At 45.8% G+C, this 144,179-nt stretch overlaps 2 protein-coding genes across 2 annotated transcripts; one reads left to right on the top strand and one right to left on the bottom strand.

The window, feature by feature from the left end:
* Positions 1-27,849: 27,849 nt before the first annotated feature.
* Positions 27,850-78,126, bottom strand: LOC140722250 (nuclear factor 7, brain-like). The gene is made up of 8 exons (XM_073037039.1): positions 77,863-78,126; positions 48,482-48,868; positions 48,307-48,402; positions 46,613-46,846; positions 45,492-45,514; positions 45,277-45,395; positions 28,524-28,588; positions 27,850-27,933 (listed from the first exon to the last, which is right to left on the bottom strand). The coding sequence occupies exons 1-8, from the start codon at positions 78,124-78,126 to the stop codon at positions 27,850-27,852; spliced, it is 1,272 nt and encodes a 423-aa protein (XP_072893140.1).
* A 3,781-nt stretch (positions 78,127-81,907) lies between these two features.
* Positions 81,908-134,568, top strand: LOC140720513 (butyrophilin subfamily 1 member A1-like). Its single transcript, XM_073035360.1, has 9 exons — positions 81,908-82,282; positions 86,183-86,271; positions 100,661-101,008; positions 105,595-105,879; positions 114,846-114,965; positions 119,921-119,953; positions 126,367-126,393; positions 128,090-128,116; positions 132,942-134,568. The coding sequence occupies exons 2-9, from the start codon at positions 86,214-86,216 to the stop codon at positions 133,496-133,498; spliced, it is 1,455 nt and encodes a 484-aa protein (XP_072891461.1). The 5' UTR covers positions 81,908-82,282; positions 86,183-86,213; the 3' UTR covers positions 133,499-134,568.
* Positions 134,569-144,179: the final 9,611 nt, after the last annotated feature.

The following is a 144,179-nucleotide window of genomic DNA, read 5'->3' as shown; positions in this document are numbered from 1 at the left end:
CCCTCACAGACCCTTACTCCCACATCTCCACATCCTGCATCTTCCTCCTGCATTCCCTCACAGACCCTCTCTCCCACATCTCCACATCCTGCCTCTTCCTCCTGAGTTCCCCACACAGACCCTCACTCCCACATCTCCACATCCTGCCTCTTCCTCCTGCATTCCCCACACAGACCGTCTCTCCCACATCTCCACATCCTGCCTCTTCCTCCTGCATTCCCCTCACAGACCCTCACTCCCACATCTCCACATCCTGCCTCTTCCTCCTGCATTCCCCTCACAGACTCTCTCACCCACAACTCCACATCCTGCCTCTTCCTCCTGCATTCCCTCACAGACCCTCTCTCCCACATCTCCACATCCTGCCTCTACCTCCTGCATTCCCTCACAGCCCCTCTCTCCCACATCTCCACATCCTGCCTCTTCCTCCTGCATTCCCCTCACAGACCCTCACTCCCACATCTCCACATCCTGCCTCTTCCTCCTACATTCCCCTCACAGACCCTCTCTCCCACATCTCCACATCCTGCCTCTTCCTCCTGCATTCCCCACACAGACCCTCACTCCCACATCTCCACATCCTGCCTCTTCCTCCTGCATTCCCCTCACAGACCCTCTCTCCCACATCTCCACATCCTGCCTCTTCCTCCTGCATTCCCCACACAGACCCTCTCTCCCACATCTCCACATCCTGCCTCTTCCTCCTACATTCCCCTCACAGACCCTCACTCCCACATCTCCACATCCTGCCTCTTCCTCCTGCATTCCCTCACAGACCCTCTCTCCCACATCTCCACATCCTGCCTCTTCCTCCTGCATTGCCCACACAGACCCTCACTCCCACATCTCCACATCCTGCCTCTTCCTCCTGCATTCCCCTCACAGACCCTCTCTCCCACATCTCCACATCCTGCCTCTTCCTCCTGCATTCCCCACACAGACCCCCTCTCCCACATCTCCACATCCTGCCTCTTCCTCCTACATTCCCCTCACAGACCCTCACTCCCACATCTCCACATCCTGCCTCTTCCTCCTGCATTCCCCACACAGACCCTCACTCCCACATCTCCAAATCCTGCCTCTTCCTCCTGCATTCCCCACACAGACCCTCACTCCCACATCTCCACATCCTGCCTCTTCCTCCTGCATTCCCCTCACAGACCCTCTCTCCCACATCTCCACATTCTGCCTCTTCCTCCTACATTCCCCTCACAGAGCCTCACTCCCACATCTCCACATCCTGCCTCTTCCTCCTGAATTCCCCACACAGACCCTCACTCCCACATCTCCACATCCTGCCTCTTCCTCCTGCCTTCCCCACACAGACCGTCTCTCCCACAACTCCACATCCTGCCTCTTCCTCCTGCATTCCCCACACAGACCCTCACTCCCACATCTCCACATCCTGCCTCTTCCTCCTGCATTCCCTCACAGACGCTCACTCCCACATCTCCACATCCTGCCTCTTCCTCCTGCATTCCCCACACAGACCCTCTCTCCCACATCTCCACATCCTGCCTCTTCCTCCTACATTCCCCACACAGACCCTCCCTCCCACATCTCCACATCCTGCCTCTTCCTCCTGCATTCCATCACAGACCCTCTCTCCCACATCTCCACATCCTGCCTCTTCCTCCTGCATTCCCCACACAGACCCTCTCTCCCACATCTCCACATCCTGCCTCTTCCTCCTACATTCCCCTCACAGACCCTCACTCCCACATCTCCACATCCTGCCTCTTCCTCCTACATTCCCCTCACAGACCCTCACTCCCACATCTCCACATCCTGCTTCTTCCTCCGGCATTGCCCACACAGACCCTCACTCCCACATCTCCACATCCTGCCTCTTCCTCCCGCATTCCCCACACAGACCCTCACTCCCACATCTCCACATCCTGCCTCTTCCTCCTACATTCCCCTCACAGACCCTTACTCCCACATCTCCACATCCTGCCTCTTCCTCCTGCATTCCCTCACAGACCCTCTCTCCCACATCTCCACATCCTGCCTCTTCCTCCTGAATTCCCCACACAGACCCTCACTCCCACATCTCCACATCCTGCCTCTTCCTCCTGCATTCCCGACACAGACTGTCTCTCCCACATCTCCACATCCTGCCTCTTGCTCCTGCATTCCCCTCACAGACCCTCTCTCCCACATCTCCACATCCTGCCTCTTCCTCCTACATTCCCCTCACTGACCCTCACTCCCACATCTCCACATCCTGCCTCTTCCTCCTGCATTCCCCACACAGACCCTCACTCCCACATCTCCACATCCTGCCTCTTCCTCCTACATTCCCCTCACAGACCCTCACTCCCACATCTCCACATCCTGCCTCTTCCTCCTGCATTCCCTCACAGACCATCTCTCCCACATCTCCACATCCTGCCTCTTCCTCCTGCATTCCCCACACAGACCCTCTCTCCCACATCTCCACATCCTGCCTCTTCCTCCTGCATTCCCTCACAGACCATCTCTCCCACATCTCCACATCCTGCCTCTTCCTCCTGCATTCCCCACACAGACCTTCTCTCCCACATCTCCACATCCTGCCTCTTCCTCCTGCATTCCCCACACAGACCTTCTCTCCCACATCTCCACATCCTGCCTCTTCCTCCTGAATTTCCCACACAGACCTTCTCTCCCACATCTCCACATCCTGCCTCTTCCTCCTACATTCCCTTCACAGACCCTTACTCCCACATCTCCACATCCTGCCTCTTCCTCCTACATTCCCCTCACAGACCCTTACTCCCACATCTCCACATCCTGCATCTTCCTCCTGCATTCCCTCACAGACCCTCACTCCCACATCTCCACATCCTGCCTCTTCCTCCTGCATTCCCCTCACAGACTCTCTCACCCACAACTCCACATCCTGCCTCTTCCTCCTGCATTCCCTCACAGACCCTCTCTCCCACATCTCCACATCCTGCCTCTACCTCCTGCATTCCCTCACAGCCCCTCTCTCCCACATCTCCACATCCTGCCTCTTCCTCCGGCATTCCCCTCACAGACCCTCACTCCCACATCTCCACATCCTGCCTCTTCCTCCTACATTCCCCTCACAGACCCTCTCTCCCACATCTCCACATCCTGCCTCTTCCTCCTGCATTCCCCACACAGACCCTCACTCCCACATCTCCACATCCTGCCTCTTCCTCCTGCATTCCCCTCACAGACCCTCTCTCCCACATCTCCACATCCTGCCTCTTCCTCCTGCATTCCCCACACAGACCCTCTCTCCCACATCTCCACATCCTGCCTCTTCCTCCTACATTCCCCTCACAGACCCTCACTCCCACATCTCCACATCCTGCCTCTTCCTCCTGCATTCCCTCACAGACCCTCTCTCCCACATCTCCACATCCTGCCTCTTCCTCCTGCATTGCCCACACAGACCCTCACTCCCACATCTCCACATCCTGCCTCTTCCTCCTGCATTCCCCTCACAGACCCTCTCTCCCACATCTCCACATCCTGCCTCTTCCTCCTGCATTCCCCACACAGACCCCCTCTCCCACATCTCCACATCCTGCCTCTTCCTCCTACATTCCCCTCACAGACCCTCACTCCCACATCTCCACATCCTGCCTCTTCCTCCTGCATTCCCCACACAGACCCTCACTCCCACATCTCCACATCCTGCCTCTTCCTCCTGCATTCCCCACACAGACCCTCACTCCCACATCTCCACATCCTGCCTCTTCCTCCTGCATTCCCCTCACAGACCCTCTCTCCCACATCTCCACATTCTGCCTCTTCCTCCTACATTCCCCTCACAGAGCCTCACTCCCACATCTCCACATCCTGCCTCTTCCTCCTGAATTCCCCACACAGACCCTCACTCCCACATCTCCACATCCTGCCTCTTCCTCCTGCATTCCCCACACAGACCGTCTCTCCCACAACTCCACATCCTGCCTCTTCCTCCTGCATTCCCCACACAGACCCTCACTCCCACATCTCCACATCCTGCCTCTTCCTCCTGCATTCCCTCACAGACGCTCACTCCCACATCTCCACATCCTGCCTCTTCCTCCTGCATTCCCCACACAGACCCTCTCTCCCACATCTCCACATCCTGCCTCTTCCTCCTACATTCCCCACACAGACCCTCCCTCCCACATCTCCACATCCTGCCTCTTCCTCCTGCATTCCATCACAGACCCTCTCTCCCACATCTCCACATCCTGCCTCTTCCTCCTGCATTCCCCACACAGACCCTCTCTCCCACATCTCCACATCCTGCCTCTTCCTCCTACATTCCCCTCACAGACCCTCACTCCCACATCTCCACATCCTGCTTCTTCCTCCGGCATTGCCCACACAGACCCTCACTCCCACATCTCCACATCCTGCCTCTTCCTCCTACATTCCCCTCACAGACCCTCACTCCCACATCTCCACATCCTGCTTCTTCCTCCGGCATTGCCCACACAGACCCTCACTCCCACATCTCCACATCCTGCCTCTTCCTCCCGCATTCCCCACACAGACCCTCACTCCCACATCTCCACATCCTGCCTCTTCCTCCTACATTCCCCTCACAGACCCTTACTCCCACATCTCCACATCCTGCCTCTTCCTCCTGCATTCCCTCACAGACCCTCTCTCCCACATCTCCACATCCTGCCTCTTCCTCCTGAATTCCCCACACAGACCCTCACTCCCACATCTCCACATCCTGCCTCTTCCTCCTGCATTCCCGACACAGACTGTCTCTCCCACATCTCCACATCCTGCCTCTTGCTCCTGCATTCCCCTCACAGACCCTCTCTCCCACATCTCCACATCCTGCCTCTTCCTCCTACATTCCCCTCACTGACCCTCACTCCCACATCTCCACATCCTGCCTCTTCCTCCTGCATTCCCCACACAGACCGTCTCTCCCACAACTCCACATCCTGCCTCTTCCTCCTGCATTCCCCACACAGACCCTCACTCCCACATCTCCACATCCTGCCTCTTCCTCCTGCATTCCCTCACAGACGCTCACTCCCACATCTCCACATCCTGCCTCTTCCTCCTGCATTCCCCACACAGACCCTCTCTCCCACATCTCCACATCCTGCCTCTTCCTCCTACATTCCCCACACAGACCCTCCCTCCCACATCTCCACATCCTGCCTCTTCCTCCTGCATTCCATCACAGACCCTCTCTCCCACATCTCCACATCCTGCCTCTTCCTCCTGCATTCCCCACACAGACCCTCTCTCCCACATCTCCACATCCTGCCTCTTCCTCCTACATTCCCCTCACAGACCCTCACTCCCACATCTCCACATCCTGCTTCTTCCTCCGGCATTGCCCACACAGACCCTCACTCCCACATCTCCACATCCTGCCTCTTCCTCCCGCATTCCCCACACAGACCCTCACTCCCACATCTCCACATCCTGCCTCTTCCTCCTACATTCCCCTCACAGACCCTTACTCCCACATCTCCACATCCTGCCCTTTCCTCCTGCATTCCCTCACAGACCCTCTCTCCCACATCTCCACATCCTGCCTCTTCCTCCTGAATTCCCCACACAGACCCTCACTCCCACATCTCCACATCCTGCCTCTTCCTCCTGCATTCCCGACACAGACTGTCTCTCCCACATCTCCACATCCTGCCTCTTGCTCCTGCATTCCCCTCACAGACCCTCTCTCCCACATCTCCACATCCTGCCTCTTCCTCCTACATTCCCCTCACTGACCCTCACTCCCACATCTCCACATCCTGCCTCTTCCTCCTGCATTCCCCACACAGACCCTCACTCCCACATCTCCACATCCTGCCTCTTCCTCCTACATTCCCCTCACAGACCCTCACTCCCACATCTCCACATCCTGCCTCTTCCTCCTGCATTCCCTCACAGACCATCTCTCCCACATCTCCACATCCTGCCTCTTCCTCCTGCATTCCCCACACAGACCCTCTCTCCCACATCTCCACATCCTGCCTCTTCCTCCTGCATTCCCTCACAGACCCTCTCTCCCACATCTCCACATCCTGCCTCTTCCTCCTGCATTCCCCACACAGACCTTCTCTCCCACATCTCCACATCCTGCCTCTTCCTCCTGCATTCCCCACACAGACCTTCTCTCCCACATCTCCACATCCTGCCTCTTCCTCCTGAATTTCCCACACAGACCTTCTCTCCCACATCTCCACATCCTGCCTCTTCCTCCTACATTCCCCTCACAGACCCTTACTCCCACATCTCCACATCCTGCCTCTTCCTCCTACATTCCCCTCACAGACCCTTACTCCCACATCTCCACATCCTGCATCTTCCTCCTGCATTCCCCACACAGACCTTCTCTCCCACATCTCCACATCCTGCCTCTTCCTCCTACATTCCCCTCACAGACCCTTACTCCCACATCTCCACATCCTGCCTCTTCCTCCTGCATTCCCTCACAGACCCTCACTCCCACATCTCCACATCCTGCCTCTTCCTCCTACATTCCCCTCACAGACCCTTACTCCCACATCTCCACATCCTGCATCTTCCTCCTGCATTCCCTCACAGACCCTCTCTCCCACATCTCCACATCCTGCCTCTTCCTCCTGAGTTCCCCACACAGACCCTCACTCCCACATCTCCACATCCTGCCTCTTCCTCCTGCATTCCCCACACAGACCGTCTCTCCCACATCTCCACATCCTGCCTCTTCCTCCTGCATTCCCCTCACAGACCCTCACTCCCACATCTCCACATCCTGCGTCTTCCTCCTACATTCCCCTCACAGACCCTTACTCCCACATCTCCACATCCTGCATCTTCCTCCTGCATTCCCTCACAGACCCTCTCTCCCACATCTCCACATCCTGCCTCTTCCTCCTGAGTTCCCCACACAGACCCTCACTCCCACATCTCCACATCCTGCCTCTTCCTCCTGCATTCCCCACACAGACCGTCTCTCCCACATCTCCACATCCTGCCTCTTCCTCCTGCATTCCCCTCACAGACCCTCACTCCCACATCTCCACATCCTGCCTCTTCCTCCTGCATTCCCCTCACAGACTCTCTCACCCACAACTCCACATCCTGCCTCTTCCTCCTGCATTCCCTCACAGACCCTCTCTCCCACATCTCCACATCCTGCCTCTACCTCCTGCATTCCCTCACAGCCCCTCTCTCCCACATCTCCACATCCTGCCTCTTCCTCCTGCATTCCCCTCACAGACCCTCACTCCCACATCTCCACATCCTGCCTCTTCCTCCTACATTCCCCTCACAGACCCTCTCTCCCACATCTCCACATCCTGCCTCTTCCTCCTGCATTCCCCACACAGACCCTCACTCCCACATCTCCACATCCTGCCTCTTCCTCCTGCATTCCCCTCACAGACCCTCTCTCCCACATCTCCACATCCTGCCTCTTCCTCCTGCATTCCCCACACAGACCCTCTCTCCCACATCTCCACATCCTGCCTCTTCCTCCTACATTCCCCTCACAGACCCTCACTCCCACATCTCCACATCCTGCCTCTTCCTCCTGCATTCCCTCACAGACCCTCTCTCCCACATCTCCACATCCTGCCTCTTCCTCCTGCATTGCCCACACAGACCCTCACTCCCACATCTCCACATCCTGCCTCTTCCTCCTGCATTCCCCTCACAGACCCTCTCTCCCACATCTCCACATCCTGCCTCTTCCTCCTGCATTCCCCACACAGACCCCCTCTCCCACATCTCCACATCCTGCCTCTTCCTCCTACATTCCCCTCACAGACCCTCACTCCCACATCTCCACATCCTGCCTCTTCCTCCTGCATTCCCCACACAGACCCTCACTCCCACATCTCCAAATCCTGCCTCTTCCTCCTGCATTCCCCACACAGACCCTCACTCCCACATCTCCACATCCTGCCTCTTCCTCCTGCATTCCCCTCACAGACCCTCTCTCCCACATCTCCACATTCTGCCTCTTCCTCCTACATTCCCCTCACAGAGCCTCACTCCCACATCTCCACATCCTGCCTCTTCCTCCTGAATTCCCCACACAGACCCTCACTCCCACATCTCCACATCCTGCCTCTTCCTCCTGCCTTCCCCACACAGACCGTCTCTCCCACAACTCCACATCCTGCCTCTTCCTCCTGCATTCCCCACACAGACCCTCACTCCCACATCTCCACATCCTGCCTCTTCCTCCTGCATTCCCTCACAGACGCTCACTCCCACATCTCCACATCCTGCCTCTTCCTCCTGCATTCCCCACACAGACCCTCTCTCCCACATCTCCACATCCTGCCTCTTCCTCCTACATTCCCCACACAGACCCTCCCTCCCACATCTCCACATCCTGCCTCTTCCTCCTGCATTCCATCACAGACCCTCTCTCCCACATCTCCACATCCTGCCTCTTCCTCCTGCATTCCCCACACAGACCCTCTCTCCCACATCTCCACATCCTGCCTCTTCCTCCTACATTCCCCTCACAGACCCTCACTCCCACATCTCCACATCCTGCCTCTTCCTCCTACATTCCCCTCACAGACCCTCACTCCCACATCTCCACATCCTGCTTCTTCCTCCGGCATTGCCCACACAGACCCTCACTCCCACATCTCCACATCCTGCCTCTTCCTCCCGCATTCCCCACACAGACCCTCACTCCCACATCTCCACATCCTGCCTCTTCCTCCTACATTCCCCTCACAGACCCTTACTCCCACATCTCCACATCCTGCCTCTTCCTCCTGCATTCCCTCACAGACCCTCTCTCCCACATCTCCACATCCTGCCTCTTCCTCCTGAATTCCCCACACAGACCCTCACTCCCACATCTCCACATCCTGCCTCTTCCTCCTGCATTCCCGACACAGACTGTCTCTCCCACATCTCCACATCCTGCCTCTTGCTCCTGCATTCCCCTCACAGACCCTCTCTCCCACATCTCCACATCCTGCCTCTTCCTCCTACATTCCCCTCACTGACCCTCACTCCCACATCTCCACATCCTGCCTCTTCCTCCTGCATTCCCCACACAGACCCTCACTCCCACATCTCCACATCCTGCCTCTTCCTCCTACATTCCCCTCACAGACCCTCACTCCCACATCTCCACATCCTGCCTCTTCCTCCTGCATTCCCTCACAGACCATCTCTCCCACATCTCCACATCCTGCCTCTTCCTCCTGCATTCCCCACACAGACCCTCTCTCCCACATCTCCACATCCTGCCTCTTCCTCCTGCATTCCCTCACAGACCATCTCTCCCACATCTCCACATCCTGCCTCTTCCTCCTGCATTCCCCACACAGACCTTCTCTCCCACATCTCCACATCCTGCCTCTTCCTCCTGCATTCCCCACACAGACCTTCTCTCCCACATCTCCACATCCTGCCTCTTCCTCCTGAATTTCCCACACAGACCTTCTCTCCCACATCTCCACATCCTGCCTCTTCCTCCTACATTCCCTTCACAGACCCTTACTCCCACATCTCCACATCCTGCCTCTTCCTCCTACATTCCCCTCACAGACCCTTACTCCCACATCTCCACATCCTGCATCTTCCTCCTGCATTCCCTCACAGACCCTCACTCCCACATCTCCACATCCTGCCTCTTCCTCCTGCATTCCCCTCACAGACTCTCTCACCCACAACTCCACATCCTGCCTCTTCCTCCTGCATTCCCTCACAGACCCTCTCTCCCACATCTCCACATCCTGCCTCTACCTCCTGCATTCCCTCACAGCCCCTCTCTCCCACATCTCCACATCCTGCCTCTTCCTCCGGCATTCCCCTCACAGACCCTCACTCCCACATCTCCACATCCTGCCTCTTCCTCCTACATTCCCCTCACAGACCCTCTCTCCCACATCTCCACATCCTGCCTCTTCCTCCTGCATTCCCCACACAGACCCTCACTCCCACATCTCCACATCCTGCCTCTTCCTCCTGCATTCCCCTCACAGACCCTCTCTCCCACATCTCCACATCCTGCCTCTTCCTCCTGCATTCCCCACACAGACCCTCTCTCCCACATCTCCACATCCTGCCTCTTCCTCCTACATTCCCCTCACAGACCCTCACTCCCACATCTCCACATCCTGCCTCTTCCTCCTGCATTCCCTCACAGACCCTCTCTCCCACATCTCCACATCCTGCCTCTTCCTCCTGCATTGCCCACACAGACCCTCACTCCCACATCTCCACATCCTGCCTCTTCCTCCTGCATTCCCCTCACAGACCCTCTCTCCCACATCTCCACATCCTGCCTCTTCCTCCTGCATTCCCCACACAGACCCCCTCTCCCACATCTCCACATCCTGCCTCTTCCTCCTACATTCCCCTCACAGACCCTCACTCCCACATCTCCACATCCTGCCTCTTCCTCCTGCATTCCCCACACAGACCCTCACTCCCACATCTCCACATCCTGCCTCTTCCTCCTGCATTCCCCACACAGACCCTCACTCCCACATCTCCACATCCTGCCTCTTCCTCCTGCATTCCCCTCACAGACCCTCTCTCCCACATCTCCACATTCTGCCTCTTCCTCCTACATTCCCCTCACAGAGCCTCACTCCCACATCTCCACATCCTGCCTCTTCCTCCTGAATTCCCCACACAGACCCTCACTCCCACATCTCCACATCCTGCCTCTTCCTCCTGCATTCCCCACACAGACCGTCTCTCCCACAACTCCACATCCTGCCTCTTCCTCCTGCATTCCCCACACAGACCCTCACTCCCACATCTCCACATCCTGCCTCTTCCTCCTGCATTCCCTCACAGACGCTCACTCCCACATCTCCACATCCTGCCTCTTCCTCCTGCATTCCCCACACAGACCCTCTCTCCCACATCTCCACATCCTGCCTCTTCCTCCTACATTCCCCACACAGACCCTCCCTCCCACATCTCCACATCCTGCCTCTTCCTCCTGCATTCCATCACAGACCCTCTCTCCCACATCTCCACATCCTGCCTCTTCCTCCTGCATTCCCCACACAGACCCTCTCTCCCACATCTCCACATCCTGCCTCTTCCTCCTACATTCCCCTCACAGACCCTCACTCCCACATCTCCACATCCTGCTTCTTCCTCCGGCATTGCCCACACAGACCCTCACTCCCACATCTCCACATCCTGCCTCTTCCTCCTACATTCCCCTCACAGACCCTCACTCCCACATCTCCACATCCTGCTTCTTCCTCCGGCATTGCCCACACAGACCCTCACTCCCACATCTCCACATCCTGCCTCTTCCTCCCGCATTCCCCACACAGACCCTCACTCCCACATCTCCACATCCTGCCTCTTCCTCCTACATTCCCCTCACAGACCCTTACTCCCACATCTCCACATCCTGCCTCTTCCTCCTGCATTCCCTCACAGACCCTCTCTCCCACATCTCCACATCCTGCCTCTTCCTCCTGAATTCCCCACACAGACCCTCACTCCCACATCTCCACATCCTGCCTCTTCCTCCTGCATTCCCGACACAGACTGTCTCTCCCACATCTCCACATCCTGCCTCTTGCTCCTGCATTCCCCTCACAGACCCTCTCTCCCACATCTCCACATCCTGCCTCTTCCTCCTACATTCCCCTCACTGACCCTCACTCCCACATCTCCACATCCTGCCTCTTCCTCCTGCATTCCCCACACAGACCCTCACTCCCACATCTCCACATCCTGCCTCTTCCTCCTACATTCCCCTCACAGACCCTCACTCCCACATCTCCACATCCTGCCTCTTCCTCCTGCATTCCCTCACAGACCATCTCTCCCACATCTCCACATCCTGCCTCTTCCTCCTGCATTCCCCACACAGACCCTCTCTCCCACATCTCCACATCCTGCCTCTTCCTCCTGCATTCCCTCACAGACCTTCTCTCCCACATCTCCACATCCTGCCTCTTCCTCCTGAATTTCCCACACAGACCCTCTCTCCCACATCTCCACATCCTGCCTCTTCCTCCTGCATTCCCCACACAGACCCTCATTTCTACTCCACCCTCTGAGCCTTGGCACTCCCCCTCCTCTCTGCATCCTCCCTCACTCCACCTCCATACATTCCTCAACCCCTGTCCTTTCCACTCACTCACTCTCCAGGCTTGTGAACCCGATTCCATTTGCAAAGAGGCCCTCACTGGGGAGTGAAAGGTCAAAGGTCTTCACACACTCCTCCCAGTGTGGGTTTCTCTCTGCCCCTCTGACTCTCAGATTTCCAGTGCCTCGTTCTCTCCATCTGGGACTTTGGGACACAGGATTCTGATAGCATATTGTTATCAAAACGATTTTAATGAAGGTCTGGACTGGCAACTCAGTGTTCTAGAGTACAGGTGCTACAGGTGTGATGGAGATGGAGGTAAGAGGGGAGGGGGTCATGATGTTGGATACAGAGATCTTCACTGGAGAACTCAGGAATATTCCTGGGGGAATGTGTAGTAAGGCTCAATTGGTAGAAATTATAAGAGGGGTAACACAGTAACAATTTTCACTGCAGTACTTCAAGCGATAAAGCTGGGAGTGCATCCGGTGAGACTATATTGGTTGAAGTTATGGACCAAAAATCCGTGGGAATTTGAGAGCCCAATTGTAGGGAGATTGCAGATTACTGTAGGAATGTTAAAATTGCAATAAGAGGTGATTTCAACATCTTTAATATTGACTGAGACAGCCATTGTGCTGAGGGATTTGACAGGGCACAATTTACAAAATGTGTTGTGAAAGTTTTGACAAGGTATATGTAGATGGCCCAACTACAGAAGTGATTCCCTTTGACCACCTTTCAGTAAGTGAGGCTAGGAAGGTGGTTAATGTGTCAGTGGGAGAGCCTTCACCCCAGTGAGCAACTTTCTTTTAGTTTTGAAATAATTATGGATAAACTGGATGAGTGATGAACATCCATCTCCATGGAAAGCTGAGAAGTCTTCAACTCTCTCCTTCTGTCACTGATAGTGATTGCTCCTTTCCTGTTTCTGACTTCCACCCACACTGACACAATAGACCATCCCTCCATGACTTCCTCCTTTTCTGTAGCCGTGACACTATCCCTGATTAGCAATGCCACCTTTTTTGCCTCCCTCTCTGTTCTTTTTGAAACATGTAAAGCCCGGCACACACAGCAGCTCCTGAGACATCCAAGTCTCTGTAATGGCCACAACGACACAGTTCCACGTATTGATCCACACTCTAAGATTATTTGTCTTGTTTATGATACTCCTTGCATTAAAATAGACACATCTCAAACCATCAGGCTGAGTTTATCTTTGCTCTGTCATCTGTCTGTCCTTCCTCACAGACTCCCTACAAACTGTCTCTACTTGTGCTCCAACCTCCCCATCCTCTGTCTCTTCACATCGATTCCCACCCCCCCCATGTAAATCTAGTTTAAATCCTCCCCAAATACTATTTATTAAAACTTACTATAAATTTCACATTACACATTGCACTCTCAACTCATGTCCTCTTGTTTGAATCTCCCCTACTCTCAATGGATAAAGTCTATCAACGTCCACTCTATCTATCCCCCTCATAATTTTAAATACCTCTATCAAGTCCCCCCTCAACCTTCTACACTCCAAAGAATAAAGACCTAACTTGTTCAACCTTTCTCTGTAACTTAGGTGCTGAAACCCAGGTAACATTCTAGTAAATCTCCTCTGTACTCTCTCTAATTTGTTGACATCTTTCCTATAATTCGGTGACCAGAACTATGCACAATACTCCAAATTTGGCCTTACCAATGCCTTGTACAATTTTAACATTACATCCCAACTCCTATACTCAATGCACTGATTTATAAAGGCCAACATACCAGAAGCTTTCTTCACCACCCTATCCACATGAGATTCCACCTTTAGGGAACTATGCACCATTATTCCTAGATCACTCTGTTCTACTGCATTCTTCAATGCCCTACCATTTACCATGTATGTCCTATTTTGATTAGTCCTACCAAAATGTAGCACCTCACACTTATCAGCATTAAACTCCATCTGCCATCTTTCAGCCCACTCTTCTAACTGGCCTAAATCTCTCTGCAAGCTTTGAAAATCTACTTCATTATCCACCTATCTTCATACGCCACCACCTATCATCTGCATACTTACTAATCCAATTTACCACCCCATCATCCAGATCATTAATGTATATGACAAACATCATTGGACCCAGTACAGATCCCTGAGGCACACCACTAGTCACCGGCCTCCAACCTGACAAACAGTTATCCACCACTACTCTCTGGTATCTCCCATCCAGCCACTGTTGAATCCATTTTACTATTTCAATATTAATACCTAACGATTGAACCTTCCTAACTAACCTTCCATGCGGAACCTTGTCAAAGGCCTTACTGAAGTCCATATATACAACATCCACTGCTTTACCCTCGTCAACTTTCCTCGTAACCTCTTCAAAAAATTCAATAAGATTTGTCAAACACGACCTTCCACGCACAAATCCATGCTGACTGTTCCTAATCAGACCCTGTCTATCCAGATAATTATATATACCATCTCTAAGAATACTTTCCATTAATTTACCCACCACTGACGTCAAACTTACAGGCCTATAATTGCTAGGTTTACTCTTAGAACCCTTTTTAAACAATGGGACCACATGAGCAATATGCCAATCCTCTGGCACTATCCCTGTTTCTAATGACATTTGAAATATGTCAGAGCCCCTGCTATATCTACACTGACTTCCCGCAAGGTCCTAGGGAATATCTTGTCAGGATCTGGAGATTTATCCACTTTTATATTCCTTCAAAGCACCAGCACTTCCTCTTCTTTAATCGTCATAGTTTCCATAACTTCCCTACTTGTTTCCCTTACCTTACACAGTTCAATATCCTTCTCCGTAGTGAATACCGAAGAAAAAAAATTGTTCAAAACCTTCCCCATCTCTTTTGGCTCCAAACATAGCTGTCCTCTCTGATTCTCCAAGGGACCAACTTTATCCCTCACTATCCTTTTGCTATTAATATAACTGTAGAAACCCTTTGGATTTACTTTCACCTTACTTGCCAAAGCAACCTCATATCTTCTTTTAGGATGTAACATAAAGATTTTTACTCGTCATGTATGTGAAGGATGTAAGTATTAAAGTCAGTTCAATTCAATACACAATAATATAGAAAAAAATATTTTTAAATAGTCATTTCAGTACAATCAGAGTGGCCAGTGTTGCTAAACTGAGATAGGGATTGGTGTTCTGATGATGGTCTGAGAACAGAATGGTTCAAGTGAAGTAGCTGTTCCTGAACCTGGTGGTGTGAAATTTATAATTTCTTACCTCCTGCTCGATGGTAGTGGTAAGAAAAAGGCATTGTCTGGATAATGGATGTTGCCTTTGTGATGGCTCCTGTAGATAGTACTGATGGTGGGGAGTGAAGTGCCTCTGATGCTTTGGGCTGAGTTCACTTGCATTCTAAATTACACTAAATCATATTCTAAGGCACATTAAATTCCACCTCTTCCAGAGCGGGTTAATATTCACAGAATTTATCCACAATCTCCATGATGCAGGATTCAGAGAGTTAATGGATAGGGTGGGGTGCAAAGAGATGGGATGGTTGGGGGAGTTTTGTGGTGGTTGACAGGCTGGGGTTCTGGATATTTCCCTTTGCCTTTAGGATGATCAAAGACCTTGCCTCCACCCATCTTTAAAGAAGAGTGTTCTTCACAACAGCTCTGAGGGAGACAAAGTTTTACCCTATATCCATCTGAAGTGAGTTGCCGGATATTTACATGAGTAAACTACCACTCCACATCCACCCTCTCTCCATCTTCCATGTTTCAATCATCTCCTCCTACTGTTCCAAACCCAGCAAGTACAAGCCCAGTTTTTTCAAACTCACTTCATGGAGTCATTGAGTATGAGTGTGACTCTTTGGCCCATCTAATCCATGCTGTACTATTATTCTGTCTAGTCCTATCGACTCACACTGGACTATAGACCACCAGTCCCATCCCATCCAAATAATTGTCCTCACTTCTCTGAAATGTTGCAATTCAACTCAAATCCACCAACCATTTGACATTTCCCTGTAACTCAGCTCTCTTTACAAACCCATCTACCTGTGATCCACTTCACAGTTCCTCAATCTCCAGCACTTCTGCTCTCAGGATGAGACTTTTCATTCCAAGACAACTGAGGTGTCCCCCTTCCTCAAAGAAAGGGGCTTCATTACTCCGTCATCAACACTGCACTCACCCGTATCTCTTCCATTTCTCACATATCTGCCCACACCCCATCCTCCCCTGCAACACTAAAAATGAGGTGGTCCTCACCTACCACGCTATCAACCTCTGCGTCCAGCACATAATTCTTTGTAATTTCCACCATCTCCAACGGGATCCCACGAGTAAGTACATCCTCCCCACTCTCCCACCTTCTGCAGGGATCGCACCCTACTCATCTCCCTTATCCACTCATCCCTCCCCACTGATCTCTATCTTGATAACTTTGCAAGCGGAACAAGTGCCACACCTGCCCCTACGCCTCCTCCCTCACTACCATTCAGTCCTCCCAGGTGAAGTGACACTTCACCTCCGAGTCTGTTGGTGTCATCTACTGTATCCAGTGCTCCTGGTGTTGCGTCCTATATATTGGTGAGACCCAACATAGATTGGGAGACCACTTCACTGAGCAGCTTCGTTCAGTCCACTACAAAAAGCGGGATCTCCTGGTGGCCACCCATTTCAATTCCACTTCCCATTCCCCTTCCGACAAGTCAGTCCATGGCCTCTTCTGCTGCCACGATGAGGCCACGCTCAGTTTGGAGGAGCAACGCCTTATATTCCATCTGGGTAGCCTCCAACCCGATGGCATGAACATCGATTTCTCAAACTTCCAGTAATTGCCCCTTCCTTCTTCATCATTCCCCATACCTGTTTCTCTCTCTCACCATATCTCCTTGTCAAAGACAGATCGACCTGATGCGGTAGTGCAAGGTACCACGAATTCAATACAACCATAAAACAAGCGATACTTCGTCAATCTTCACTTTTTATTCATAGCATGCTATGGGGGAAGTTACAGACTGATCTCCCAAAGAGACAGTCCGCCCCCGAACACAATTCCACACAATTTATTCCATTGATCATTACAGGAAATATTATATTTACGTGAATTAATAGAGTTATAGAATAGTTTTGATCACATGCTAAGATACAATTAGATGTAAAATCATTATTGGTTAGTTATAATTATTTCTGCCAAGGCCAGCATGGATACAACCTCAGTTCCTCAGGTTGACACCTCCCCCTACTCTCCAACGTTCTACCCTCCCCCTCCTTACGCCATCCTTCCCCTATTTAGTTTTATTATACCTCAAAATGCTTTGTGTGACCAGACAATTCTTTATTTGGACCTTTGTCTAACACTATTAGGGAACAATGTCTGGTACGTCACTTGTTGCTGGGTAAGGTTCCCTTTTGGCTTCCATCAACTAACATAAGGTACCTGTAAGGTAATTGATCATTAGCTGATCATTGTCTATTAATCTCTTTTAATTTATACCCCTATTTACCTATCCCTTTACCCCATCATTCCCCCCTTTTATCATATTATGATAACCAACTAAATGGGGCTCGAGAAGGGCATCATCAGCCTCCCATGAAAATCCTACAGCCAGTATTTAGGCAGGTCATTATCGCACAGCACACAACAATTATTACACTGAGAACAGTCAACCTGTGCAGTAAATAAGCCCCCCAAGATCCTCCTAGCAACCACCCTATACAGCCCTCTCCTTCCTTGGAACCTTGCCTGAAGTCATCCAATTGTTTTTTAATAGACTGGATGGCATGGGTTACATTGTATGATTCATCAATAACATGGGTGATGCATTTGTCTCCGAGTATGGCACAGACCCCCACTTACTGGGCCAGCTGATAATCCACCACATACCTGGTTTGCTGTGCTTAGAGTCATAACTCCACCAGCTCCCATTAACAACCTTCAGGCCTTCCACCGTTCTGTTTCCCAATGCTGTTAGCCCACAAATGAGGTAGTTACGGTTCTTTGCAGCGATGACTCCTGCTGAGCCCCCTAGAGAGAGAGCTCAGGAACCCATCGCCCAGAGAAGAGCCCAGAGTAACAGGATTCCTCCAGTCAGCACAGATTTCCTCACTCACGGCTTGAGCTTTCAGTCGTCGTTGTCGAACGTGAGCCTTCTGGGGGCAGGGAACAGAGAGTGGTCCAATTGTTCCTACCGCAAAGAGGGTAGGTAGAGTGGTTGTGGCCGTAGTATAGGTGCCATTAAACAGGAACATGTTCCCTGTCTTGGCCCGGTAGCAAGAATTCTTACAAAGTACTATTGTATCATACCATGAGTACTCCTCAGGATACAGGGAGGAATATTCAAAAGCCCCTGAGCTAGGGGACACATAAGTCCCATGACAATATCCACATTCATACTGAACTCCCCTTAGAGAGGGAACGCATTGTTTTTGGATACATTCACAAGAAAATATTCCCTTGTCTATCCTACATCGGTGATGCAAACAATGTCTCTCCAGGCAAGGTATTTTCCGGGCTATCCTGGTGAAAACGTATCCCTATCCCTTTCCCGTGAAGCAGAAGGGATAATCCCGCGTGCTTTTACAGTGTGCCCTAGGTACCCACTCTTCCCCTTTTCCCATTACACGCTGCTCAAGGGCCCCCACAGAGTCAGGTTTCACAGCGTAGTAGTCACCACCTACGCCTATCCTCTCAATACAATATCCCCTAGCCCCACTAAGAAACTTCCCCTCTATCCCTTTACATTCTGCCCCTGATGTATCCTCCACTATTAGGTCACATATCTTCCAGGCTAGCGCTAATATGTTAGCTTCAAACAGTGCTTCCACAGATAGTACCAGAGGATAACAAGCAGTACGGTTACCATACAGCTGCTGGTGTGCTTGATAAAACAAGTTGTCCTCTAAGGAATCAATTGCAATACACAATAAAGAAATGAGTCCACAAATGGTTAATTGCAGCCAGGAAGCCATCTTTTACAGTCACTGAGGTGCATCCAACATTCCTGGTCTTGTACTTTAACTGCCATCGGCATTTGCAGCAGTATCTGGAATGGTCATTTCTATCGGGGTCCAAGTTTGGGACACTCCCAATCCCTGATCAGTACCGAATCTCCAATTTTCAACTCCGGCCACTCCACTCCTTGCCCTCTGGAATCCTTAAGGGTTTTCTTTACCTGAGAGTGGAGAAACTTTAGAGAGGATGTTAATTGGCAAAAGAACTTCAGCATTCATCCCCCATGACATTAAAGTCAATTTGGGCGGGAGGCTGCATGTCAGCATCCTATGGGGTCCGTCCAGGATGTCCATAAATAATTTCAGCTGCAGATACCCCTGCAGTGGAATGTGGGGTATTTCTCATATAGTATAACGCTAACGGAAGGAGCTTCAGCCAGCTCAGTCTGGTTTCGGACATCAGCTTATTTTTCAGGGTGCCATTAGCCCGTTCCACTGTCCCTGCAGCCTTCGGGTGGGAGGCACAGTGAAACTACTGTTCAATGTGCAGCCCCTCGCATAGCTCTTTATTTACTTTACCCACAAAATGAGGACCATTGTCCAAACTTATCTGTCTGGGTTCCTCAAATCTTGGTATAATTTCTGTAACCTTTATTACTGGTGGTCAGAAAGGCTTCAATCCATCTACTGAACACATCTACAATCACTAAACAGTACTTACAACAGTGTACACCCGGTAATTCAATAAAATCAAGCTGAATGCCGATCGTGCCTAACAAGCCTGATAGAGTTCTTTGAGGAGGTGACCAGGCATATAGATGAGGTTAGTGCAGTGGATGTGATCTACATGGATTTTAGTAAGGCATTTGACAAGGTTCCACACAGTAGGCTTATTCAGACAGTCAGAAGGCATGGGATCCAGGGAAGTTTGGCCAGGTGGATTCAGAATCGGCTTGCCTGCAGAAGGCAGAGGGTCGTGGTGGAGGGAGTACATTCAGATTGGAGGGTTGTGACTAGCGGTGTCCCACAAGGATCTGTTCTGGGACCTCTACTTTTTGTGATTTTTATTAACAACCTGGATGTGGGGGTAGAAGGGTGGGTTGGCAAGTTTGCAGATGACACAAAAGTTGGTGGTGTTGTAGATAGTGTAGAGGATTGTCAAAGATTGCAGAGAGACATTGATAGGATGCAGAAGCTGGCTGAGAAGTGGCAGATGGAGTTCAACCAGGAGAAGTGTGAGGTGGTACACTTTGGAAGGACAAACCCCAAGGCAGAGTACAAAGTAAATGGTAGGATACTTGGTAGCGTGGAGGAACAGAGGGATCTGGGGGGTACATGTCCACAGATCCCTGAAAGTTGCCTCACAGGTAGATAGGGTAGTTAAGAAAGCTTATGGGGTGTTAGCTTTCATAAGTCGAGGGATAGAGTTTAAGAGACACGACGTAATGATGCTGCTCTATAAAACTCTAGTTAGGCCACACTTGGAGTACTCTGTCCAGTTCTGGTCGCCTCAGTATAGGAAGGATGTGGAAGAATTGGAAAGGGCACAGAGGAGATTTACCAGGATGCTTCCTGGTTTAGACAGTATGGATTATGATCAGAGATTAAGGGAGCTAGGGCTTTACTCTCTGGAGAGAAGGAGGATGACAGGAGACATGATAGAGGTGTACAAGATATTAAGAGGAACAGACAGAGTGGACAGCCAGCGCCTCTTCCCCAGGGCACCACTGCTCAGTACAAGAGGACATGGCTTTAAGGTAAGGGGTGGGAAGTTCAAGGGGGACATTAGAGGAAGGTTTTTCACTCAGAGAGTGGTTGGTGCGTGGAATGCACTGCCTGAGTCAGTGGTGGGGGCAGATACACTAGTGAAATTTAAGAGACTACTAGACAGGTATATGGAGGAATTTAAGGTGGGGGGTTATCTGGGAGGCAGGGTTTGAGGGTCGGCACAACATTGTGGGCCGAAGGGCCTGTAATTTGCTGTATTATTCTATGTTCTATGAACGCATTCAAAAGCACCACTTGGCAAGCGTGTTTTTACTTGGGCACATATTACTCCTTTTCCCGCGTTTGTCTTTTGGAAAATCAAACAGGCTTGTATATTTGCTGTGGCAGCCTCCTCCAGCCTTGGGTGCCACCATGTGCGGAGCAAAATATTACTCATTCCCTCCTTGCCAACGTGGGTGTCCGTATGCGGGCGATCAATAAGCAGCGGTAACAAAGCATCAGGAATACCAACTTGGCCAACTGGGGTCTGCCAGAGACCTGTGGACACCGAATGCGCACATCCGTGTGTCTTCCAGAGTTGTTTTTCTGAATCAGGGGCGTCCCCCTGGAGCTTTTGAATTGTAACCCTGTCTGGAGTGCGTGGCGCTGGTGGCGATGTAGTCGTGGTGAAAGACAATCGCTCAGTCGTGGAAACAATGATAGTCGCCTCCTGTGCTGCCTGTTTAGCTGCCAAGTCGGCCCTGCTGTTGCCTTTAGTCACTGCAGAGTCGTCTTTTAGGTGAGCCGGACATTTAATAATGCCAATTTTTCGCGGAGGAGTATACCTGGAGGAGATTCTTTACATACGTGGCATTCTGAATGGGGTTCCCGGAGGAGGTGAGAAATGCCCGCTGTGCCCAGAGTTGTCCAAAATCATGGGCCACCCCAAATGCATAGCAAGACTCTGTTTAAACATTGCCCTTTTGTCCTTGGCTAAAATACAGGCGCGAGTGAGAGCAAAAGTTCTGCTTTTTAGGCAGAGACTGCGGGCTGCAGTGCACCACTTTCGAGCGTGAAATCATCGTTGACAATGGCATAGCCGCAGAGGCGTTCCCCGGTCCCAGAGACTGTGGAACTGCTATCCACGTAAAGGGCAAGTTGTGCCCCTGGAACAGGTGCATCTGAGAGGTCGGGGCGTGGGGAGGTGAGAAAATGGTTCCGTAGCAGACGGTCATGAGGAGGCACAGTCAACTCAACGGGGATCATCTCCAAAAACGTAGCGGGGTTGATGGCATTACAGTATGCAAGGGTGTGGAGTGGGTTATTAAGTAATGCTATTTCATAGCGACTCAGTCTGGCTTGAGTAAGATGTTGGGTCTGGTGGGTAGTCAGCAAGGCTACAATAGCATGTGTCGAATACACCGTAACTGGGTGTTGGAGAGTGATGTTGGAAGCAGCAGTAACTAGGGAATAAATGTCCGGGAGCATCTGCAAGCAGGGGGTAATCCCTGCACTACAGGGTCTAACTTGGTGGAATAATGGGCAACAGGTTGACACCTGTCCCCATGAGCCTGAGTGAGAACTGCAGTGGCGCAGCCTTCTAAAGCATTCACAAAAAGCTGGAACGGACGGTCATAGAGCGGGCGACCAAGAGCTGGTGCCCTTGAGAGCGATTTCTTCAATTCCTCAAAGGCCTCTTTCTGTTACTCAGTCAGTTCTAGGGGCCCTTTAAGCACGCTAGACACCAGGGGGCTCAAATGCCGCGTAGATAGGGCGACATTTGGAATCCATTGCCGACAAAGGTTCACCAGACCAAGGAAAGCACGCATGGCTTTCGGCGTAGTGGGCAGGGGGTGTGGCAAGAATCGGGGTTACCCTTTCAGGAGTAAGCTGCATTTCAGTTGCCCTCAAAAGGGTTCCCAGAAATTTCACTTGCCGTTGGTTTCTTTTTTTTTACCTGTTGGGGAGGGAGCACGTAACCCCATGAGTGCAGGGCATTCAAAAGCGTATTGGTATCGCGTACATTGAGCCCCTGGGAAATTGTAAATCCCTAAGCTACCTATGCAATATCTGCGAGAAACATTTGGAAAAGACAAAGAATTGGGACAATAGATGTAAGTGACCATGCACCTATATATATATATATATCTGTTGATTTTGGCCTACAACCAAAATAATACTATTTGGAAACTAAATTCAAGTCTACTCGAGGATCCCTACTTTAAGGAACAAATTTAAAAAGAAATTGGCCTTTACTTAGAATTCAATGATAAAGGAGAGGTTTCACATCCCATTCTATGGGATACTCTGAAGGCCGTTTTAAGAGGGAAAATTATAGTGATATCTTCATGTAAGAAAAAAAAATAAGGAATAAAACATTAGAGGAATTACACAAACACGAGGAAATCACCAGACGCTGGAAATTCAAGCAACACACAAAAAAATGCTGGTGGAACGCAGCAGGTCAGGGAGCATCTATAGGGAGAAGCACAGTCGACGTTTCGGGCCGAGACCCTTCGTCAGGACTAACTGAAAGAAAAGTTAGCAAGAGATTTGAAAGTGGGGGGGGGGGGGAGAATCCAAAATGTTAGGAGAACACAGAAGGGGGTGGGGTGAAGCTGAGAGCTGGAAAGTTGATTGGCAAAAGGGATGCAGAGCTGGAAAGGATCATGGGACAGGAGGCCTAGGGAGAAATAAAGGGGGAGGGGAGCACTGTCACAAGGGGACGTGGAGACTGGACTGAAGTGCAGGACACAGGCACTGAAGTACTAGGGGCAGGACAGGAACAACTAAAGGATAGAACAAGATGGGGAGACCGTGGCATGCAACGGTGATCCTGGGGTTCAGAGAGTTCGTGGCGAAGTCAGGACCCCGGGGTTCAAGGCAAAGGCAGGTGTTATGTGTGCTGAACAGACCTGATGGACATGGGGTCCAGAGCTAACCCCCCCCCCCCCCGGAACTATGCTGCTAATGAGAGATGAAGAACAGAGGTAGAGACATCTGCTACAGATAAGATTGAGAGAGACACAGTTGATTTATGTATTATGGCCTCTTCACTGATTATTTACCTTTCGCTGCAAGGACGTTTCTTTGCTCGTTAACATTCCTGAGGAGACAGCAGAAGTGGCCTAGTTTGATGGACATGGACATATTGAGTTGATGGATGGCTGATACCCCGTCAGTGGGGATAAAAGATGGGTCTGGGGAGACACCCACTGACACACCAGTGGACACTGAAAGAGTGTTGTGCACCCACAGGAAGGTGGGGGCCTGGAGGATCAGTTCAGGAGAATCGGTCTGGTGTACGGTGGATGAAGACAGACCGGTGGAGGCTTGTGTGTGTGTCCACTCTGGCCTGGGTGACAAGTCCACCATTGAAGAACGGTCTGGCCTGGAAAGGAAGGATCATAACCGAAAACCCCAATGGTAAAACGGAACAAGAAGACAACGGAAGGTTTGCCTGCTACAGCTGCTCAATCTCTTGCTCTCTCTCTCTCTCTCTCCAACATTGCAACACAACAACTAACTACCTCAGCACGAACTGAACTGAACTTTATATTCTTCTATGACAATTCATTTACCCCTAGACATCAATAGAGTTTGTTTCTTATTATTGATTATTATTCCTACACTTCTATGTTTATCATTGCTAACCTGTTTTATATGTATATTTGCATTTTTGATATTGTATTGCTTAGTTTACTAATAAACACCTTTAGTTACAGTACCACCAGACTCCAAGGTATCCTTCCATTTCTGCTGGTCTGTTAACCCAGTTATGGGGTACATAACACAGGACCCCGGGGTTCATGGCGAAGGCAGGACTCCGGCTAGGCTAAAGAATGGGTCTATGGGACAAGGAATGCTGGGAGGATAGCCTCCTGGGCGGCCACATCACTTCTGGGCAGGGCCCAGCCTCCAGGCAGGAACACAGGGGCCTGGGCAAGATGCAGAGCACCTGGGCAGGGTGCGGGGCACAACCCATCAGAAGAGAGGGGTAGGAAAGGGTCAGAGTCCCCCTGCCAGGCAACGGGAGTCCAGCCTGCTTACCCAACAGAGGCAAGGGATCAGAAGGGAGCTCAGTCCAGGGTGACTACAAGAACAGACTTACAGAACTAGATGATTAACAGTGGGTACTCCAAGCCAGGGTCGAGACAGGATAGCTAGGCAAACAGCACGAACAAGGCAAACCAGAAAGAACAGCAGGTACCCCAACTAGACTCAGTCCCAGAGCCCCTAGATATACACCTGCCAGCCGATAGATCTCAGGTGCACCTCCTTAAGCCAAGATGAGCCTATTTGGGCTTAAGGGTGAAAGGAGGGACGGCTACAAGACCCGGAGTCTGCGGACCAGATCAAGACCCGGAATGCAGGCTCCGGACATAAGGATAACAAGCACCAGAGGGAGATGGAGAACATGCAAAGAGTGATGGGCAGTGAGGGAAAAATAAATAAATCAGGAATGGGGTAAGAAGGGGAGGAGGGGCATTAACAGAAGTTAGAGAAATCAATGTTCATGCCATCAGGTTGGAGGCTACCCAGCCGGTATATAAGGTGTTGTTCCTCCAACCTGAGTGTGGCTTCATCTTGACAGTAGAGGAGGCCATGGACAGACATATCAGAATGGGAATGGGATGTGGAATTAAAATGTGTGGCCACTGGGAGATCCTGCTTTCTCTGGCAGACCGAGCGTAGGTGTTCAGCAAAATGGTCTCCCAGTCTGCGTCAGGTCTCACCAATATATAAAAGACCACACCGGGAGCACCGGACGCAGTATACCACACCAGCAGACTCACAGGTGAAGTGTTGCCTCACCTGGAAGGACTGTCTGGGGCCCTGAATGGTGGTGAGGGAGGAAGTGTAAGGGCAGGTGTAGCACTTGTTCCGCTTACAAGGATAAGTGCCAGGAGGGAGATCGGTGAGAAGGGATGGGGGAGACAAATGGACAAGGGAATCACGTAGGGAGCAATACCTGCAAAAAGCAGAAAGAGGGGGGTAAGGGAAGATGTTCTTGGTAGTGGGATCCCATTGGAGGTGGCGGAAGTTACGGAGAATTATACATTGGACCCGGAGGATGGTGGGGTGGTAGGTGAGGACAAGGGGAACCCTATCCTGAGTGGGGTGGCGGGAGGATGGGGTGAGAGCAGATGTCCGTGAAATGGGAGAGATGCATTTGAGAGCAGAGTGGGTAGTGGAGGAAGGGAAGCCCCTTTGTTTAAAAAAGGAAGACATCTCCTTCATCCTGGAATGAAAAGCCTCATCCTGAGAGCAGATGCAGCGGAGACGGAGGAATTGTGAGAAGGGGATAGCATTTTTGCAAGAGACAGGGTGGGAAGAGGAATAGTCCAGGTAGCTGTGAGAGTCTGTAGGCTTATAGTAGATAGGCCGTCTCCAGTGATGGAGACAGAAAGATCAGGAAAGGGGAGGGAGGTGTCGGAAATGGACCAAGTAAATTTGAGGGCGGGGTGAAAACTGGAGGCAAAGTTAATGAAGTCAACGAGCTCAGCATCCGTGCAGGAGGCAGCGCCAATGCAGTCGTCGATGTAGTGAAGGAAAAGAGGTCCCCACTGGAAATAACAGTCCCCATTTCAAATTCCAGGTTCCCCTGATTCTCCCAGCTACTCTCTGGGCAACTCCCATCCGGAGTAAACTCAACCTTGCGGATTAAAACAACCTCATCTGCTAAGCCAGCAGACTCCCTCAAGGTAGCGGCATCCTTTTCATCTCGGAATGCCCTTACATCATCAGGAACACACTCCTTAAATTCTTCAACTGCAAACAGCTCTTTCAAGCTATATAAATCTTCAGTGTCCAACACTGGACCTTCCAGCTGCCACATCTGTTTCTCATCTTTGCTCTGTGTATTCTTTCCTTAACAACGATAAATCTGCCTCGTCCTCCTCCTTTACCGATACCAACCCGTTCGAAATAAACCTCTCGCATCCTTCCTGAACTCGGCTTGACCCCTCCTCCCTTAGTGGCATTTCCGCTGGCTTAATACAGGAAGTCGGGGTTGGCGCCTTTCCCTTTCCTTTATCTCTTTTGGGAGCGAAACACTTAGACGCTATGTGACCAGCTTTCCCACAATTATAACACGTAAAACTGGGGAACTTCACTCCATACTGTTTCTCATCCTCTTTACCCTTTCCACTAGTCCCCGGCTTACTCTCTGACTTAGCCAGTGGGCTCTCTCTACCATCCTTACTACCCCTCTGGTAGCTCTTACTTGGAGAAAACTTTACCTTGTTGGTTAAGGCATACTCGACTGATAACTTGGCAGTTGCAGACGGAGTTTCTGCCTTCTTCTCATCCAAGTACGTCCTCATACCCTCAGGAACGCAGCTTTTAAATTGCTCAATCAGCATCAACTGTTTTAGTTTGTCAAGATCCTCACTGGCCCCTTTCGAGGTGCACCAACGCTCAAAGTACATTTGCATCTCATGGGCAAACATTAAATATGTGCGGTCCCAGGGCTTCCTCAAATTCCGTAACCTTTGCTGGTATGCCTCCGGAACCAACTCGTAAATCCTCAGTATAGCCCCTTTTACTTCATCATAATTCTTTGCCTCATCCGCAGACAACGCTGAATGGGCTCCAATAGCCTCCATGCCCCCAGTTTATCCTCGTTCGCCTAGGGTGAACCGCCATCACCCTTCCAATAGTGCAATACTTTGGTGTAAATACGGTGTAACGCCCCCCAGTACACGCTCGCAACACAAATACCAGTCAATACACCCAAAAGCAAGTAAGTAATTGCAACTTTATAGTTATTTCTTAGTGATGGGTTAGTAGAAACAGATGACCTAAAGGCACCAAATAAATAAGTTTATCAGTTTGTGCATCTAATATTTTAATACGTTGGAGCTCACACCTCTGGTTCCGTCCACAACGACCTTCCGAGCCTTTGGCCACCGTCAGAACTGCCGACTTCCAGTATCCGCCGCTCTGGAACCGCTGTCCGCTCCTCACACATCCGTCCTCCTCACTCCTTCCGAAAAAGACCGCGAACTCCCCTCAACTCACACATACAAGATAGCGTAACAATTGTCCATTGGTTCGTTCTCCTCTTATCTGCAGTGAAAACCCTAACATTCCAGACACATTTCATTATAACAAATCAGAGAAGCTATTTTGTTAGCCTGAACACACCACTGTTACTGGTACTGAGACCCCTACACCAGTTACCCTGTCAGTCCCGGTGGACTTTAGCACCCGGGGGAGACGGGGAGCTCAGGACCCGCCGCCCGTGGCTGCTGTTGAATCCGTAGTGTTTCTGTTCCGTTGACGGATGCAGTGAACGAGTTAAATTAATGGATCGATAATTCTCACATCGTGTTTATTTCACTCTCCGCACATTTATATTTACACTGACTGACTCTTGACGCCGGTCCCGGGACCCGACCCGTTTACAGAATCGGAGCAGATTCTCAGTCACTCGTTTTGATGCCAAGTCTTGAAGAGAGGATAAAGTTTCCCCGTGAATTTATTCCTAGTGAAGGTGTGGAGATGGGATTTGGTCTCTGCGTTGTAAAATGAAACTGTCCCGGACTCATAACTGAGATAAACTCCCACCCTCCCGGGGATGGGATTGGCAGGGACATGAGACACAGGGGAGGAGAGAACATTCATCTCATCATCACGCCGCCTGATGATCCAGAATCCGGTCTCCGGATTCTGTCTGACCACTCCCTTCCTCTCCACAGATTCTGCGGCAACTCCCAGATACCAGCGCTCATTCCCCGTCACCTCCACCTCCCAGTAATTTCTCCCCGATGTGAATCCCTCCGATCCCAACACACAACGCCGGTCTGTGAACCTCTTCCCGGTGTCAGGGAGATCCCTCCAGGTCTCGGTCAATCTCACACTCTTCCGATCCTCAGATACCTCGAGCTTTGGGTGGGCCATTTCCACATCCAAGGTGACAGAGACTGGGGAGAGAAGCAGAGAATTAGAGAGTCCCCGGGACCGGGGGAGAGGCCGCTAGGCCTCAGGCGCGGTCGGACCCCGACAGGAACCCTTCCCAGGTTTTAACCATCTACTGCGGATGGGCAATCAGTATCTCCCTAAGGTTTTCCCTCAGGGATAGAGAACAAAGTTCTCCTGATCAACACAAACAAAATGCTGAAGGATCTCAGTCAGTCAAGTAGCACATGTGAAGCAAGATGGGCAGTCAATGTTTCAGGTCGAGAGCTTTCCTCAAGAATGGAAAGAAAGACGGGAGAAAGCCAGTGGAAACGGGTATGAGGAAGGGGCGGAGTAACAACTGGATCCAGATGAGAATGGGGTGAGTGAATATTGGGGGCATTTAAAGAGGAGGAAGGTCAGAGAGGCTTTTCCACCGAATTCATTTGTGCTGACCAACTTGCCTTAATGAACTAGTCCCAGTTGCCTGCATTTGTCCATTATTCCTTTAAACCTTTCCTATCCGCGTATGTGTCCAGATGTCATTTAAATCATGCTAACTGCACCCTCCTGAACAGCTTCCTCTGGCAGCCTTCTGGGCTCCAAGGAAAAAGTCAGTAGCTGATGCGGCCTCTCCTTATAACCTGAGCCCTCCTGTCCTGGTAATGTTCTTGTAAATCTGTTTTATACTCTCTCAGTTTAATGACATCCTTCCAATAACAAGGTAGCCAGACAGAGTTCCAAATGTGGCCTTACGGATTTCTTGCACACACCTAACGTGACATCCCAGCTCCTGTACTCTGTATTGTGACTGATGAAGACAATGGTCTCTCTGATCTACAGCACTCTCCAGGGACCGACCAATTGCTGTGTAAATCCTCTCCTGCTTGGCCTTTCCAACAGGCAACCCCCACATTGCTCTGAATTAACATCCATTTGCCATTCAATGGCTCATTGGCTCAGTTGATTTAGATTATTTTCTAATCTTGGATAAACCATAGGCACCAATGCAAATACTGGATCACACAATGCAATTTCGACTCTGAGAGTTCTGGAGTTCGGAGTTCATTTGTAGTGCCGTCCATACGGAGGTTTATGTCCTCCCTATGACTGAGCGGGTTTCCTCTGGGTGCTCCAGATTTCTCCCACAGTACAAAGAGTAATTGTTCATTGTAAATTGTTCTGTGATGAGTGGATTAAATAGCTGGGTTGCTGGTAGGTGTGGCTCGTTGTGTTGGAATGAGCTAATCCTCATCATTGGATCAGAGGTGGAGAGGGTTAGTGACTTTAAATTCATTGGTGATAATCTTTTCAAGGAGTTGTCCTGGGTCCAGCATGTAATTGCAATTATGAAGAAAGCACAGCAGTACCTCTATTCCCTAGGGGTTTGCAGGGTTTTGGCATGATAGCTAAAACTTTGACAATCTTCTATAGATGTGTAATAGAGAATATATGGCTGGCTGCATCACAGCCTGGTATGGAAACACCAATGGAAAATCCTACAAAAAGTAGTGGATACAGCCTGGACAACCAAGAGGAAAGCCTTCCCAACCATTGAGTACATCAACATGAAACACTGTAATAGGAAAGCAGCATCCATCGTCAGGCATCCCCACCACCACGACATGCTCTTTTCTCAATGCTGGCATCAGGAAGAAGATACAGGAGCCCCAGGACTTTCACCGCCAAGTTCAGGAACAGTTACTACCCATCAACCGTCATGTGTTATGTACCCCTGGGGTTCATATTTTCTGTGGACTGTCACGCCGAGATAATTAGACTGACTTTTGCTATAGTTGGATTTCTGCTGACTGCAGAGTTGCTGGGTTGCTATGGTGAGCAGCGATTGTTTGGACATATACAAGGACACTGACTACTGCTGTCGGCTTCTGAGTTACTATGGTGAGAGAGGTGGAGTTATTTGACGGACAATTGAATGTTATGGTTTTTCTGCAGCTTGTTTACTTTTTACAAGGACGGCCACAGACACAGAGAAAGACACAGTTAGAGTCAAGATGCATTCGGTCAATGAGTCGGTCGCTGGTTTAAACTTTCAGGAGCCCAAAAGGGGTGAGTTGAGATCGATCCCGAGTATTGATAAATGACTCACAAGTTTTCTGTAATTAGAACAAGTTTACAGGAAGAGAAGAGAGGAGAGGAAGGTTTGGAACAGAAGAAACCTAGTGACAAAGAGATCAGTGTTTGGACTCTCTCTCTGAGTAGCCCGTGAGGGTGAGTTTGCTTCCATTCGGCTACGAAAGTGTGTTTGTCACTTAGCTAATCCTCAGGAGTGGGTTCTCTGGTGAGGGGAAAACCTTTGTGAATACATGTGTGTGTTTACTCTTTGTCCGGATGTGGTATTTCACTGAAGAAAGGCACCCCTGTGGCAAATCACTGTTGGAGTTAATTCATATGTCGTACAACTGGATAAGTGGCTATCACGTTGTGAGCTTGGGGTAACCTTGTGGAATCTACTGGTGTGTCGACACTTGTCTGGGTGGTGGTTCCTTGAAGATGGTCCTTTTTTTTGTGATAGGCTACTGTTGGTGATAATCCATACGTGGATTTTGAGTATCCTGTGGCCACCACTTTGGGATGCCCCGTAGCTGAATTTGGGTGTGGTGCCACTTGTGTTGAAAGGATATTCGTTGAAGATCACTGTCAGTGATACTTCGTGTATGGAGTGGAACAACTTCGGAGATAAAACCTACTGCTATTGTTATTTTGTATTGCTGTCGTGGAATCTGTGGAATATCGATGGAATTGCCTTCTCACAACATATGCCTTTGGATTACAAATCTCTCTCTCACCAACAACAGCAAACTTGTGCATTGAACTGAACTTTCTCACATACCGTCATAAGACTGTATCATTTACCACCTAAGCTTGAATGAGTTTGGGAAACATATACTAACACCTAAATATGCTTATATATGCCTAACACTGTTACTCATTGGTTTACCTGGCTTTAAGTTTAATATTATTGGTAGATACTAATAAAATAGTGTTCTGTTAATAGCAAAACCAGACTCGAGGTGTGTTCCATTTCTGCTGGTTCTTTTAACCTATTATGGGGTACATAACATAATTTTTTTCGCTATAAACAAAGGGGATAATTTCACTCAATTTTCCTTGCCCCATCACTGAAATATTCCCACAACCAATGGACTCACATTCGATTGCTCTTCATCTCATGTTCTCCTTATTTATTGCTATTTACTTACATTTACATTTGCACAGTTTGTTGTCTTCTGCATTCTGGCTGAACACCCTAATTGGGCACTCTTTCACAGATTCTGTATTAGTTACTTTTCTATAGATTTGTTGAGTACGCCCTCAAAAAATTAATCTCATGGTTGTATATCATGATATATTTGTAATTTGATAATAAAATTTACTTTGAACATTGAAATAACTCATCACTGTCCTCTATATCAATAATATTAGAGTCCTCCACAAACCTACAAAACATGTCACCAAGATACACTTCCAAATCATTCATGTGAATGATGAAAATCAATGGATCCATCACCAATCTCTGCAGCACAACACTGTTCAGAGAATTCTACCCAGCCAGTTGGCCAGATCGTATCGTAACCCATGTGATCTAACTCTGCGGAATAGCCTCCCATAAAGTGCCTTGTCAACTATCTCACTAAAGTCAATGTAGACTATGTCTACTGAACTTCCATCATTCATCTTCTTTGTCACATCTTCAAGAAACTCAATCAAAGTCATGAGACATGATTTTTCATGCAGAATGGCAAGCTGGATGTCCATAATTAGCCTTACCTTTCCAAATAAATGCAGATCCAGTCTCTCAGGATCCTCTCCATTAATATATACCCACTGTCAACATTAGGCTCACCAGTCTGGAGTGATGGCTCAGTTTGAGCATTTAGTTCAGAAGGGATTGAAGATCCTACCAGAGGACTCCAGGCTGCTGAGCCTAACACCAGTGGTGGGAAAGTTTCTGAGAGACAGAATCGAACAGTATTTGGAAAAGCACAGACAGATTATGCAAGACATTCCACATGGAAAACCATGTCTCACAAATTTGAGATCTTTGAAGAGGCGACGGAGAAGACTGAGCAGGATAGAGTGGTAGACATTCTCCACATGAACTTAAGTAATTCCATTGACATTGATTGTATATCTCACTTGGATTATTGAGTATATTTCTAGTTCCCCGAACCTGGGAAGAGTGTCATAACACTGGGCAGGAAGCTTCAGGAAGATGTTACCAGGACTGGAGGGCTTGAGTTAAAAGAAGAGACTGGATAGGTTGGGGCGATTTCCCTGGAGTATAGGATGTTGAGGTGTAGTCCCTTATCAAGGAATATAAGTAGTTCAAAATTCAAAGTAAAATTTATTATCAGAGTATATACATGTCACCACATACAACCCTGAGATTCTCATTCTGTTTCTGTGGGCATACTTAGCAAATCACAGGATCAACAGACAACTAACTGTGCAAATTGCAAATACCAATAAACAAAGATGGTGCAGGCATACATTGTCGTCTCTCTGTGGGCTCCAGAAAATTGTATATAAAATCATGAGGGGCATACTCGTTTTCCCAGTATAAGCGAGTTCAAAACCAGAGAACATAGATTGAAGATGAGTGGGGAATGACTAATAAGAGATCTGCAGGGCAACCATCTCACTGTGAGGGAGGTAGGTAGATGTGAAATTTGCTGCCAGAGGACGCCATAGAATCAGGTACAATTAAAATTTTGTATAATAAATTTAGACAGGTACCATAAGAAGTGGTTAGAGGGGTATTGGACAAAATCACGGAAAAGAGAGAGTGAGCAACAATAAGTCATGGCACATATTGTTACCAAATATATAGTTAGAAAAAAGCAGGAGGTCCTGAAAAAAAATACATGGAGTTAGGAAGCAAGCTGAGAGGCAGGACCTCAAGGGAAGTAATCTCAGAATTGCAGTCTATGTCACGAGACAGTGAGGATAGGAATAGAATGAGGTGTTAGATAACCACATGGCTGAAGAATTGGAGCATGTGGGGTTCAGTTTGCCAAGGGAGTTGGAAGAGGCATGTAATAAAACCATAAAACCATAAAACATAGGAGAAGAATTAGGCTATTTGACCCAGCGAGTCTGCTCCGCCATTCAATCATGGCTGATCATTTTTTTTTCTCCTCCTCCTCAACTCCATTTCCTGGCCTTCTCCCCATAACCTTTGATGCCATGCCCAATTAAGAACCTACCAATCTCTGCCTGAAATTCACACAGTGACACGACCTCCACAGCTGCATGTGGCAACAAATTCCACAAATTCACTGCCCTCTAGCTAAAGAAATTTCTCCGCATCATTGTTTTGAAAGGCACCCCTCTATCCTGAGGCTGTGCCCTCTTGTCCTAGGCTCTCCCACCATGGGGATCATCCTTTCCACATCTACTCTGTTTAGGGCTTTCAACATTCAAAAAGTATCAATGAAATTCCAGCTCATCCTTCTAAGTCCCAGTGAGTACAGACCCAGAGGCATCAAATGTTCATCATATGATAACCCTTTCATTCCCAGAATCATCCTTGTGAACCTCCTCTGAACCCTCTCCAATGCCAGCACATCTTTTCAAAGATGAGGAACCCAAAACTGTTCACAATATTCAAGGTCTTGAGGCCTCACCAGTGCCTTATAAAGCCTCAGCATCACATCCTTGCTCTTGTATTCGAGACCTCTTGAAATTAATGCTAACATGGCATTTGCCTTCCTCAACACCAACTCAACCTGCAAGTTAACCATTTGGATGTTCTGCACAAGGACTCCCAAGTACCTTTGCATCTCAAATTTTTGGATATTCTCAGCATTGAGAAAATAGTCTGCACATTTATTTCTAATACCAAGGTGCATAAGCATGCATTTTCCAACATTATATTTAATTTGCCACTTTCTTGCTCGTTATCCTAAACTGTCTAAGTCCTTCTGCATCCTACCTGTTTCCTCAACACCACCTGCCCCTCCACCAATCTTCGTATCATCTGCAAAATTAACAACAAAGCCATCTATGCCATCATCTAAATCATTTATATACAGAATAAAAATAACTGGCTCCGACACTGACCCCTGCAGAACACCAGGATCCTTTTATCCCCACTCGCTGCCTCCTTCCAAGCAGCCCATGCTCTAACCATGTTAGTAATTTTCCTGTAATAACATGGGCTCTTAACTTGGTAAATGGCCTCATGTGTGACTTTGTCAAAGGCTTTCTGAAAGTCCACATATATAACATCCACTACATCCCCTTTATCTATCCTACTTGTAATCTCCTCAAAGAATTCCAACAAGTTTGTCACACAGGATTTTCCCTTAAGAAATCCATGCTGATGTTGTCCTATTTTGTCCTGCGTCACTAAGTACTCCATCAACACATCCTTAACAATTGACTCCAACAACTTCCCAGCCACTGAGGTCAGACTAACTGGTCTATAATTTCCCGCCTGCTACCTTCCTCCCTTGTTAAAGAGTGTGTGCATTTGCAATTTTCCAGTCCTCTGGCACCCAATGAAAGATCATTTCTAATGCTGTCACAATCTCTAATGCTGCATCTCTCAGAATCCTAGGGTGCAGTTCATCTGGCCCGGGTGATTTTAGGTTGTTCTTCTTGTTGAGTACCTTCTCCCTTGTAATAGTAACTGCACCCACTTCTCTTCCTTCACACACTACAACATCTGGCACACTGCTAGAGCCTTCCATAATTAAGAGTGATGCAAAATACCTATTTATTTCATCAGCCATCTCCTTGTCCCATGTTATTATTTCTCCTGCCTCATTTTCTAGTGGTCCTATATCCACTCTCTTCTCTCTTCTTCTTTTTTACACACTTGAAAAAGGTTTTACTATCCACTTTGATATTATTTGCTAGCTTGCTTTCATATTTTATCTTTTCCTTCCTAATGATTCTTTTAGTTGCTCTCTATAGGTTTTTAAAAACTTCCCAATCTTCTATCTTCCCACTAATTTTTGCTTTGTTGTATGCCCTCTCTTTTGTTTTTACATTAGCTTTGCCTTCCCTTGTCAGCCACGCTTGTACTATTTTGCTATTTGAGTATTTCTTCATTTTTTGAACTCACGTCCTGCACCTTCCTCATTCTTCCCAGAAACGCACACCATTGCTGCTGCTGACAACCCTCCCAGAAGCTCCTTCCAATTTATCTTGGCCAACTCATCTCCCATTACAATTACTACTGTAATTTCCCTTACTCCACTGAAATACTGCAACATCTCCCAATCAAATTTCAAGTTGAACTTAGTCGTATTGTGATCACCATTTCTGAAGGGTTTTTTTTACCTTTAACTCCCTAATCGCATCCGGTTCATTACATAACACCCAATCTAGTATAGATGATACCCTAGTAGGCTCACTGACAAACTGCTCTAAAAAGCCATCCCATTACCAACCTGATTTTCAAAATCCACCTGCATGTCAAACCTCCCATGACTACCATAACATTGCACTTTTGACACACTTTTTCTATTTCCTGTTGTAATCTGTGTTCTACATCCCAGCCTCTGTTGGGAGGCCTGTATATAACTGCCATCAGGATCCTTTTCAAAACATAGAAACATAGAAAACCTACAGCACAATACAGGCCCTTCGGCCCACAAAGTTGTACCGAACATGTCCCTACCTTAGAAATTACTAGGCTTACGCACAGCCCTCTATTTTTCTAAGCTCCATGTACTTATCCAAAAATCTCTTAAAAGACCCTGTCGTATCCGCCTCCACCACCATTGCCGCCAGTCCATTCCACAAACTCACCTCTCTGAGTAAAAACCTTACCCCTGACATCTCCTCTGTACCTACTCCCCAGCACCTTAAACCTGTGTCCTCTTGTGGCAGCCATTTCAGCCTTGGGAAAAAGCCTCCGACTATCCACACAATCAATGCCTCTCATCATCTTATATACCTCTATCAGGGCACCTCTCAACCTCCATCAAGAAGAAAAGGCCGAGATCACTCAACCTATTCTCATAATGCATGCTCCTCAATCCAGGGAACATCCTTGTAAATCTCCTCAGCACCCTTTCTATAGCTTTCACACCCTTCCTATAGTGAGGTGACCTGAACTGAGCACAGTACTCCAAGTGGGGTCTGACCAGGGTCCTACATTACCTCTCGGCTCCTAAATTCAATTCCACGATTGATGAAGGCCAATACACCATATGCTTTCTTCACCACAGAGTCAACCTGCGCAGCTGCTCTGAGTGTCCTATGGACTCGGACCCCAAGATCCCTCTGATCCTCCACACTGCCAAGAGTCTTACCATTAATACTATATTCTGCCATCATATTTGACCTACCAAAATGAACCACTTCATACTTATCTGGCTTGACCTCCATCTGCAGCTTCTCAGCCCATTTTTGCACCCTAGCAATGTCCCGCTGTATCCTCTGACAGCCCTCCACACTATCCACAACACCTCCAACCTTTGTGTCATCAGCAAACCTACTAACCCATTCCTCCACTTCCTCATCCAGGTTATTTATAAAAATCACGAAGAGTAAGGGTCCCAGACCTGATCCCTGAGGCACACCATTGGTAACCGACCTCAATGCAGAATATTTGGTATGATGTTGTAGCCATCACTGAATCGTAGCTGAAGGATGGTTGTAGTTGGGAGCTGAGTGTCCAAGGTTACACATTATATCAGAGAGATAGAAAGGTAGGCAGAGTGGGTGGTGTGGCTCTACTGGTAAAGAATGACATCAAAACAGTATGGTCCCCCTCGAGGTTCAGGTGCAATCTGTCACTTTTGAAAAGGTCTTACTTCCCACAGAAGAGATCCCAATGATCCAAGAAACTGAAGACCTGCCCCCTGCATCAGTTTCTCAGCCTCACATTTATCTGCCAGATCATCCTGTTTCTACCCTCACTGGGGCATGGCACAGGCAGTAATCCAGAAATTAGTACCCTGGAGGACCTACTTTACTGATTTCTACCTAATGTCACAATTGGAACGGGGGTCTTCAATATGCAAGGGATTGGGAAAATCAGTTTGGTGTTGGATCGCAAAAGAGGGAATTTGTGGGATGTCTACAGGATGGCTTTTACAGCAGCTTGTGTTCGAGCTGACTCGGAGAAGGATATCTTAGATTGAGTGTTGTGTAATAACCCAGATCTTATAATGGGCTTAATGTAAAGGGACCCTAAGGAGGTAGTGATCATAATATGATTGAATTCATATGCATTTTGAGAGGGAGAAGCAGAAGTCAGATGTACCTGTACCACAATGGAATAAAGAGAATTAGAGAGGCATGGGAGAGGAGCTTGCCCAGGACTGGAGGGGGATACTGGCAGGGATGGTGGCAGGGCAGAGACGGCTGAAATTTCTGGGAATAGTTTATAAGGTGAAGGATAGAAGCCTGCAGAAGAAGAAGTTCTCAAATGGCCAGTGTAGTCAGCTGTGGCTGACAAGGGAAGTTAAGCACTACACAACAGCCAAGGAAAGGGCATTTAAGGTAGCAGAAGTGAATTGGAGGTTGGATGATTAGGAAGCTTTTAAAACCCAACAAAAGGCAACTAGAAAAGCTATAAGAAGGGAAAAGATGAAACATGAGGGCAAACTAACCAACAACATGACGCAGGATACTAGAAGTGTTTTCAGTTATATGAAGAGTAAAACAGAGGTGAGAGTTGATATTGGACCACTGGAAAATGATGCTGATGCTAATTGGGAACAATGAAATGGTAGGTAAACTTAATGGGTACTTTGCATCAGTCTTCTCTGTGGAAGACATTGGCAGTGTACCAGAGGTCCGTAAGTGTCAGGGTGCAGGAGTGAGTGCCATTGCTATTACAAAGGAAAAAGTACAAGGCCAACTCAAAGGTGTTAAGGTGGGTAAGTCACCTGGATGAGATGGACTACACCCCAGAGGCCTGAGAGAAGTTGCTGAAGAGATAATGGATGCACTGGTCATGATCGTTCAAGAATCACTTGACCCTGGCATGGTCCCAGAGGACGGGAACATTGCATATGTCACTCCACTCTTTAAGAAGGGAGGAAGTCAAAAGAACTGAAATTATAGGCCAGTTAGCCAAACAGTGCTTGAGAAAGTGTTGGAGCCTATTATTAACGATGAGGTTTCGGGGTACTTGGAGATTGATGATAAACTATGTCAAAATCAGAATGGTTTCAGTGAGGGGAAATTTGCCTGACAAATCTGTTAGAGTTCTTTGAGGAAGTAACAAGCAGGGTGGACAAAGTTGAGGCAGTGGATGTTATTTACTTGGATTTTCAGAAGGCATTTGATAAGATGCCACAGATGAGGCTGCTTAACAAGATAAAATCCTCTGCCATTACTGGAAAAAATATTGGCAAGGATAGAGGAATGGCTGACAGGCAGGGGGCAGCAAATGGGAATAAAAGGGGCCTTTACTGGTTGGCTGCCAAAGACTAGTGGTATTCCTCAGAGATCAGTATGGGGTTAGCTACTTTTCACATTGTTTATCAATGATTTGAATAATTGATGGCTTTGTGGCAAAGTTTGTGGATGATATGAAGATAGGTGGAGGGGCAGGTAGTGCTGAGGAAGCAATCTGATTGCAGCAGGACTTGGAAGAATGGGCAAAATAGTTGCAGATGCAATACAGTGTAGGGAAATGTCTGATAATGTATTTGGGTAAAAGGAACAATAGTGCAGACTGTTATCTAAATGAACTTGGAATACTGTCAACAGTTTTGGGCCCCATATCTCAGAAGGATGTGTTGTCATTGGACAGAGTCCAGAGGAGGTTCACAAGGATGACTCTGGGAATGAAGGGGTTAACATATGAGGAGAGTTTGGCAGATTTGGGCCTGTACTCACCGAAATTCAAAAGAATTTCATTGAAACCCTCTGAATGCTGAAAGGACTAGATAGGGTGGATGTGGAGAGAACGTTTCCTGTGGTGGGGGTATCCAGATCTAAAGGACACAGCTAAAAAATCATTTTAAAATGGAGGTAAGGAAAATTTTTGTATCCAAAGAGTGGTGAATATGTGAAATGCTCTGTCACTGACTGTGGTATATTTAAGGTGGAAGCGATACTTTCCTGATCAGTCGGGTATCAAAGGATATGGGGAGAAGGCAGGTGTACGGAGTTGAGTGATCCGGGATCAACCATAACAGAACGACAGAGCATATTCAATGGGCTGAATGACCTAATTCTGCTCCTATGTCTTATGATCTAAATGGGACTACCTGTAGAAGACATCTTAGTCCAGATGGATGAGTTGGGCCATGGGTTCAACATCTGCCAAACTCCTTCCCAGATCATCCTCCTGAGGAATCTCACCCTGGATCTGGTCTCTGAACTGCTGATGTAATGTCAGGTCAGAGGGCAGTTCAGTACACAAAACAGACTGGATCATACCTAACTGGAGATTTCTGATTGTGTGTGTGTGTGTGTGTGTGTGTGTGTGTGTGTGTGTGTGTGTGTGTGTGTGTGTGTGTGTGTGTGTGTGTGTGTGTGTGTGTGTGTGTGTGTGTGTGTGTGTGTGTGTGTGTGTGTGTGTGTGTGTGTGTGTGTGTGTGTGTGTGTGTGTGTGTACAATGAAAAGATGCAAACATCCTTATCATTTATAAGAACAAGGGTGACAAGCCCATCTGCGGCAATAGCGGGGGTATATCACTCCTTTCAGCTACAACACAGAGTCTTGCCATCTTCAGAAGTTTTCTGATGACTCTGCCATAGTTGGATGCATCAGCAAGGGAGATGAGGCTGAGTACAGGGCTACGGTGGGAAACTTTGTCACATGGTGCGAGCAGAATCATCTGCAGCTTAATGTGAAAAAGACTAAGGAGCTGGTGGTGGACCTGAAGAGGGCGAAGGCACTGGTGACCCCTGTTTCCATCCAAGGGGTCAGTGTGGACATGGTGGAGGATTACAAATACCTGGGGATACGAATTGACAATAAACTGGACTGGTCAAAGAACACTGAGGCTGTCTATAAGAAGGGTCAGAGCCGTCTCTATTTCCTGAGCAGACTGAGGTCCTTTAACATCTGCCGGACGATGCTGAGGATGTTCTACTAGTCTGTGGTGGCCAGTGCTATCATGTTTGCTGTTGTGTGCTGGGGCAGCAGGGTGAGGGTAGCAGACACCAACAGAATCAACAAACTCATTCGTAAGGCCAGTGATGTTGTGGGGGTGGAACTGGACTCTCTGACGGTGATGTCTGAAAAGAGGATGCTGTCCAAGTTCAGAAGCAGGTGAAAACCTGGCCAGCAAAAGCCATCTCTGCTCTTCAAGACTGCTTTCAGCACACTGACTGGCACATGTTCAAGAAGGCTGCAACCGATGGCGACTCTACCAACTTAGAGGAGTACACAGCATCAGTGACCAGCTACATCAGCAAGTGCATTGATGATGTTACTCTGTCCAAGACCATCACTATACGTGCCAACCAGAAGCCGTGGATGACCGCAGAGGTGTGTGCGCTGCTGAGGTCCCGTGACTCGGCCTTCAGAGCAGGCGGCAAGACAGCTTTAACAACAGCAAGAGACAAACTGTCCCGAGCCATCAGAGGGGCAAAGCGTGCACACGCCCAGCTAATCCACAGTTACTTCCAGGACAGCGGCGACACGCGGCGCATGTGGAAAGGCATCCAGGACATCACCAATTACAGGACAACCTGACTGTGCAGATGATGCCTTCCTCCCAAATGCGCTGAATAACTTCTACGCCCGGTTTGAGGCGGAAAATGACGTGGTGGTGAGGAAGTCCACCCCTCCAGCGAATGACCAGATGCTGTGTCTCTCCGTGGCCGATGTGAGAAGAACCCTGTGCAGGGTCAACCCACGGAAGGCTGCTGGACCAGACAACATCCCTGGTAGAGTGCTCAGAGGATGTGCAGACCAGCTAGCAGATGTTCTCACTGACATTTTCAACATCCCCCTGAGCAGCGCCACCATTCCAATGTGCTTCAAGGCCGCCACCATCGTCCCTGTGCCGAAGAAGTCTTCAGTGTCCTGCCTAAATGACTACCATCCCATTGCACTTACATCCATCATCATGAAGTGTTTCGAGAGGCTTGTCATGAGGCATATCAAGACCCTGCTGCCCCCCTCACTGGACCCCCTACAGTTTGCGTACCATCCCAACTGCTCAACAGATGACGCCATTGCCACCACCCTCCAACTGGCTCTAACCCACCTGGACAAAAAAGACACATACGTTTGAATGCTGTTCATAGACTTCAGTTCAGCATTCAACACAATCATCCCTCAGAAACTGATTGGAAAGCTGAGCCTACTGGGCCTGAACACCTCCCTCTGCAACTGGATCCTAGACTTCCTGACTGGGAGACCTCAGTCAGTCTGGATCGGGAGCAGCATCTCCAACACCATCACACTGAGCACGGAGGCCCCCCAGGGCTGTGTGCTCAGTCCACTGCTGTTCACTCTGCTGACCCACGACTGTACTGCAACACACAGCTCGAACCACATCAGCAAGTTCGCCGATGACACGACCGTGGTGGGTCTCATCAGCAAGAACGACGAGTCAGCTTACAGAGAGGAGGTGCAGCGGCTAATGGACTGGTGCAGAGCCAACAACCTGTCTCTTAATGTGAACAAAACAAAAGAGATGGTTGTTGACTTCAGGAGGGCACAGAGCAACCACTCCCCGCTGAACATCGACAACTCCTCGGTAGAGATCATTAAGAGCACCAGATTTCTTGGTGTTCACCTGATGGAGAATCTCACCTGGTCTCTCAACACCAGCTCCATAGCAAAGAAAGCCCAGCAGCGTCTCTACTTTTTGCAAAGGCTGAGGAAAGTCCATCTCCCACACCCCATCCTCATCACATTCTACAGGGGTTGTATTGAGAGCATCCTGAGCAGCTGCATCACTGCCTGGTTCGGAAATTGCACCGTCTCGGATCGCAAGACCCTGCAGCGGATAGTGAGGTCAGCTGAGATCATCCAGGCCTCTCTTCCTGCCATCACAGACATTTACACTACATGCTGCATCCGTAAAGGAAACAGCATTATGAAGGACCCCATGCACCCCTCATACAATCTCTTCTCCCTCCTGCCGTCTGGGAAAAGGCTCCGAAGCATTCGGGCTCTCACGACCAGACTATGTAACAGTTTCTTCCCCCAAGCTATCAGACTCCTCAATACCCAGAGCCTGGACTGACACCTTGCCCTGTTTATTATTTATTGTAATGCCTGCACTGTTTTTGTGCACTTTATGCAGTCCAGTGTAGGTCTGTAGTCTAGTATAGCTTTCTCTGTGTTGTTTTTTTTTGTGTAGTTCAGTCTAGTTTTTGTACTGTGTCATGTAACACCATGGTCCTGAAAAACATTGTCTCATTTTTACTATGCACTGTTCCAGCAGTTATGGTCGAAACGACAATAAAAGTTGAGTTGACTTGACTTGACTTGGTGCGGCTGTAACGAAACCCAATTTCCCTCGGGATCAATAAAGTATGTTTGTCTGTCTGTGTGTCTGTTGCTGGAAAGGTCCTGGCTAAGGTGAAGCTTCAGAGGCTCATCATCAACACCACTGAGTCAATGCTGCCTGCATCGCAGTGTGGATTTAGGAAGAACAGGAGCACGATCGACATGATCTTCACAGCCTAGCAGCTTCAGGAAAAGTGCCCGGAGCAACATCAGGACCTGTTTATGGCCTTTGTTGACCTCTCCAAAGCATTCGACACTGTGCAAGGAGTGCTCTTATGGGATGTCCTCCTCAGGTTTGGCTGTCCCAATAAATTTGTTAACATCCTCCGCCAGTTCCATGATGGGATGACTGCTCGGGTAACCATAGGAGGGCAAGAGTCCAAGCCCTTCCTTGTACACACAGGGGTGAGGCAGGGGTGTGTGCTAGCACCAGTGCTCTTTAACATCTTCTTCCTGTGTGTTACCAAGCTTCTCCACAATGAGATTGAGGACAGCAGTGGTGTGGCAGTGGACATCAGATTAGATGGCAACCTCTTTAACATTAGGAGGCTCCACACAACCACCAAACTCCATAGAGAGCGGGTGCTGGAGCTGCAGTATGCAGATGACTGTGCTCTTGTGGCCCATACTCCGGAGGATCTTCAGACTGTCCTTGCTGTGGCGGTGAGAGCGTACAGCAGGATGGGGCTGACAGTCAATACCACCATGACAGAAGTGGTTTACCAGTGGAGCATCAGTGTCCCACCCACCCTACCTGCCCTCACTGTTGGTGATGAGAAGCTGTCAGTAGTGCCATCTTTCAAATATCTGGGGAGCATTCTCTCTGAGGATAGCGGCATTGACAATAGCATCCAGAGCTGCATTAAACAGGCATCAGCTGCCTTTGGGAGACTTCGGCATAGAGTCTTTCAGAACAGGAGCCTTCGTCCCTCTACAAAGGTTGCTGTATACCAAGCGTTCGGTGTCACCACCCTCCTTTATAGCTGTGAAGCTTGGGTAACCTACAGCCGTCACATCAAGTCCTTGGAGCGCTTCCACATAAGCTGCCTTCAGCGCATCCTGGGAATTACTTGGCGTGAGCGGGAGCCTCACACTGAAATACTCGTAAAGACCAACTGCAGAAGTATTGAGGCCATGATCACCCAGCGTCAGCTGCAGTGGCTGGGGCACGTGATAAGGATGCCCCCATGTCGGCTACTCTGCAGAGTGTCATATGGCCAGCTACATCACAGTCAACGCTCAGCTGGAGGGCTGAAGAATCGCTATAAGGATCAGATGAAGAATGCTTTAAGGAAGTGCAAGATCAGACCTGAGGACCTGGAGGATGTTGCTGCTGACCGTAACACTTGGCGACAGCTGTGTAGGGACGGAGTCCGTATTCCGGAGATGGAAAGAACAACCAGAAGACAGTGGAAGAGAGACAGGAGAAATGCAGCCACGGTTGCCATCACTACCACCACTACCACATATACATGTCCCACCTGCAATAGAACTTGTGGGTCCAGGACAGGACTGTATAGTCATCAAAGATCTCACTGTTAAAGGAGTGGACGTTGTCATTGGATTCTGATGGATAACCGAAGCAGAAGAGTGTGTGTGTGTGTGTGTGTGTGTGTTTCTGTGTGTGCACACACATGTTAATTGGGGGAAATATCAGAGAGTATGTATACATATTGAAGGTGAGTGTGCGCATCGAAGCATTTGTAAGTCCATTGTGTGTTGACAATGTGTGTGAGTTGCTCTAATAAAACATGTTCACTGTGTCTGAAAAGAATGGTTTCCAGTTACTAAGGGAAGTAACAATGTGTGATGCTGAGGCTCTGACTACAGTCTGCCCATCCTTCCTGTGTACGTGTGTGAGGGAGCTGTGTCTGCTTCTCTGAGGTGAATTATTGACCGAGGTCAATGCATTTGATCTGTCCGGGCTCAGTCTTGCAATGCTTCAATGTGCTGATTTCATAACGGTGAGGCTCCCAAGTCCAGCAGGGGTGTTTATCCCTTTCAATGTAATTAACTCCAGAGCTGCTGTATTAGGATTCAAAGTCATGCATTGGCCTATTTGTCAGAGCAAATGCGATCAGGATGCTGTGCCTCACCAAACAGTATGTGTTTTCATTGTATTTTGCCCATGTTAGTGAGTTCAGGGATTTGACATCTCCAGCTGATGCCTCCCAGCAGGTGGGGTTGGTGCCAGAATAAACTTCAGTTCCCCTGCAGGCTCTTATTACAGCTCAATTTTGAGTCTAATTATAACTTAAATTGTGTCTCTTAAACAAGGACAAATAAATCTGCATGTTTTACCTGGCTTAATGCTGCCAAACTTGTCCCCAAACGCTAAGTTGAACAAATAGGGGTGATATAATTTTTCAACCAGCAGGGCACCATCTGTCACTGACAATGTCTGTTCATCATGATTAATCCTGTAAATATTACACAGCTGGTTATAAACTGAGCATCAGCGATATTTGAACTACTTTACAAATCCATACGGAGTTTCAGTAAAGACCATGTCCTACCTCTTCCTCCAATGAGCCTCCTCCTGAAAAAAAAACAATTCTCAACTGACTGAGACTGACCATCAGCATACCATCCGCAGATTTCTTAACCAAGTTTTACAAGCTGCTGAAAATTCCCACTTAACTCATTCCCACTGACACACACAAAGAAAGAGGAACACAGAACCATGGGAGAAAGTACAAGGAATGTGTATGAAATTTATACCATAACTGAGAGGATGAAACTTACAGGAGAGATTGGACAGGTTGTGCATTTTTATCTGGATACGATGTTAAGGAGGAGCAGTTGGAGGAATTTAAGATTCTGAATGGATTTGATGGAGTGGGAGTGGAGAACTTATTTCTGCTCGTGTGTGACCAGAAGTCAAAGATAAAACATCAGTTGGTTGTTAATAAATCCCACAAGAAATGTAGTGAAGAGAATGTGGAACTCACTGCTACAGCAGTGGTTGAAGTGGAACAGCAGAGATTGATTGTAATGGGGAAGCTGGATAAACACATGAGGGACCATGGAGTTGGGGACACTGTTACTGGGTGTGGTGAGTAGGTGGGAGGAGGCTTGTGCACCAGGGAAACTGATAGGAGAGAATGGACTGGAAGACCTGTCTCTGAAGGAAAATGGGATATAATCTGATGAAGAATATATCTGAAAAATAAAACAATCTGTGGCAAATTCTCTAAAATAATGAACCTGATACAAGCCAAATATAAATGATAAATCTGCTGTGTGGGTCATATTCCGCAATTCACTCTCAGTTCCCACTGATCGACAGAGAGACCCTCACACACACCACACCAGACACACTCACAGCCTGTGACTGTAACTCTGAGTCTCAGGGGATATTATACATGGGAATCACAGAAACGATCACCAGCTCAGTGCTCTGATCAGAGTAACTCATTCCTGAGAAGGATGCAGACTGTCCTGTGATGTACAGATGTTATGGGAGGCCAGTTTGGGGACAACAATCCTGAACAGTCAAAACATCTGTCTGGTTTAAATCAGCTTACAACTTCAATAAAAATCAGTTTACAACTACAGTATTTGTAAATACCAATTGATTTAAAACACAACATTTTGTCACTGTGTACCTTTACGGAGCCAAACTGAAATCTCTCACCATGAGAAACATTACACTGTCTTTCTGATCCATCCATTCCTGTAACTTTGAGATTTCCTCCTGAATAGAATTCAGATGTTCATGAATCTCTCGAAGATTTTTTTCCATTGGATTCAGAATCCTCTCCTCTTCTTCCCTGATATCTCGGAGTGTGCGCTGCTCTCTCTCAGCGAGAACCCGGTGCAGTTCAGCAAAATGGGATGTGATCTGGGACTGAAGGCTGTGTGACTGTTCCTGTCAATGAAAGGAGAGGCTAGTTTACTATTTGAGGCTATTGTATTTCTTTCTGACATGGCAGGGTCTATTCAGCCGATTACATTTGAACCTGCTTTCAGATCCTCCGTGGACCTCACTGACAAGGCTTGTATGCCTCAATGACTCGAAAAGCTATGTTGGTTGGAGTCAGGGCTTTATGTTTTGCTTCTTGGTAGGGTCACCCATGCCAAACAGGTCAAGGGGTAGGGGTAGAGGTCAGACAAAGAGTCCTGCAGGTTTGCAGGTTCAGTTCAGGAACAATGTTGACTCTGTGCTTAAGAAGGCATACGGTGCATTGGCCTTCATCAATTGTGGGACTGAGTTTAAGAGCCAGGAGGTAATGTTGCAGCTACATAGGACCTTGGTCCGACCCCACTTGGAGGACTGTGCTCAATTCCGGTCGCCTCACTACAAGAAAGCTGTGGACACCATATGCAGAGTGCAGAGGAGATTTACAGGAATGTTGCCTGGATTGGGGAGCATGCCTTATGAGAATAGGTTGAGTGAACCCGGCCTTTTCTCCTTGGAGCGATGGAGATTGAGAGGTGACCTGATAGAGGTGTACAAGATAATGAGAGGCATTGATCATGTGGATAGTCAGAGTCTTTTCCCCAGGGCTGAAATAGCTAGCATGAGAGGGCACAGTTTTAAGCTGCTTGGAAATAGGTACAGAGGAGATGTCAGGGTTAAGTTTTTTACGCAGAGAGTGGTGAGTGCGTGGAATAGGCTGCCGGCGACGGTGGTGGAGGCGAATACGATAGGGTCTTTTAAGAGACTCCTGGATGAATACGTGGAGCTCAGAAAAATAGAGGGCTATGGGTAAGCCTAGGTAGTTTTATGGTAAGGACATGTTCAGCACAACTCTGTGGGCCGAAGGGCCTGCATTGTGCTGTAGGTTTTCTGTGTTTCTATGTTCCTACCAACAATCCTGCTTGATAAAACTAATTTTCTTTACAGAAATCATTCAACATTTGAGAGTGATAGCATTCCTAAGACTCTCCATCTGGGACTTGCATGATTGACAGTAGCAAAAACTGAGACATAGATACTGACATGTTGAGTGAAGCCCTAGACACCGCCAGAGATGGGTGACCTTCATTTTTGTCCTAAACGCCAGCGGTGTAACAGACAGTAAGTAAGTGGCTCTCAGATCTTCAATCACATTCCAACACATTTCCCTGAAACGGATTTTTCCTCACTGACCCATGAACTCCCGCCTGATTCACACACAACCCACCCTCACTGGGTTAATTACGGTAGTGAATTAAATGTTGAATCAGGATTCCTCAGCAACGTCGCCCACTGTGGTCACAGGGAGAACATGCAAACTCCACGCAGACAGCATAGAGAGCTCAGGCCACTGGAGCTGCCACACTCTGTATTCTGCATTCAAGAGAGCAAAGCTACACAAGATTGTAATTTCTGCTCAGGAGCCTCACCCGAACTCCAGAAATCTTCTCTTTCTGTTGTTGCTCCATTTCCTCGAAGTCTGATTTCCTTTTTGTGAGAGAGTCCAAGGAAGATTTAACCCGATCCTGGGAATTAAAGAGTTAATGGATTAGTCAAAAAAAAAAGACACAACATAAACAGACGAAGGAAAACGGGTTATTTTACCTTGTAAACTTCAACGGCTTCGTTAATCGGCAAGAAGTCATGAGACTTGTGTTCCCGCGAATCTCTACAGATCAGGCAGATCAGTGTCTTGTCCGTCTCACAAAACAGCTTCAATTCTTCCTCATGTTCCTCGCAGTGAAGTTTCTTTTCCTTCTCTTTCGGATTCAGGTTTAGTTTTCGAGCTTTCTCAGACAGATTTGCCAAGGCCCGATTGACCCTCAGGCTGCGGTCTGCAAACTCCTCTCTACATTCCGGGCAGGAGTTTCTCTCCTCCCTTTCCCAACACCGTGTGATACAGGAGCGGCAGAAGTTGTGTCCACACTCCAGTATAACCGGGTCGGTGAAGAAATCCAGGCAGATGGGACAAATTGCCTCTTCGGTTAAACTCTCGAAATGTTAACTCCAGCACTTCCTGGTTCAGGGTCCTTTCACATACGTGTAGCTTCTGAACCTCTGCAGTACCGCGATTGTCCACTAGGCGCGCTGCAGTCCCAGAGAATGAACATCTTGTTCCTGCAAATGCTCAGTGGGATAGAATCACGGCAATTTCCACATTGGGGTGGGATCAGAAATATATTAAACATGTCGGAATATAACTGAAAATCGAGAGAAAAGCCTGATTCGGTGTAAGATAGGAGTGAAGAGGAGAAGTCCTGAAAAACGAAACAGGCAGTTGATGTTCCAGATCAAGGATCTCGCCCCGCCGTCCATTCCCTTCTACAGATGCTGCCTGGCACGCTGAGTCCCCCCGGTATCACAGATATTTACTTATTTTATTTATTTATTTATTTTGATCGAAAGAGATTCAGACTAGAATGTAATTCCATGAAGTTGGGGACGTGGAAAGAATATTGTGCTGAGAAGAGAGGGATACAGTGGCGATGACTAACACGTGACTGCAGGACAAAGTAAAGGACAGGACATCAGGGTGAAAAAATCAGTTTTTGGTGAAGTCCTTATTTCTCCGCCCTTCCTGTGAAAAAGCATTCTGACATTTCCCCCATGTCCGCCTGGCCTCCATTGGAAGGCCATGTCTCCCTTATTCTGGACACTGGCGACAAGATAAATTATTTTATCAGAATGCATTTTATTCACAATAAAATATTCACAAGAATACTCTGAACCGTTCCATAGCTTTCCTTACGTATTCACACAGTTATTGTGTTACGTAGTTTTCTACTACATTCATTAAGAACAATCGAGCTGTTGTATCTCACACGGCTCCCGGGGGTGTTCACTACTGCAGTAATTGAGGTGCTTCCTCACCCAACCAGGCCGCTCCCTGTCCAGAGGCGGAAACCCCCTATACTGTACCTTCAGGGCGTTCCACGGCACCTACTCCTGCATTCTTAATGCGCCAGCATCCTCTAGATGAACAAGTTTCGGGCAGACCAAAGGGCGTCATTCACCGAGCTGACACTGGATGTCGTTTTTCTGTGCGTCGCTGGAAAACAGCCCCTAGATTAGAGTGCCCTCTGTCACGCATCTTCTCGGGATGAACCGTAACACAGGCCCCGCATCTCTCTCCACATCCTGTATGCAAAGCTCCAGTCGGGAAACAGGTGAGCGACCGTCCTTTCCCTGCTATTGTCATCTCGGGGCAGCGCATAGTGGGCGATGCTTCGGGCCTGCAGCGTGGACCAGACTGGGGGGAGGGTCCCTCACCACCCGCCAGGCAAGGTCTTGGTGCCAGTTTTGACGATGAGGCGTTTTGACAGATGATCTGGACAGGCTGCTGTGGGAACTAACACGATGGCACCAGAACATCTGCAGATGCTGGAAATCCAAGCAACACACGCAAATTGCGAGAGGAAATCAGCAGGCCAGGCAGCATCTGTGGAAAAGAGTAAAGAGTCGAGGTTTCGGGCCGAGACCCTTCATCAGGACTACCACACTGTGTCAATCGAGTCATTCTCCTGGCTTGTCTGCAGGATGTTCGCTGCGCACACAAAACGCTGGGAATCTCAGCATCTAAGGAGAACAGACGACGTTTCGTCAGTCATCAGGACCGGAAGCTCGGCTGTTTACTCTTTTCCACAGCTGCTGCCTGACCTGCTGAGTCCCTCCTGCATCTTGCAGGGATTTCTGTGATGCGCGGGTTTCCATCACCTGCTGATCCGTCTGGATGTGCCGAGCTGACCACTTCCTGAATGACAAGTGGCCGAATGTGTTGGCCCGGAGCAACTGCGACCAAGTTCAATAACGCAACCTTCACATCCAGGAGGCAACGTTACTGCCCGGAACTTGCTCTAATTCTGAGAACAAACTCGGCGCTTCCATCAGACTGAAATCTACGGTCCGTCACTCAAGCATATTCAGAGCCGAGGAGTGAGCCCCTCCCAGTGTCAGTGGGCTGAGCGTTTGGAGTGAACAAGGGCCGGAGTTTGCAACCGGCAGCGAGTGGGTCTGGGGGGAGGCCGGAAATCGGGAGTGGCGTCTCGGGCAAAATCCATCTACACGGAAGATAGCCGGCTTCTGTTTTCCACCGCGAAAAGGGCCTGTTTTCTGCAGCTGCCTCCGAAACCCGCCTCCTGCTGCTGGGAGCGGCCGTGCTCTCACCGATCCCCTGTGCAAGCCGACAGACTGGAGGGCAAGGCAGAGCAAGCCACAAAGGTAAACACGTATTTAAGGAATTAAATTTTATTCACAATTAGCATATCTACAAAAGATTGAAACAGTTCAAACGGCATTTTAAATTCTTAGTGCCAGATGGTCAACACATTAACACTATTTAAACCATTGCCAATCAGGTAGTCTCGGGGTAGCCGAAGAGATTGTGGAGACATTATTGGTGATCTTTAAATTTTCACCGGATTCCGGAGTGGTTTCGGAGGACTGGAAAATTGCAAAAGCCAGGAAATTAAAGACCGGTTCTTCTAACTTCACTGGTCGGGAAGACGCCGGACTCCGTTATTAAGCACAAAGTTTCGGGCACGTAATAGGTTGGACTTCAGTCCAGCATTCAACACAATCATCCCTCAGAAACTGATTGGAAAGCTGAGCCTACTGGGCCTGAACACCTCCCTCTGCAACTGGATCCTAGACTTCCTGACTGGGAGATCTCAGTCAGTCCGGATAGGGAGCAGCATCTCCAACACCATCACACTGAGTACGGGGGCCCCCACAGGGTTGTGTGCTCAGTCCACTGCTGTTCACTCTGCTGACCCACGACTGTGCTGCAACACACAGCTCGATCCACATCATCAAGTTCGCCGATGACACGACCGTGGTGGGTCTCATCAGCAAGAACGACGAGTCAGCTTACAGAGAGGAGGTGCAGCGGCTAACGGACTGGTGCAGAGCCAACAACCTGTCTCTGAATGTGAACAAAACAAAAGAGATGGTTGTTGACTTCAGGAGGGCACGGAGCAACCACTCCCCGTTGAACATCGACGGCTCCTCGGTAGAGATCGTAAAGAGCACCAAATTTCTTGGTGTTCACCTGATGGAGAATCTCACCTGCTCTCTCAACACCAGCTCCATAGCAAAGAAAGCCCAGCAGCGTCTCTACTTTTTGCGAAGGCTGAGGAAAGTCCATCTCCCACCCCCCATCCTCATCACATTCTACAGGGGTTGTATTGAGAGCATCCTGAGCAACTGCATCACTGCCTGGTTCGGAAATTGCACCATCTCAGATCGCAAGACCCTGCAGCGGATAGTGAGGTCAGCTGAGAAGATCATCGGGGTCTCTCTTCCCGCCACCATGGACATTTACACTCCACGCTGTATCCGCAAAGGAAACAGCATTATGAAGGACCCCATGCACCCCTCATACAATCTCTTCTCCCTCCTGCCGTCTGGGAAAAGGCACCTAAGCATTCGGGCTCTCACGACCAGACTATGTAACAGTTTCTTTCCCCAAGCTATCAGACTCCTCAATACCCAGAGCCTGGACTGACACCTTACTGCCCTACTGTCCTGTTTATTATTTATTGTAAATGCCTGCACTGTTTTTGTGCACTTTATGCAGTCCTGGGTAGGTCTGTAGTCTAGTGTAGCTTTCTCTGTGTTGTTTTTTTTTGTGTAGTTCAGACTAGTTTTTGTACTCTGTCATGTAACACCATGGTCCTGAAAAACGTTGTCTGGTTTTTACTATGTACTGCACCAGCAGTTATGGTCGAAATGACAATAAAATGTGACTTGACTTGACTTGACTTGACTTGAAGCAGCATTATTTTCCTAAGGGGAAATCTTGCCTGACAGATCTGAAGAAGGGTTTCAGAATGAGGTTTAATATCACCGGCATATGTCGTGAAATTTGCTAACATCGGTGGCAGTACAATGTAATACATGATAATATGTATAAAATAGGTAAATCAATTATGGTATATATTAAATAATTAAATTAAAAATTCGGAAGGATTTCGTTTACTATTCTCGTGTTAGTCTCCGCTGGAAATAGCGGGAGATTGAGAATAGTGTGGAAGGAAGGTCAGTACCTTTTAAGCCGTTATATTTAATAAAATTCTTCGTGGGAAAGTTCGACGCCGGGGAATCGAAGGACATCGACGTGGAAGAGAATTTAAATCACCTTAAAAAGTCTCTCCCTTTTAAAAGGACTGTGAGCTTTTGAACTTTTGGCATATCGCTCTAAAGAACTGTTTTATTTTCAATACCATTTTAAAGACTTTTTTTTTCAATACCGCTTTAAAGACTTTGAACATGCAGCGCTATTAAGAACTGTGAATGTGTCGCACAGCAGCTGGTTTCGGGTTACGTTTAGGTTTGTTTACTTTTGAGGGGGTTTGCTTCAGTGTTTAATAAACGTGTTATTTGTTATAAAAACCCTTGCCTATCTCATCTATATTTATTGTTGCCTGAATACGTAACACTTCTCCCAAGAAGACCCCCTTCCTGACGGTAACAATGAGAAGAGGGTATGTCCGGGGTGATGGGTTCCTTTCTGAGGCACCACTCCTTGAAGATGTCTTGGATACTACAGAGGCTAGTACCTAAGACAGAGCTGACTAATTTTGCAACTTTCAGTAGCTTGTACAGTAGCACCCCCCAGTAGAACCCCAAAGTACCCCCAGCTCCCCCCTCCCATGCACAAGCAGCAGCAAAGCAACGACCATCCCCCCTCCTCCACCAGCAAAAAAACATCAGCACCCCCCACCGAGCACTCAAGCCTGCAGCAAAGCATCAGTAAAGACACAGACTTGCAGTAGCCCAAAGACTACTCGTTCACCCGGTAATTCAACATAACAGGCTCTCTCTCTCTCCCTAATAAGGGGAAAAGGGGTGTCCTCATTTCGCAGCGAGAGGGGAGACAACAAACAACGCGCTGATTTACAACGTTAAAATTCTGTTGCGTTGCTTTTTCTGCTTTTTCTCCTCTGCCATGGAATTTCTGAACAGTCCATGAACCTACAAACACTACCTCTCTATTTTGCTCTCTTTTACACCATTCATTCATTTATTCACTCTCCTTGTATTTACTAATCTACCTATTTATTGTCTGTCTACTTATTTGTCTATTTATTTATTTTTATTGTAATTACTTTTTACGTATTACTGTGTATTTCAGCTGGAAAACAACAAATTCTGTGCGATACTGTAAGTCAATGATAACAAACCCTGTTCACAAAGGAAAATCTGCAGATGCTGGAAATCCGAGCAACACACACAAAATGCTGGAGGAACTCAGCAGGCCAGGCAGCGTCTATGGAAAAGAGTACAGTCAATGTTTTGGGCAAACCTAATTCTGATTCTGACTGACTGGATGTGGTGAACTACATTTACCTGTCTGGACAAGCACCCCCCCCCCCCCCCCCGCTGACTGCTCCTGTGGCTCCTCCCACAGACCCCCTGCTGACTGCTCCTGTGGCTCCTCCCACAGACCCATGTATAAAGGCGATTGGAGGCACGGCTCCTCCCTCAGTCTCCAGGATGTCGTGTGGGGATCTCTTGCTGCTGACTGCTCTCTTCCAGCGAATAAAAGCCTATATCTCGCCTCACGCCTCCAAGAGTTATTGATGGTGCATCACTGGATACCAGGGGTTGAAAATGAAGCTGAAAGCAACAATGAGGAGGAAAACTCCACCTTGACCTTTATTGCAAAAGGATTTGAATCCGGATCGAACTTAGACTACATTAGTCTATTTATGAAAAAATTACATAATTCAAACATGTTTCTGATCTGACAATGAGGAATTGTGGTTCGTTGCATCAAAGCAGGGCTGTAAGAGATGAAGTCAGGTAGTTTTCCTGTGTCTGAGTAATCCCAGTGTATCCAGCATCTTACAATGTCATATTGTCTCCGGACGGCCCTTTTTATTGTAATTGTTTGCATGCATTTTACACTATTTAAATCACAATTCCCCAAACATTATACTTAACCACTTTTTCACCCTCCTGCCTGACTCTTCTATGTATACCCCTGCCACACGTATCTTCCCTCAGTTCAGTCTGTCCCCTGATCTGAAGAACATCAGGAACAGAAACAAGAGGAGGCCATTCAGTTCCTCACACCTGCTGTCTATTAAATAACGTCAACACCATTTGCCTGTGTTGATGTCATTTCCATGATTTTCTTTGCTATTAAGAAAATCTACCACTGACTCTCCTGAACATACTGGCTCTCTAAAAGTCCCCACACCAAACCCACACCCGGACCGTGAACTCGAAATATTCACTCCTTCTTGGTGAATTAATTTATCATCTTCGGAATGGTCATCCCCTCACTGTGACCCCTCCTTCTAGATGCCCCAGAAACCAGAAACATCTTCCCTGTGAAGTCAGGAAGAAGTTTGTAAGTTTCAGTTTGATGGCCACACATTCTTTGGAATTATAGTTGGTGTGATTTTGTTCCTGACAGTCCAACAGAAGAGGTACATGGGGATGTGGCCATCACCTTAGGCATGCTCCACTCCCCACTCACGCCACACACACACACCTGGGCTGAGGCACAGAAAACATTACCCACTGCCTCCCCTCTAACTCTCCAAAACTTGATCCTCCCTCTGACTCTTCCCTACCCCTCAATCAACCATCCTCTTTCCTACATCTCCACATCCCTCATTCCCCAGCACAGGCCCTCATTCCTTCTGCCCCCCACCTTGATCCTTGGTGCTCCCCTTTCCTCTCTGCATCCTCTCTCACCCCACCTCCATGCACTCCACAACCTCAGTCCTTTCCATTCACTCACTCTCCAGCTCTGAGAACTCGACTCCATTTACCAAAAGGCCCCTACCAGGGAGTCAAAGGTCTTCACACACTCCTCCCAGTGTGGGTTTCTTTCTGCCCCTCTGACTCTCAGATTTCCAATGCCTTGTCCTCTCCATCTGGGACAGTGGGACACAAGATTGTGATTGAATAACTGTACCAAAACAATTTTAATGGATGGCCAGGACTGGCAGCACAGCAGCCTCAGGTGTGATAGATGGAGACCAAAGATTGGGGAGCAGGCAGGTCACGATGTTGGTTAGGGAGTGCATCACCACTGAGCTTACAGAGATATTCCTGCGGGAATGTGTAGTGAGGTTAAATTGGTAGGTTAAAAATAAGAGGGAGGCAAACATTGGAGCAATTTTCTCTACAGTATCTCAAGAGATATACTTAGGAATGCATCCAGCGAGACTATAATGGTCGAAGTCAGAAATGAGAGGAGGATTATCACTTTGTTGGGATTTAAGTATAGGTACCCAAAAGTCAGTGGGAATTGTGAGAACCCAATTGAAGGGAGATGGCAGATAATTTTTGGAATAATAAAATTGCAATCAAGAGGTGAGTTCAACATCCTTAATATTGACTGGGACAGACATAGTGCTGAGGGATCTGCCAGGGCACAATTTGTAAAATGTGTTCCTGAAATTTTGACAAGATATATGTAGATAGTTCAACTAGAGAAGGTATTACACTTGACTGCCTCCTAGTAACTGAGGCTGGAGAATGGTTAGTCTGTCAGTGGGAAGCATTTTGCCCAAGTGAGCATCTTTTTGTGAGTTTTAAAATAATTATGGAGAAAATGGGCCTGTGCTGAACCTGCATCTACCTGGAAAGACTCTCTCTCTCTCTCTCTCTCTCTCTCTCTCTCCTTCCCCCTCTCCCTCTCCCTCTCCCTCTCCCTCTCTCTTTCTCTCCGTCTCTCCCTCTCTCTCCCTCTCTCTCTCTCTCTCCCTCTCCCTCTCTCTCTCTCTCCCTCTCCCTCTCTCTCTCCCTCTCCCTCTCTCTCTCTCTCCCTCTCCCTCTCCCTCCCTCCCTCCCTCCCTCAGACAGACACACACACCATGTGAGCTCAGGAATTTACCTTTATCCACAGCCTCATCTTCACGTGCTTACACGCCGTCTCACCTGAACCTCCCTCAGCACTGATCCCTCCTGTCCTTTCCTTCAGTGTTTCTCTTGGCCCTCCTCCGTATGCCCTTCCTCAGACCTCGTGCCTCCAACACTTCCCCACCCCTCCCTTTGCTGCACCCTGTGCTACCTTCCTGTGGCCCCTGCGTTGGGCTCTCCTTCCCACCCAGGTGAGTGACATGATCCTTGCTTGAGTGACCCAACTGTCCCAAATGGTCATGTGAGTGAGGCTGAGTGACGGATGGAGCGAAAGGGGCAATGAAACACTGAGTGAAGGAGGGGCAGAAAAAAATCCACATTGAGAACAGCGAGTGACCTTTGATCCTTCACTCCCTGCTCTCCCAGGGCTGGACGACGGGTGAGAGAGGAAAGGGGTTTCCATGTCACCCACACCTCATTCATCCTTGTTCATGCTTGAATTCAGGACTCTGCCAATCCAGTTCATAAATGTTTCAAAAGTTCAGTTCATGGCAGCACCGCGTTCAACCAGAAGATGGCGATAGAAGGCTGCCCAAAGTTTCACGACGAGAATCCCTGCCTCGGGCCGGGATCCTTTGTCAGGACTGAAGAGAGGGGGCAGGGACCCTATAAAGAAGGTGGGGGGAGGGTGGGAAGGAGAAAGCTTGTAGGTGCCAGGTGAAAAACCAGTAAGGGGAAAGATCAAGGGGTGGGGGAGGGGAGCAGGGAGTGGATAGGCAGGAAAGGTGAAGAAGGAATGTAAGGGGAAAGCACTCTGGATAGTAGAAGGAGGCAGAAGGCCCCCTGGGCCTTCTTCCTGCACTCGATCTTTTCATCTCTAACTGTAACCATCGCTGAGACATCAACCGTCTCAACTTCACCACTCCTCTCTCCTGTTCCAACCTCACTCCCTCTGAACGCACTGCCCTCTGCTCTCTCCACAGTAATCCTAACCTCACCATTAAATCTACAGACAAAGGAGGTGCTGTAGTAGTCTGGCAGACGGACCTCGACCTCACTGAGGCCAAACAACTGCTCTCTGACAAGGACACCACCAAAAAACATCAAACCATTGTCTTCCGTACCATCACCACCCTTATCAACTCCGGAGACCGTCCATCCTCAGCCAAAAACCTCATAATTCCCACATCCCGCACTGCTCGGTTTTACCTCCTCCCCAAGATTCACAAGTCTGACTTTCTTCAGACCAAGGGTGTAGCTCTGGGCACTCACATGGGCCCCAGTTATGCCTGCCTCTTCGTTGGTTATGTAGAACAGTCCACTGTTCTACACAGTCTCTGGAGACAGACTGTCCACTGATATCTTCTATAAACTTACTGACTCTCATAACTACCTCGACTATACTTCTTCACACCTTGCCAAATGTAAAAATGCTATTCTCTATTCCCAGTTCCTCTGTCTCTGCCGCATCTGCTCCCAGGATGAGGCTTTCCGTTCCAGGACATCTCAAATGTCCTCTTTCGTTAAGAATCATGGTTTCCCTTCTGCCGTCATTAATGATGCCCTCACCCGCATCTCCTCCATTTCCCGCTCTTCGGCCCTCACCCCATCCTCCCGTCACCACAACAGGGACCGTGTTCCCCTTGTCCTCACCTACCACCCCACCAGCCTCCGGATCCAGCATATTATCCTCTGCAACTTCTGCCACCTTCAACAGGACCCCACTTTCCCTCTCAACCCCTCTCTGCTTTTTGCAGGGATCGTTCCCTCCACGACTGCCTGGTCCACACGTCCCGTCCCCACAGATCTCCCACCAGGCACTTATCCCTGCAAGTGTAAGTGCTACACCTGACCCTACACCTCCTCTCTTACCACCATTCAGGGCCCCAAACAGTCCTCCCAGGTGAGGCCACACTTCACTCGTGAGTCTGTTGGGGTCATCTATTGCATCCGGTGCTCCCGGTGTGGCCTACTCTACATCGGCGAGACCTGACGCAGATTGGGGGACCGCTTCGTCGAGCACCTCCGCTCTGTCCGCCACAACAGACAGGATCTCCCAGTTGCCACCCACTTCAACTCTGCTTCACATTCCCACTCAGATATGTCCATACATGGCCTCCTCTACTGCCATGATGAGACCAAACTCAGGTTGGAGGAGCAACACCTCATATACCGTCTGGGTAGTCTCCAGCCCCTTGGCATGAACATTGAGTTCTCAAACTTCCGGTAATTTCCTCCCCCTCCCTTCCCCCATCCCAGTTTCACTCAGCTCCCTCTTCCAGCTGCCTATCATCTCCCTCATGGTTCCGTCTTCTTCTACTACCCATAGTGCTTTCCCCTTACATTCCTCCTTCACCTCTCCTGCCTATCCCCTCCCTGCTTCCCCTGCCCCACCCCTTGATCTTTCCCCTTACTGGGTTTTCACCTGGCACCTACCGGCTTTCTCCTTCACACCCTCCCCCCACCTTCTTTCTAGGCCCCTGCCCCTCCCCCTCCAGCCCTGACGAAGGGTCTCGGCTGAAACATTGTCTGTTTGTTTCCACGGATGCTGCCTGACCTGCTGAATTCCTCCAGCGTGTTGTGCGTGTTGCTTTGACCCCAGCATCTGCAGAGTATTTTGTGTTGACAATCCCCGCTTGCTGCTGGAAACCGGTACTGCAGGAAGAGCCAAAAAAATGTCGCAACTCTGCTGGAACAGGAGTGGGAATTTGATTATGGAATGTGGGCATCGGCAACAGGACCAACAGTTACTGCCCACCGACTGCCCTTGAGAAGTCGAAATGAGCAACCTCAACTGATGCAGTCAGTGCTGTGTCATCTATTTAGATCAGATCTTCGACTCGATGGGCTGAATGGTCTGCTTCTGCTCCTATATCTTGTGGTCAATACCTCAATAATAGTGCTTACTGGAGCTAGTGTTCCATTAACGGCAGAAGTCATTACATAATTAGCAAGACTATTCGTGCAATTTACTATCCCAACTTCAACACCAATCAGCCTAACAATATCCACCAACCAATAACTTTGTTCTTCCCTGTGACTGTGTGGTTTTATTCTGGGGGCTCCGGATTCCTCCCACGGTACAAAGTCATATGGTTAATAGACCACTGTAAATTGTTGTGATGAATTGGTTAAATGCGTAGGCTGCTGTTTGGTGCTGCTCACGTGTTGGAATGAGACAGTCCTCACCATGGGATCAGAGGTGGGGAGGGTTAGCAACTCTAAATTCTTAGGTATTACTTTTTCAGTGAATTTGTCTCAGGCCCAGCATGTAAGTGTAATTACGAAGAAAGCACAGCAGTGCCTCGAATTCCTTAGGAGTTTGTGTTGTTTCTGCATGATATTTAAAGCTTTGACAGATTTCTATAGATGCGAAATGGAGAGTATATTGCCTGGCTGCATCACAGGAGGGTACAAAAGTCCTAGGACTTGCACCATCAGATTCAGGAACAGCTGTTACACCTCAATCATCAGGCTTTTGAACAGAAGGGGATAATTTCACTCAACTTCACTTGCCCCACCATTGAAATGTTCCACAATGAATGTACTGGCATTCAATGACTTTTTACCTCATGTTCTCCTTATTTATTGCTATTTATTTATTTATAATTTCTTTTGCACAGCTTGTTGGCTTCTGTACTCTGGTTGAACACCTTAGTTGGGTGGTCTTCCATTGATTCTGTTATAAGACCATAAGATATAGGAGCAGAATTAGCCCATCTGGCATATCAAGTCTGCTCTGCCATTCAATCATAGCTGTACTTTTTTTTCTCTTCCTCAACCCCAGTTCCCGTCCTTCTCCCCATAGCCTTTGATGCCGTGTCCAATCAAGAATCTATCAACCTCTGCCTTACATACACCCAATGACCTGGCCTCCACAGCTGCATGTGGCAACAAATTCCACAAATTCACCATCCTCTGGCTAAAGAAATTTCTCCGCATCTCTGTCTTGAAAGGGTGCCTCTCTATCTTGAAGTTGTGACCTCTTGTCCTAGACTGTCCCACCATGTGAAACGTCCTTTCAACATCTACTCTGTCTAGGCCTTTCAACACATGAAAGGTTTCGATGAGAACCTCCAAATCCTTCTGAATTCCAGTGAGGACAGACCCAGAGCCATCAAACATTCCTCGTATTATAACCCCTTCATTCCTGTAATCATCCTTGTGAACCTCCTCTTGACCCTCTCCAATGCCAGCACATCTTTTCTAAGATGAGGGGCCCAAAACTGTTCAGAATACTAAAGGTGAGGCCTCACTAGTGCCGTATAAAGCCTCAGCATCACATCCCTGCTCTTGTACTCTAGACTTCTTGAAATGAATGCCAACATTGCATTTGCCTTCCTCACCGTTGACTCAACCTGCAAGTTAACCTTCAGGGTGTTCTCCACAAGGACTCCCAAGTCCATCTGCATCACAGATTCCTGTATTTTCTCCCCGTTTAGAAAATACTCCACACATTTATTTCTACTACCAAAGTGCATGACCATGCATTTTCCAACATTGTATTTCATTTGCAACTTTCTTGCCCATTCTCCTAATCTATATAAGTCCTTCTACATCCTACCCATTTCCTCAATACACCTGCACCTCCACAAATCTTTGTATCATCTGCAAACTTGCCAACAAAGCCATCTACAAACACTTGTATTTCATCATCCAAATAATTTATATACAGCATAGAAATAAATGGTCCCAGCACTGACCCCTGCGGAACACCACTAGTCACGGGCAGCCAACCAGAAAAGTATCCTTTTATTCCCACTCACTGCCTCCTACCAATCAGCCAATGTGCTAAACACGTTAGTAACTTTCCAGTAATACCATAGGCTCTTAGCTTGGTAGGCAGCTTCATGTCAACGGCCTTCTGAAAGTCCAAACATACAACATCCACTGCATCCCCTTTATCTATCCTACTTGTAATCTCCTCAAAGAAATCCAACAGGTTCATCAGGCGGGATTTTCCCAGACGGAAACCATACTGACTTTATACTATCTTGTCCTGTGTCACCAAGTACTCCATCACCTCATCCTTAACAATTGACTCAAACATCTTCCCAACCACTGAGGTCAGGCTAACTGTTCTATAATTTCCTTTCTTAAAGAGTGGAGTGACATTTGCAGTTTTCCAGTCCTCTGGCACCATGCCACAGTCCAATGATTTCTGAAAGATAATTTCTAATGCCAGCACAATCAATAACAGTACTTCTTTCAGAACCCTAGGGTGCAGTTCCTCTGGTCCGTGTGACTTATGTACCTTTAGTCTTTCAGCTTTTTGAGCACCTTCTCTCTTGTAATAGTAACTGCACCCACTTCTCTTCCTTCACACACTGCAACATCAGGCATACTGTTAATGTCTTCCATAGTGAAGACTGATGCAAAATAGTTATTTAGTTCACCGGCCATCTCCTTGCCCTTGTTATAATTCCTCCTGCCTCATTTTCTAGTGGTCCTATATCCTCTCTCATTTCTCTTTTATTTTTAATATACTTGACAAAACTTACACCATCCACTTTGATATTATTTGCTAGATGTTTTCATATTTCATCTTTCCCTGCAAATGATTTTTTAAGTTGCTCTCTGTAGGTTTTTAAAAACTTCCCAATCCTCTTTCTTCCCACTAATTTTTGCTTTGTTGTATGCCCTTTCTTTTGCTTTTACAATAGCTTTGACTTCCCTTGTTGGTTGTACTATTTTACCATTTGAGTATTTCTTCATTTTTGGAAGAAATGAAGAAATACTCATGTCCTGCACTTTCCTCATTTTTCCCTTAGCTTTGACTTCCCTTGTCAGCCATTGTTGTGCTATTTTACCATTTGGAATACACATGTCCTGCAGCTTCCTCATTTCCCCAGAAACACACACCATTGCTGCTCTGCTGACATCCCTGCCAGCAGCTCCTTCGAATTTTCTTTGATCAACTCCTCTCTCATAGAAAACATAGAAAATAGGTGCAGGAGTAGGCCATTCAGCCCTTCGAGCCTACACCACCATTCAGTATGATCATGGCTGATCATCCAACTCAGAACCCTGTACCTGCTTTCTCTCCATACCCCCGATCCCTTTAGCCACAAGGGCCATATCTAACTTCCTCTTAAATATAGCCAATGAACCGGCCTCAACTGTTTCATGTAGCAGAGAATTCCACAGATTCACCACTCTCTGTGTGAAGAAGTTTTTCCTCATCTCGGTCCTAGAAGGCTTCCCCTTTATCCTTAAACTGTTACCCCTTGTTCTGGACTTCCCCAACGTACCACTGTAATTTCCCTTACTCCACTGAAATACTGCTACAACAGAATTTATTTTCTCCCTATCAAGTTTCAAGTTGAACTCAATCATAATGTGATCATCGGTTCCTAAAGGTTCTATTACCTTAAGTTCCCTAATCGATTCTGCTTCATTACATAACACCCAATCTAGTATAGCTGATCCACGAGTAGGCTCAATGACAAACAGCTTTAAAAAGCCATCTCTTAGGTATCCAACAAACTCACTCTCTTCAGATCCATTACCAACCTGATTTTCCCAATTGACCTGCATGTTAAAATCTCCCATGACTACCATAACATTGCCCTTTTGGCTCACCTTTTCAATTTCCTATAGTTACAGTTATAATTCTGTAGATTTGTTGAGTATTCCCAGAAGCAAATTAATTTCAGGGTTGTATGCAGTGACATTTATGTACGTTGATAATAACATTTGATTTGAACTTTAAAATAACCCTCTTCACTGTCCACTATATCAGCAATATTAGAGTCCTCCACAAACCTACTAAATATGCCACCTACAATCTCCTTCAAATCAATTCCTGCAGTACACCATTGTTCGGAGACCTCCACCTAGCTAATTCTGTATCCAATTAGCCAGTTCATACTGTATCCCACATGATCTTACTCTGTGGGGTAGCCTACCATGAGATACCTCATTAAATACTTCACTGAAGTCCATGCAGACAATGTCTACTGCACTTCCATTATCCATCATCTTTGTTACATCTTCAGGAAACTCAGTCAACTTCATGAGACATGACTCTCCATGCTGAAAGCCAAACTGGGTGTCTCTAATTAGTCCTTGCCTTTCCAAATGACTGTAGATCCCATCTCTCAGAATCCCTTCCTTTAATCTATGCACCACCAATGGTTTATAGGGTGGCTCAGTTTGAGGCCGTAGCTAAGAAGGGATGGAAGGTCCAACCAGGGAACTCCAAGCTGTCATCAGTGGTGGAAAAGTTTCTGAGAGTTAGGAAGAAACTGATTAGGGACTGTTATGCATGGGAAATCATGTCTCACAAATTGAAGTTGCTTGAAGAGGTATCAGTGAGGATTGATCAGCACAGGGTGTAGTGATCATCCACATGACTTCACTAATTCTGTTGACGTTGATTGTGGACCACACTTGGAGTATTGTGTGCATTTCTGCTTCCCCAACTATGAGAAGAATGCCATTACACTGGACAGGAAGCTTCAGGAGGAAGTTACCAGGACTGGAGGGATTGGGTCAAAAGGATCTGGATAAGCTGAGGCTATTTCCTTGGAGAGTAGAATGTCGAGGCAATATCCCTTTTCGAGGTATATAGGTTAGGTGTAAACTCATGGTCTTTGTCCCAAAACAAGGGAGTCCAACCAGAGATCATATATTAGAGGTGAGTGGGGAATATTTAACAAGAGATCTGCAGGGCAACCTTCTCACTGTTAGGAAGGTGGGTATATGTAGAATTTGCTGCCAGAAGAAGTTGTAGAAACAGGCATAATTAACAAAATATGTAATAAATTTTTCTAGGTACACGGATAGAAAATGGTTCGAGGGAAATGGAACAAACCCATGGAAACAGAACTTCATCAAGAAGACATCTTAGTCTGGATGGATGAGTTGGGCTGTGGATTAAACATCTGCCAAACCCCTTCCCAGATCATCCTCCTGAGGAATCTCACCCTGGAGCCTGGCTGTGAACTGTTGATGTGATGTCAGGTCAGAGGGCAGTTCATGGTACAGAGAGACTGGATAAGGCTGGACGGTGTGTCCCACTCTGATGGAGCATGTGTGTGTGTGTGTGTGTGTGTGTGTGTGTGTGTGTGTGTGTGTGTGTGTGTGTGTGTGTGTGTGTGTGTGTGTGTGTGTGTGTGTGTGTGTGTGTGTGTGTCTGTCTGTATGTATTCAGGACTATTGCCAGGGATTTTATCTGGGCCCACAGCTTTTGCAGTATCCACTGCTCTCAGCCATTTCTCGATATTACATGGAGTGAATCGGATTGGCTGCATTCTGACATCAGGGACGCTGGGGACTTCTGGAGGAGGCCGAGCTGGATCATCTACTCGGCCCTTCTGGCAGAAGATTGGTGCAAATGCCTCAGCCTTATCTCTTACACAGGTTTGCCTGGCTCTTCTGTCATTGAGGATGGTGATATTTGTAGAGCCTCCTTCTCCAGTGAGGATGTGGCAGGACTAGAGCTTAGATCTGTGGGACCACTTAGCTCTGTCTATTATTTGGGGTGCATGGGGTGTCAGGGAGGGGTAGCACCTCTGATGGGGGAATATGTTGTGTCCTTTTCAGGGCGGTTTGTCCACCTTTGGTCCCCACCTGGCGCTCAGCTCTCACCTTACATGCGACAGCGGCCACACCCCGGGCAACGGCTTCGACAAGCCGTCTAAACCAGGTGAGGGTAGCCAACGGGTCTCAAACCCTCAGTGAGATAGGGAGATGCTTATCCCAGCATGTGAAGACAGGCTCCGGCGGATTGACCGGACGAGACCAAGGGAAGGTCCAACGATCGAGAAGACGGTCTTTGCAAGCATCGTGGAATGTGTGGAGCAGGACAAGACACAGAAGATGTCCTGGTCATCCACTGTGCCTGGTCCCATCTCCAGCCGTCTCGACTCATCTTGCCACTGGATCCAGATGGGAATTGACAGAGAGGCTGACGCCGCGCAACTCTCCCTCACTTAAATCCAAATCAAGCGTTCGTTCATCGATGACGATGGACAAACCCCTATCTGTTACTTGTTGCTTATGGTGTTTGGCATGCAAGTAGTCCTGTATTGTACCTTCACCAGTGTGTTGCCTCATACTGATGTATGCCTGGTATTGTTCTTGGCATGCCCTCCTGCACTCTTCATGGAACCAGGGTTGATCCCCTGGCCTGCAGGTAATGATAGAGTGGGGAATATGCTGGGCCATGAGGTTACAGATTGTAGTTGAGTACAATTCTGCTGCTGCTGATGGCCCACAGTGCCTCACAGGTGCCAGTCTTGGGCTGTTAGATCTGTTTGAAGTCTATCCCATTTAGTGGTAGTGCCACACGGCATGGTGGAGGGTTTCTTCATTATGCAGACAGGATTTAGTCTCCACAAATACTGTGCGGTGGTCACTTGTACCAATGCTGTCATGGACAGATGCTTCCACGGCAGGCAGGTTGGTGAGAATGAGGTCGAATGTGTTTTTCCGTCTTGTTGGTTCCATCAGCTCCTGCTGTAGTCCCAGTCTAGTAGCTATGTCCATTAGGACCCAACCAGCTCGGTCTGTGCTGGTACTACCAAAGCAGTCTTGGTGATGGACATTGACGTCCCCTACCCAGAGTAGCTTCTATACCGTTGCCACCCGCAATGCCTCTTCCAAGTGCTGCTCAACATGACGAAGTACTTATTCATCAGCTGAGGGAGGATGGTACCTGGTAATCACTGGAGGTTTCCTTGCCCATGTTTAACCTGGTGCTGTGAGACTTCATGGGGTCTAGAGTCGATGTTGAGAGCTGCCAGGGAAATTTACTCTCTACCGTATACCACTGTGCCACCATCTCCGCTAGGACTGTCCTGCCAGTGAGACGGTACATACCCAGGAATGGGGATGGTGGAGTTCAGAATGTAAGGTCTGAGTCTGTCAGTACAACTATGTCAGGCTGTTGGTTGACTGGTCTGTGAGACAGCTCTCCCAACTTTGGCACAAGTCCCCAGATCTTACTAAGGAGGACTTTGCAGGGTCAACAGGGCTGGTTTTACAGCTGTCATTTCCAGTGCCTAGGTCAACGCTGGGTTATCCATCCGGGTTCATTCCTTACTATTTTCTCTTTAGCTGATGGTGTATGGGGGATTTCAATATGCAAGTAGATTGGCAAAATCAGGTTGGTGCTGGATTCCAGGAGGGGGATTTTCAAGAGTGCTTGCGAGATGGTTTTTTGGAGCAGCTCATGGTTGAGCCCAATAGGGGATCAGCTATTCTGGATCAAGTGTTGCGCAATGAATCAGAATTGATTATAGAGCTTAAGGAAACAGAACCCTCAAGGGAAAGTGATCATAATATGATTGAATTTACCCTGAATTCTGAGAAGGAGAAGCTGAAGTCAGATGTATCAATATCACAGTGGAGTAAAGAGAATTACAGAGGCATGAGGGAGGAGCTGGCCAGAATTGATTGAAAGAGAACATTGGCAAGGAGGACAGCAGAGCAGCAATGGCTGGAATTTCTGGAAGCAATTCAGAAAGCACAGGATTGATACATCCCAAAGAGGAAGAAGTATTCAAAGGAAAGATGACACAACAGTGGCTAACAAGAGAAGTCAAAGCCAACATAAAAGCTAAAGAGAGGGTATATAATAGAGCAGAAAACAGTGGGAAGTTAGAGGATTGGAAGCTTTTAAAAACAACAGATGACATCTAAAAAGTCATTAAAAAGATAAAGATGGAATACAAAAGTAAGCTAGCCAATAGTATTAAAAGGATGACAAGAGTTACTTCAGATATATAAATTATAAAAGAGAGGTGCCAGTGGATATCAGACCAATTGAAAATGATGGAGGGGCAAACAAATAGTGGAGGAACTGAATTAAGTATTTTACATCAGTCTTCACTGTGGAAGACACTGGCAGGGTGGTGGAAGTTTCAGCTATCAGATCATGAAGTGTGTGAAGTTACCATAACTACAGAGAAGGGTCTTGGGAAACTGAAAAGTCTGAAGGTAGATAATTCACCTGGAGCAGATAGTGTAAGCCTCAGGGTTCTGAAATAGGTGGCTGCAGAGATTGTAGAGGCATTAATAATGACCTTCAAAAATCACTAGATTTTGGAATGGTTCCAGAAGACTGGAAGATTTCAAATGTCACTCCACTCTTCAAGAAAGGAGAGAGGTAGAAGAAAGACCAGTTGATCTGACCTTCATGGTTGGGAAAATGTTGGAGTCAATTATTAAGGTTGAGGTCTTGGGATAATTGGAGGCACATGATAAAATAGGCCATAGTCAGCATGGTTTCCTCAAGGGAAAATCTTGCCTGACAAACCTGCTGGAAGTCTTTGAAGAAATAACAAGCAGGATAGACAAAGAAGAATTGGTTGATGTTGTGAACTTGGATTTTCAGGCCTTTGACAAGATGCCATATATAAGCCTGCTTAACAAGGAAAAGCCCATGGTATTACATGAAAGATTCTGGCATGGATAAAGCAGTGGCTGATTGGCAGGAGGCAAAGAGTGGGAATAAAGGGAGCCTTTTCCAGTTGTCTGCCAGTGACTAGTGGTGTTCCACTGGGGTCTGTGTTGGGACCGATTCTTTTCATATTATATGTCAGTGATTCAGATGATGGAATTGATAGCTTTGTTGTAAGGTCTGCAGCTGATATGAAGACAGGTGGAGGGGCAGGTCGTTGGTAGACGACTGTTTACAAGAAAGGAATGAACAGATTCTATTTCCTAAGAATCCTGAGATCCTTCATTGTGTGCAGCGGGATGTTGGGGACCTTTTATCATCTGTTGTAGTGAACAGGAGAGTGTCAAAGAAGGCTCATGAAAACGATTCCAAGATTGAATGCCTTGTCACATGAAGTGCATCTGATGGCTCTGGGCCTGTGTTCACTGGAGTTTTTGACTAGTTGCTCTATCACATCTTACAATGAATGCTTTAATGTGGTGGTTTGAAAACAGTGAAGCTTGCAACCCTAGCAGGGGGCATACCTGAGTCACAGAGTCTGCAGTCACAGAGATCAGACAGGGTGAGCGTGGCAGGAAGGATGGTGACAACCCCTGTCACCATAGTGATGCCAGTTTTTATCCCCTTTAATGGCATTAATTGCAGAACTACTGTATTAGGATTCAAACTCACGCAATGGCACGTTTGTCCAGCACCAATGGGATGGCTACAGTGGTTCACTTAACAGTCATAAAAATTCATCAGGAACCTACATTTCTCTGTAGTATTTGATATCAGAATCAGAATCAGGTTTATTATCACCAGCATGTGTCTTGATATTTAGGAATCAGATGGCAGAGGGGAAGAAGCTGTTCCTGAATCGCTGAGTGTGCTTCTGTACCTCCTACCTGATGGTAACAATCAGAAAGGGCATACTCTGGGTGCTGGAAGTCCTTAATATGGACACAGCCTTTCCGAGACAAAGCTTCTTGACGATGTCCTGGGTAGTTAATAGGCTAGTACCCAAGATGGAGCCGACTAAATTTACAACCCCCTGCAGCTTCTTCTGGTCCTGTGCATTAGCACCCCTCCTACCCCCCATACCAGACAGTGATGCAGCCTGTCAGAATGCTCTCCATGGTACATCTACAGAAGATTTTGAGTGTATTTTTTGGCATACCAAATCTCTTCAAACTCGTAATTGACATCTGCTGCTACATTCTTCCTGTATTGATGTATGGCTGCGAGTCATGGACCATCACAAATCCAGTGGAAAAGAGAGTCAATGCAGCAGAGATGGGGTTCCTCAGAAGAATGCTCTGCACATCATAGATGGACAGGATAAACAATGAAGAAATTCTACAGAGAATGAAAACAAAACGTATGTTACTTAAGAAAATCAGAAAGCAGCAATCAAAATTCTTTGGACACACCATGCGAACAGAGACAATAGAACATTTAGTTACAACTGGAAAGCTGGAAGGAAAAAGAAGCAGAGGCAGTCAGAGAATGAGAATGACAGACGGATTAACATCATGGTTAGAAACAGGGGGAGGCAACAGATACAATTCGGAGGGTCAGGGACCGTGATGGTTGGAGAGACATGATCACCCATGCCGAACGACAAGGCACCTGAACTAAATTATCTCAATCTGACTGACAACCATTTCTCAATGCTCTCTGTAATTTACTGTTTTCACTTCTGATCCTGTTTTTCTGCCGTGACTCTCCTTATCTGATGATAAACTCTCCTGCCGATCTGCAATCCAAACTCCACCTGTTTATTCAGAGAAATTCAGAAGCCAGCAGAGGAGGACAAAGGGCTTAATTAGGAAAGGGAAAAATGATTATGAGAGAAAGCTGGCAGGGAACATAAAAACTGACTGTAAAAGCTTTTATAGATATGTGAAAAGAAAAAGATTGGTCAAGACAAATCTAGGTCCCTTACAGTCAGAAATAGATGAATTGATCATAGGGAGCAAGGACATGGCAGACCAGTTGAATAACTACTTTGGTTCTGTCTCCACTAAGGAGGACATAAATAATCTTCTGGAAATAGTAGGGGACCGAGGGTCTAGAGAGATGGAGGAACTAAGGGAAATACATGTTAGTAGGGAAGTGGTGTTAGGTAAATTGATGGGATTAAAGGCAGATAGATCCCCAGAGCCAGATGGTCTGCATCCCAGAGTGCTTAAGGAAGTAGCCCAAAAAATAGTGGATGCATTCGTGATAATTTTTCAAAACTCCTTAGATTCTGGATTAGTTCCTGAGGATTGGAGGGTGGCTAATGTAACCCCACTTTTTAAAAAAGGAGGGAGAGAAAACCTGGGGAATTATAGACTGGTTAGTCTGACATCGGTGGTGGAGAAAATGCTAGAGTCGGTTATCAAAGATGTGATAACAGCATATTTGGAAAGAGGTGAAATCATCGGACAAAGTCAGCATGGATTTGTGAAAGGAAAATCATGTCTGACGAACCTTATAGAATTTTTTGAAGATGTAACTAGTAGAGTGGATAGTGGAGAGCCAGTGGATGTGGTATATTTAGATTTTCAAAAGGCTTTTGACAAGGTCCCACACAGGAGATTAGTGTGCAAATTTAAAGCACACAGTATTGGGGGTATGGTACTGATGTGGATAGAGAATTGGTTGGCAGACAGGAAACAAAGAGTGGGAGTAAATGGGACCTTTTCAGAATGGCAGGCAGTGACTAGTGGGGTACCGCAAGGCTCAGTGCTGGGACCCCAGTTGTTTACAATATATATTGATGATTTAGATGAGGGAATTAAATGCAGCATCTCCAAGTTTGCCGATGACACGAAGCTGGGCGGCGGTGTTAGCTGTGAGGAGGATGCCAAGAGGATGCAGGATGACTTGGATAGGTTAGGTGAGTGGGCAAATTCATGGCAAATGCAATTTAATGTGGATAAATGTGAGGTTATCCACTTTGTTGCAAGAACAGGAAAACAGATTATTATCTGAACGGTGGCCGATTAGGAAAGGGGGAGGTGCAATGAGACCTGGGTGTCATTGTACACCAGTCATTGAAGGTGGGCATGCAGGTACAGCAGGCGGTGAAAAAGGTAAATGGTATGTTGGCATTCATAGCAAAAGGATTTGAGTACAGGAGCAGGGAGGTTCTACTGCAGTTGTACAAAGCGTTGGTGACACCACACCTAGAGTATTGTGTGCAGTTTTGGTCCCCTAATCTGAGGAAAGACATTCTTGCCATAGAGGGAGTACAAAGAAGGTTCACCAGATTGATTCCTAGGATGGCAGGACTTTCATATGAAGAAAGACTAGATCTACTAGGCTTATACTCACTGGAATTTAGAAGATTGAGGGGGGATCTTATTGAAACGTATAAAATTCTAAAGGGATTGGACAGGCTAGATGCAGAAAGAATGTTTCCGATGTTAGGGAAGTCCAGAATGAGGGGTCACAGTTTAAGGATAAAGGGGAAGCCTTTTAGGACCGAGATGAGGAAAAACTTCTTCACACAGAGAGTGGTGAATCTGTGGAATTCTCTGCCACAGGAAACAGTTAAGGCTGGTTCATTGGCTATATTTAAGAGGAAGTTAGATATGGCCCTTGTGGCTAAAGGGATCGGGGGTATGGAGAGAAAGCAGGTACAGGGTTCTGAGTTGAATGATCAGCCATGATCATACTGAATGGCGGTGCAGGCTCAAAGGGCCGAATGGCCTACTCCTGCACCTATTTTCTATGTTTTCTATGTTACCTTTGATCCAGTGAGCTTCACTTTGCTGACTGAACACGTCCACAGTCTAATCACTGCACCGACTGTCATATCGTAACCTCTCAGTGACCTTCTCCCTTGGTCTAATTTTACCATAATTTCCCAAAATATAAGCACCTTGTTTAAACATATTACACACTTTCCCAATTCTCATGATTCCCAGAGATCCCTCCCTCAGACATCACTGCCTGACACTGTGTGGTGTGATTGTCACTTGCCTCTTATCAGCCCAGGCCTGGATATTGTCCAGGTCTTGCTGCATTTGTGTTGTGGGCTGCTTCATTACCTGAGGGGTGGCAGATGGTGCTGAACATTGTGTCGTCATCAGTGACCATCCCGACCTCTGACCTTACGATGGACAGAAGGTCGTTGATGAAGCAGCTGAGGGTGTTTGGGCCGAGGACTCTGTCCTGAGGAGTTCCTGCAGAGATGTCCTGTGGCTGAGATGATCGGCTCCAAACACCACAACCATCGTCTTTGTGCCGGGGATGACACACAGATTCCCACTGATTCCCCCATTATTCCTTCACTTGCACTATTTATTTTATCATTCATAGTGATGTTATGCCTTTGGTGTCAAAGTGGTCATTGTGATGAGCTTAGTGTGGTAGTGTAGTGGTAGTGCTTTTAGCTCTCACTTTCAGCTTCCACCACGGGCTGGTAGTTGTGTGAAATGGAGAGCTGAATGTGTAAGTTTCTCCCTGCCAATACAGTGCCTCTCCAACAGCAAGTCTTCTGTAGCAAGTCCATCACCGTCCTTATCAACTCCAGAGACATTCCATCCTCAGCCAAAAAAACTCATAATTCCCACACCCCACACTGCTCGGTTTTACCTCCTCCCCAAGATCCACAAGCCTGACTGTCTCCGTAGACCCATCGTTTCGGACTGCTCCTGCCCCACTAAACTTGTATCTGCCTACCTGGACTCCATTTTGTCACCCATAGTTCAGTCCTTCCCCACCTACATCTGGGATACATCCCATGCCCTCCACCTCTTCAATAACTTCCTGCTCCCCGGTCCTGACCGCTTCATTTTCACTACGGATGTCCAATCCTTATACACTTCCATTCCCCATCAAGAAGGCCTCAAAGCCCTCCGCTACTTTCCTGACAATAGACCTCACCAGTTCCCCAACACCACCACACTCCTCCGGTTGGCGGAACTGGTACTCACACTTAATAACTTCTCTTTTGGCTCTTCCCACTTTCTTCAGACCAAGGGTGTAGCTCTGGGCACTCACATGGGCCCCAGCTATGCCTGTCTCTTTGTGGGTTATGTGGAACAGTCTATGCTCCAAATCTATACTGGTACTGCTCCCCAACTTTTCCTTTGCTACATTGACGACTACATTGGTGCTGCTTCCTGCACCCATGCTGAGCTCGTCAATTTCATCGACTTTGCCTCTAACTTCCAACCAGCCCTCAGATTCACTTGGTTCATCTCGGACACTTCTCTCCCCTTTCTCGATCTCTCAGTCTCCATCTCTGGAGACAGACCGTCCACTGATATCTTCTATAAACTTACTGACTCTCATAACTACCTCGACTATATTTCTTCACACCCTGCCAAATGTAAAAATGCTATTCTCTATTCCCAGTTCCTCTGTCTCCACCGCATCTGCTCCCAGGATGAGGCTTTCCGTTCCAGGACATCTCAGATGTCCTCTTTCTTTAAGGATTGTGGTTTCCCTTCTGCCGTCATCAATGATGCCCTCACCCGCATCTCCTCCATTTCCCGCACTTCGGCCCTCACCCCATCCTCCCGTCACCACAACAGGGACCGTGTTCCCCTTGTCCTCACCTACCACCCCACCAGTCTCCAGATCCGGCACATTATCCTCAGCAACTTCCACCACCTTCAACGGGACCCCACCACTAAGCACATCTTTCCCTCTCTACCCCTCTCCGCTTTCTGCAGGGTTCGTTCCCTCCACGACTGCCTGGTCCACACGTCCCTCCCCACAGATCTCCCACCGGGCACTTATCCCTGCAAGCGCAAGGGCTACACCTGATCCTACACCTCCTTTCTTATCACTATTCAGGGCCCCAAACAGTCCTCCCAGGTGAGGCAACACTTCACTTCTCAGTCTGTTGGGGTCATCTATTGCATCCGGTGCTCCCGGTGCGGCCTCCTCTACATCAGCGAGACCCGACGCAGGTTGGGGGACCGCTTCGTCGAGCACCTCCGCTCCGTCCGCCACAACAGACAGGATCTCCCGGTTGCCACCCACTTCAACTCTGCTTCACATTCCCATTCGGATATGTCCATACATGGCCTCCTTCTACTGCCATGATGAGGCCAAACTTCGGCTGGAGGAACAACATCTCATATACCGTCTAGGTAGTCTCCAGCCCCTTGGTATGAACATCTAATTCTCCAACTTACGGTAATTCCCTCCCTCTCCCTTCCCCCATCCCACCTTCACTCTCTCTCCTCTTCTAGCTGCCTATCACCTCTCTCATGATTCTGCCTTCTTCTACTACCCAGAGTGCTTTCCGCTTACATTCCTTCTTCACCTCTCCTGCCTATCCCCTCCCCCACCCATTGATCTTTCCCCTTACTGGGTTTTCACCTGGCACCTACCAGCCTTCTCCTTCCCACCCTCCCCCACCTTCTTTATAGGGCCCTGCCCCCTCCCTCTTCAGTCCTGACGAAGGGTCTCGGCCCGAAACGTTGACTGTTCATTTCCACAGCTGCTCCCTGACCTGCTGAGTTCCTCCAGCTTGTTTTATGTGTTGCTTTGACCCCAGCATCTGCAGTGTACTTTGTGTTTAAGTCTCATGTAGTGCCCCTCGCTGGTGACACACAGAAACTAAACTCCTTTCAGACTAAGGCTGAACAACAGGGAAGAGGTCTGGCCCCTGCAAATGTAGCTCGCAGGCTGTCCGGTGGCTGGACACGCCCTGGTGCTCATGAACCAGATCCCCAGCCTTGTGGGCAGCCTCAGGAAAAACGAAGAACATCTGGAGTGGAGCCCGAATTGCGGCTGGACGTCATTGAACATCCTTCCGGCAGCTCCTGCAGCCAAGCTGGTGCCAAACGGATTGCTTCATAAGCTCTTCTTTGGTGAGGCCGAGAGGGGGATCTTAACAACTGGACTCATAGGATCTCCATACCTTCTGCACAGACTTGTGATGATCATCACCATCACCCATGGTCCTTCCAGACAGATGAATGCCAACAAAGTATGTCTTTGCACTGCACTGCTGCTTCGAAGTGACTCATTTCACATCATATAAAACAGAGATAACAAACCCGATTCTGATTCTGTTTCTGCAGGCCCAGTGACCTGTCTGATCCGACCTCTCCCAACCAAGTGTGTAAACCCCTCCCAACAGCCCGATAATCTCTCCATCTGTCCGTCAGATCACCCCAGCCCCTGCACAACTCCTCTCCTCCACAACAGTGGGATGTTACATAAGACAGGACCCTCAAGTGAGATCAGGGGTCCTACGGGGAGTGACATTTCAGCCTCCCTCTCAAAATGAGACATTTGACCTGCCGCCCTCAGTGCTGATGTTCCTGTTTCTGGTGATCTCAGTGTCATTGAGTCATTCAGCATGGAAACTGCTGCTGGAAGATCATCAGCTTAGAGAGGGACGATCTTTGGTCGGCCCAAAATCTGTTGGTCTCTCAGCACAGCGAGATGTCCGTCCGGGAATGCCGCCAGCTGGCACAGTCCAGGCGACAGAAGGACGTGCTGAGGGATGAACTAAATCTCAGTGTAGCCAAAGCAAAAATTCTGTGGAAAAAGACCTTAATTGAGGCTCCTTCTGCTACCAGACATGGAGGGGTTAATTCAAGTGGCGAAGCTCCACAAACATTGAAAAGTTGCATCACCTCTGAGGCAACCTGAGTGACAATGGTGCAGTGAGTCAGGAACATCGAAAAACCTACAGCACAGTACAGGCCTTTCGGCCCACAAAGCTGTGCCAAACTTGTCCTTACCTTAGAAATTACCTAGGGTTACCCATAACTCTGTATTTTTCTAAGCTCCATGTACCTATCCAGGAGGCTCTTAAAAGACCCTGTTGTATCCGCCTCCACCACCATCGCTGGCAGCCCGTTGCACGCACTCACCACTCTCTGCGTAAAAAACTTACCTGACATCTCCTCTGTATCTGCTTCCGAGCTCCTTAAAACTGCGCCCTCTCACGCTAGCCATTTCAGCCCTGGGCCTGACTATCCACACGATCAATGCCTCTCATCATCTTATACAACTGTATAAATATGACTGAATGTTTTGACCAGATGGCACTCAGAATGTAAAACAGTTTTCACATCAGGTTTAATACTTTTATTACGAATAAAGCTCAGATACAGGCCCTTTCATCACCAAGTCTCATCAACCATAAACCACACACATGTACTAATCCCACACTGCAGATCCCACATTGGCCTCATCGGTCACCTCATTTCTGGAGTGGAATCCAGTCATCCTCAACACCGGGAAGCTGCTAGAGAAGGCACATTTCCCTGTGTAAGGAAAGAGTTAATTGTGATTACTCCCTGGTACAAGCCAAAATAAAATGGAAGTTTGAAGACAAAATGGCCTCTGGTTAGAATGTGATAATGGCCTATTTTCCCTCATATTGACCAGTGTCTTGCCTCAATGTTGAACGCACATCATTAAGATGAAATACTGACAAAGAAAGTTTTCCTCTTTACATACCTGTTGTTGTCTTCTTCCAAAATTATGTGTCTGGGCTGAAGGTTGTAAGAGATAAGAGGGTGCAGCAGGTCCCACCAAGATATGGAAGAATACTGGGCTGATAATTATTTAAAAACGCAAACACGAGGAAATCTGCAGATGCTAGAAATTCAAGCAACACACACAAAATGCTGGTGGAACACAGCAGGCCAGGCAGCATCTATAGGAAGAAGTACAGTCAACGTTTTGGGCCGAGACCCTTCGTCAGGACTAACTGAAAGAAGAGATAGTAAGAGATTTGAAAGTGGGAGGGGGAGGGGGAGATCCGAAATGATAGGAGAAGACAGGAGGGGGAGGGATGAAGCTAAGAGCTTGAAATTGATTGGCAAAAGGGATACAGAGCTGGAGAAGGGAAAGGATCCTGGGACGGGAGGCCTAAGGAGAAAGAAAGGGGGAGGGAAGCACTAGAGGGAGATGGAGAGCAGACAAGGAGTGCTTGTGAGAGGGACTCAGAGCCCCAGACAGTCCTTCCAGGAGAGGCAACACTTCACCTGTGAGTCGACTGGTGTGGTATACTGCGTCCGGTGCTCCCGGTGTGGCCTTTTATATATTGGTGAGACCCGACGCAGACCGGGAGACCGTTTCGCTGAACAACTACGCTCTGTCCGCTAGAGAATGCAGGATCTCCCACTGGCCACACATTTTAATTCCACGTTGCAATCCCATTCGGATATGTCTATCCATGGCCTCCTCTGCTGTCAAGATGAAGCCACACTCAGGTTGGAGGAACAGCACCTTATATACCGGCTGGGTAGCCTCCAACCTGATGGCATGAACATTGACTTCTCTAATTCTGTTAATGCCCCTCCTCCCCTTCTTACCCCATCCCTGATATATTTAGTTTTTTCCCCTCCTTTTTTTCTCTCTTTCTGCCCATCACTCTGCCTGCTCTCCATCTCCGTCTGGTGCTCCCTTCCCCCTTTCTTTCTCCTGAGGCCTCCCGTCCCATAATCCTTTCCCTTCTCCAGCTCTGTATCCCTTTTGCCAATCACCTTTCCAGCTCTTAGCTTCATCCCACCCCCTCCGGTCTTCTCCTATCATTTTGGATCTCCCCCCTGCCCCTCCCCTTCCCAAATCTCTTACTAACTCTTCTTTCAGTTGGTCCTGATGAAGGGTCTCGGCCCGAAATGTTGACTGTACTTCTCCCTTTAGATTCTGCCTGGCCTGCTGCATTCCACCAGCATTTTGTGTGTGGGCTGATAATTATGTTATGATTTGAAGGAATTTTAAATGGTGTTAAAAGGGTACATCCTTTGTGGAGTTTTGTCTGTGGCTGGGTCACAGGCATGATCAATCGACAGGGGCCACAAACAATGCCACCTATGGCAATCAGTCTCTGCTTTTCCTTTGAATTCATCATGAGCAGCGTGGCGGGAGCCTGCTGCACAGGCAACAGCTTGTGTACCGTATCATACAGCCCCGTCTTGCGCACCGGCATGTGAAAGATAGGATACACAGGCAACAGCTTGTGTACCGTATCATACAGCCCCGTCTTGCGCACCGGCATGTGAAAGATAGGATACACAGGCAACAGCTTGTGTACCGTATCATACAGCCCTGTCTTGTACATCGGCATGTGAAAGATAGGAAGCAAATTCCATGGTCGACCTCGACCAACAGAACGCCTCTCTTATTGTAACTTACAGGTTTTTTAAAACCTTGCACTGTACTGCTGTCACTAAAACATTTCGCAGCCTAACAATGATAAAGCTGATTGTGATTCTCATTCTCACTTCCTTTCTTGCCTTGACAATATCCTTTCAAAACACAGTTTCTACAGGTGGCAGGGACCTTCCCACATCCCCCTTATCCCTCACCTTTCACAAAAGCTGTCCACATTTCTTTGGGGCATTGGGATGTGCAATAAATACTGGCCCCATGATGCTATAAGACCATAAGATATAAGAACAAAATTAGATCATTTGGCCCACCAAGTCTGCCCAGTCATTCAATCCTGGCTGATTTATTACCCCTCTCAACCTCATTCTCTTGCCTTCTCCCAGTAACCTTTGACACCCTGACTATTCAAGAACTTACCAACCTCCGCTTTAAATAAACTCAGTGACTTGCCTTCCACAGCCATCTACGGCAATGAATTTCTCAGATTCACTACCCCCTGGCTAAAGGAATTCCTTTATGTTTTGAATTGATGCCCCTCTATTCTGAGGCTGTGCCCTTTTGGGCCTAGACTCACTTATTATAGGAAATACCGCCAGTCTGGTTCAACACGTGTGTGGATGAGGCCCACATGGTGTGACAACCTCCCAGGATGGGACGCCAAAGGCAGTGTAGGAAACAGCAGGTGTCCATGCTGGGTTGGGAGATGACCCCTCCCATTGGCTCTGCTCTCCGCCCGGTGCGAGGCGAGCTGATTTGCGTTCGTCTGCTGAACCGGTGTGGGATGAGGAACTGCTGAGTGCTTGTTCTTGGAGACACATGGCTCAAGGCCAGCATCCCATGCACCAACAACCTACAGGCCATGCCACTCACAGACCTGGGGTGAATTATTTGTTGCGACTGTGTTTTCCTGCTAGTGTACTGACATGTGCATTGTGCTGTGTGTGACTGTCTGTTCCGTTTTGCAGAGAATGCCATTTCAATCGGCTGTATTCTTGTGTAAGGCTGAATGACAATGAATGGAATTTGAAACTGCTCACTCTTTCCACTGCTGAACCCTCGATGACGAGCCAGTGTGTGATCTTCTTACTCCCGGATGGGGTGGGGTGGGGTGATGTGAGAAGCTGGGATTTGACGGGCAGAGGAGGCTGAGGAAGAAGGACTCTGACAGGAGAGGACAGTGGACCTTGGAAGAAAGGGAAAGAAGTGGGAAACCAGGGGGAGGAGATCAGCAGGTCATGTCACTGGGAGAAGGCCATCAGAATACAGGAAATAGAGAGATAGATAGATACTTTATTCATCCCCATGGGGAAATTCAACATTTTTTCCAATGTCCCATACACTTATTGTAGCAAAACTAATTACATACAATATTTAACTCAGTAAAAATATGATATGCATCTAAAATCACCCTCTCAAAAAGCATTAATAATAGCTTTTAAAAAGTTCTTAAGTAGTTTACTTAAATACATTGAGTCCTAACCCCGGTACTTTAACATATCTTACTCCTGGCGGTTGAATTGTAAAACCGAATGGCATTGGGGAGTATTGATCTCTTCATCCTGTCTGAGGAGCATTGCATCGATAGCAACCTGTCGCTGAAACTGCTTCTCTGTCTCTGGATGGTGCTATGTAGAGGATGTTCAGGGTTTTCCATAATTGACCGTAGCCTACTCAGCGCCCTTCGCTCTGCTACCGATGTTATACTCTCCAGTACTTTGCCCATGACAGAGCCCGCCTTCCTTACCAGCTTATTAAGACGTGAGGCGTCCCTCTTCTTAATGCTGCCTCCCCAACACGCCACCACAACGAAGAGGGCGCTCTCCACAACTGACCTATAGAACATCTTCAGCATCTCACTACAAACATTGAATGACGCCAACCTTCTAAGGAAGTACAGTCGACTCTGTGCCTTCCTGCACAAGGCATCTGTGTTGGCAGTGCAGTCTAGCTTCTCGTCTAACTGTACTCCCAGATACTTGTAGGTCTTAACCTGCTCCACACATTCTCCATTAATGATCACTGGCTCCATATGAGGCCTAGATCTCCTAAAGTCCACCACCATCTCCTTGGTCTTGGTGATATTGAGACCCAGGTAGTTTGAGTTGCACCATATCACAAAGTCCTGTATCAGTTTCCTATACTCTTCCTCCTGTCCATTCCTGACACACCCCACTATGGCCGTGTCATCAGCGAACTTCTGCACATGGCAGGACTCCGAGTTATATTGGAAGTCTGATGTGTACAGGCTGAACAGGACCGGAGAGAGCACGGTCCCCTGCGGCGCTCCTGTGCTGCTGACCACTGTGTCAGACCTACAGTCTCCCAACCACACATACTGAGGTCTATCTGTCAAGTAGTCCACTATCCAATCCACCATGTGAGAGTCTACTCCCATCTCCGTTAGTTTGTGCCTTAAGATCTTGGGCTGGATGGTGTTAAAGGCACTAGAGAAGTCCAGGAATGTAATCCTCACAGCACCACTGACTCCATCCAGGTGAGAGAGGGATTTGTGCAGCAAATACGTGATAGCATCCTCCACTCCCACCTTCTCCTTATACGTAAACTGAAGAGGATCCCGGGCGTGCCTGGTTTGTGGCCTCAGATTCTGTATTATCAGCCGCTCCATGGTCTTCATCACGTGCGACGTCAAGGGAACAGGTCTGAAGTCATTCAACTCCTTTGGTTGTGGTTTCTTCGGTACCGGGACAATACAGGATGTTTTCCACTGTCTGGGTACTCTTCTCTGCTCCAGGCTCATGTTGAAGATGCGCTGTAGTGGTTCTCCCAGCTCAGTCGCACAGGCCCTCAGTAATCGTGGGGATACTCCATCCGGTCCAGCCGCCTTGCTGGTACAGATCTTCCTCAGTTGACCTTCCACCTGTGCAGCCGTAATCCTGGGCGTGGGCAAGGTCTCCTGTGAGTGGCTATTTTTCTGTGAGGGAAGTAAGAGGGAGGACGAGTAGAAAGACAAGCCTGGTGTGGAGTTCTGCGGTGAGGATGAGATTGTGCTGTCGAACCTATTGAAGAAGTTGTTCAGCTGGTTCGCTTTCTCCACATCTCCACTTATGTTTGCCCCCCGCTTTGCACCGCATCCGGTGATGATCTTCATCCCATCCCACACAAATCAAAAGGAGATAAACAATGTGGCCGTGAACCTGTACCTGTGGTGTGCTGTTCTGTGAGCTAAACAGATTCTACCATTTACCTGCGCACTATTCCCAGTCCTGATGAAGGGTCTTGGCACGAAACATCGACAGTTTATTCATTTCCTTAGATTCTGCCTGGCATCCAGCACTTTGTGTATTACTCTGGATTTCCAGCAACTGCAGAATCTCTGGTTTTGTTTCATAGAACATTACAGCACAGAAACAGGCCTTTTGGCCCTTCTTGGCTGTACCGAACCATTTTTCTGCCTAGTCCCACTGACATGCACCTGGACCATATCCCTCCATACCCCTCTCATCCATATACCTGTCCAATGTTTTCTTAAATGTTAAAAGTGAGCCTGCGTTCACCACTTCAGCTGGCAGCTCATTCCACAGTCCCACCGCTCTCTGTGTGATGAAGCCCCCCCTAATGTTCCCTTTATACACAGAGAATTGAAACTTCGATTCTAACTAATCTGAAAAGGAGGATGTTCTTGAAATGTTGATAAATTAACAAGTTTAACTGTAAGAAACAAAGTTTGCGTGTCTGTGGACCCTGCTCCGTCCCTATCACTAGTATGCTTTCACTTTCCCCGACACGCCTTGGCCAGTGGAGAAGCGGCTGCTCCCGGGTTTGATCGGGTGAGTGGGGCTGGGGAGGCGCCTGGACAAAGAGGGTCACCTTCAAGTTTCCCAGCGGGGCTCCGTGAAAGGGAGACCCGCGGTCTCCCCCCGAAGGTGGCTCTGGCCGAGACTTCGCTTCGTTTGCAGAGCTGGGAGCTGCCCAGTGTCAGGGAGGCGGAAGTCGGGCACTAGATTGTGCAGAGATCGCGGCGCAGAGTTTCAGTCTGGGCTGGGAGGATTTTCGCTGAGAAGCCACGATGGGGTGCGGAGCTTCCCGTTCGCGGCGCTGATCCACTCGGTGACTGGGAAGAGCGGGTGGAAGGGCTTTTAACCTGTAAAGTGGTAAGAGTTGAGGAGTTGTAGTGAGTGGGGGAGGGTGGTGATACTGCGCAGACTCCAACGTTTCGGTTCAGGAGCACCGCAGTAAAAAAACAAGTAACTTCAGTCGGGCTGGCGAGAGAGTGGGAACAAAGTTGTTTTTTAAATGAACATAAAAAGAAAGTTTATTTAAATCAAATATAAAAGGAAGAAACAGTGCAAAGATTTTATAGCACACACACAAAATGCCGCAGGAAGTCAGGAAGAAACTATGGAGGGGAGTACAAAGTCGACGGTTCGGGGCTGATACCCTTCATCAGGGCGGGAATAGAAGAGACCAGAAGCCCGAATATATAAGTGGGGTGCGGGGAGAGTGAGGAGTACAAGCTAGCAGGTGGGAGGAAAGGTGGATGTGTGGGTTAGGGACGGAGACGGGACAAAATAAGAAACTACGAGATGATTGGACCATTTCCGATACCCCTTCCTTGATATATCTGCCTGTCCCTGGGGACAGATTACCTACTAATCTATTACAAACACACGGACTCTCATCGCTACCTGGACCGTACCTCCTCCCACCCTATTGTAAAAATGCTGTCCCCTTCCCTCAATTCCTCTGTCTCCGCAGTATCTGCTCTCAGGATGAGGCTTTTCATTCCAGAACAACTGAACTTGCTCAGGTGTCAGATCTCTCAGTGAGAGAGCACTTTGGAGATAGTGATTACAATTCTATCTCCTTTACCATAGATTCAGAAAGGGACAGGAATAGACAAGTTAGGAAAGCATTTAATTGGAATAAAGGGAAATATGAGGCTACCAGGCATGAACTTGGAAGCATAACTTGGAAACAAATGTTCTCAGGGAAACGTACGGAAGAAATGTGGCAAATGGTCAGGGGTTATTTGCATGGAGTTCTGCACATGTACTTTCCAATGAGACAGGGAAAGGATGGTAGGGTACAGGAACCATGGTGTTCAAAGGCTGTTGTAAATCCAGTCAAGAAGAAAAGAAGAGCTTACAAAAGGTTCAAAAAACCAGGTCATGATGGAGATCTAGAAGATTATAAGGCTAGCAGGAAGGAGCTTAAGAATGAAATTAGGAGAGCCAGAAGGGGTTATGAGAAGGCCTTGGCAGACAGGATTAAGGAAAACCCCAAGGCATTCTACAAGCTTGTGAAGAGCTGGAGAATAAAACGTGAGAGAATAGGACCAATCAAGTGTGACAGTGGAAAAGTGTCTATGGAACTGGAGGAGGTAGTGGAGGTACTTAATGAATACTTTGCTTTAGTATTCACTACGGAAAGCGATATTGGAGACTGTAGGGATGACTTACAGTGGACTGAAAAGCTTGAGCATGTAGATATTAAGGAAGAGGATGTGCTGGAGCTTTTGGAAAGCATCAAGTTGGATAAGTCACCAGGACCAGACGAGATGTACCCCAGGCTACTGTGGGAGGCGAGCGAGGAGATTGCTGAGCCTCTGGTGATGATCTTTGCATCATCAATGGGGATGGGAGAGGTTCCGGAGTATTGGAGATTTGCGGATGTTGTTCCCTTATTCAAGAAAGGGAGTAGAGATAGCCTAGGAAATTATACACTAGTGAGTTTTACTTCAGTAGTTGGTAAATTGATGGAGAAGATCCTGAGAGGCAGGATTTATGAACATTTGGAGAGGCATAATATGATTAGTAATAGTCAGTATGGCTTTGTGAAAAGCAGGTCGTGCCTTATGAGCCTGGTTGAATTTTTTGAGGATGTGAATAAACACATTGATGAGGGTTGAACAGGAAATGTAGTGTATATGGATTTCAGCAAGGCATTTGATAAAGTACCCCATCCAAGGCTAATTGAGAAAGTAAGGAGGTATGGGATCCAAGAGGACGTTGCTTTGTGGATCCAGAACTGGCATGCCCACAGAAGACAAAGAGTGGTTGTATTTGGGTCATATTCTGCATGGAGGTCAGTGACCAGTGGTGTGCCTCAGGGATTTGTTCTGGGACCCCTACTCTTAGTGATTTTTATAAATGGTCTGGATGAGGAAGTAGAAGGATGGGCTAGTAAATTTTCTGATGACACAAAGGTTGGGGTGTTGTGGATAGTATGGAGGGCTGTCAGAGGTTACAACGAGACAATGATAGGATGCAAAACTGGGCTGAGAAGTGGCAGATGGAGTTCAACCCAGATAAGAGTGAGGTGGTTCATTTTGGTAGGTCAAATGTGATGACAGAATACAGTATTAACGGTGAGACTCCTGGCAGTGTGGGGGATCAGAGGGATCTTGGTGTCCGAGTCCATAGGACACTCAAAGCTGCTACTCAGCTTGACTCTGTGGTTAAGAAGGCATACAGTGCGTTGGCCTTCATCAATTAAGGGATTGAATTTAAGAGCCGAGAGGTAATGTTGCAGCTATATAGGACCCTGGTCAGACCCCACGGTGCTCAGTTCTGGTTGCCTCACTACAGGAAGGATGAGAAAAACATAGAAAGGGTGCAGAGGAGATTTACAAGGATGTTGCCTGGATTGGGGAGCTGCTTTATGAGAATAGGTTGAGTGAACTTGGCCTTTTCTCCTCGGAGTGATGGAGGATGAGAGGTGACCTGATAGAGGTGTACAAGATGATGAGAGGCATTGATCATGTAGATAGTCAGAAGCTTTTTCCCAGTGCTGAAATTGCTAGCAGAAGAGGGCACAGTTTTAAGGTTCTTAGGAGCGGGTACAGAGGAGATGTCAGGGGTAAGGGTTTTTATGCAGAGAGAGGTGACTGCGTGGAATGGGCTGCTGGTGGTGGAGGCGGATACGATAGGGTCTTTTAAGAGACTTCTTGATAGCTACATGCAGCTCTGAAAAATAGAGGGCTATGGGTAACCCTGGGTAATTCTAATGTAAGGACATGTTCGGCACAGCTTTGTGGGCCGAAGGGCCTGTATTGTGCTGTTGGTTTTCCATGTTTCTATATTTCGTAACAAAGGAGATGTCCTCCATCTTAAAAGAACTGGGATTTTCTTCCTCACCATCAATGCTGCCATCAACCACATCTCTTTTATTTCACACACGTCTGCTCTCACTCCATCCTCCTGCCACCATATCAGGGATAGGGTTCCTTTTGTCCTCACCTACCACCCCACCAGCCACCGCAACCAGCATATAATTCTCCATAACTTCCACCATCTCCAATGAGATCGCACCACAAAACACATCTTTCCCTACCCCCTCTCCCACAATTTCTGCTCTCTGCAGGGATCCCTTATCTATTACAAGACTCCCTTATCTATTTGTCCCTCCCCACTGCTATCCCTCCTGGCACTGATCCTTGCAAGCAGAACAAGTGCTACACCTGCTCCCTCACTACCCTTGAGGGCCCCAAACAGTCCTTCCAGGTGAGGCCACACTTCACCTGTGAGTCCATCTGGGTCATATATTTTGTCCAGTACGCTCAGTGTGGCCTTCTGTGTATCAGTGACACCCAACACAGACAGGGAGACTGTTTCACTGAGCGGGATCTCCCAACAGCCACCCATTTTCATTCCACTTCCCATTTCAGTTCCGGTATGACCATCCGTGGCCTCCTACACTGTCGTGATGAGGCCGCTAATTTTTGGACCTTTGCTGTTTCCTAGCCTTTTGCCCTCCCTCTCTGATATCACTGTTGCCCATCTCTTCCCCTTGATAAAAATAATGCCTTTTGTTTTCAGCAAACATGCTGTGATAGAAAGTGAATGGCGATGGATTTGTAAAGTTAGAAAAACAAATGCAGAACATTAACAGACAAAATTTGGAATGTTTGTGAATATTATTGAACAAGGTTGCTAAAGGATGTTGTCATTCAATTAAACATTGCACAAAATAAAATAATGGTAATATCTGTATGTTAATGTATGCAAAATATAATGATTCATATTCAAAAACCATGCAATTTTTTTTACTAGGGGATCTTTGTTTTCCACCCATCTCACAAACATGGAACAAATATATCTCGCTGTGTGTTTACTTCCAGTGGTTCTCTATTCTGCACATGGTAAGCACCTCTGGCATTCATTTATTTTACATTATTAGTGGACAGTGTTTCAAAGTCTAACGAATAATTGAGTCATAGTGTTACAGAACACTGCAGCAGAGAAACAGACCCTTCGACCCATCTGATCTCTGCCACACTGTTATGCTGCCTAGTCCCATTGACTGCACATGGAGCAAAACCCTCTATACCCCTCCCATCCATTTATGTGTCCAAATTGTAAAAATATTACAATCCAACCTGCATCCACCACTTCTCTGGTAGCTCATTCCACACTCGCGCCACTCTCTGAGTGAAGAAGTAGTTTCCACTTAAATATTTCACCCTTCACCCTTAGCAGATGACATCTAATTCTAGCCTCACTACACCTCAGTGGAAAAAGCCAGCTTGCATTTACCCTCCGTGTACCTCACGATTTTGTATGCCCCTATCAAATCTCCAATCATTCTCATCTGTTCCATGAAAATAAGTCCTAACCTATTCACTCTATCTCTAACTCATGGCCTTGAGTCCTGGCAACATCTCTGTAAAAGTTTCTCTGTACTCATTCAGTCTTATTGATATCCACGACCAGAACTACACACAATAATTTTGCCCTACCAACGTCTTATACAACTTCAACATGACACCCTAACTCCTTTTCTCAATACTCTCTGTATTAAGACCCTATCGTGCTGCTGCCATCAGGTAGAAGGTAGAAGAGCCTCAGGACTCGCACCACCAGGTTCAAGAGTAGTTACCACCCCTCAACCTTCAGGGTCTTGACTAAAAGGGAATAGCCACACTCAACCTCACTTGCCCCATAATTGAAATGAACCCACAACCAGTGATCTCGCTTTCAAGGACTTTTTATCTCATGTTCTCGAAGTCAAATTTATTGTCAGAGTACATGCAAGCCTGAGATTCATTTATTTATTCTATTTATTTGTATCTGCAGTTGCACAGTTTGTTACCTTCTGCACTCTGGTTTATTCTTCATTGATCCTGTTACAGAATCTGAATGAGATTATCGCCAGCGTACGTAGAGAAATTTGTAAACTTTGCGGTAGCAGTACAATGCAATAGCAGGGGCATCGAGATGGAGCTCTTCAGAGACCGTGTTAGAGAGCTGCAGCTCGGTGACCTTCAGCTTGTTAGGGAAAGTGAAGCAGTGATAAACAGAAGCTACAGGGAGGTAGTACCCCAAGGTTACAGGAGACAGATAACTGGGTGACTGTCAGGAGAGGGAAGGGAAGCACCCCTAGGGCCGTACCCCTCAACAATAAGAACTCCATTTTGAGTACTGTTTGGGGGGGTGGAACCTACCTGGGGGAAGCAACAGTGACCGTGCCTCTGGCACAAATTCTGGCCCTGTGGCTCAGAAGGATAGGGAACCAAAGAGAATGGCAGCAATAATAGCGGACTCGATAGTCAGGGAGACAGATCGGTGATTCTGTGGATGCAAAAAGGACACTCGGATCGTAGGTTGCCTGCCAGGTGCCAGAGTCTGCCACGTTTCTGACGCATCCACAATATCCTGAAAAGGGAGGTGGAGCTGCCAGAAGTTGTGGTACATATTGGTACGAATGACATAAGTAGAAAAAGGAAGGAGATCCTGAAAAAAGAATACAGGAAGTTCAGAAGGAACATATAGTAAAGCACTGTATAGGCCCTTCGGCCCACAATGTTGTGCCAACCCTTAAACCCTGCCTCCCATATAATCCACCTTAAATTCCTCCTTATACCTGTCTAGTAGTCTCTTAAACTTCACTAGTGTATCTGCCTCCACCACTGACTCAGGCAGTGCATTCCATGCACCAACCACTCTCTGAGTAAAAAAACCTTCCTCTAATATCCCCCTTGAACTTCCCTCCCCTTACTTTAAACCCATGTCCTCTTGTACTGAGCAGTGGTGCCCTGGGGAAGAGGCACTGGCTGTACACTCTATCTATTCTGCTTAATAACTTGTATACCTCTATCATGTCTCCTCTCATCCTCCTTCTCTCCAGAGCGTAAAACCCTAGCTCCCTTAATCTCTGATCATAATGCATACCCTCTAAACCAGTCAGCATCCTGGTAAACAACACACACAAAATGCTGGTGGAACACAGCAGGCCAGGCAGCATCTATGAGGAGAAGCACTGTCGATGTTTCGGGCCGAGACCCTTCATCAGGACTAACTGAAAGGAAAGATACTGAGAGATTTGTAAGTAGTGGAGGGAGGGGGAAATGTGAAATGATAGGAGAAGACCGAAGGGGGTGGGGTGAAGCTAAGAGCTGGAAAGGTGATTGGCGAAAGTGATACAGAGCTGGAGAAAGGAAAGGATCATGGGACGGGAGGCCTCGGGAGGAAGAAGATGTGGGGGGGGGGGGGGGGACACCAGAGGGAGATGGAGAACAGGCAAACAACTAAATATGTCAGGGATGGGGTAAGAAGAGGAGGAGGGGCATTAACAGAAGTTAGAGAAGTCAATGTTCATGCCATCAGGTTGGAGGTTACCCAGCCGGTATATAAGGTGTTGTTCCTCTAACCTGAGTTTGGATTCATTTTGACAGTAGAGGCCATGGATAGACATATCAGAACGGGAATGGGACGTGGAATTAAACTGTGTGGCCACTGGGAGATCCTGCTTTCTCTGGCGGACCGAGCGTAGGTGTTCAGCGAAATGGTCTCCCAGTCTGCGTCGGGTCTCACCAATATATAAAAGGCCACACCGGGAGCACTAGACGCAGTATACCACACCAGCCGACTCATAGGTGAAGTGTCGCCTCACCTGGAAGGACTGTCTGGGGCCCTGAATGGTGGTGAGGGAGGAAGTGTAAGGGCAGGTGTAGCACTTGTTCAGCTTACAAGGATAAGTGCCAGGAGGGAGATCGGTGGGAAGGGATGGAGGGGGACGAGTGGACAAGGGAGTCGCGTAGGGAGCGATCCCTGCGGAAAGCAGAAAGAGGGAGGGAGGGAAAGATGTGCTTGGTAGTAGGATCCCGTTGGAGGTGGCAGAAGTTACGGAGAATTATACGTTGGACCTGGAGGCTTACTATCTTTCCTTTCAGTTAGTCCTGATGAAGGGTCTCGGCCCGAAACGTCGACAGTGCTTCTCCTTATAGATGCTGCCTGGCCTGCTGTGTTCCACCAGTATTTTGTGTGTGTTGTTTGAATTTCCAGCATCTGCATATTTCCTCATGTTAGCATCCTGGTAAATCTCCCCTGTACCCTTTCCAATGCTTCCACATTCTTCCTATAGAGAGGTGACCAGGACTGGACACAGTACTCCAAGTGTGGCCTAACCAGAGTTTTATAGAGCTGCATCATTACATCGCGACTCCTAAACTCTATCCTTTGACTTATGAAAGCTAACACCCCATAAGCTTTCTTAACTACCCTATCTTCCTGTGGGGCAACTTTCGGGATCTGTGGACATGTACCCCCAGATCCCTCTGCTCCTCCACACTACCAAGCATCTTGCCATTTACTTTGTACTCTGCCTTGCAGTTTGTTCTTCCAAAGTGTACCACCTCACACTTCTCCGGGTTGAACTCCATCTGCCACTTCTCAGCCCACTTCTGCATCCTATCAATGTCTCTCTGCAATCTTCGACAATCCTCAACACTATCCACAACACCACCAACCTCTGTGTCGTCTGCAAACTTGCCAACCCACCCTTCTACTCCCACATCCAAGTCGTTAATAAAAATCACAAAAGCAGAGGTCCCAGAACCGATCCTTGTGGGACACCACTAGTCACAACCCTCCAATCTGAATGTACTCCCTCCACCACAACCCTATGCTTTCTGCAGGCAAGCCAGTTCTGAATCCACCTGGCCAAACTTCCCTGGATCCCATGCCTTTTGACTTTCTGAATAAGCCTATTGTGTGGAACCTTGTCAAATGCCTTACTAAAATCCATGTAGATCACATCCACTACACTAACATAATCTGTATGCCTGGTCACCTCCTCAAAGAACTCTATCAGGCTTGTTAGACACCATCTGCCCTTCACAAAGCCATGCCAACTATCCCTGATCAGACCAGGATTCTCTAAATGCTCATAGATCCTATCTCTAAGAATCTTTTCCAACAGCTTTCCCACCACAGATGCAATGCTCACTGGTCTATAATTACCCGGACTATCACTACTACCTTTTTTGAACAAGGGGACAACATTTGCCTTCCTCCAATCTTCTGGAATCATTACTGTGGACAACGAGGACGTAAAGGTCCTAGCCATAGGCTCAGCAATCTCTTCCTTCACCTTGTGGAGCAGCCTGGTGAATATTCCGTCAGGCCCCGGGGACTTATTCGTCCTAATGTATTTTAACAACTTCAACACCAACTCTTCCTTAATATCAACGTGCTCCAGAACATCAACCTCACTCATATTGTCCTCACTGTCATCAAGTTCCCTCTCATTGGTGAATACCAAAGAGAAGTATTCATTGAGGACATCGCTCACTTCCACAGCCTCCAGGCACATCTTCCCACCTTTATCTCTATTCGGTCCTATCTTCACTCCTGTCATCCTTTTGTTCTTCACATAACTGGAGAATGCCTTGGGGGTTTCCTTTACCCTACTCACCAAGGCCTTTTCATGACCCCTTCTTGCTCTCCCCAGCCCTTTCTTAAGCTCCTTTCTTGCTACCCTATATTCCTCAATAGACCCATCTGATCCTTGCTCCCTAAACCTCATGTATGCTGCCTTCTTCCACCTGATTCAATTTTCCACCTCACTTGTCACCCATGGTTCCTTCACCCTGCCATTCTTTATCTTCCTCAGCGGGACAAATTTATCCCTAACATCCTGCAAGAGATCCTTAAACATCGTCCATAGTACATTTCCCTGCAAAAACATCATCCCAGTTCACACCCGCAAGTTCTAGCCTTATAGCCTCATCATTTGCCCTTCCCCAATTAAAAATTTTCCTGTCCTCTCTGATTCTATCCTTTTCCATGATAATGCTAAAGGCCAGGGAGTGGTGGTCACTGTCCCCCAGATGCTCACCCACTGACAGATCTGTGACCTGACCCGGTTCGTTACCTAATACTCGATCTAGTATGGCATTCCCCCTAGTCGGCCTGTCAACATACTGTGACAGGAATCCATCCTGGACACACTTAGCAAACTCTGCCCCATCTAACCATTGGAACTAATCATGTGCCAATCAATATTAGGGAAGTTAAAGTCACCCATGATAACAACCCTATTATTTTTGCACCTTTCCAAAATCTGCCTCCCCATCTGCTCCTCGGTATCTCTGCTGCTACCAGGAGTCCTATAGAATACTCCCAATAGAGTAACTGCTCCCTTCCTGTTCCTGACTTCCACCCATACTGACTCAAAAGAGGATCCTGCTACATTACCCACCCTTTCTGTAGCTGTAATAGTATCCCTGACCAGTAATGCCACCCTCCTCCCCTTTCCTCCCCTCTCTATCCCTTTTAAAACACTGAAATCCAGGAATATTGAGAATCCATTCCCGCCCTGGTGCCAGCCAAGTCTCTGTAATGGCCACTACATCATAATTCCACGTATGTATCCAAGCTCTCAGTTCATCACCTTTGTTCCTGATGCTTCTTGCATTGAAGTACACACACTTTAGCCCTTCTACCTTACTACCTTTACACCCTTTATTCTGCTGCTCTTTCCTCAAAGCCTTTCTATAAGTTAGATCTGGCTTTACTCCATGCACTTCTTCCACTGCCCTATCACTCCGGGTCCCATCCCCCTTGCAAATTAGTTTACACCCTCCCGAACCATGCTCGCAAACCTACCAGCAAGGATATTGCTCCCCCTCGAGTTCAGGTGCAACCCATCCAATCTGTACAGGTCCCACCTTCCCCAGAAGAGATCCCAATGATCCAAAAGTCTAAAACCCTGCCCCCTGCACCAACTCCTCAGCCACGCATTCAACTGCTATCTCCTCCAATTCTTACCATCACTATCACGTAGCACTGGCAGCAATCCTGAGAACGCCACCCTTGAGGTCCTGTTCTTCAGCCTTCTGCCTAGTTCCCGAAACTCACACTTCAGGACCTCATCCCTCTTCCTGCCTATGTCATTGGTCCCAACATGTATCACGACTTCTGGTTGCTTTCTCTCTCGTACCAGGATGTCGTGCACCCGGTCAGAGACATCCCAGACTCTGGCACCCAGAAGGCAACAAGCCTTGCAGGTGTCCTTCTCACGTCCACAAAATCTCCTGTCTGCTCCCCTGACTATAGACTCCCCAATGACGACAGCTCTTCTCTTCTCCGTCCCACCCTTCTGCACCACAGGGCCAGACTCAGTGCCAGAGGCCCTGCCACTGTGGCTCACACCTGGTAGGTCATCCCCGCCAACTGTATCCAGGATGGTAAACTTATTATTCAGGGGAATTGCTACAGGGATGCTCTGCCTGCACTACCTGTCTACTCACCTTCGCTTTTGCCCCTCTTGACTGTCACCCATTGACCTGCTTCCAGCAGCCTAGGTGTGACTACCTCCCTGTAGCTCTCATCTATGACTGCCTCATTCTCCCTTATGAGTCGAAGGTCATCCAGCTGCTGTTCCAGATTCCTCACACGGCCTTCCAGATCGCCCAGCCGCAAGCACTTCTGGCAGATGTGACTCTGCTGAGCTATTCAAATTTGGATTGCACAGTCCCACTGTCAAAACTTCCAGAATCTCTCAAGTCAAAGCCTCAGAGCTCCAGTCCTTCACTGATCCACTCACTCACTGGCTGCTTTCCACTGAGAAGCAGGACCTCAAAGGTAGTAATCTCGTGATTTCTGACTGTGCCATGAGACAGTGAGGATAGGAGTAGAATGAGGTGGCAAATAAATGCCTGGGACTTGTGCAAGAGGGACGGGTTGCACTTGAATCCGAGGGGAACCAATATTCTTGCAAGCTGACTTATTACAGCTTTTGGGAGTGATTTAATCTAATACGGCAGGGGAATGGGAACTAGTATGTTAGAGCAGAGGATGAGCCGGAAGATTTACTAGTAGATGATGGATATAAGGAAGGACAAGCCAATGAGAGGGTACAAATGCAGAGCAAAGAGGTAAGTTGTACCGCAGAGGCAAAATTCAAAAGCACGAAGATTAGAGGACATTGAAATGCTGCATTTAAATGCACATAGCCTTTGGAATAAGGTGGACGAACACATGGCACAATTAGATGGTCGGTATGATGTTATGGGCATCACTGAGTCGTGGCTGGAAGAGGGCCATAGTTGGGAGCTTAACATCAAAGCATATACTTTGTATGGAAGCAGCAGGCAGGAAGGCAAAGGCAGTGGTGTAGCTCTGTTGGTACATCATTAGAAAGTGGTGATAGAGGGTCAGAGAATGTTCAGTTTTAGTGGGCCGGGTTAAGGAACTGCAAGGGTAAAGAAACTTTATGTGAATCATAGATAGGTCTCCAAATAGTAGCCAAGATGTGGGGTTGAGATTGCAAAGGGAGCTGGAAAAGGAATGTAATAAGGGTAATGACACAATTGTAATGGGGGACTTCAAAATGCAAGGGGATTGGGAAAATGAGGTTGGTGTTGGATCACAAGAAAGGGAATTTGTTGAATGCCAATGAGACGGCTTTTTGGAGCAGTTTATGCTCGAGCCTACTGGGGAAAGGCTATCTTCGACTGGGTGCTGTGTAATAACCCAGATGTTATTAGTCAGCTGCATGTAAAAGGAAACTCAGGAGGCAGTGATCATAATATAATTGAATTCGTACTGCAATTTGACGGGGAGAACCATATCTCACATGTATTAGTATCACAATAAAATACAGAGAATTACTGAGGCATGAGAGAGGAGATGGCCCAGGTGGATTGGCCGAGGATACTGGCGGGGATGACAGCAGAGCAGAGGTGCCTGAAGTTTCTGGGAATGGTTGACAAGGCATGGGATAGATATGTCCCACAGAGGAAGAAATTCTCAAATGGCAGGGATAGGCAGCCGTGGCTGACAGGGGAAGTTAAGGACTGCAGAAATGCCAAGGAAAGGGTGTACAAGGTAGCAAAAGTTGGATGATTGGGAAGCTTTTAAAATCCAACAAAAGGCAATTAAAAAAGCGGTAAGAAGGGGAAAAGATGAAATATGAGGGCAGACTAATGAGTAATATAAAGCAGGGTACTAAAAGTTGATTTTTTTCAGTTATATAAAGAGTAAAAGGGAGGTGAGAGTTGATATTGAACCACTGGAAAATGATGCTGGTGAGGTAGTAAAGGAGGACAAAGAAATGACAGATGAACTTAATGGGTACTTTGCATCTGTCTTCGCTGTGGAAGACACTAGGAGTGTGCCAGTGGTCCATGAGTGTCAGGGAGCAAGAGTGAGTGCCATTGCTATTATAAAGGTAAAAGTGCTGGGCAAATTCAATGGTCCTAAGGTTGATGAGACACCTGGACCAGATGGACTACATCCCAGAGTCCAGAGGGAGGCTTGGAAGAGATAACAGATGTATTGGTCATGATCTTTCAAGAATCACTTGATTCTGGCATGGTCCTAGATGACTGGAAGATTGCAAATGTCACTTCACTCTTTCAGAAGGGAGGAAGGCAAAAGCAAGGAAATTACAGGCCAGTTAGCCTAAACTCAGTGGTTGGAAAAGTGTTGAAGGCCATTTTTAAAGATGAGGCTTTGGGGTATTTAAAGATTAATGATAATTATGTAGAAGGCTTCTGTGAAGGAAATTCTTGCCTAACAAATCTATTTGAGTTCTTTGAGGAAGTAACAAGCAGGTGGACAAAGGAGAGGCAGCGGATGTCACTTACTTGGACTTTCACAAATCTTTTGATAAGCTGCCACACATGAGGCTGCTTTAGATAAAATCCTGTGGCGTTACAGGAAAGATTCTGGCATAGACAGAGGAATGGCTGACAGGCAGGAGGCAGCGAGTGGAGTAAAAGGGGACTTTTCTTGTTGGCTGCCAGTGACTAGTGGTGTTAAAATATAGAAACATATATGCAGTGCCGAACATATACTTACTCTGGAAATTACCTAGGAATACCAATCTCCCTCTGTTTTTCTAAGCTCCATGTACCTATCCAGGAGCCTATTGTGTCCGCCAATAGGGTCTTTTAAGACCTATAGTGTTTCTCAGGGGTCAGAATTGGGAACCGCCGCTTTTCACATTGTTTGTCAATGGTTTGCATAATGCAGTTGATAGATTTGTGGCAAAGTTTGCAGACGATGATATGAAGATAGGTGCAGGGGTAGGTATCTAAGGAAACAATGCGATTGCAGCAAGACTTCAACAAATTGGATGAATGGGCAAAAAATGTGGCAGATGTTGGGAAATGTATGGTGATGCATTTTATTAAAAGGAGCAATAGTTTCTGAATGGGAGAAGGTTCAAACATCAGAGGTGCAGAGGGACCGAGGAGTCCTCATGCACATAAATAAAGATATGGAACGGTTTAGAGCATAGGTGTCAAACTCAAGACCCGCGGGCCATATCCGGCCCGCGAGATCATTTTAGATAGATCTATTATTTTAATTATTAATGGCCCGGCGATATGAAGCGCTGATAACATACAAACTACAGATCCCATAATGCAGCGCAACAGCTGCCGATAGGCTACCCGGGAACATTCCCGCGTCAAGCGTCTGTTGTTGTAAACAACGCTATTCTGTGTGAGAAGCTTTTCTCAGTGTTGAAGATTAACAAAACATCACACAGGAGTCGTCTCACTGATGAACACCTGCAGTCCATCCTGAGAATCTCCACAACACAGAACCTTACACCAAACCTAAACGATCCTATTGCCAAGAAATGATGCCAAGCATCCAGCTCTGACAAAACGGCATAAGAGCAAAGAAAACTGAGTGTTTTGATTTGTTGTTGTTTTAACTTTTGCTGAAAAGCACAAATTTTATTTATATTTTCAGGGTTTTTTTGCAGCATGCTCATATTTCTAACTTGTATAATACTGACAGGAGATATTTTTATGGAGAGCAAAATATTTAAGTTATTTAAAGTTTTAGTTTATTTTTTCTGGAATAATATTCCTGTCTGTTTTTATTCATATTTATGTTAAAAAAATGTTTAGTTTTAGTGTGTTCAATAAATGTTTATCCTGTTTGGCCCGCGACCTAAAGTGTGCTTTGAGTTTTGGCCCCATGTGCAATTGAGTTCGACACCTCTGGTTTAGAGTACCCTTGTGAATATTTTATTGTGAATAAAGTACATTTTGATAAAATAATTTAACTTGTCGGCAGTGTCCAGTATAGGGGAGACCTGGACTTCCAGTGGAGCCAAGACAGATATGGGGGGGCATGCGGGGAGAAGTCAGAACGGTTTTTCACAGGAAGGGTGGCGAAATCAGGACAACCAAAAATTAATTTTTTTCCACACTGATGGGTAATGTCCAGTCCTGTACTTTGTCCTGCAGACACCTGTCAGTCATAGCCACCTCTCCTCACAACACAATATTCACTCTACATCCCCAAATTTCATGGAATTACATTCTAGTCTGACTCACATTAGCTTTCGCTCAAAATAAATAAATAAACAAACAAATAAGTAAACATAGAAAACCTACAGCACAACACAGGCCCTTTGGTCCTTAATGCTGTGCCGAACATGTAATTACTTTAGAAATTACGGAGGGTTACATATAACCCTGTATTTTTCTAAGCCCCATGTATCTATTCAGGAGCCTCTTAAAAGATGCTATCGTATCCATCCCCACCACTGTCGAAGGCAGCCTATTCCACTCACCACCCTCTATGTAAAAAAACTTACCCCTGACATCTCCTCTGCATCTACTTCCAAGCACCTTAAAACTGTGCCCTCTCATGTTAACCATCTCAGCCTTGGGAAGAAGCCTCTGACTATCTACATGATCAATGCCTCTCATAAATTTATATACCTCTATAAGGTCACCACTCATCCTCCATCGCCCCAAGGAGAAAGACCGAGTTCACTCAACCTATTCTCCCAAGGCATGCTCCCCAATCCAGAAAATCCTTGTAAATCCCCTCTGCACCCTTTGTATATTTTCCATGTCCTTCCTGTAGTGAGGTGACCAGAACTGAGCATAGTACTCCAAGTGGGGTCTGACCAAGGTCCTATATAGCTGCAACATTACCTTTTAGCTCTTAAACTCAATCCCACGATTGATAAAGGCCAATGCACTGTATGCCTTCTTAACCACAGTCAACCTGTGCAGCTGCTTTGAGTGTCCTTTGGATTCAGACCCCAAGATCCCTCTGATTCCCCACACTGCCAAGAGTCTTACAATTAATACTATATTCTGCCTTCTTATTTGACCTACCAAAATGAACTGCCTCACACTTATCTGGGTTGAACTCCATCTGCCACTTCTCAGCCCATTTTTGCATCCTATCAATGTCCTGCTGCAATCTCTGACAGCCCTCCACACTATCCACAACACCCACAGCCTTTGTGTAATCAGCAAATTTACTAACCCATCCTTCCACTTCCTCATCCAGGACATTTATAAAAATCATGAAGAGTAGGGGTCCCAGAACAGAACCCTGAAGCACACAACTAGTCACTGACCTCCATGCAGAATATGACCCATCTACAACCACTCTTTGCCTTCTGTGAGCAAGCTAGTTCTGGATCCACAAAGCAATGTCCCCTTGGATCCCATGCATCCCTACTTTCTCAATAAGCCTTGCATGGGGTATCTTATCAAATGCCTTGCTGAAATCCATATACACTACATCTACTGCCCTACCTTCATGAATGTGTTTTGTCACATCCTCAAAAAATTCAGTCATGCTCATAAGGCATGACCTGCTTTTGACAAAGCCATGCTGACTATTCCTAATCATATTATACCTCACCAAATGTTCATAAATCCTGCCTCTCAAGATCTTCTCCTTCAACTCACTGACCACTGAAGTAAGACTTATTGGTCTATAATTTCCTGAGCTATCCCTAATCTCTTTCTTGAAAAAGGGAAAAACATCTGTAACCCTCTAATCCTCCAGAACCTCTCCCGTCCTCATTGATGATGCAAAGATAATAGCTAGAGTCTCAGCAATCTCCTCCCTTGCCTCTCAGAGCTGCCTGGGGTATATCTCATCCGGTCCTGGAGACTTATCCAACCTGATGCTTTCCAAAAGTTCCAGCACATCCTCTTCCTTAATATCTACATGTTCAAGCATTTCAGTCTGCTGTAAGTCATCCCTACAATTGCAAAGATCCTTTTCCATAGTGAATACTGAAGCAAAGTATTCATTAAGTACCTCTGTTATCTCTTCCGGTTCCTTACACACTTTTCCACTGTCATACTTTATTGGTCCTATTCTCTCATGTCTTATCCTCTTGCTCTTCACATACTTGTAGAATGTCTTGGGGTTTTCCTTAATCCTGTCCACCAAGGCCTTACCATGGCCCCTTCTGGCTCTCCTAATTTCATAATTTTTAAGCTCCTTCCTGCTAGCCTTATAATCTTCTAGATCTCTATCATTACCTAGTTTTTTGAACCTTTCATAAGCTCTTCTTTTCTTCTTGACTAGATTTACAACAGCCTTTGTACACCATGGTTACCATCCTTTCCCTGTCTCATTGGAACATTCCTATGCAGAACTCCTCGCAAATATCCCCTGAACATTTGCCACATTTCTTCCATACATTTCCCCGAGAACATCTATTTCCAATTTATTCTTCCAAGTCCCTGCCTGATAGCCTCATATTACCCCTTACTCCAATTAATGCTTTATTTCCCCTTACTCCAATGAAACACTTAGTTCTTGCAAGGTTATTACTAATCTCTTCAGCCACCACTTTCAGAACCATCTGAGCAGATGACTTGTCTACCTCTAGACCTTAAAGTTTCCTGAGAATCTTCTGTAGTTCTGGTAACTTAATACACTTCATCACCCCACCACCTGGAACTTACATGAATCTGCTAGTGTCTTCCACAGAGAAGACTGACTCAAAATATTTATTCAGTTTGTCCACCATTTCATTGTCCCCAATTACTCCCTCCCCAGCATTGTTTTCCTGTATTCCAGTATCTGCTCTCCCCTCTCTTTTATACTTTATGTATCTAAAGAAACTCATAGTATTATAGAACTCACATGATAAACAGAGGGCTGTGGGTAACCCTAGGTAATTTCTAAGGTAAGGACATGTTTGGCACAGCTCTGTGGGCCGAAGGGCCTGTATTGTGCTGTAGTTTTTCTGTGTTTCTATAAATGCAGATTTTTTTTTTCTCTGGGGTGTCCAAAACCACGGGTCACAATAAAGGAAAGTTGATTCTTGGCAAAGGCAAAAAGAATTCTTTTCCTCTCTCAGGCAGGGTGGTGATAGTTTTGAAATATGCACCCAAGAGGGTTTTGGTAGAATATTTAAGCCATAGGTTCAGCCATGACCTTATAGAATGATAGAGCAGATATGAGGGGCCAAATGGCCTACTACAACCACTTCTTACATTGTTATGTGTGTAACACACACAAAATGCTGGAGGAACTCAGCAGGCCAGGGTCTCGGTCCAAAACGGCAACTGTACACTTTTCAGTCAATGGTACCTGGCCTGCTGAATTCCTCCAGCATTTTGTATGTGTTGTTGGATTTCCAGCATCTGCAAATTTTATCTTGTTAGTTTTTACATGGGTACTGCAATTTGTCTTACTGTTCCCATTCCGACGTGCCTGTCTGTGGCTTCCTCTACTTTCACAGTGAGGCCACTCGTAGGTTGGATTAGCAACACCTCATATTCCATCTGGGTAGCCTCCAGCCCGATGGTATGAACATTGATTTCTCCAGTGATGGGTAAGTTCTCCCCACTCCACTTTCACCCTTTCCCATTCCCCATTCTGACTCCCTTCATTCCCCTCCTTCTTACATGCTCATAACCCTCTATCCGTTGCTCTTTCTCCTGTCCTTTCTCCCATGGTCCACTGTCCTCTCCTCTCAGATTCATCCTTCTTCAGCCTTTACCTCTTACATGTATCTTCTCCCAGTATCTTGCTTCATCCCCTCTCACCCGGCCACCTAATCTCACCAATCATCTGCTCGCCAGTACCCTTTCCCCTCACCCCACCTACTCATTCTGGCCTTTTCGCCCTTCCTTTCCATTCCTGATGAAATGTCTCAGTACAAGATGTTAACTGCTTATTCCCCTCCATAGATGCTGCCTGACCTGCTGAGTTCCTCCAAAATGGTATGCATGTTGCTAATGATTTCGAATATCTGCAGAACCTCATGTTTATGGTTGCTTTCCTCCTTTGTCTCTCAGATAGGTAGAGAAATATTTACCAGACAAACTTGTAGAATCTTTCAGGTTAATTTTGACGCATTTAAAGTATAAATATTTACCAGCTTGAGCCCATAATCATTTTGAGCAAAGGTATATTTTAGTTTTCCCCCAAATTAAAGATAATTATAATTAATTAATATATTATTGAGTGTAAGATATTTGCTGAAATTGGTCTTTCTTTTATATGTAACAGGTAAATTCCAAGTTATTGGCCCAGAGCGTCCTGTCATAGCCATCGTGGGTGAAGATGTGAGGATGGACTGTAAAGTTGTGCCAACGGAATCGAGTCACAGCATGGCACTCCAGTGGCTTAAAACAGACCTCCACTCTGCAGTTCACGAGTTCCGAGACGGAAGAGATGCAACTGCTAATCAAGATCCTGCTTACAGAGGAAGGACTGAGCTGTTCAAAGACCAAATAGATAAAGGAAATGTGTCCCTTCGAATAAAAAACATCCGAGTAGCCGATGAAGGGACATACATCTGCTCAGTTGATAATGGAATTGATTTTGAAGAAACATCTATTGTCTTGCAAGTTGCAGGTTAGTGGGCATGTCTAAAAAGTGAAAACTCACCCGTACAGATGCAATGAAAAACTTACTTGCATCACAACATCACAGAGACACAGCATCACGTAAGCAGCATTTGTCAGTAACACACCAATTGGACAAAAATTATCCAAAACTTTTACAAGAAGAATACAGTTAGATCAAAATAAATCTCCATTTTACTGTAAGGTGATCAAAGTGTTCACAGTATTGCAAAACTGTGGGATTTGGGTTGTACCTGTAGGTTGGTGAGAGCAGCGTGGTAGCATAGTGGTTAGTGTAACGCTATGATCAGATCCTGGTTCAAAGGTTCAATTTCCGTTGCTGTCTGAAATGAGTTTGTACGTTCTCTCTGTGACCGTGTGGGTTTCCACCCACATTCCAAAGGAGCGCAGGTTAGTGTTAGTGAATTGTGGGCATACTATGTGCCACAACAGTACACTCACTCTGTGAGTCGTAGCAACACTTGTGGGCTGCAAATCATAATCGTCACACTACTTGAATCAACAGAACACATTTCACTGCATGTTTCAATGCAAATTTGGCAAAGAAAGTTAATCTTTTTTTGTAAATCTAATCTTCTTTCAAGAGCTGAACAGTTGGAAGGAAGTCGTTGTTCTTGAACCTCGTGGTGTGGACTTCAAGCTTTGGAAGCTGTGAGAAGATGGCTTCTTGTGTTTTGTAGCAGGAGGATGGTGTGAATTTCTGATAAGTGCTTCCATCTTGTGCAGACACTATTGAGTGAGGGGACAGACGTGCCGGTGATGGACCGAGCTGAGTGCAGTTCTCTCTGCAGCCTCACGTGCTCCCATGCATTCCGATTACTGTAGCAGACTATGGCTGATCCCAAAACAACACAAGCTTGGTTGTGGGGTTGCACATTGTACCACGGTCTGGTTAAAATAAAATAATCATTGTATGGGTAAACTAATGTATGTTGAAATTTACTCTTCATTCTCTATTATTTATGCATCAATATTCATTATATTGATGTAGTCAGAAGATTCAGAAAGTGTGAAGAAACCAACTGTGGGGAACACACGAACAAGGACCTTCCTTGCAATCATGGAGAGACCACACATGAAGTGATGCCAACAATTTTATTTGTCTACTGAAGGACCAATCAGAATCAGGTTTATAATCACTGACCTATGTCATGAATTTCAGGACTGAAGGTGTTAGATTTGAATGCATGCGGTATACAGGCCTGTACTAAAGTAATTACTACAGAGAATGGAGTTTAGAAGAATGAGGGGAAGGATCTCATTGAAGTCTATTGAATATTGAAAGGCCTAGATAGAGTGGGTGTGGAAAGGATGTTTTCTGTGGTGGAGTCTATGACCAGAGGGCACAGCCTCAGGATTGAGGGATGTCCAGTGGGAACAGAGATGAGGAAAAATTTCTTTAGCCAGAGGGTGGTGAGTCTGAGATTCATTGCCACGACGACTGTGCAGCCCAAGTCACTGGGTATATTTAAGGTGGATATTGATAATCACCAACATTATGTACTGTGTTATATAACGTAGGCAAGAAATAATGAACCACAAGATACCATGATGGTGATAGGGGATATGAATGGTAAAGCTGGACACAAGGAGATATTGTCAGTGCATATGGTTTGGAAAGCAGCAATAATGAAGGTGGGAGACTCATGGACTGGTGTTGTGTGAATGATCAGATAATAAACACGTGGGTCAAGCAGCATGTTAGAAGATTGTGGACTTGGAGAAGCCCAGAAGATCTGCAGTCAAATAGACTACATCACAATCAGGAAGTGTTTCCGGAATGCCTTGCAACAGTCCAAGGCATATCCAAGAGTCGACTGTGAGAGAGACCATGCCCCAATGATATACCAGCATGAAAGTTCAATTATTCTGCGAGACCTAAGTAACTGAACAAAGTGGGGGAATAATATTAGATGCTGAAAGAAGCAAAAACCTTGTGGGATAGTGGGCATTATCAGATGTTGATAGTTTCTTGATTATTCAGGATGTCAAAGGTTACGGGGAGAAGCCGGGAGAGCAGGGTTGAGAGGTATAATTTCACCTTGGTAGAATGGTAGAGCAGACTCAGTGGGGTGAATGGCCTAATTCTGCTTTTATGGTCTTATTGAAATTTGTTGTTATGTAGCTGCAGAACATTGCAATACATGAAAAATATTTGCAGTTACTTTAAGAAATATAAAAATAAGCAGTGCAAAAGGAGAGTAAAAATAATGTTGTGTTCATGGTTTCATGGACCAGTCAGAAATCTGAAGATGGAGGGGAAGAAGCTATTCCTAAAATATGGCGTACATGTCTTCAGGCTCCTGTACCTCCTCTCTGATGGTAGTAATCAGAAGTGGCCATGCCCTGAATGGTGAATGTCTTCTCATGGTTGATGCTGCCTTCCTGAAGATGTCCTCGATGGTCAGGAGGCTAGTGCCCATAATGGAGCTGGCTGAGTCTGCAGCCTTCTTTTCCAGTTCTGTGCACCGGAGCTTCCAAACCAGGCAGTGATGCAACCAGTCAGCATGCTCTCTACAGTACATCTGTGAAAACGTGCTGGAATCTTTGGTGACACACCAAATCTCATCGAGCTTCTGATGAAGTACAGCTGCTTGTGTGTCCTCCATGACTGTATCAATGTGTAGATCTTTAGAGATTTTGCACTTGCCTTCATTGTTGGTGGCAAGAAGATTCACTGGGTTGATACCCATAATGAGAGGGTTAACCTGAGAGAAGTATTTGAGTGGCATGAAGCAACACTCTTTGGAGTTTAGACCATTGAGAGGTTAGCAAACTGAAAAAAATAAGTTTCTTTTGGAGTCAGTAGTTGTTTCTACAGGTGGGGATCCTTGGAAAGGTGCAGATTGTCAGAAAAAAGGGGTTGACCATTTAAGATTGAGATGAGGAGCAATTTCTTCTCTCAAACATAAGTGAATCTTTGTAGTTCCTCACTCACCCAGAGAACTCTGGATATTCTCAATGGCACAGATACAGTATCTTTGCTAGCATGAAGAACCAAAGGAGATGAGGATGAGGATGGGACAAGCAAATGAAAATTTATCAATCTCGGTCTATTCTCATCTGTTTTCAGATATTGGATCAACATTGGATTTTAAGTTTAATTTGTAATATATTTATTTTTTAGTATTTATTCAGAAGCATTTATTGATGTGAAATTCGGCAAAGCTGAGGATAGGGCTTTTTCATTAGTTGTCAGATTTCAGAGGAATTTGTCGATAATGTTGTTCCTGTTTCACCCTAATACTTTGTTGAAAAGAATCGTTGCTCAGCTGCACAGATTGTTTCAGGGAGCAAGGACAGCCTTTTGGGTCCAAACCTGGTAAATCAGGGCAATGAGAAATCAAAACAGAGAGTATGGGAGTGGATCTAAATTGACAACCTTGGGACAAACTTTTCTCATGTTTTAGAACATACAACATTACAACACACTAAAGCTCTTTGACCCACTATATTGTGATAACCCTTTAACCTTCTTTACCACTACTCTAACCCTTCCCTCTCAAGTAGCCCTCCATTTTTCTAATATCTACATGTCTGTCTGATAGTTTCTTAGGTGACCCAAACATATCTGTCTCAACCGCCATCCTAGCAGAGCACTTTTTAAAAGCTATTATTAATGCTTTTTGAGATAGTGATTTAGATGCATATCATATTTTTACTGAGTTAAGTATTGTATGTAATTAGTTTTGCTACAACAAGTGTATGGGACATTGGAAAAAAAGTTGAATTTCCCCATGGGGATGAATAAAGTATCTATCTATCTATCATTCTACACATCCACTACTCTCTTAAAAAAAGCTGCCCCTGAGGACATCTCCCCTATACTTTCCTGCTACTTAAAGTTAGGTCCTCTTATATCAGTCAACTTAATATTCATTCGGAAACATACAATAGGCTTGAAAGTTGGCAAAGCTGGGAGATTTTATTGGTAGTTCAGCGTCAGGTTCACCCTAATACGTTGTTGAAGGTACATGCACGACACAGAAAATCACTACTGAGCTCCACAGACTGTTTAAAAGTTCAAAGTAAATTTATTACCAAACTACATATATGCCATCCTGAGATTCATCTTCTTGTGGAAATTCACAATAAGTAGAAAGAAACCTGCACACAACCGAGACAGACAATCAATGTGCAAAAGACAACACAATACACAAATAATAAAATAAGTAAAAACAAACAAAATAATAATAAATAAATATATAAGCAATAAATGAGATGAAGAGTCCTTGATAGAGAATCCATTGGTTGTGGGAGCAGTTCAGTGTTGGGGTGAGTGAAGTTATCCCTTCTGGTTCAATAGCCTACTGTTTGAGGGGTAATTAATGTTCCTGAACTTGGTGGTGTAGATCCTGAGGCTTCTGTGCCTCCTTCCTGATGGCAGCAATGAGAAGAGACAGACAAAGAACAATTGTTTTGGGTTCAAACTTGGCAAACTGGGGCAGTGAGAAAGCACAGCAGAGAGTGCACAGAGTGGATCTAAACTGACAACCTTGTGCTGAATGTTTCTCATGTTTTATACAAAGAGCAGTTCATCACAAATATTATTTCTAAATTTGTTGATTCTTGCAGCTTTGGGATACGAGCACTGGATCAACATTGGAGGATATAGAAAAAATGAAATTCAACTTGTCTGTGAATCTAATGGATGGTATCCTAAACCACTGATACAATGGATTAGTGGTGATAAAAAGAATTTGACTTCAAAGTCTGAAATAAATTACAACCAGGATTCCAAAGGCCTGATAAATGCCAAGAGCAAGATTTTTGTATCAAAAGATTCAACCAACAGGTCCAGGTGTATCTTAGAGAATCAAGTACTGAAGAAAGGACAAGAAGCAACTATCGAGATAGCAGGTTTGTAAACTACCAAATGTAGTTAATCACAATTGATTTGTATAGCTAATAAATTGAACGACGAGAGACAACAAAGTAACTACACTGCCAAGATAATCTCCCTCTACAAACAATCTTGATGGTTTTGTCTCATGCCTAATGAGGATAGGTTGAGTGAAATAGGGCTTTCCTGTTTGGAGTGAAGGAGGATAAGAGGTGACTTGATAGAGGGCCGAAGGGCCTGTACCGTGATGTAATGTTCCATGTTCTGTTTTCCACAGAAGGTTGGTCCTGGATATCAGCTCAGAGCTGAAATGTGGTGTGGTGGGATTTCTTGATTTGGATCCCTCCAGATTATTGAAGAGGGATTGTTCACACATGGACAGTGGCCAGTTGTGTCTTTTATAATGTTTCCTGTGCCCATTCCAGACCGACCAGGAATAATCCCGGGGTGATGAGTTCTTGAAGCAATTGTATGAATATTTTTAACGAGCTGTTCCCCATTTGGAGCAATGAACATGGAACATGCAACGTAGAGCAGTACAGCACAGTACAGGCCCTTCAGCCCACATTGCTGTGCTGACCATTTCACTCCGTGACTAATCTAACTCTTCCCTCCCACATATCCCTCGATTTATGTTTCTTTACAAACTACTCCTTTGTTTGATCATCATAAACTCTTACTCCTTGGTCTAACTACACCACTATGCAGCTGGGCATTGGACTTCCAAACCAACAGACCTTGGATAGTCAGGATGCATAACAGCAACTCCCTCCCCATCATCCTCAAGGGGGGTAGCCCCCAGCATTGTGCACTGAGCCCATCACTGTACACTCTGCTCACATACAACTGCCCGACCAAACACCCGAACAATCACATTGAGCACCCACGAACCCACCCCTCCACGCCCCACTGCTTTATTATTTCCTGTCAGTCACCGTCTGTATGACACTCCTATGGCTGGCATCATTTTATGGACATACAATCTGTCTTTGCAAATAAGCTATATTATAACCATATAACCAGATAAAAATTACAGCATGGAAACAGGCCATCTCGGCCCTTCTCGTCCGTGCCAAATGCTTACTCTCACCTAGTCCCACTGCCTCGCACTCAGCCCATAACCTTCCATTCCATTCCTGTCCATATACCTATCCAATTTTTTTTTAAATGACAAAATCGAACCTGCCTCTTCCACTTCTACTGGAAGCTCGTTCCACACAGCTACCACTCTCGGTGTAAAGAAGTTCCCCCTCGTGTTACCCCTAAACTTTTGCCCCTTAACTCTCAGCTCATTTCCTCTTGTTTGAATCTCTCCTACTCTCAATGGAAAAAGCCTACCCACATCAACTTTATCTACACCCTCATAATTTTAAATACCTCTATCAAGTCCCCCCTCAACCTTCTATGCTCCAAAGAATAAAGACCTAACTTGTTCAATCTTTCTATGTAACTTAGATGCTGAAACCCGGGTAACATTCTAGTAAAACTCCTCGGTAGTCTCCCTATTTTGTTGAAATCTTTCCTATAATTTGGTGACCAGAACTGTACACAATCCTCCAAATTTGGCCTCAACAATGCCTTGTACAATTTTAACATTACATCCCAACTCCTATACTCAATGCTCTGATTTATAAAGGCCATCGTACCAAAAGTTTTCTTCACCATGTTACGAATTCAGGCAACAATGAACAGATGAGTTAGGCAAGGGTTTTTTTTTATAACAAATAACACTTTTATTAAACACTGAAAACAAACCCCCCAAAAGTAAACAAACACTAACGTAACCGGAAACAGCTGCTGTGCGGCAGCTTAAACAGTTCTTAAAGCGATGCAGCTCAAACAGTTCTTAAAGCGATGTTGCGAAAACAGTTCTTTAAAGTAGTATTGCCAAAAGTTCAAAATGCTCACAGTCCATTTAAGGGAGAGACTTTTTAAGACGATTTAAATTCTCTTTCACGTCGCTTTTCTTCAATCCCCGACGTCGAACTTCCCACGAAGAATTTACGAAACGAAACGTCTTAAAGGCACTGACCTTTCCTTTATCACACTGTCCTCAATCTTCTGCTATCCCGCAGAGATTAACACGAGAACAGTCAACAAATTCCTTTCCGAATAAGGATTAAATAAGGTCGAACCCGTTTCACTGTCGTAAATCGATTCCCCTCGATCTTTAACTCCCGAACTCCAATCTTCACTCTCCACTGATTTCAAACTAGCAGTATTTGTAAGGAAACTGCTGGCAATGACCTTTTAAACTTTAGGCATTAGATAAAACTTCATCTTTCAACTAAACTGCGTCATCACATTAAATCACGCAGTGGCATGAAGTCAACATGGCAAATCCAGCCACGAACTGCCCCACCTCACAGGGAGGGGTCCTCCTCTTATATCCTGTAAAAAAAACTGTCACATGATCTCTACTGGCGGGAAAATGACATCACTCCACCATCACAAGACCATTACCTCAAGTCCAGTATAACTTCAACCCCAGTCACATGACAAGGGAACCACTGTCACGTGTCACGAGTACGTAACACCTCCCTCCAAAAAAAAACATTTTTGGTCTGACAAGAACAAAAATTTTAACAATTATTTACAAGAAAAACAAATGTATAAATTTTACAACATACACAATATACAATACCATCATATAACACTTACAACTCACAATACAGTAGGAGTGTTACAATTGAAAAAAAAACCACTCCATAAAAAATCATTGTACATTCAACATCGAGATAGACAATCAGCAGCCACATTATCTTTACCTTTAATATGAGTTATCACAATATTGTACTCTTGTAACATCAAACTCCAATTTAATAATCTTCTGTTTTTGTTTTTCATCTAACTCAGAAAAACTAACGGATTATGATCAGTGTAAACAATAAGTGGTTGAGCTGTACCAACATATACCTCAAAATATTCCAAAGCTAAAACAAGAGATAACAATTCTTTCTCTATTGTGGAATAGTTTCTTTGCTGCTTATTAAATTTCTTAGAAAAGTAAGCTACTGGATGATCAACCTCATCACCCTCATTCCTTCGCATTAATACTGCTCCTGCAGCCTCATCACTAGCATCTACAGCTAATGAAAAAGGTTTTTCAAAGGCAGGTGCCTTAAGCACAGGTTGTTGACATATCATTGTTTTCAATTTTTCAAATGCTTCTTGACAAGGCACTGTCCACACAAACTTCACATTCTTCTGCAAAAGGTTAGTTAATGGAAGGGCCACATTAGCAAAATTTTTACAAAATTTTTGATAATATCCTACCATTCCCAAGAATCTTCTGAGAGTTTTTTTCCCCATTGGAGTGGGAATCTCTAAAATTGCCTGAACTTTTGCCTGAACAGGAGCTACCTTACCTTGACCCACAACATAACCAAGGTAAGTCACAGTGGCATGTCCAAATTCACTCTTAGCTAAATTAATAGTTAAGTTAGCTTTTGAAAGCCTTTCAAACAATCTCTCCACCACAATAATGTGTGCTTCCCAAGTATCATTTCCTGTCACTAAATCATCAATATAAGCATCAGTATCTTTCAATCCCTGAATCACAGAGTTAATCATCCTCTGGAAAGTACCTGGGGCATTCTTCATCCCAAATGGAAGAACATTATACTCATATAACCCAGATGGAGTTACAAATGTAGAAATCTCTCTACCTCTGTCCGTTAATGGAACACACCAATACCCTTTCAATAAATCAATCTTTGTAAGGAACTTTGCTTTTCCAACTTTATCTACACAATCATCCACTCTAGGAATTGGATATGCATCTGTTTTCGTTACAGCATTCACCTTCCTATAGTCCGTACAAAACCTAATACTACCATCTGGTTTTGGCACCATAACACATGGCGAACTCCAATTCGAGTTAGAATGTCTAATAATATTATTCTCTAACATATATTCAATTTTTTTCTCAGCAAGTTCACATTTTCTATGTTCATCCTATATGGATGTTGTTTAATAGGTTTGGCATCTCCAACATCTACATCATGTGAAGCTATAGTAGTCCTTCTTGGAACATCTGGAAACAAATCCTTATATTTAAAGATTAATTCCTTCATCTGTTGTTTCTGCTCTAGCTGTAAATGTGCTAATTTCTCATCCATATTTTCCAGAATGGTTGAATTTGGTAACCTAACAGAAACAATGTTGGATTTAGAATGAAAGTCAGATGAATCATCTATCATGTTCCTAGTTAAATCAAACTCATCCTCACTAACCACAACAGTCACAGTATCAGATTGTTTCTCAAAATATGGTTTAATCATATTTATATGGCAAAGTTGTGTTGACCTTCTACGATCTGGAGTTTTTATCACGTAATCCACATCATTGATTTTAGGCACAAATTCATAAGGACCATGAAATCTAGCTTGTAAAGGATTCGTTTGCACTGGGAAAAGAACCAACACCTTATCTCCAGGCTGAAACATCCTCATCCTAGCTTCTTTATCATACCAAGTTTTCATTTTCTCCTGAGCCAACTTTAAAATTTCCTTGGCTAAGCTACAAGCTTTATGTAACCTGTCCTTAAATTTCAAAACATAGTCCAACAAATTAGTGCGTACTTCCTTACTAATCCACTGTTCTTTCAATAAAGCTAAATGTCCTCTAACTCTATGCCCAAACACAAGTTCAAATGGACTAAAACCTAAAGATCCCTGTACCGACTCCCTTACTGCAAATAAAAGTAAGTTTATACCCTCATCCCAGTCACTTTCATTTTCCACACAATATGTCCTAATCATATTCTTGAGGGTAGAATGAAACCTCTCCAAGGCACCTTGCAACTCTGGATGATATGCAGATGAAGTGATTTGCTTAGTTCCCAATTTATAAACTATTTGTTGAAACAATCCAGACGTAAAATTACTGCCTTGATCAGTTTGTATTTCCTTAGGTAATCCAAAATAAGTAAAGAATTTTATAAGAGCCTTTGTCACAGTTTTAGCTTTTATATTCCTAAGTGGTACTGCCTCTGGAAACCTAGACGTAGTACACATGATAGTCAACAAATACTGATAACCAGTTTTTGTCTTTGGTAATGGACCAACACAATCTACAATAACTTTAGAAAATGGTTCACCATATGCTGGAATAGGTTGTAATGGAGCTACTGGTGTAACTTGATTTGGTTTACCCACAATTTTACAAGTATGGCACGTTTTACAAAACATCGCCACATCTTTTCTTAGACCAGGCCAGTAAAAATGTTTTAAAATCTTGTCCACAGTTTTCCTTACCCCTTGATGTCCACCTAAAGGCACACTATGAGCTAAAGTCAAAATCTCATTTCGATAAACTTTCGGGACAACTACCTGGTAAACAACATTCCATTCCTCACTTGCAGGAATTGTAGGCGACCTCCACTTCCTCATCAACACTCCTTTTTCCAAGTAATATCCTACTGACACCTTCTCAATTTCACTACCTAGTAAAGCTTGTTCCCTTAATTTTATAATCTCAGGGTCTCTATTCTGCTCTGCTATCATCTCCTTCCGAGACAGAGATAAATCTTCATAGACTTACTCCAAGAATCTTGTTCAAACAACGAAGGTAAGAAAGTCTCTGACACATCCTCAAAACTCGAACCCTGAGTTGAACAGTCATGAGTAACAACTTCATTCTGCGCATCAATCTTTTTAGCCATAGCTCTAGTCACAACACAGGAAGAATCTGTGTTAGAATTCATCTCTGGTTCCTCTGACTCCATTGTCAAATACACTTCAGGAAAAACTTGTCCACCTGCCAAGTCATTACCTAACAATAAAGAAATACCCTTCACAGGTAAACTATGCTGTAATCCTACTTTAACAAATCCTATAATGAACCCTGACTTTAAATTTACTTTATGTAAATGTACAGGTATAAAATCACTCCCACCACCTCTTACATAATTTGCCTCACCAGTATCAGACTCTTCATTAAATTTCAACACCCTGTCTAACATCAGTGATTGAGAAGCTCCAGTATCCCTAAGGATTTTTATTGGCACCAGAGTAGATCCTTCTTTCAAGGATACAAACCCTTCAGTTATAAAATGATCATATCCCTTTTTAACTTGGTCAGACTCTAACAAAGCCTCATTTGTGTTTATCAAACCCTGTAACTTTACAGGTGCTTCAGTATGTTGCACACAAGCATCTGGAACTGCTTCCTTCTCTTTCTTTTTCAATCTGAAACAGTTAGCTATTACATTGCCAGGTTTCTTACAATAATTACAAATAAGACCAAACTGTCTTTCCTTCACAGGTTTTCCTTCCTCCTTACCTTTCTCATTAACTTCTGATTTACCTTGAGTCTCCATGTTATTTTTCCTCTTAAAAATTTTGCCCTGAGGAAATTTATTCTTATGGATTAAAACATACTCATCAGCTAATCTAGCACAGTCCTGCAATTTATCAGTATCCCTCTCATTTAAGTAGGTCCTTACTTCAACAGGAATGCTTCTTTTAAATTCCTCCATCAAAATCAGCTCTCTCAATGTATCATAGTCCCCATTTACATTTTTAGAAGAAACCCATCTCTCAAAACACATAGCTTTATCATAGGCAAATTCCACATAAGTCTTTTCCACAGACTTTTTCAAACTTCTAAATCTTTCTCTATAGGCTTCTGGGTCTAATTCGTATGCTTTGAGATTATGTGTTTTCACAATATCATAATCATGTGCTTGCGCAGCAGTTAAAGCTGTGTAAACTTGTTGTGCTTTGCCTTTAATTACACTCTGTAACAACACTGACCATTTATCTTTTGGCCACTCTGACGTCCGAGCAATAGTTTCAAAATGTTGAAAATATCTTTCCACTTCTGTTTCACTAAATGGAGGGACCAATTTAATTTCTTGACTAGCAACAAACAGTTTTCTAAAACCAGAAGACTGATTCCCAGACCTTAATTCTGACATTGCATATTCAAATTCCCTCTTTTTCTGATCAGCCTCCAATTTACAACGCTCCAATTCAGCTTTACTTTGTTCCAACTTCATCTGTTCGATTCGCAACTGCATCTCCAGATTACTTATTGGAAACAACTCTAAAATCGATGCATCAAAAACACCCGAATCCACATAGTGTGACGCGATTTTTCTCTGTATAACAGCCTTCGATGTAATCTGCAAAATACCTTTAAGTTGCAATTTACTAGCTATCTCAGTCACCTCAGATTTTTTCGCCTTCGCCAACAACTCCGCATCTGGCGAAGCCAGAAACTCATCAATATTCATCGTTGCTGAATACCACTCACAAGCCAATCAAACAAACGAATCGAGTATTCCCCGTGTCCAAAACACCGATTCAAAAGTTAGCAAGCATTTAAACTCAAACGATCCAATCCCGGGCGAGCCCCCATATTTAATGTTACGAATTCAGGCAACAATGAACAGATGAGTTAGGCAGGGGTTTTTTTTTATAACAAATAACACTTTTATTAAACACTGAAAACAGACCCCCCAAAAGTAAACAAACACTAACGTAACCGGAAACAGCTGCTGTGCGGCAGCTTAAACAGTTCTTAAAGCGATGCAGCTCAAACAGTTCTTAAAGCGATGTTGCGAAAACAGTTCTTTAAAGTAGTATTGCCAAAAGTTCAAAATGCTCACAGTCCATTTAAGGGAGAGACTTTTTAAGACGATTTAAATTCTCTTTCATGTCGCTTTTCTTCAATCCCCGACGTCGAACTTCCCACGAAGAATTTACGAAACGAAACGGCTTAAAGGCACTGACCTTTCCTTTATCACACTGTCCTCAATCTTCTGCTATCCCGCAGAGATTAACACGAGAACAGTCAACGAATTCCTTTCCGAATAAGGATTAAACAAGGTCGAACCCGTTTCACTGTTGTAAATCGATTCCCCTCGATCTTTAACTCCCGAACTCCAATCTTCACTCTCCACTGATTTCAAACTAGCAGTATTTGTAAGGAAACTGCTGGCAATGACCTTTTAAACTTTAGGCATTAGATAAAACTTCATCTTTCAACTAAACTGCGTCATCACATTAAATCACGCAGTGGCATGAAGTCAACATAGCAAATGCAGCCACGAACTGCCCCACCTCACAGGGAGGGGTCCTCCTCTTATACCCTGTAAAAAAAACTGTCACATGATCTCTACTGGTGGGAAAATGACATCACTCCACCATCACAAGACCATTACCTCAAGTCCAGTATAACTTCAACCCCAGTCACGTGACAAGGGTACCACTGACATGTGTCACGGGTACGTAACAACCACCCTATCCACATGAGATTCCACCTTCAGGGAACTATGCACCATTATTCCTAGATCACTCTGTTCTACTGCAGAGGCCCTTCTGCCCAACTGGTGCATGTCAACCAAGATGTCAATCTATGCTGGTTCCATTTGCCCATGTTTGCCCTTTAAATCCACCCAGTCCATAACAAACTGTTATTCTGCATAGTTCCATCAACCTGCACCTAGACCATCGCCCTCCAAACCCTGTTCATCTGTGTATTTCTTAAAACTTCTCTCAAATGTTGAAATCAAACCCACATTCGCTGCTTCTGCTGGCAGCTCACACCATCCTATGAGCTCCTTCTCAAGTTTCCTAAAAATATTTCACCTTTCACCCTTAATCCAGGACCTTTAGTTCTAATCTCACCCAACTTCAGTGGAAAAGCCAGCTTCTGTTTGTCCTATCTATACCCCTCATAACTGTGTATATCTTCATCAAATTTCCTCTTTATTCTCCTGTGTTCCAGGGCACAAAGTCCTAATCTCGTTAACATTTCACTGTAACTCGGGACCTCACTTTCTGGCAGCATCTTTGTAAACTTTCTCTGCACCCGTGCAATTTTATTCATATCTTCCCTTGTGGCTTTAGAAATACAGGGCACTTCCCAAAGTAGCCATGCACTTTCAGCCTTATTTTTCTTAAATAGAAAATGAATGATGTCTGTGGGTTATTTTCAAGGCGATGTTGTCTAATCATTGGCATTTGCTTTTCAGATGTTTTCTTCCCAGTTGTCTCAGGCTGGCTGGTGTTCTTGTGTCTGCTCCTCTGTCTTCTGTTGATAGTTCTTGGTCTTGGCATTTTCTGGACCTTAAGAAGACGTAAATACATGAAAGGTATGGTCTTGGTCTCACGCAGCCATTGGGCAACACCGAGTCACAATTTAACCCACTTTATTTTTCATGTTACCAATGAAATTAAAACACACCCAGTGGCTACTTTATCTGGTACAGGAGTGGAACCCGGTGTTGTCTTCTGCTGCTGCAGCCCATCTGTTTCAAGGTTCGATGTGTCATGTGCTCAGAAGTGCTCGTCTGCACACCACTGTTGTAACGCTTGGTTATCTGAATTACAGTCAGCTTGAACAACTCTGGCCACTCTCCTCGGATCTTTCTCAATAACAAGCCTTTATTAGTTATTTGCATTAATGAGCAGGTGTACCTAATAAAGTGGCCACATCGTGTAGCTTGAAATAAGTAGGGGAAGCGGCATGTGTGCAGAAATAGTCTGACACTCTTTTGGATCTTTGCAAACCATGAAATCCCGATATTTTAGGTTGAGGTTGGTTGATGTTGGGGTGGGGTTCCTGTGGGAGAGGATTCAGAGAGGCCCATGTAACAATTGGCTTCGAAGTGGTTAGGTGTCTGCAGGCCCAAATCCATGTGGGCTGGATGCTTGTCCTGGGGTTGAAGGACGGTGAATGTGACTGTGGGAGGAAGGAGTGCAGCTCTTTTTGCTGTTTGTTTTGTTGCTTTTTGTGTTCTGTGTTGTTCTGCTGAACATTGTCTGATAGGTTGGAGATGGAATGTGTGGTAACACGTGCGGGCTGCCCCCAGCACATCCTTGGGTCGTGATGGTTATTAACACAAATGATGCATTTTGCTGTATGTTTTGAAGTCAACGTGATGGACACCACGGTAATGTAGCATGGCACTATTAAAGCTCAGAGCGTTTCTTCCACGCTTCCCTCAAGTTTACCTGATCCCTTTCCGACACCTCCCTCCCCTTTCTCAATCTCTCTGCCTCTATGTCTGGAGACAGCTTATCTACTGATGTCTGTTATAAACTCTCTGACTCCCACTGCTACCTGGACTATACCTCTTCCCACCCTGTTACTTGTAAAAATGCCATCCCGTTCTCTCAATTTCTCCATCTCCTCTGCAACTGCTCTCAGAATGAGGCTGTTCATTCCAGAACTAAGGATATGTCCTCCTTTTTCAAAGAAAGAGGTTCCCTTCCTCCACCGTTAACACTCCTCTCAACCATATCTATTCCATCTCATACATATCTGCTCTCACCCCATCCTTCTGCCACCCCACCAGGGATTGGGTTCCTCTTGTCCTCATCTACCACTCCACCAGCCTCCACATCCAGCAGCTAATTATCCACAACTTCTGCCATCTCCAGTGGGATCCCACCACCAAGCACATCTTTCCCTCCCCACTGATCTCCCTCCTGGCACATCCTTGCAAGCAGAACAATTGCTACACCTGCCCCTACACCTCCTCCCTCACTACCATTCAGGACCCCAAGCAGTCCTTCCAGGTGAGGCCACACTTCACCCGTGAGCCTGTTGGGTTCATCTACTGTATCCGGTGCTCCCGGTGTGGCCTCCTGTATATCGGTTAGACCTGACGTAGATTAGGAGACAACTTCGCCGAGCACCTACGCTCCATCCACCAGAAAAAGCGGGACCTCCCAATGGCCACCCATTTTAATTCCACTTCCCATTCCCATTCCAACATGTCAGCCCATGGCCTCCTCGACTGCACAACAAAGCCACACATGTTGGACGAGCAACATCTTATATTCCGTCTGGGTAGCTTCTAACCTGATGGCATGAACATTGATTTCTCAAACTTGCAGTCACACCTCCAACCCTCCTTCATCATTCCCCATTCCCATTTCCCTCTCTCTCCTTACCTGCCCATCACCTCCCTCTGGTGTTCCTCACACTTCATCATTCCCCATTCCCATTTCCCTCTCTCTCCTTACCTGCCCATCACCTCCCTCTGGTGTTCCTCACACTTCATCATTCCCCATTCCCATTTCCCTCTCTCTCCTTACCTGCCCATCACCTCCCTCTGGTGTTCCTCGCACTTCATCATTCCCCATTCCCCTCTCCCTCTCCCTCCTTACCTGCCCATCACCTCCTTCTGGTGTTCCTCGCACTTCATCATTCCCCATTCCCATTTCCCTCTCCCTCCTTAACTGCCCATCACCTCCCTCTGGTGTTCCTCGCACTTCATCATTCCCCATTCCCATTTCCCTCTCCCTCCTTACCTGCCCATCACCTCCCTCTGGTGTTCCTCACACTTCATCATTCCCCATTCCCATTTCCCTCTCCCTCCTTACCTGCCCATCACCTCCCTCTGGTGTTCCTCACACTTCATCATTCCCCATTCCCATTTCCCTCTCCCTCCTTACCTGCCCATCACCTCCCTCTGGGGTTCCTCACACTTCACTTTCTTCCATGGCATTCTGCCCTCTCCTATCAGATTCTGCCTTCTCCAACCCTTCATCTGTTTCATCAATCAACTTCCCAGCTCTTTACTTCACCCGCCTCTTCTCCTGGTTTCACCTGTCACCTACTACCTTGTATTTCTTCCTCCCCTCTCCCACCTTCTTACTCTGACTTCTCATCTTTTTTCTCCAGTCCTGATGAAGGCTGAAACATCGACTGTTTCCTTTTTTCCTTTGATGCTGCCTGGCCTGCTGAGCTCCCCCAGCATTTTGTGTGTGTTGCAGACACGTTTCACTGTCTGTTTCGACATAATGAGATAAATAAATCTGAATCGGAATCCATTCTGTTTCTGAAGTGGCCTAGCAAGCTGCTCAGTTGTGCTACATCCAGTGTTAAAGCAAAAGAACGATATAAGCAGATACTCCACCTGGTATCAACCCACGCGCTGAATTCTGACATCGTCAGTTCCAGTCCAGTTGTCCTTGCAAAGGTCTCCCGGAGGACATTTGAGGACAGTTGTTTGTATTTTCAGAGATCCCCCACAAAAGGGATCTGTTGGCCACTTAAAGCAAATTTAGGCCACTCAGCCCTTCTACCATGCCATCCTGTCTAATTTATTATCCCTCTCAACCACGTTCTCCTGCCTTCTTTCTGTACCCTTTGATGCCCTGACTAATCAAGAATCTATCAACCTGTCCTGTAAATATACCCAATGATGGTCTCCACAGCCATCTGTGGCAATGAATTCCACAGAGACACTACCCCCAGTTAAAGAAATTCCTCCTCATCTCTGTTGTAAGGAACATCCTTCTATTTTGAGGCTGAGTCCTCTCATTCTAGTCTCCACCACTATTGGAAACATCCAGTCTATCTAGCAATATTCAATAGCTTTCAATAAGATCCCGCCTCATTCTTCAAAACACCAGTCAGTACAGGCCCAGAGCCATCAAACTATCCCCACACGTTAACCCTTTCAATCCTGGAATCACTCTCGTGAAAATCCTCTTGACCCTCTTCAATGCCAACACATCTTTTCTTAGAAAAGCAGCTCAAAGCTGCTCTCAGTATTCCTGGGTTGGTGTGACCAATGCTGTGTAAAACCAAAGCATTACATCCTCGACTTTGTATTCTAGTGCATGCCATTGGAAGGTTGGGGTACTGTTCCTGCCACTCTCTGTAAGCACTTTGTACATTCTCCCTGTGAAATACAGTATTCTGATTTTTTTCCCACATTCCACACTGAGCTGTTAGGGTCAGGATGAGTGAGTTCTAGTCGTGCTGTGTTAGCACAGCATCACTTGCAGGCTGCCCCCAGCTTTTCACAGACTGTATTGGTCATTGATATAGACAATGTACCTCACTGTGTGTTTTAATGTACAGGTGATAAACAAAGCTAATCTGTTATACTGACCAAGGCAGCCCTTGTAGGCAATATTCTGGAGTTGACTGCTGTTGTCCTTAGGTACTTCCTGTCCTGCTGGCAAAACTGCCCCAACAGTGAGACCGATACTTATGGGAGCAGGTAGCACTGGAGTCCGAGCATTGACTACCGATCCCGTAATATCCAGTAGAATTGGGTTCAACATGGACATGGACATCTCCTGCCAACTACCCAGCAGTGACCTTCTCAGCCAATGGAACCGTACTGCTCAATGATCAACATGTATGGAAGAAGCACTGAAAATAGTAATTGTACAAAACAAACCCTGGGTAGAGGGCCTCTCCCTTCAGGAATCACTTGGCAGCATGGTCACTGATCAAAGTGGTCAAGGCACGAAGGACCAGGATGCCATATTAGGACGGTAGTGATTAGCGCAATGCTGTTACAGCTCGGGGCATCGGAGTCCAGTCCGGTGTTCTGTGTCCTCCCTGGGGAATGTGTGGGTTTCCTTTCGGTGCTGCAATACCCATTAATAGATTGATTGGTCATTGTAAATTATCCTGTGATTAGGCTCGGGTTAAATTGAGGATTGCTGGCAGCACTCCTTGAAGGGCAGGAAGAGCCTATTCTGTGCTGTATCTCTAAGTAAATAAAAATAAGTTTAAAAAAATTGGATCCGCAAGTGGAAATGTGCAAACAATCGTGAGGGGATGAACTTACTTGATTGGCAAGAATGACATCTCCTTATGGCAAATGGATCTGTCCATGGCCACATTACAAAACTGACCACGTGTGGTGTTTCTGGAGATAAAGTGACACCTTCACACTGGAAACTCTCCCCATTGTCCCCGAAACCTGTAGATCAAGTTAATGCTCAGTGTTGCCAGACGGTGCCTGGTCCTGCAGAACTAAAGGTTAACAGGAGTAGAGCTCGTTAATCTAATTTGTCTTCCTCCCCGAATTCCCTCCATCCCAGAAGCCAGTTGTCAGCCAATAAGATTCACCCCATGGGATATCAAATAATGACTGATAGCTTTGGATACAGCAACAGTTATGGACCTGACATTCCTTCTGTAGTACTGGAGTTTGCATTCGCTGGTGCAATTACTCGTTCAGTTTTGAAATGCAGAATTCACTCTATTCATTCATAATTATAAGCAAAAATAGATGTTAATGAGATCTGCTGGTGTTTATATTGACTACAATTCCCTTGTTGAATTTTCTAGGTCTAGAAGATGACAAATCCATCAAACAGTATGGTGAGTGTATAATAACTGAAATAAATGCACTATAACAATGAATAAACTCCCAGCTCTTGTAGATGTGCCTTGTAAAGAGACCATAAGGTATAGTAAGACATTAGGCCATTCAGGCCATCGAGTCTGCTGCACCATTCCATCTTGGCTATTTTATTATCCTTCTCAACCCCATTCTCCTGCCTTCTCCCTGTATCCTGGCTAAAGGAATTCCTCCTCATCTCTGTTCTAAAGGGACGTCCTTAATTTTTTTGAGGCTGTGCCCTCTAGTGCTAGACTCCTCCACTGTTGGACACATCTAATCTACCTCAGCCTTGCAGTATTTGACAGGTTTCAGTAAGGCACCAGCGGCTGAAGCTGCAGTACAGGGTTGTTAAATGATGTACTGAAAATTGACAAAGCATTTAGACCATAAGATATAGGATATAGAATTAGGCTATTTGGCCCATCAAGTCTGCTCCACCATTTCATCATGGCTGATCCATTTTCTCTCTCAGCCCAAATCTCCTGTCTTCTCCCTGTATTCTCTCATGCCCTGACTAATCAAGAATCTAACAACTTCTGTCTTAAATATTCTCAGTGTCTTGGCCTCCTCAGCCACTTGTGGCAATGAATTCCACAGATTCACCACTCTCTGGCTAAAGAAATTTCTCCTCATCTCTGTTCTAAATGGATATCCCTCTATTCTGAGGCTGTGCCCTCTGGTCTTTAGGCTTCCCATCATAGGAAACATCCTCACCACATCCACTCTGTCCAGGCCTTTCAACATTCGATAAGTTTCAATAAGGTCATTCCTCATTTTTATGAATTCCAGTGAGTAGAGGCCCAGAGCCATCAAATGCTTCTCACATGACAAGCCTTTCCGATCTGGAATCATTTTTGTGAACCTGTTTGAACCCTTTCCAATGGCAGCACATCTTTTCTTAGTTATGAGGCTCAAAACTGCTCACAATACTCCAAATGAGGCCTCACCTACTGATTCTTGAAAGATCATTATATGTGCCTTCACAATATCTTCAGCCACCCCTTTCAGAACCCTGGGATGTATACCATTGGTTTAAGTGACTTATCTACCATCAGTTTCCCAAGAACCTTCTGCCCATTAATGGCAACTTCACACACTTCTGCCCCCTGACTCTCTGGAACTTCTGGCACACTGCTGGTGTCTTCCACAGAGAAGACTGATGCAAAATACTTAATCAGTTCATCCACAATTTCTTTGCCCCATTACTACCTCTCCAGCATCACTTTCCAGTGGTTCGATATCTACTCTTGCTTCTCTTTTACACTTTATCTATCTGAAGTATCCTCTTTAATATTATCTGTTAGCTTACCTTCATATTCTATTGTTTCCTTCTTTATGATTTTTTTAGTTGCCGCCTTTTGGTTTTTAAAAGTTTCCAAATCCTCTAACTTCCCACTAATTTTTGTTGTATTATGTGGCTTCTCATTACACATCGGTGATTATATAAAATTATAAGCAAGCATAGGAAAGGTAAACAACAAGAAAAATATCAGCTCTACACTCCAATCCCACACATGCAATGTCAACTCTTTACAGTAACAAAACATGACAAAGCCCTATTCTCCTACAACATCCAGCTAAAAAGCTTGGTGGTTAGCTAAAAGGTTTGCTAAAAAGCTAAAAAGTGGAGGGAGATTCGTAAGATTACTTAAACACACAGCCTCTGTTTGTAAAGGATATGGAGATCTGTATCCCAGAATAATGCATTTCCCCATCACCTCAAATATAGTGGCGAGTCATTTAGGACTGAGGGTCTGTTAGTTCTCTGATCATCTGAATTTGATTAGAACATAGAACCTACGGTAGAACAGTACAGCACAGTACAGGCCATTCAGCCCACAATGTTGTGCCAACCATTTACCTACTTCAAGATCAATACAACCCTTCTCTCCCACTTAACTCTCATTTTTTTCTTTCATCCATGTGCCTATCTCACAGTCTCTTTAATGCTTCCAATATGTCTGCCCCTACCAGCACACCTGGCAGTGCCGAGGTGTATGCCGAGGAACTTAAAGCTGTTCAGGCTCTCAACTCCAGATCCGTTTACGTCTATAGGGTTTACCCTGTCTCCATTCTTCAAGCAGTCCGCAACATTGAGGGAGAAGTTGTTTTCTTGATACCACTGTGTCAGGCTGATGACTTCTTCTCTGTAGGCTGCCTGGTTATTATTTAATCCAACTCTGTAACATCAGTGTGGATCTGTAAGTACCAACCTTGGTTTCAAGATCTGTGTCCTTGTGAGATATTGCATGGGGAAAGGCTCTTTCAAACTGTACAAAGATGTGACATTCAATTTAATCACACAGCAAACACAAACCGTTTTTGCTTGAATTTACATAATATAAGTGACTTGCAACTTTTCAAAATGGGGAATAAAGGAAGAACAACCTGATGTTCATTTCCCATGCCTCCAGAGTCATAAAATGAATCACAGAGTACTACAGCACAGATACAGCGGGACATTGATAGCATCAGCTCAACAAGCTTTTTGAGGATGTGACTAAACACCTTGATGAAGGAAAAACTGTAGATGTAGTGTATATGGATTTCAGCAAGGCATTTGATAAGGTACCCCATGCAAGGCTTATTGAGAAAGTAATGAGGCATGGGATCCAAGGGGACATTGCTTTGTGGAGCCAATAGGCTGGTCCTGGACTTATTTCCGCTTGACATGATTAACATTATTATTTAATTATTTATGGTTTTATATTGCTATATTTCTACACTATTCTTGGTTGGTGTGGCTGTAACGAAACCCAATTTCCCTCGGGGTCAATAAAGTACGTCTGTTTGTCTGGAAAAATAGATCCATGATTTCTTGAAAGTGGCATCACAGACAGACAGTTTCATCAAAAGATCTTTGGAAAATTGGCCTTCTTAAATTAGAGTATTGAGTGTTGAAGCTGGATGTTATGTTGAATTTGAATAGGGTGCTGGTGAGGCTAAATTCGGACTGTTGTGTGTAGTTCTGATCACCCACCTACAGGAAAGATATCAATAAGATTGAAAGAATACAGAGAAAGTTTACAAGGATGTTGTCAGGACTTCAGGATCTGAGTTGTAGGGAAAGTGTAAATAGGTTAGGACTTAATTTCCTGGAGCACAGGAGAATGAGGGGAGATTTGATAGAGGTATACAAAATTATGAGTGGTACATATAGAGTAAACCAAGCAGGCTTTTCCACTGAGGTTGCATGAGACTACAACTAGAGTTCATAGGTTAAGGGTGAAGGGTGAAATATTTAAAGGAGAAACTGAGGGGGAACTTCTTCATCAAAGGGTGGTGTGAGTGTGGAACGAGCAGCTAGCAGAAGTGCTGGACGTAGGTTGAATTTCAACATTTAAGAGCAGTTTAGGTAAGTACACGGATGGGAGGGATATGGAGTGCAGATTGATGGGATTAGGCTGACTGACGTTTTGTGGACTAGATGAGCTGAAGGGCCTGCTTCTATGCTGTAGACACAGAGAACTCTGTGGAGATGTCGACTGCAGGATATCAACTGACTAACAAACCAAGAGAATGACCCTGTTATGTTTCGCTCCAACTGAGAAAGCGCAGTCTGGGCCTCCATTTAATATTTCTATGAAAAGATCACTTCTCCATCAGCACAGCACCCCACGGCATTGCATTGAAATGGAGTCTGTACGTTGAGCCTGAGTCTTTCACTTACGTTCACCTCCTCTGCCAGGGAAGTAAAGTTACCCACCCTGACCTTGAGCTATCATAGAAAATGACCAATAAGGTTATTAAAGTGTTACGACCTCGGCCCCCTCCTTTGTGAGAATCGCAAGAGCCCTAGTCAAGAGGGGGGTCAACTGACCCAAGAGGGGGAGAGACGTGCTGATAGACACAGGAAATGGGAGAGAGAGAGAGAGACGTGCGGAAGACCATGTTCTCCCAAGAAGCAGAATAAAGGCGACATTGACTATTGTCTCATGGAGACCACGTGAAAAGCCCTCGGGCAAAGTGGGTTGGTTGAGAGAGAGATCGCATCACCTGCAACCTGATTGACACCTGCGATCCCGTGAAGAAGTATAAAGGAGGGTCTGAGGGGGGGGGGACAACCCTTAGACGCACCAAGGAGACACCAAGGAAGCACGATACCGATTCCCGTGGGAGCGGGAAGCCATTTTGAAGGAAGCCACGTGCGTTAGATTCCAAATTTTGAATCTGTGGCTAGAACCATCGGAAGACCGCTTTTAACTGACAACGGGGAAGTCTGCTCCCCTGATTCCAAGGATTTGCTCTGTAAAGACAACGGGCAAGTGTTTATCCTTTCTCAACCATCTAGATACATAGATAGATAGATAGATAGATAGATAGATAGATAGATAGATAGATAGATAGATAGATAGATAGATAGATAGATAGATAGATAGATAGATAGATAGATACTTTATTCATCCCCATGGGGAAATTCAACTTTTTTTCCAATGTCCCATACACTTGTTGTAGCAAAACTAATTACATACAATACTTAACTCAGTAAAAAAAATATGATATGCATCTAAATCACTCTCTCAAAAAGCATTAATAATAGCTTTTAAAAAGTTCTTAAGTCCTGGCGGTAGAATTGTAAAGCCTAATGGCATTGGGGAGTATTGACCTCTTCATCCTGTCTGAGGAGCATTGCATCGATAGTAACCTGTCGCTGAAACTGCTTCTCTGTCTCTGGATGGTGCTATGTAGAGGATGTTCAGAGTTATCCATAATTGACCGTAGCCTACTCAGCGCCCTTCGCTCAGCTACCGATGTTAAACTCTCCAGTACTTTGCCCACGACAGAGCCCGCCTTCCTTACCAGCTTATTAAGACGTGAGGCGTCCCTCTTCTTAATGCTTCCTCCCCAACACGCCACCACAAAGAAGAGGGCGCTCTCCACAACTGACCTATAGAACATCTTCAGCATCTCACTACAGACATTGAATGACGCCAACCTTCTTAGGAAGTACAGTCGACTCTGTGCCTTCCTGCACAAGGCATCTGTGTTGGCAGTCCAGTCTAGCTTCTCGTCTAACTGTACTCCCAGATACTTGTAGGTCTTAACCTGCTCCACACATTCTCCATTAATGATCACTGGCTCCATATGAGGCCTAGATCTCCTAAAGTCCACCACCATCTCCTTGGTCTTGGTGATATTGAGACGCAGGTAGTTTGAGTTGCACCATATCACAAAGTCCTGTATCAGTTTCCTATACTCCTCCTCCTGTCCATTCCTGACACACCCCACTATGGCCGTGTCATCAGCGAACTTCTGCACATGGCAGGACTCCGAGTTATATTGGAAGTCTGATGTGTACAGGGTGAACAGGACCGGAGAGAGTACGGTTCCCTGCGGCGCCCCTGTGCTGCTGACCACCGTGTCAGACCTACAGTCTCCCAACCGCACATACTGAGGTCTATCTGTCAAGTAGTCCACTATCCAATCCACCATGTGAGGGTCTACTCCCATCTCCGTTAGTTTGTGCCTTAAGATCTTGGGCTGGATGGTGTTAAAGGCACTAGAGAAGTCAAGGAATGTAATCCTCACAGCACAACTGACCCCCTCTAGGTGAGAGAGTGATTTGTGCAGCAAATACGTGATAGCATCCTCCACTCCCACCTTCTCCTTATACGCAAACTGAAGAGGATCCTGGGCGTGCCTGGTTTGTGGCCTCAGATTCTGTATTATCAGCCTCTCCATGGTCTTCATAACGTACGACGTCAAGGCAACAGGTCTGAAGTCATTCAACTCCTTTGGTTGTGGTTTCTTCGGTACCGGGACAATACAGGATGTTTTCCACTTTCTGGGTACTCTTCTCTGCTCCAGGCTCATGTTAAAGATGCGCTGTAGTGGTTCTCCCAGCTCAGTCGCACAGGCCCTCAGTAATCGTGGGGAAACTCCATCCGGTCCAGCCGCCTTGCTGGTACAGATCTTCCTCAGTTGACCTTCCACCTGTGCAGCCGTAATCCTGGGCGTGGGCAAGGTCTCCTGTGAGTGGCTATTTTCCTGTGAGGGAAGTAAGCCTGGTGTGGATTTCTGCGGTGAGGATGAGATTGAGCTGTCGAACCTGTTGAAGAAGTTGTTCAGCTGGTTCGCTTTCTCCACATCTCCACTTATGTTCGCCCCCCGCTTTGCACTGCATCCGGTGATGATCTTCATCCCATCCCACACCTCCTTCATGCTTTTTTTCTGCAGCTTTTCGCATCTCTCTCTCTCCACAATGTGAAACCCCAGCGGTTCCCAAAAGGGAAAAGCCTGCAAACTTCTGAGTGACTCTTTATATTTCAATTGGACTCAGTATTACCCCTAGACAACTGTAGAGCTTATTTCTGATTGATTATTATTACACCGGTGTTTTAGATTGAGTTTTGACGATGTAACAAAAGTATATTTTTCTTAATTTTTTTAGGCCACTGGAAACCTCTTGTTGAGTCAGGTAAGTCATAATATTTAACAGAAATGTTATGAAAATGTTGAGGAACGTAGATTCCCTGTGCACCATCAGTTTAAACTCCTCTAAGCTGCAGAATGGTGAGAGTCAGAACAAATAGTGGCAGGGCATAGTTAGAGAGGGTGGGAAGTAGATTGGAGGGATATCACCAAGGAAGACCATCTCAGTGTTATCATATGATAGATGTCTGAGTCAGTGAGCCCTCTGGAAGCTGGAGGACTTACTGTGAGTGAGTGGGTGGATGGGAACGAGGGAGCAATGGCCTGGCTTTACTGTTATTGTTATTGTTGTTAGTGGAGGTGGTGTTGCTGGAGCTGGTGTTGGTGCTAATATTCTTGTTGCATGTGTTCTTCTGAACATTTTGGTCAAATTATGTTGGCCCTGGAATGTGCAGTGACACTGGTGGGGTGTCCCCGATATATCCCCAGGACGTGCTGGTTGTTAACACAAGTGAAGCATTTCACTGTATGTGTCAATGTACATGTGATAAATAAATGAATCTGAATGTAGTAATGGGGGGATGTCTGTCATGCTGTGAATAAAACTGAAATGTTGAAAATAATTAACAACAATATGATGTAAGAGCATAAAGAGGCCATTTGGCCCTTTGGTTTGATCCACCACTCCATCATGGATGATTTATTATCCATTTTAACCCTGCCATCTCTGTGCAACATTTCACCCTGACTGATCAGGAACCTATGAACCTTCATTTAAAAATACCCAAAGACCTGGCCTCCACAGTCGTCTGTGGCAATGAAATCCACAGATTCACCACAAACCTGCTGAAGAAATTCCTCATCATCTCTCTTCTGGGGGGATGTCCTTCTATTCTGAGACTGTGCCCACTTGTCCCAGACCCCACCCCCCACTATAGGAAACATCCTCTCCTTCTCCCCTTTATGCAGGCCTTTTGAGATGTTAGAGATTTCATTGAGCTTCTCTCTCCCCCATCCCCTCCAACACCCCCATTCTTCCAAACTCCTGCAAATACAGCCTCAGAGCCATCAAACACTCCTCACGTGTTGACCCTTTCATTCCTGGAATCAGATTATATTTCAGTCCCTTTGCACCCATACAACTTCTGATTTTTTTAGAACAGTGTCTGTGCTGGGGTTGTTTACTTTGGAAATCAGCTTCGGGTGAGACTTCAACTTTACGTGCCCCCAGTTAGTGTAATTATGCAGTCTGTTCTACACCCTTCAACCTAGTTACAACATGACCTACCTCGGGGGCGACCCAGCTAAATCCAATTTCAAATTTGGTCGTTGCTCTCTCAAAGAAAAATGAAGATTAGCTTTACTTGTCACATGTACATCAAAAATACAATGAAATGTGTCCTTTACATCAAATCGAATCAGTGAGGATTGTGTTGCCCCTTAACTCAAATGATGTATTTCACTGTATGTTTTGATGTAAAATGATGAATTAGTTGTGGGCATGCTACACTGGCACCGGAGCATAACGATGCTTGCGAGCTGTGCCCAGTACATCAGACTGTGTTGGTCACTGATGTAGAGGTGCATTTCACTTTGATTTCATGTTTCGATGTACATGTGACAAATAAAACTAATCATAAACTTCCAATTCAAATGAAGGTTGAACATTATGAGGAGAATTGCATGGTAATTCAATGTACAGGGAAAGTTTTTCCATACTAACTGGCTGTTTTTGTTTCCAGATTGGGAGATCATGTGTAAAAATCCAGGTAAGATCTTTGATTGATTACGATGGGTATTTTGGCTCCATCTGATGTTGCATCAGAATCAGAGTCAGGTTTGTCTACATCTGCGGCGTATGTTGAGAAAACTGTGGTCTTGTGGCAGCAGTACATTCCAATCCATCATAATAAAGAACATATAAATATATATATATTTTGACAAAATAAATAAGTAGTGCAAACAGAGAGGGAAAATAGTTGAGGTAGTGATCATAGGTTCACTGTCCATTCAGAAATCTGATGGCAGTGGGGAAGAAGCTGTCCCTGAATGTTGGGTGTATGTCTTCAGGCTCCTGCACCTCCTCCTCTGACAGTAGCAATGAGAAGAGGGCAAGTCCTAGGACATTGTGCTTCCTATGATGGACGGTACCTTTTCAAAATTCAAAGTACATTATTATCAAAGTATGTACATGTTATACAACCTTGAGAGTCAACTACTTGCAGGCAGCCACAAAACAAAGAAACACAATAGAACCCACTGAAAGAAACAGCACAGAACAAAGACCATCAAACACCCAATGTGTGAGAAAAGATCAAATTCTGCAAACAGTAAAAACGTAAACAAATCACAGGTGGAGTCTCCGAAAGTGAATCCACAGCCACGGAGCCAGTTCAGCAGCACAACTGCATCACCTTTATATCTCCGTGATGGTGAGGAGGCTGGTGCCCATGATGGAGCTGGCTGAGTTTACACATTTCTGCAGCTTTTTTCCCATCCTCTGCAGTGGCCCCTCTACCAGACAGTGATGCAACCAGTTTGAATACTTTCCGCAATACCACTATTGAAATTTGCCAGTGTCTTTTGGAACATACCAAGTCTCATCAAACAAAAGAAAGATAGTCATTGTCAGACAGACAGACAGACAGACATACTTTATTGATCCCGAGGGAAATTGGGTTTCGTTATAGTTGCACCAGCCAAGAATAGTGAAGAAATATAGCAAAATAAAACCAGAAGTAATTAAATAATAATAAGTAAATTATTCCAAGTGGAAATTAGTCCAGGAGCAGCCTATTGGCTCAGAGTGTCTGACACTCCGAGGGAGGAGTTGTAAAGTTGTAAAGTAAAATCCTCTTTTCAGATACCACCGTCAGAGAGTTCAATTCCACTCCCACAACACCACTGGCCTTGCAAATGAGTTTGTTGATTCTGTTGGTGTCTGCTACCCTCAGCCTGCTGCCCCAGCACACTACAGCAAACATGATAACACTGGCCACCACAGACTCATAGAACATCCTCAACATCGTCCAGCAGATGTTAAAGGACCTCCATCTCCTCAGGAAATAGAAACGGCTCTGACCCTTCTTACAGACAGCCTCAATGTTCTTTGACCAGTCCAGTTTATTGTCAGTTCGTTTCCCCAGGTACTTGTAATCCTCCACCATGTCCACACTGACACTTTGGATGGAAACAGGGGTCACCGGTGCCTTGGCCCTCCTCAGGTCCACCACCAGCTCCTTAGACTTTTTCACGTTAAGCTGCAGATGATTCTGCTCGCACCATGTGACAAAGTTTCCCACCGTAGCCCCGTACTCCGCCTCATCTCCCTTGCTGATGCATCCAACTATGGCAGAGTCATCAGAAAACTTCTGAAGATGGCAAGACTCTGTGCAGTAGTTGAAGTCCGAGGTGTAGATGGTGAAGAGAAAGGGAGGCAGGACAGCCCCCTGTGGAGCCCCTAGTGCTGCTGACCACTCTGTCTGACACACAGTGTTGCAAGCGCACGTACTGTGGTCTGCCAGTCAGGTAATCAATAATCCATGACACCAGGGAAGCATCCACCTGCATCACTGTCAGCTTCTCACCCAGCAGAGCAGGGCGGATGGTGTTGAACGCACTGGAGAAGTCAAAAAACATGACCCTCACAGTGCTCGCCGGCTTGTCCAGGTGGACATAGACACTGTTCAGCAGGTAGGCGATGGCACCCTCAACTCCTAGTCATGGCTTGTAGACGAACTGGAGGGGGTCTAAGTGTTGCCTAACCATAGGCCGGAGCTGCTCCAGAACAAGTCTCTCCAGGGTCTTCGTGATGTGGAGGTCAATGCCACCGGTCTGTAGTCATTGGAGCCACTGAGGCACGGCCTTATTTGCCTTATTTGTAATTGCATCAAGCTGTTGGGCCCAGGTTAGACCTTCCGAGATATAGACACACAGGAACTCGAAACCACTCACCCTTCCCCCTACTGATTCCTCAATGGTGGGTGTTCTCTCAACTTCCTCTTTCCAAAGTCTGCAATCAATTCCTTAGCCTTACTGACAATGAGTGCAAGGTTATTGTTGTAACACCACTCAACCAGCTGCTCTGTCTCTCTCCTGTGCTTCTCCTCATCACCATATGTAATAGTTGTGTCATCAGCAAATTTACAGATGTTGTTTGTGCTGTGCCTGGATACACATTAATGGTTGCAGAGAGAGTAGAGCAGTGGGCTAAGCACACATCCTTAAGGTGCACCAACACTGTTGATTGTCCATGAGGAGGACAATGTTATTTCCAATCTGCACAGGCTTTTGGTCAAGGATCTAGTTGCAGAGGAAGGTCCAGGGTTTGGAGTTTGTTGATTAGAATGAAGGATATGCTTTCGTTGCAATCAATAAACAGCAGCCTGACGTAAGTACTACTGTTGTTCAGATGACCTAAGGCTGAATGGAGAACTAGTGAGATTGCATCTACTGGATGATTATGGCAATTGGCAACTCTCAGTGGGTCCAGGTCCCTGCTTAAGCAGGAGTTGATTCTAGTTATGACTAATCTCTCAAAGCACTTCATCACAGTCGGTGTGAGAGCCACTTGGAAATTGTCATTACCAGTTCACCCTGCTCTTCTTGGACACTAGGAATATAGAGCTTAGGTCCTCCAGTCATTCCCTGACATTGGCCTGAAGTGGAATGTACACAACTACCAGAATTTTCGTAGAAAATTCCCTCGGCAGATTAAAATGATGATATTTGACAGCCAGATGTTCCAGGTTGGGTGAGCAGTACTGGGATAGAACTACCACCTTTGTGCACCACAATGAGTTAATCATAAAGCATATTCCACCGCCGCTGCTTTTAAATGACAGAACAGTCCTGTCTTTGCGGAGAATGGTGAAGCTGCATCTAAAATGGAGGGTGGTAGCCATGTTTCTGTGAAGTAGAGTACACAGCAGTCATTCCCTGATGTCCCTCTGGTACAGTAACCTTGCTCTGAGGTCTTCAGTTTCATTTTCCTGAAACTGTACTTTCACCAGCAGGATAGTCATCAGTGGAGCGCTAAAGCTCTGCATTTTAATCCTATCTGGGTAGACCAGCTCGGCTTCTGCAGTCTAGTTTCTGAAAGGGGAAATGCACTCTTGACCTGGCTCTGCATTCTGGGATCCACCAATTATGAGTCTCGACAGAATTTTTACGTGTCTTAAAATGATGTGATTACTGTGGCTGTGATTGTGGACTTCAGCTTTGGTAGTCTTGAATGGGAAAATTCTGAATTCGCACGCGTCCGACTGATCCGGCCCGCATGAAGCTGCATTTTGCTCAATCCGGCCCGTGACCTAAAATGAGTTTGACACCCCTGGATAGAACATAGAACAGTACAGCACAGCAACCAGCTTCCACCACAATGTTGTGCAGAACCAATTAAATTAGTGATCGAGTGACCAACTGAACGAATCTCCTCAGCCAACATAATGACCATATCCTTCCACTTTCCTCACTTGCAAAAGTCTATCTAAACAACCCTAGAAAGTCTGTAAATTTTATTTTTGTAAGTCATTTTCAATATGAATAAAGTATATTTTAATCCAAAAACATATCAGGACTGCAAAGTAGTAGTATGAAGGGGACTGGGACTGATTGGGATTGCTCTGCTGGAGCCTGACACAGTCTGAGGGTCACAATGAGGAACTGCAAACAGTCCTTTCAGGTGAGGCAACAAGCATGTCCACACCATCTGCCAAAAGTGGGATTTCCAGGTGGCCAACTGTTTTAATTCCTATTCCCACATGTCAGTCCATGGCCTCCTCTTCATTACCATGAGACTGATCGCTCTCAGGTTGGAGGAGCAACACCTCATATTCCATCGATTTAGCTCCAACCTGATGGCATGATTATCAATTTCTCCAACTTCTGGTAATTTGTTCCCCATTCCCCTTCCCTCATCGTCAATTTCCTATGCTGGCCTCATAAATAGATTAAAATTATTTATTTATTCTCCTCACCTGCCTATCACTTCTCCTGGGTTCCCTCTTCTTTCCCTTTCTCACAAGTTCCTCTCTATTCTCTATCAGATTCCTTCTTCTCCAGCCATTTACCATTATCACCTATCACCTCCCAACTCCTTATTTCCTGCCACTCCCCTACCCACCGACTTCACCTATCAAGTTCTAGCTTCCCTGACATCTAGTTTCCTGTCTGATCCTTCACTTACTGACCTGGTGCTCTGGTTCCCAGCCCCCTGCAAAACTAGTATAAACCATCCTGAGTAGCATTAGCAAACCCCCTGGCCAGGATATTCCCATTTCAGTTCAGGTGCAACCCATCCATCTAGTACTCTAGCCTAATTACAGGACAACTTTTAAAATGACCAATTAAGCTACTAACTGGTTAATGGGGAGAACGTACAAACTGCTCCCAGAGGGCGCTGGAATTGAACGCTGAACTCCGTATTGCCCTGAGCTGTCATAGTGGTGAACTAATTGCTATACTACTGTGACAAATATGTAATTTGATAATAAATTTGCTTTGAATTTGATGTCTTACTTGAATGTTGCTGCTGGTTACTCTCAGCTTATAACCTACATTATAACTGTTATCAATTTTTCCCATTTCTTGCAGCCTCTATAAAACTGGACACAGAAACAGCACATCGACAACTGGAGATATCAAAGGATCAGAAGAGTGTGAGACTGATGAACTCCCAGACAGATGTTCCTGAAAATGAGGAGAGGTTTACAGCCTGGGAATGTGTGTTGGGATCAGATGGATTCACATCAGGGAAACATTATTGGGAGGTAGAAGTTGCGGGAAATCACAAGTGGTCTCTGGGAATTGCTGGAGAGAATGCAAATAGAAAGGGTGACCTTACATTAAAACCAAAGAATAAATTCTGGTCCATTGGGCAAAATGAGAAAGAAATCCATGCAAACGATAATGATAAATTGGATATCTCTTATCAAGAGATTCCCAGGAAGATAGGAGTTTATCTTGATTATGATACAGGGGTAGTTTCATTTTACGATGCAAACACCAAGTCTTTCCTCTACACATTCAATGAGAAATTCTCTGAGAAGCTTTACCCTTTCTTTCACACAACACATCAGAAGAGATGGCTGAAAATCTGTTCCAAGCAGGAAACAAAACCCAGTAATCGTTCTAAAAATAATGTCATTTAACACAGCAGGTCTGTGCAATATGGATCAAGTATGTGTGGCTGAGAAGCTGGGGCAGGGGCAGGGCTTGGGTTCTTGGATCATTGGGATCTCTCCTGGGGGAGGTATGATCTGTACAAAAGGGGTGGGTTGCACATGAACCTGGGGGGGCAATATTTTTGTGGGTGGGTTTGTTAGAGCTGTTGGGGAGGGTTTAAACTAATTTAGCAAGGGGGTGGGAACCAGAATGAAGGGACTCAGGTTAGGACAGATGGTAAGAAAGCAAAGATAGCATGCAGTCAGACTGTCAGGAAGGGCAGGCAGATGATAGGACAAAACTGCAGTCAGCAGGGTGAGTATCAGTGCATTAGGGGAGCAGAATCAAAAAGGGTAGCAAATACGGTACTCAAAGTGTTATATCTTAATGTACGGAGAGTAAGAAATAGGGTGAATGATCTTGTTGCACTATTACAGGTTGTCAGGTATGATGTTGTGGCCATGACTGAATCGTGGTTGCAGTTGGGAGCTGAATGCCCAAGGTTACACACTGTATCAGAGGGATAGGAACGTAGCTAGAGGGGGTGGAGTGGCTCTTCTGGTAAAGAATGGAATCAAATCAGTAGAAAGATGTGACAAAGGATTGGAGGATGTTGAATCCTTGTGGGATGAGTTGAGAAACTGCAAGGGTTAAAGGACCCTGATGACAATTTTATTCAGGCCTTCCAACAGTAGCTGGGATGTTGAATACAGATTTCAAAGGGGAAATTTTAAAAAAAAAAGCATGTCAAAAGGGCAATGTTATGATAGTCTTGGGAGATTTAAACATGCAGGTGTATTGGGAAAATTAGGTTGGTAATGGATCTCAAGAGAGTGAGTTTGTTGAATGCTTACAAGATGGCTTTTTAGAGCAGTTTGTCATTAAGCCTATGAAGGGATCAGAAATACTGGATTGAGTGCTATGTAATGAACCAGAGGCAGTTAGGGAGCTTAAGGTAAAAGAACCCTTAGGAGCCAGTGATCAAAATATGATTGAGTTCAACTTGAAATTTGATAGGGAGAAAGTAAAGTCTGATGTAGCAGTATTTCAGTGGAGTGAGGGAAATCGCAGTGGTATGAGTGAGGTGTTGGCCAAAGTAAATTAGAAGGAGCTGGCAGGGATGACGGCATAGCATAGCTTCAGTTTATGGGAAAAATGATGAAGGTGCAGGACAGATGTATTCCAAAAACAAAGAGATACTCAAATTGCAAAATTGTACAACCATGGCTGACATGGGAAGTCAAAGCTAATGTAAAATCAAAAGAAGGGGCATACCACAAAGCAAAATTTAGCCGGAAGATAGAGGATTGGGAATCTTTTAAAAACCTACAGAGTAACTAAAAGAATCATTAGAAGGGGAAAGATGAAATATGAAAGCATGCTAGCAAACAATATCAAAGTTGATAGTAAAAGCTTTGTCAAGTATGTAAAAAATAAAAGAGAAATGAGAGAGGGTATAGGACTGCTGGAAAATGAGGCCATAGAAATAATAACGGGGGACAAGGAAATGTCAGATGAACTAATTGAGGATTTTGCATCAATCATCACTGTGGAAGACACTAGCAGTGTGCCAGGTGTTGTAGTGTGTGAAGGAAGAGAAGTCAGTGCGGTTACTATCAAAAGGAAGAATATGCTCAAATTCTGGAATACCTAAGGGTACATAAGTCACCTGGAGCAGATGAACTGCACCCTAGGGTTCTGAAAGAGGTAGCGTTAGAGATTGTGGAGGCATTAGCAATGACCTTTCATAAATCATTGGACTCTTGCATGGTGCCAGATGGCTGGAAAATTACAAATGTCACTCCACTCTTTAAGAAAGGAGGAAGGCAGCAGTAAACCTGACCTCAGTGGCTGGGAAGATGTTGGACCCAATGTTAAGGATGAGTTTATGAAGTACTTTGTGACACAGGACAAGATAGGACAAAAATCTTGCCTGACGAACCTGTTGGAATTCTTGGAGGAGATTGCAAGTAGGATGGATAAAGGAATGCAGTGGATGTTGTATTTTTGGACTTTCAGGAAGTCTTTGGCATGTTGCCACACATGAGGCTGCTTACCAAGTTAAGAGCCCATGGTATTACTGAAGAGTTACTAACATGGTTATAGCATTGGCTGATTGGTGGGAGGCAGCAAGTGGGAATAAAGGGATCCTGTTCTGGTTGGCTGCCAGAGGGTAGCAGTATTCCACAGGGGTCAGTGTTAGGACCGCTTCTTTTTATGCTGTATATCAATGATTTAGATGATTGAATAGATGGCTTTGTTGCCAAGTTTACAGATAATACAAAGATTGCTGGTGAAGCAAGTAGTGTTGAGGAAACCAATAGGCTGCAGGAGGACTTAGTCTGATTAGGAGAATGGGGAAGAGAGTGGCAAATGAAATACAATGTTGGAAAATGAATGGTCATGCACTTTAGTAGTAGAAATAAATGCGCAGACTATTTTCTAACTGGGGAGAAAATCCAAAAATCTAAGAGGCAAAAGGACTTGGGAGTCCTTGAGCTGAACACCTAAAGGTTAACTTGCAGGTTGTGTCAGTAGTGAGGAAGACATTGCAATTTTAGCATTTATTTCAAGAGGTCTGGAATACAAGAGCAGGGATATGTTGCTGAGACTTTATAAGGCACTGGTAAGGCCTCACCTTGAGTATTGTGAACAGTCTTGGGCTCCTCATCAATGAAAATATGTGCTGGTATTGGAGAGGGTCCAGAGGATGTTCACAAGGATGATACCAGGCATGAAAGGGTTATCATAGAAGGAATATTTGATGGATCTCAGTCTGTACTTGCTGGAATTTTGAAGGATGAAAGGGGATCTCATTGAAACATTTCGAATGTTGAAAGGCCTAGACAGAGTAGATATGGAAAGGATGTTTTCCATCGTTCAGGAGTGTAGGACAAGAGGGCACAGCCTCATGATAGAAGGACGTACATTTAAGGTACAGATGCGGAGAAATTTGTGAATTTGTGGAATTTGTTATCACATGCATCTGTGGAGGCCAGGTCGTGGGTGTATTTAAGGCAGAGATTAATAGGTTCCTGATTGGACATGGCATCAAAGATTACAGGGAGAAGGCTGGGGAATAGGGCTGAGGAGGGGGAAACAAGGATCACCCTTGATTGAATGGTGGAGTAGACTCAATGGGCCAAATGGCCTACTTCTGCTCCTATGTCTTATAGCCTTATGGTCTTATAAATATGTAAATATGGGAGTTCTTTGAGCAACACACACAAAATGCTGGCACCATCTATGGATGGGAATAGATAGGTGACATTTTGGACTAAAGCATCATCAGGAATAGAAAGGAGGGAGGAAAACAGAATAAAAGATGGGGTGGGGGAGGAGTACAAACCGGCAGGTGATCGGTGAGACCAGGTGAGCTCATATTCCATCTGGGTAGCCTCCACCCTGACGACATGAACATCAATTACTCTAAATTCCAATATTTTCCCCCTTCAACTTTTCTTTTGCTCCATTTCCCATTCTGTCTCCCCTTTTACCCTTTCCCTTCTCTTCACATCATAAAATTAAGGTAACCAATAGAAAACAGTGAGGTGATATTAATGATAGATTTTAAATATTAAAGATTAGCTTCATTTGGTGCATGTACATTGAAACATATTCACTGTACTCAGTGATGCGTTGTTTGAATCAAGGACCAACACAGTGTGCTGGGGACAGGGGCACCATGCCTCTGGCGGCAGCAACACATGCTACTAACCCCATCCCATACATCTCTGGAATGAGGTAGGGAACTGTATCAAGACTGATGAAGGGTCTCAGCCCAAAACATCGACTGTTTACTCTTTTCCATAGATGTTGTCTGGCCTGCTGAATTCCTCCAGCATTTTGTGTGTGTTGCTTCATCGAAACTATCACTTATTTTATTATTCTGTTTCACAAAGTTTACTGCCTCCTCTGTAAGCAACAGTAAGATCCTATTTTATAAATCAAAATAAACTTTTTTAATAATAAAAATATTTACAAAAATAAACCATGCAATGTCTTTAAATTCTTGCATTCATAGTCAATGCATTACACATTGTTTATTGCATTCCTTACAACCATTAGGATTGGGGTGTTAACTGCTACAATAATTGAAGAGCTTTCTCATCCAACCCAGACTTGTCCTGTCCAGTAGGGGAAGAACCCTATACGGTACCATGATGAGGGCAACATCAGATGTGTTTTTGCCCCTGTTGTCCAAGGACTTACCCACTGTGACCCATCTGACTCACTCCATTTTGCATCCCAAGGCAGTTCTGGGGATTCCCAGCAGGAGGATTGGAGGATCTTTCACAGTTGCATCAAGTACAGCAGCCCTGAGAGCACCTCACACCTGATGGGTGTTCTTCCCAGTTATCGACAAGGAACACCCTCCCACAGTCCCAATTTCTCTTCTACCTTCCCAATGCACTCCAGCCAGTCCTTGTTGTATTGGTCCGGTTGCCAAAGAGCATGGCCTCACTCTTCATTCAGTTAACCCTGGCCCCCGATGCCAATTCAAACCAATCGCAGATGCTGATCAATTTGTGAACTGACCTTGGATCTGACCAGAAGATGGTGATGTCATGTACTGGGAGGATGGGTTACTTGGCCAAGTAATAATGACCTGTGCTGATCAACTGACTACGGTTTTCACTACAATCTTTAACCTCTCGCTTCAGCAGTATGTGGTACCCACCTGTAATCAGTATTACAGCTGAACAAAGGAGACTATGGAGCTATGAGGGAGGAGCTGGCCAAAGTTGACTGGAAAGGTACCCTAGCTGCAATGACAGTGGAACAACAATGGCAGGTATTTCTGGGAATAATTCAGAATGTTCAGGGTCAGTTCATTCCAAAGAGGAAGAATGATTCTAAGGGGAGTAGGGGGCAACCGTGGCTGACAAGGGAAGTCAAGGACAGTATAAAAATAAAAGAGAAGTATAACATAACAAAGATGAGCGAGAAGCCAAAGGATTGGGAACCTTTTAAAGAGTAACAGAAGATAACTAAAAAGGCAATATGAGGAGAAAAGATGAGGTACGAAGGTAAGCTAGCCAAGAATATAAAGGAGGATAGTAAAAGCTTCTTTGGGTATGTGAAGAGGAAAAAAATTAGTTAAGACCAAAGTTGGGCCCTTGAAGGCAGAAATGGGTGAATTTATTATGGGGAACAAGGAAATGGCAGACGAGTTGAACAGGTACTTTGGATCTGTCTTCACCAGGGAGGACACAGACAATCTCCCAGATGTAATAGTGGCCAGAGGACCTAGGGTAATGGAGGAACTGAAGGAAATTCACATTAAGCAGAAAATGGTGTTCGGTAGACTGATGGGACTGAAGGCTGATAAATTCCCAGGGCCTGGTGGTCTGCATCCCAGAGTACTTAAGGAGGTGGCTCTAGAAATCGTGGATGCATTGGTAATCATTTTCCAATGTTCTATAGATTCAAGATCAGTTCCTGAGGATTGGAGGGTAGCTAATGTTATCCCACTTTTTAAGAAAGGAGGGAGAGTGAAAACAGGGAATTATAGAGCAGTTAGCCTGACATCAGTGGTGGGGAAGATGCTGGAGTCAATTATAAAAGATGAAATAACAGCACATTTGGATAGCAGTAACAGGATTGGTCCGAGTCAGCATGGATTTACGAAGGGGAAATCATGCTTGACTAATCTTCTGGAATTTTTTGAGGATGTAACTATGAAAATGGACAAGGGAGACCCAGTGGATGTAGTGTACCTGGACTTTCAGAAAGCCTTTGATAAGGTCCAACATAGGAGATTAGTGGGCAAAATTAGAGCACATGGTATTGGGGGTAGGGTACTCACGTGGATGGAAAATTGGTTGGCAGACAGGAAACAAAGAGTAGGGATTAACGGGTCCTTTTCAGAATGGCAGGCAGTGACTAGTGGGGTACCACAAGACTCGGTGCTGGGACCACAGCTATTTACAATATACATTAATGATTTAGATGAAGGGACTAAAAGTAATATTAGGAAATTTGCAGATGACTCAAAACTAGGTAGCAGTGTGAAATATGAGGAGGATGTTATGAGAATACAGGGTGGCTTGGACAGGTTGGGTGAGTGGGCAGATGCAGTTTAATGTGGATAAATGTGAGGTTATCCACTTTGGTGGCAAGAACAGGAAGGCAGATTACTATCTGAATGGTGTCAAGTTAGGAAAAGGGGAAGTACAATGAGATCTGGGTGTCCTTGTTCATCAGTCACTGAAAGTAAGCATGCATTTACAGCAAGCAGTGAAGAAAGCTAATGGCATGTTGGCCTTCATAACAAGGGGAGTTGAGTATAGGAGCAAAGAGGTCCTTCTGCAGTTGTACAGGGCCCTGGTGAGACTACAGTTGGACTATTGTGTTCAGTTTTGGTCTCCAAATTTGAGGAAGGATATTCTTGCTATTGAGGGAGTGCAGCATAGGTTCACAAGGTTGATTCCCAGGATGGCATATGTCAAAAGATTGGAGCAACTGGGTTTGTATACATTGGAATTTAGAAGGATGAGAGGGGATCTGATTGAAACATGTAAGATTATTAAGGGATTGGATGCGCTAGAGGCAGGAAACATGTTCCTGATGTTGGGGGAGTCCAGAACCAGAGGCCACAGTTTAAGAACAAGGGGTAGGCCATTTAGAACAGAGTTGAGGAAAAACTTTATCACCCAGAGAGTTGTGGATCTGTGGAATGCTCTGCATCAGAAGGCAGTGGAGGCCAATTCTCTGGATGCTTTCAAGAAAGAGTTAGATAGAGCTCTTAAAGATAGCAGAGTCAAGGGATATGGGGAGAAGGCAGGAATGGGGTACTGATTGTGGATGATCAGCCATGATCACATTGAATGGTGGTGCTGGCTCGAAGGGCTGAATGGCCTACTCCTGCACCTATTGTTTATTGTCACCTACTTCAAGCAGGTTTCAATTATACCGGTGGCCAAGAAGACATGCAGAGTCCTCTTGTGCATACACCCACAGTGATGTAGCATATTAGCTCCTGCCTGAGAAGCAGCTTAGATCTGCTCCAATTTCCCTTCCATCGCGCAGATCCACAGTACATGCCATCTTATTGGCACTTCACTCAACCCTGGAACATCTGGACAGCTAAGATGCATACATCAGCTTGTAGGCAGCACGGCACACAGCAGCAGCGGCCTTTCAGATCTGGTGCTACTTTAATTTAGTTTTTTAATTTAATTTAAATTAAATTTACCATCTTGATGTTGCCCTAATCTCTGAAGTTAGAAACATAGAAAACCTACAGCACAATACAGGCCCTTCGGCCCACAATGCTGTGCCGAACATGTACTTACTTCAGAAATTACCCAGGGTTACCCATAGCCCTCTATTTTTCTAAGCTCCATGTACCTATCCAGAGACCCTAATGTATCTGCCTCCACCATCATTGTCGGCAGCCCATTCCACACACTCACCACTCTGCGTAAAAAACTTACCCCTGACATCTCCTCTGCACCTACTTCCAAGCACCTTAAACCTGTATCCTCTCGTGATAGCCATTTCAGCCCTGGGAAAAAGCCTCTGACTATCATGAATGAGTGAATGCCTCTCATCAACTTATACACCGAAGTTGTGTTCTTTAGCCTCTTCTATGACTTAGCTTTCAGTCTGTGATGCGTGGTAATTGGCTGCAAGGAAGAGAGCACCGAGTATAGTGTATCTACATCTGCTGATGATACTAAATTGCGAGGAAAAGCAAATTGTGCAGAAGATTCTGAGGGTCTGGAGAAGATATATATATGTTACGTATTCAGGCAACAATAAATATATGAGTTAGGCAAGGGTTTTTTTATAACAAATAACACGTTTATTAAACACTGAAAACAAACCCCCCAAAAGTAAACAAATCCTAACGTAACCGGAAACAGCTGCTGTGCGGCAGCTTAAACAGTTCTTAAAGCAATGTTGTGAAAACAGTTTTTTAAAGCGATATTGCCAAAAAGTTCAGAAATGCTCACGGTCCATTTAAAAGAAGAGACTTTATAAGACGATTCAAATTCTCTTTCACGTCGCTTTGTTTCGATCCCCGGCGTCGAACTTTTCCCACAAAGAATTTACGAAACAAAACGGCTTAAAGGCACTGACCTTTCCTTTGTCACACTGTCCTCAATCTCCTGCTATCCCGCAGAGATTAACACGAGAACAGTCAACAAAATCCTTCGAATAAGGATCAAATAAGGTCGAACCTGTTTCACCGTAGAAAATGATTCTCCTCGATCTTTAACTGCTGAACTCCGATCTTCACTCTCCACTGGTTTCTCAAACTAGCAGTATTGTAAAGAAACTGCTGGCAATGACTTTTTAAACTTTAGGCATTAGATAAAACTTCATCTTTCAACTAAACTGCGTCACCACATTAAATCACGCAGTGGCATGAAGTCAACTTGGCAAATCCAGCCACGAACTGCCCCTCCTCACAGGGTGGGGTCTTCCTTTTATAACCTGTAAAAAAAACCTGTCACATGACCTCTACTGGCGGGAAAATGTCGTCACTCCACCATCACAAGACCATTACCTCAAGTCCAGTATAGCTTCAACCCCAGTCACGTGACAAGGGTATCACTGTCACGTGTCACGAGTATGTAACACCTCCCTCCAAAAAAAACATCTTTGGTCTGACAAGAACAAAAATTTTTAACAATTGCTTACAATAAAAACAAATGTATAAATTTTACAACATACACAATATGCAATACCATCATATAACAGCTTACAACCTCACAATACAGTAGGAGTGTTACAATTAAAAAAAAAACACTCAAAAAAAAATTACATTGTACATTCAACATCGAGATAGACAATCAGCAACCACATTATCTTTACCTTTAATATGAGTTATCACAATATTGTACTCTTGTAACATCAAACACCAATTTAATAATCTTCTGTTTTTGTTTTTCATCTTACTTAGAAAAACTAACGGATTATGATCAGTGTAAACAATAAGTGGTTGAGTTGTACCAACATATACCTCAAAATATTCCAAAGCTAAAACAAGAGATAACAATTCTTTCTCTATAGTCGAATAGTTTCTTTGATGCTTATTAAATTTCTTAGAAAAGTAAGCTACTGGATGATCAACCTCATCACCCTCATTCCTTTGCATCAATACTGCTCCCGCAGCCTCATCACTAGCATCTACAGCTAATGAAAAAGGTTTTTCAAAGTCAGGTGCCTTAAGCACAGGTTGTTGACATATCATTGTTTTCAATTTTTCAAATGCTTCTTGACAAGGCACTGTCCACACAAACTGCACATTCTTCTGCAAAAGGTTAGTTAATGGAAGGGCAACATTAGCAAAATTTTTACAAAATTTCCGATACTATCCTACCATTCCCAAGAATCTTCTGAGAGTTTTTTTCCCCGTTGGAGTGGGAATCTCTAAAATTGCCCGAACTTTTGCCTGAACAGGAGCTACCTTACCTTGACCCACAACATAACCAAGGTAAGTCACAGTGGCATGTCCAAATTCACTCTTAGCTAAATTAATAGTTAAGTTAGCTTTTGAAAGCCTTTCAAACAATTTCTCCACCGCAATAATGTGTGCTTCCCAAGTATCATTTCCTGTCACTAAATCATCAATATAAGCATTAGTATCTTTCAATCCCTGAATCACAGAGTTAATCATCCTCTGGAAAGTACCTGGGGCATTCTTCATCCCAAATGGAAGAAAATTATATTCATATAACCCAGATGGAGTTACAAATGCAGAAATCTCTCTACCTCTGTCCGTTAATGGAACACACCAATACCCTTTCAATAAATCAATCTTTGTAAGGAACTTTGCTTTTCCAACTTTATCTACACAATCATCCACTCTAGGAATTGGATATGCATCTGTTTTCGTTACAGCATTCACCTTCCTATAGTCCGTATAAAACCTAATACTACCATCTGGTTTTGGCACCATAACACATGGTGAACTCCAATTCGAGTTAGAATGTCTAATAATATTATTCTCTAACATATATTCAATTTCTTTCTCAGCAAGTTCACATTTTCCCATGTTCATCCTATATGGATGTTGTTTGATAGGTTTGGCATCTCCAACATCTACATCATGTGAAGCTATAGTAGTCCTTCTCGGAACATCTGGAAACAAATCCTTATATTTAAAAATTAATTCCTTCATCTGTTGTTTCTGCTCTAGCTGTAAATGTGCTAATTTCTCATCAATACTTTCCAGAATGGTTGAATTTGGTAACCTAACAGAAACAATGTTGGATTTAGAATGAATGTCAGATGAATCATCTATCATGTTCCTAGTTAAATCCAACTCATTCTCACTAACCACAACAGTCACAATATCAGATTGTTTCTCAAAATATGGGTTTTATCATATTTATATGGCAAAGTTGTGTTGACCTTCTACGATCTGGAGTTTTTATCACGTAATCCACATCATTGATTTTAGACACAATTTCATAAGGACCATGAAACCTAGCTTGTAAAGGATTCGTTTGCACTGGGAAAAGAACCAACACCTTATCTCTAGGCTTAAACATCCTCATCCTAGCTTCTTTATCATACCGAGTTTTCATTTTCTCCTGAGCCAACTTTAAATTTTCCTTGGCTAAGCTACAAGCTTTATGTAACCTGTCCTTAAATTTCAAAACATAGTCCAACAAATTAGTGTGTACTTCCTTACTAATCCACTGTTCTTTC

This window comes from Hemitrygon akajei, chromosome 2, assembly GCF_048418815.1.
Source record: "Hemitrygon akajei chromosome 2, sHemAka1.3, whole genome shotgun sequence".
Lineage (NCBI taxonomy): Eukaryota > Metazoa > Chordata > Chondrichthyes > Myliobatiformes > Dasyatidae > Hemitrygon > Hemitrygon akajei.
This window is presented reverse-complemented; position numbering and strand designations above follow the sequence as displayed.

Coding starts and splice junctions, on each gene's coding strand:
- LOC140720513 (XM_073035360.1), top strand. CDS start 86,214: ATGGAACAAATATATCTCGCTGTGTGTTTACTTCCAGTGGTTCTCTAT. Junction 114,966..119,920: donor AAGACGTAAATACATGAAAG/GTATGGTCTTGG, acceptor TGAATTTTCTAG/GTCTAGAAGATGACAAATCC. Junction 126,394..128,089: donor GAAACCTCTTGTTGAGTCAG/GTAAGTCATAAT, acceptor TTTTGTTTCCAG/ATTGGGAGATCATGTGTAAA.
- LOC140722250 (XM_073037039.1), bottom strand. CDS start 78,126: ATGCCGATGTACAAGACAGGGCTGTATGATACGGTACACAAGCTGTTG. Junction 48,869..77,862: donor TGATTGCCATAGGTGGCATT/GTTTGTGGCCCC, acceptor TAACATTTCGAG/AGTTTAACCGAAGAGGCAAT. Junction 48,403..48,481: donor AAGCCGTTGAAGTTTACAAG/GTAAAATAACCC, acceptor TTTAATTCCCAG/GATCGGGTTAAATCTTCCTT.